General features: G+C 35.6%; 2 protein-coding genes across 6 annotated transcripts; both read right to left on the reverse strand.

The window, feature by feature from the left end:
* Positions 1–9,205: 9,205 nt before the first annotated feature.
* On the reverse strand, positions 9,206–51,444 carry LOC149784184 (exosome complex component MTR3-like). The gene is made up of 9 exons (XM_089932256.1): positions 51,309–51,444; positions 48,531–48,585; positions 43,990–44,068; positions 30,265–30,439; positions 23,718–23,778; positions 21,008–21,093; positions 17,831–17,890; positions 12,737–12,850; positions 9,206–11,679 (listed from the first exon to the last, which is right to left on the reverse strand). Exons 1-9 carry the CDS (start codon positions 51,393–51,395, stop codon positions 11,581–11,583), a joined length of 816 nt encoding a protein of 271 aa, XP_089788382.1. The 5' UTR covers positions 51,396–51,444; the 3' UTR covers positions 9,206–11,580.
* A 38,401-nt stretch (positions 51,445–89,845) lies between these two features.
* Positions 89,846–126,366, reverse strand: LOC149784185 (uncharacterized). 5 transcript variants are annotated; one of them, XM_089932258.1, is made up of 6 exons: positions 126,279–126,366; positions 102,630–102,660; positions 101,061–101,204; positions 97,504–97,677; positions 93,533–93,613; positions 89,846–91,642 (listed from the first exon to the last, which is right to left on the reverse strand). In XM_089932258.1, the coding sequence occupies exons 1-6, from the start codon at positions 126,306–126,308 to the stop codon at positions 91,611–91,613; spliced, it is 492 nt and encodes a 163-aa protein (XP_089788384.1). In that variant the 5' UTR covers positions 126,309–126,366; the 3' UTR covers positions 89,846–91,610. The 5 variants fall into 5 exon arrangements, with proteins under 5 accessions (XP_089788384.1, XP_089788385.1, XP_089788387.1 ...); XM_089932259.1 differs by lacking the exon at positions 126,279–126,366 and adding an exon at positions 122,652–122,869; XM_089932261.1 differs by lacking the exon at positions 126,279–126,366 and adding an exon at positions 116,405–116,686.
* Positions 126,367–144,179: the final 17,813 nt, after the last annotated feature.

Here is a 144,179-nt window from a genome sequence, read left to right on the forward strand (position 1 = left end):
ATGACATTCTCTCTGCGTTGGATAGCGGAAAGATTACAGTCCTCACCCTCCTTAATTTGTCTGCAGCATTTGACACAATAGACCATGATATATTACTTCACTGTCTCCAGCATGTATTTGGCATTCATGATACAGCCTTACTGTGGTTCAAGTCCTACTTGGTCAACAGGACACAAATTGTATCTGCAAATGGAATACACTCCAGCCCAGTTGATCTATGCTGTGGTGTTCCACAGGGGTCTGTTCTTTTCATTATGTACACTCAGTCGCTCTCAAGTGTCATAGATCATCATCCAGTGTCTCACCAATCGTACGCTGATGACACCCAAATATACAAATCTAGCCACCCAACTGAAGTTGATACTACCATGCAAGGTGTAGAGAGGTGCATTTCTGATGTGAAATAATGGATGACTTGTAACAAGCTGCAGATGAATGATGATAAAACTGAGGCCATTCTGATCACAACAAAAAGACTTTCTCATTCACATCATTTACCTCAAACAATAAATATCAGCAACGCCAACATTAAATTCACACAATCAGAACGAAACCTAGGTGTTACTCTGGACAGTACTCTCACATTGCACCAACATGTCATGAACATATGCAAGGCTGTATATTTTGAGCTGAGACGCATCAGCTCAATTTGCAAATATCTTTCAGTTGATGCAACTGAAACACTTGTGTGTTCATTAGTACTTTCAAGACTGGACTATTGTAACTCAGTTATGTCTGGTTCATCTCAATATCTACTCCAGAAACTTCAAAAAGTTCAAAACACAGCTGCTTGGATCATATTTAGAGTACCACGATCTGAGCACACCTCCCTGCTACTCTGTACCCTACACTGGCTATCCATTGGATCCAGAATCAAACACAAAATTTGTTCTCTGTGCTACGTTTCACTGTCAGACTCTAGTCCAACATACCTATCTGACCTCACCCATGTGTACACACCAGCAAGATACTTACGCTCCTCTTCTGACAATCGTATACTCATTATTCCCACTATGAAAACAAAGTCATATGGACAGCGTTCTTTTGCATACCAGGGCCCAGCAAGGTGGAATGAATTGCCCACTGAACATAGACATAAAGACACAGTGACCACATTCAAGAGGGCTCTCACAACTCACTTATTTCAACTGCAAGAACAAACTTAAAGACCTAATAATGTTTCCTACTTGAAATATTCTCAGCATGTTTTTTATTTTTTAATGTTTTTCTAATTTCATGTTGTTTGTTTTTGTAATAACATTATTATATGTTTTTTATCTTATAGGTGTTGTCTAATGTTGTAAAGCGCTTAGAGCTTCTAAAGATTAGGCGCTATACAAAGTCCTCATTATTATTATTATATAGGCAACAGCAATTTTACATTTAACAGCACAGGCAAAATTTGGGGGTGGGTGGGCAAATGCCACTGTCCCCCAAATGGCGTCCTTGGTTATAATGAAGGGTCTTTCAACAGGAACGATTACAATGAATGGTCTTTTAACAGAAATGGTTTTATAATTAAGCATCTTTCAAAGGAACGATAATAATTAATGGCATTATAATAGAAACAATTATAATGAAGGGCCTTTTAACCGGAATGTTATTATAATAAAGGGACTTTTTGCAGGAACAGTGTTATAATGATAGTTTTTTTTTTAAATGGATGGATTATAATGAAGGCTGTTATAATAGAAACAATTATAATAAAGGGCATTTTAACAGGAATTGTGTTATAATGCAAGGTATTTTAACAGGAACAATTTTAATGAAGGTTATATTAACAGGAATTGTTTTATAATTAAGTGTCTTTTAACAGGAGTGACTATAATGCAGGGTTTTATAACAAGAATGATTATAACGAGCCCCTTTCAACAGGAATGGTATTACAATGAAGGGTCTTTTAACAGGAGCAGTATTATAATGAAGGGTATTTTGACAAGAATGGTGTTATAACAGGATTTGTGTCTTAATGACAATCCTTATGATATAAATGGCATCGTAATGAACCTGGACACTCTTTAGCTTTAATATGATGGATGGGTAGGTTGTTTTTCTCATGTTGTACATTAAACATTGTTAATGTCAATGATTATATACTTTGAAAGAATGAATCTGAACATGACAATGTGATTGAAATTGTAGATACCAAGCCTTACCCTGAAATCTGGATGCAGTTGTTAATAGTATGTGTCAAGCGTGATCTCTGGTCAATGTGGTAGCAACTGCACTGTCATTAAGTTCTATCTTGCACATCATTAAATTCTCATAAACTCTTCTAGAATCATACTTCATACGAATTTACTACACCCAGAAGCATGTTCATCACACATAAATTCCGATCCGAATAAGTATTTGAAGAGCAGTATACGATGACAATACAAAATATGTCGGTAACCAAGATGACCATGCTAGATCACATGACTGGTTCCACACACAAAATTTGTCAAATTTTTCATTTTTATGAAATTTCATTTGTACATTTAAGTACTGGCCTTCTATAAAAAGTACCAGTATGTTCTGAACTTTAGTGCTGACAAAAGAACTTGTAACTTATATACAAGGAAACTTTGTTGTCATTCAAGAGTGATCTTAAAACCCGCATATTTCGACTACAAGAACAGACTTTAAGACTTAATAATGTTTACTTCCTTAATTATTGTCAGCAGGTTCTTGTTTTCGTAATTTCATGATGCTTTTTTGTGTAATCTTGTTGTTGTAAGTCATATTATCTGTTATCAAATATTATAAGGCACTTTGAGCTTCTAAGATTAAATGTTTCACTATGTCCAACACGCCTGTCGTTACATGATGCCAATGGCAACAAATTAAGAGTGCACTGGTATTTCAGTATGCCAATGGCTATTGGTTCCTCCTTTTACAAAATGACTGTCATAGGCTCTGACATAGATATATATGTCATTTTAGGGAAAGACATCTTGATACAGTATATCATTATCAATGTTTACCCCCTGCAAAGATTATGGTGAAGGAGATTATAACAGTACCCCCTCAGTCTTGTATGTGGATACATTTTAATACCAGGATCAGACCACCTAGCTGATAAAGAAATTGTTGAGACCTCTCCAAAATTGTGGCTAAAGATAATTGCTTTCACAATGGGGATTGTAGAATCAAAGGGTACATGTATCAAACTTTGGCCTAGAACCAGTTATCTTATAACGAAATAAAATAATCTGGAACATCCGAGTCCTGTTGTCAAGCTCCAGACTCACTGTTAACCCAGTCTTTGGAAAAATGGGAAGCGCCAACTGATCAACTGCCAGAACATCTGCAAGAAAAATGGGAAGCTCCTGAAGTATTTTCATAACATGCCAAAACCTGCCCACCAAGAAGTGGAGTCAGATTCTACTGGCCAGGCATGAAAGTATATATACAAGAATATTCTTGAAAATGTGACAAATGTTCTGCCCATAAACTTAAAGGTAGCAATAATAGGGCCCCATTAGGAAAATATGTTGTTGGAGCCTTTTAAAGGAGCAATTATATATCGGAGAAGTTGGGACTCTCCTAAAGCAAGACTTGAAAACAAGTACATACTTGTCATCTGTGATTGTTTTACTAAATGGACATATGTCATTGCTATACCCGATCAGGGGGCTGTAACCGGTGCAGAAGCATTTGTGGACAACTTCATCTGTAGATTTGGAAAACCACTGCAATTACACTCGGATCAGGGGAAGAATTTCGAGTCTCAAGTCTTTCAACACATGTGCTGGTATCTGCGTATTGAATAAACTAAAACTACAAGCAAGTGGCATAAGTCAAATGGAAATGTAGAGAGATTCAATCGCATGTATGAAGCGATGTTGACAATAAACTGAATACAAATGTAACAGTTGCGATGAAATACTATCATAGGTTATGCTTGCATACCAATGTCCTATTCACTTAAGCACACTGCAGACACCAAATGTGATGACTTTGGGACAGGACGTTGTCATACTATGACAAGTAGCAATTGGACACAGCATGGATACACCTGTACAATGTGGAGAGTATGTTTGCAACCCAAGGAAGAAGTTTAAACAGGTTCATGAAATGGCCAGGAAATATCTGAAACAAAACACAGTACATCAGAAAAGATACTATGATTTACAAGCCAAAGAGAGATTTTTTTCTACAAATTTTTCTGGCTTTGAAAGTACATAAGCCGGCCAGGAAACTCCTAAGAAAACCGATGATGTGACTTATCACGTGAAAAGGCTGCCATTAAAACAGCCATCAAACTTAAACCAGATTAAAAAATTGGTACCTGACCATGGAAGGAACACCCAATCATGGGCAAGGTAATACCATACACTGAAATCTGTTCAACTATGAGGATATTGCAGCACTCTACCGACTGTTGAATGCTCACGAGTTACCATTATGTAGTTCAGATTTAGTTCTGATAGACTATGATGACGCAGAGGAATACAATGGGCTGGAATATTCTCTGTTCAGGACAGGCATGGATTTTCTTTCTTTCAGTGGTGTTTGCTAGCACACCATTTTACCTGGAAGGTGGAGCTTTACCATGAGGTTTATGAATGGTTAGGGAAAGGACTGATCACCCAGTTGCCAATCCAATGATGGTATACTTACTCTTGCTGAATGGACAGAGATACTAAGATGGTTCCATTAACAGACGTGATGATGGAGGCAGTGCAATCATGATGAATCTGATATTTTCCATTAGTAATGAAATAACTGTTTGAACTATCAGCTTGCTCAAATCACATGTTAAGGTTAAAGGATGGCTACACCAACTTGCATGGAAGATAGCTATTAGTTGATTAACTTATTGTCATGGCACAAGTGATAATTATAATTGCCAGATGTTAATGAAACTCTTTCTTTCAATACTTATCCTTTGCTTACAGAATGGCTGCCTCCACAGTCATAGAGACTTGTTTGCTGGACCTGCCAAGAAAACATTTAGGTCAAGCTGGGATCTAAGACACCACCTAGTCCAGCTTCATGAGGGTAATGTGACCCTGGTGTACTCGAGAAAATACGACTAATCAAGGGATGACAGAACTAAAACAAAACATATTGAGATATGACATAGTACATCCCTCAAAACCCTGATGCCAGACTTTTTCAACGAATGCAATTTGGTTCTGGTTATCAATACAGCCGGAATACAATAGGAAACCTATCAGCTTTAATGCATGGGATTCAGCTGCAGTGATCAGATAGAGAGTGGCAGTGCTAGGCTGGTAAGGAGCATCTAAAACGACATCGAAGTGACAGCAGGAGCAGAAGTCTAGGTGGAATGCCATGCTTGTACAAACATCAACACAAAGCCATAAGTCCAGTCCTAAAATCTGACCAGGGGCCCTGAGTGACCGAGTGGTCTAAAGCGCTCTCCGTCACGGATCACTGCCATCTCACCTCCGTCTGTGTGGGTTTGAGTCCAGGATTCGGCCAATGTGGGTATGTGAGAAAGCTTGCTGGTAGCTTCTCGTGGGTCGGTGGTTCTTCTCTGGGTTTTCCCGGGTTCTTCCTCCACCATTAATACTGGCCGCCATGCATAGCCTATCGTGTGCTGAAAAATGGCGTTAAACACCACAACAATAAAATCTGACCAGATACACAAATGAGTTCAGGTTAATTGCAAATTATGAAAAGAAGTTGGAGCAAAACAACCCAAAAAGAACACTGAAGTAGGTGATACTAACCCACACAGCAATAGTTTCAGACGGAGTTGGAAGTACATTCCTTTCACATGACAAGAGATGGGATAACAATATATACTGTATCGACACATGGGACAGTGTGGTTCAGAAGTCAAAGTGAAAAGGGCTGAAACCAGTGCAAGACTGCTGGGCACTCTCTACCAGAGGGTAAATTAAATAATACAATGACAGGGAACTAAAACTTAATGTGCAGTGTCGAATTTTGAATTGCAGTAAACTTTACAGGTGAATGCATTGAGCATTAAAATTTTATCACATTTCAGGTAGAAAATTTCATGTAATATTCTATTATTTGATTGTTTGTTTTACACAAATGTGTTTGCTATGACTAGGCTTCCATATTATGTATTGTTTATTCAGTTTCATGGAAAGGTGTTGATGCTAGAGTTGTTGTGCAATTTATTTTCATTTAATTTCATGGAAAGTGTTAATGCTAGAATTGTTATGCAATTTACATTTTAATTTTACATTTATTAGTTCATTGGTATAATTGATTGCATGCAATCCAAATGTTCACGTGTAGGATTTCATAGGGTTATATGAAATAATTTCCTTTGTTTGTTAGGATGATACAGATCATTGCGAGTTAAATATAATTGCCTAATTATATCTGATTTTGTAATGTTTGAATAATCTTGTAGGTTAAGGATTGCTGTGAGTTACAATTTGTGAATTTCAAGCAATAGTAATTGAACATGTAGTAGATGCTCACGTGGTAATTTAAGACCAGCCACTGGAAGCGAGGTCAATGTCCAACCGTACTTAGAATTTATGCAGTGTGTGGATAGCCAACATGCTCTGAGTAACGTGAGGAAATTTTATGTACGTGTTATAGAGTGGAATATACAGAAATAAATGGATAATTTTGTCCTTTAAGCAATAGCTTTCTGGGAGAGAGATGAGACAATCTGAAGACAGAAGTCTGAGGAAAAGAAGGACGAGGTCAGAATAAAATGACCAGGAAGTCCATGAAGGGGCAAAGCATAGAGCTTAGGAAGGATGGACTAGGAGGACGTTGATATACGGTCAAGAGTGGAAGGTGATGAAAATCAATCGTGGACATTGCGCTCTTTTCACCTCTCATTATGATGATGAAATAAGTCCAAATTGGACACTCCTGTTAAATTCTGTTGATATAATCTAACTTGAATTGGAATTGCTGTAATTAATTTGTTCTGATTAAGTTTGTTATTTTCTTGTTAAAGGGGGCTCGTATTGCTTTACCTCTTCCTAGTATTCTCGCTCAGTTCTCTGTTGAAATTCCAGTCTTCTTTCACTCCCGACAGGCTATAATATCGAGGGAGGTCATCCTCTAGATAACGCCAGCCAAATCCAATTAACCACCCCTCTTATTAAGAGGGTGATGTTACACTTATGCTTGCCAATGATATCAGGGTGAATAAAGACACCATCAAATGTATCAACAAAGTGTCTGCTTTGCTGAATCCAGCTCATGCTGTTGAGAAACCTCCTAGCAGTGTGCCCTCAAGCCAGAAATACTGGAACTAAATACACAAGTAACAGTAATATACACAACCAGAAACACAGGAAGTTCCAAGTGTCCTAGACTTATCAATGAAAAGTTCTTTCTTAACATTGATTCCCAGTGCAGCCTGTAATACCCAAAGAATTGTCAAGACACCGAAAAGTATTGGTCCCAGCTTGTGAGGACAGGAAGGAGACGAGTTTCACCTTCATGGAAGGGTCTATTGACCACTTGAGGGATGGACAGCTATGACACCTGACCAAAAGCTTCTGTCTTGGTAATACATAGCCATGACACTTAAGCCAGGGGCAGAAGCAAGGATGAACCTTAAATATTGTATTCCTCATTGTTATGCTAGTCAATGCATTTTTAATGTTGTCAGCATTTTCACTGGTACTTATTTGCTCTTCACTGGTGCTTATTTGCTAGCAGACTTGGTTATGACTGAAAAGGCTATGATGTTTTAAGTACAAGACATAATATAAAATATTTATAATTCTGACAGTGATTTCGTGTAATGAACAAGTGATGCTAGTTAAATAATGACAACTCTCAGCCTGTATCACTAGTTGTAGAGGACCTGTTCCTCAGAATCTGACCAGTTCGGCATCCCAGACAAGAATGATCAGTCTGAAATATGTCACATGACTATTTCCTGAAGAGTATAAATAGGATCAAAATTTAAAGATTGGCAGATATCTGTCAACAGTCACAGGGGACATGCTTACAAATTTCCACCAAATATAAATATTACTAAATCACACAGATAGTTCTGTAAATAAGACAGGTCAATGAATTTTAATTTATTTATTATCAAAATTGACTGAAATTACAACTGCAGTAAAATAGTAGGAATCAATTCATTTCAAAATTTATTTACTGCTAATAATTTAGTCATAATGCAAAAGTAATATTGTGTCATACTTAACATAAGAATTTAAGGCTAACATACAAAATATTTACATGGTAGGCTATCCACATCTTGCTGAATGATTAGATTATGGTTATGAAAGCCAGCATATAGTCTCTATATATGACATACACTACATGTAATCAAATATATTCATGTTTTAGTCATAATTTCCTTTTATTATGCATTTTATAATAATTTCATACAATCAGCAATAAAAAAGTTTGTGACCTGAATCCTTTCTTAAATTTATTATATACATTAATAGAAATTAGCAAATATCCACTTCCACCCGTTACAGTATTACAATGCAGGTTTTTTAAAAACAGGAATGACTATAATGAAGAGTTGTTTACCAGGGAAAAAAATGGTGTTTTAATGAAGGGTTTTGTAAAAGGAATGGTGTTATAATGGTGGGTCTTGTAACAGGAATGGTATTATACAGAAGGGACTTATAAAAAGGAGTGATGTTATAACAAAGGGCATAATAGTGAGGGAGTTGTGGATTAAAAATTTTGGTTGAAACAAATCATGACTTAAATTTGTGATGCCAATTTAAAACAAGCTATTCGATGGATACAGAGAGAAGAGTCAAATACAATGCCACTGTGATAGCCCATAATTGAAAAGATCACCAACTAAAAGTATATGCTCCTGTTCATGTGTATTGTCTCATCCACTTCTATAAAAACAGTGTGAACCCACAACAATACAGTAGTTGGGAGCCATAGAACCTGACCGTTTATAAGCAACCAGGTCAGTTATATGAAGAAAATGATGCATGTACCCCAAAAAGTTGCGGGTGGTGGTGGTGGTGGGGGGTTAGGTAATAAATCCATGCGGTAAAATACACGCTTCATCGGCATAGTTACAATCTTAAATTGATGTTTATTAAATGATAAATACACCTGTATTGAAAACAGAGAAAGCAAATATAATAGTTTACTTTATTTAGAGAACCACGAATTGGTACATATACGTGAATACTGTTTATATATACTGTACATGTCTAATGTATAGCATGAAAGGAGTATCAACACTGTGTACTCACCCGTGAATCTCATCACATACAATGAATCCACAATACAAGTGATTTCATAGAAATTCAGTGGAAAAATATAGCACAATCATGTAACGAATGATGAAGTACATTTACTTTAAAGTACATCCCAAGTTGGTAAAAGTTAGTTTTCATTTTAAGCTGCCATTGGTAACATTCGCATACATAAACTTTTTCCCTGTAAAAAGGAAACTTTCATGGCACAGTTAACGTGTTCCAGTCATGTTGGAAAATGCAAAAATCCATCAGATTCCATTACTTTTATTAAAGTTTGGTACTGACTTCCTTTGAAGAAAAGTTCTTCGTTTTTATTGAAGATTTTAGTCTGCTCTCTTCGATGAAGGGTGCATGCGTTATTGAAGTCAATGCTAAAGGCCAGCTTTAGAGAAACAAACAAATGCCCATTCCTTATTGTGATGGCAACATCAAATAACTGTACTGCATGACTGAGACTGATTTTTTTTCCATTTGCTGGGCACGTTTTCATAACAATCAGAGCTTTAAAGGTATTATGTTTCTTTTGAAATTTCAGCAAACTACTTTACCTACGTACAGTTCTAAAAAGGAATTGGCCATCATTTGGACTAGTGTAGTTACTGTTCCTCCCTGCCTAATGAATAAACCAATAGGTAAGATGTTTTTTTTGTGGATTTTTTTTTACATTTGTGGTAGCAGCATGATGCTGCCTTCCACAAATTTGTTTCAGAAATTTAGCAAAGGGTCAACGTATGATAGAGACGCATGTGTTCTGGTCTGATTATTACAGAAAATGTTCTGAAGGATCAAATTCTGAGTGAAAAAATGTTTAAACAGCCAACAAGGTCAACAATAAAAAAAAAATTGCCAGAAGGTATATTTTGCCACCAATAAGGAAAAAAAATATCAAAGTTTGAGACATAGGCGAAGCCCTATGCAATCCCAGAATAAACATGTTATACGTTATTTTTCATACTTTAAAGAAGAAAAAACTACTTTATCATGTACAAGAAAAATACATATAAAATTTCAGGAGCGACGTGACAATCGTCTTGTAATATTCATATCCTATCTCTTCCCCAAAATGATAATAAACTTTTACATTTTATTTCGTACTGTTAAGAAAGAATTTTTTTCATGTACGAGAAAAATACATGTATATGAAATTTCAGGAGCCACACCTTGACCGTGTTATATCCAAAGTCGTGTTATAATGGAGCATGCTATAGCAGGGTCACATTGTATTAGTATAATTAAATAACATAATATCCTTGTCTTAACATAGAATATTGAATAATGAAAAATGTCCATATCTTATAAATGTAATCAGAGGATTTCTCATCAACAATAAATTCTGATACATCCTTCTTATGCCTTTAAAGCCTTGTAATGCTTACAGAAAAAATAGCCCTGTGTATTCTTTCTAAACATTATTATGGCCCAAAGTGAGTTTATCTTGTCAAAGCATTATAAATGCCCTACACGTCTTTTTTGTCTATACATTATGAAGGCCTATTTGAGTTTGTTTTGTCCAAACATTATAAACGCCTTATGCAAATGTATTTTTTCTTAATACAATAAAGGACTGCTGTCAAAACATTTTTTTTCATGAGCTAAATTACAAAGTAATTAATGATAGACTGAATAAAAAAAACCTGTAAAGAAAAGTATACTGTACCACCCAGAGGGTCATCCTGTAATCTAGTCTGATAAATCAACCTCCCAAATCTGTGTTGATATTGATGGATGACATGTGGGTCTAATGTCACCTATTTATTAAAATGTGCAATTTCGCTGCATGCAAATCTTTCCAGAACAAACCTGTGTACACTATAGACACATACCGGTAATTGGTAACAGCCATATCTAGCGCAAAATTCAAAATGGCCACAGGATAGAGGGTTGTGCTATTCCAAGTGGGTTTACAAGTCACCAAACATAGGATGTGCTCTGGAAATATAATTTACATGCCACCAAAAGAACCCATCAGCCAGTGGTGGTCCCACAGCCACAAGAAATACCAGTAAGTGTATAAAATGTAGACTGACATGCACAGCCAAATCTGGCTGCAGATTCTTGTATGTTTTAATGAATAGGTGATATCACCCCCTAATCTGCCAATCAATATCATCAAAGGTAAGGGGCTGATTTATTGGCCCACCTGTTAGCCGACAAAGATGTTCTTAGCAAAGATTGGTAATTAATTTCATAAAATCTTATGAAAGTCAATGGGTTTAGCATCAAGCATGGGCTTATTATTCAATAAATACAAGATGAAAGTGTTCTTCTCTTTCAGTTCCCTGCCTTGGATTTAATGAAGAGCATTGGAGTCAAAATCCAAGAGTCATGGGATCAAAACCTACTCAGGCTAACCTGGGCCATAAATGGTCATCACTTTTTAAGAGGTTGTACAGGCAAACAAACGAAGGACACAAACAAAGCACAATCATCTATCCTCATTTTCTTTTTCTGATACTGATCTCACTAGTGCTTGTTGTAGTACAGGATACAGCTGGGTACAGACTTCCACACACTTAGCAACAGCCTGCAATGACATGAATTACTTCATTAAATAGCTGGGTAAACACTTTTACACAGTTAGCTACAGCTTGCAATACTATAAATTAATTTACATTAAGTAGTTACATCACTGAGATCCATGCACAGTGTTTTTATATGACTTGAGATCATGTTCTCAAGACATAAAAAAGGTTAGTACTTTCAGGTCTACGCTTGAAAATATTGCAAGTCTTTATACGGTTTGACATAAAGATGGCAGGACCATGTCAGATACTACCTTGTATGACTTTTATAATTTTTTCCCCTTTAATTGTTTGATAAAGTAAACTTAATTATTTAAACAGAAACAAATGTAAAATGCTATAAATTCACTTTATTTTGATGTGGTAACAAAGGGGTGGGTCACTGTTGCTACAAACCATGAATTAAATGACATGAGAACAATAATCCTTCTGTGAAAATGATAGGACACCTTCTGCAAGCCACAAGTTTCTGAATGGATGAAAGCATCCTATTTGGCAAAATGACAAAAAAGGTGTACAGAGCAATGTAAATGAATTTGCAGTACATCTCAAATCATTAGTATAATTGCTGTGTGTGGGTGTGATTTGGATTTTTAACGTAGCTTTAAAAATGTTTCAGTCATTTCATTACGATGTCTGCAGTGTGGCAGTTAATAGCAATGTCTAGCAATGGGGCATCATGCTGCAGACATGTAGCATGACGTCCCACCCAGTCACATTATCCTGACTCCAGACCAACCAGTCCTAACACTAACATCTTAATGCTGAGTGGCAAGCGATGCAACTGCTAGTACCATTTGTATAAGTCTTTGTTATGACTCAGTCTGGGTTCAAACCCATGACCTCCAACATCCAAGGTGGATGCTCTAACCACTAGGTCAATGGAGTGATCAGTATAATTGCTTAAGTTCTTGTCACTGGTATGGGGTGGATATCATTTATGGTGTAAGAAGGCATGAATGAGATCTTTTAAAAGTGATACTATTACCCGTTTGACAAATTCATTGTGGTAAGAAGGCACAAAGTGAGATTCAGTTCTACTAAAAAGGATAATATTACCTGTTTGACAAGTTCAAATTCTATCTCTCCTTTGGATGTGATGGCGGATACTTGCTGAAGAGAAGGCATCAGTCCAACTGTAACACTACCGCTGTTTGTTAGTCCATTATCATCCTAATAATAATAACAACAATAATAATAACAATAATAATAATAACAATAATAATAATAATAATAATAATAACAATAATAATAATAACAATAATAATAATGTTTATCTGCTCAAACCCAATGATAATACCTCTACTGTCAAAATGAAATACAACTTATAGGTGGAAATGTTAGCTGCTAAATTCTTGACACATGCTGGAACATATTAATTATGGTTAGCATATACTGCAGTGGGCTAACTTAAGAGGTCATGACCTGGAAAATGTCCCAAGGGCATGCTAGGTTAAAATAACACTCATCATATGTTCCAACAAAGATTACGGCTGATATTAAGCAAAATTTGAAGTATCTGCACCACACAAAATGAGGCAGCATCTACTGAAATAAATTACAGCACTAGAAACACTGAAGACAATTTGGAATTAAATTTTAAAAAAACCTGAATATTGTTGATCCCAACAGCAAAAATGATAATCAACTAACTTTTTATGCCATAGTTCTGCATAAGCTCTCAAGCTTTTTGAATAGAAAAAGTTCAAAAAGATGTACGAGTGTGTGATTTGTATTTTTAACATAGCTTTTGCTTTTCACAATTTTTCAGTCACATCACTACAATGTCTGCAGTGTGGCAGTTTACAGTAATGTCTAGCGCTGGGGCATCATATCGCAGACATGTAGACATTATCCTGACACCAGGCTGACCAGTCCTAAAACTAACCTCTTAATGCTGAGCATCAAGGGAGGCAGCTGTTAGTATCATTTTTTTAAGTCTTTGGTATTCTCGTCCAGGGATCGAACCCATGACCTCCCGCATCCGAGGTGGACATTCTAACCACTAGGCCACTGGGGCAATCTTGGTTCATAGAGGAAAATCAAATTAATTAATATTTGTTTTTACAAAATAACATGCCCTGAATTTTTTTTAAGGTCAAAACCAACCCAAAGAAAAGAGTCTTCCTTATTCTGTATCTTAATCTATGAGAATACTCCTATGATGGACAAGTGAGATAACGCATATTTGCCTGGCGCCACACATTCAATGAACATTTTCAAATACGACATGGAACTGATAAGGATATAACATAAGAACATGCAGACTTGTTAAAGTATGGTTGTATAAACATAGTGACATTAGTAACACAATGGTCCCTTTCATGGTCTCACAGTGGGGACATAAAAATATTCACCCCCACCAACTATATGCAATAACACATGTACATTAACCCAATGATTTCCAAAACATTTTAGTCCCTCCATCCTAAAATTTTATTCAGAATACTGCATTTGTTAATTGAGTAATATTTCCACCTTGGAAAAGCAAGTAACATTTCTTACTCAAAATACACATGTACTGAGTGAAGCATTATTAACAGTGGGGCCAGGTAACAATGTATGGCTAGAGACTGGTAGACGGATGGAGTGATGGCCAAATGGACACATGGAAAATGTCAATTTAATTTATTATAATCATACGAATTTGAATGGCATTATAAATTCTGTTTACATAGGAGAGAAATTAACTCTGTTTACACAGGTAAGACATGAACTTGGAAGACATGTACTCTGTTTACACAGGGAAGACAAGAACTTTGTTTACTCAGGGAAGACAGGAACACATAGCCTATTAGGGTAAAAACTTTCAATATATCCTCATTTTTTTAACTAAAGTTTCATCTGAATACTGTCAATGATGCAAAAGAATTTTAATAGAGAGTCTTAATGCTGTCGATGATGATGATGATGACCCTGTCATCGCTGCTGCCAGAAAAGTAATGTATCTCACCAATCAGAGGCAATACAGCAATATTGATCTGTGATCCTGGCTGTAAGAGGACATAAGAAAAGTTAAGGACATATCAGCCTACCTATCCATTTATTTCTAAATGCTTTAGAACTTTAGAACTCACCCAAGTTTTAGAACACTTCTAAGCTTTAGAACACTCATGAACTTCATAACACTCACAAACTTTTGAACTAGAACACTCTTGACCTTTAGAACACTCATTATCATTAGAACACTCATGAACTTTAGAACAATTAGGAATGTTGGAATACTCCAGAGCTTAAGAACACTCAAAAGCTTTAGAACGTTCAAGAGCTTTAAAGCACTTATGAACTTTAGAACTGTAAGGTGTATAAATAGGGTCTAATGGTATGTCAGCACAATACTGGCTATATAGTGACACTTAAAGTTAAGTTTTACAAATGTAAAGGTGAAGAATAAGATACTTTAGGAAGGCAAGCTCTTTCAAAATAAACATAAAAATGTCATACTACAAGAGAGAAGATAATTGGAAAAGATGTTAAAATTCTTTAACATACAAAAATGGTAGCAATATATAAAATTGTTAATTAAAAAAAGAGAATGTAGATGAATAATAAAAAATACACTACATAAATTAGATACACAAGTGTGCCAAGCATTATTCATTAAATTTAAAAGTCTTAGATTATTGAAAGTCAGAAACTGCATATTAAATGTATTGGCTGGAAGGAGGGGAAAGATCTATGGAAGAAGAGGACAAAGTGGGTCAAGATCCCTCACTTGGATGACACTTGCCTAACAGCAAGCTGTTGGCCAAGTAATACGGGTCTATCTGGTGGTGTCTGACAAATCTGGTCAAATCAAATTCTGTCAATTGACAAAAGGTTGCATATTTTTAATACCTGCATAAATTTTCAGAAGAAAATATTTATTTGATGATTTTATGTTTTAAGGAATGAGGTCAATTTGAGGTAGGTCCATATTATTTGACAATTAGTTTAAATTTGAAAGACATCGCTTTCAGAATGTTTTTTTGTTAAATTTTATACAATATATAAAATAATGTGTGAGAAGATGACATTTGATGTGTCCGTATTTTGAGTTATGAATAATCATGACCACATTTAATAATGAATCCTTACTGTTTGAGTCAGTTTTAAAGGCCATGATGTGAGGATTCCTTTCTGTAAAGTTTGGTAAAATTTCTGATAGTCAATTTTTAAGACATATTGAAAGCCTTTTCTACTTTTAGAAATGGCAACCATATTTATTGGTATGTCTGCAAATAAACAAAGGCATTCATACCAGAATTCTGTCAAAGTGTGTTAAACATTATTTTTCTGGGGGAAAGTGATGAATTTTAGCATTCTTAGTAAACAGAGTTAATATTTTAAGGCAAATCAGCATGTACAAAATTTTAAAGACTTTGTTGTAAAAGTACCTTTTTTTATCAACTCTGGAAAAACTACATTAATCAGTTTTGAGAATGAATCATTCTAAGGTTTTTCAAGGTGGTGGCCATACATATGTATGGCAGTGGATCAATATTTGTAAGTGTCATATGCAAACAATTTTGGCGATATTAGTCAAGTGATTTTATAGTTCAAAATCTTTGACATCTCAATGCTCACATCATCAATCTCAAGACAACATAGGACATCTGAGCCAATTTCCCCATTGTAATGTGCAGATTTTGATTCCCCACTTTCACAATGTTTGGTGTCTTTTACAGCGCTGCTTATTCCTTCGATTCACCATAGCCCTAACTAAATGTTTCATAAATATACATAGGTCCATTGTATTGATTTTATGGGCAGAGTCTTTTTTTCTAAAACAACTTGCATGATTCAGTTCTATTCATTAATTAGACTATTCAGCTCTATCATTTAAGCACTTGAAAATGCTGTACTGCACTCAGTTCAAACAACTGAATGATTATGAGTAAGGCCATTATAAATGCTTTATGTATCCATGAACTGATAACAAATAAAATGAAATAATGGAATTTCTAACGAAACGGAACAACAGACTTAATAGAGATGAAGGTATGCTTTAAAAACTGTGACCCTGCATCAGCCAATTCATGATGGTAATTTTGATAGAAAAGTGTGTGGAATCAGTTGATCGGTATTTCAAGAAATAGCCACATGTATACCTTTTAAACTTCTTCAAACCTGTTGATGTTAGACCAACTGTATGGTAAAATATAAAGTTGATAACATTGCTAATTTGACTTTTACTAAATATATGTCAGGGTAAACAAGTTTTTGTCTTATTATTTATCTAAAGCACCTGGAAATAATACATTTAATACAAGTTGATATTTTGATTATTATCAATGACATCACATTGATATTTTCCATCATGCTGTCTCTACTCAGTCCCTTTCTGGTGCACTGCTGTCTCCAATGTTAAGTCTGAAATTGAATACAGCAGTGGTCTGTGTTAGACATGGATGACAGAAGGTGTCAGAAATATACCCCAAACAAAGACTTAATTAATGACGTAAAAAGGAAGAATGCTGATGAAACTTTGTTGATTGGTTATCAACTTGACCAAATTTAACACTGACCTCAATCCCAGGTTTCAATATATAAGCAGACAAAAGCCACCCCAAGTAAAAGGAAACAAAACTGTCACATTATAATAGTTCTTGTTGTGGGATTTAACGCCATTTTTCAGCACATGATAGGCTATGCATGGCGGCCAGTATCAATGGTGGAGGAAGAATCCAGGAAAACCCCAGGAAGTAACCACCGACTCACGAGAAGCTACTGGCAAGCTTTCTCACATACCCACACTGGCTGAATCCTAGACTTGAACCCATGCAGAAAGAGGTGAGATGGCAGTGATCCATAACGGAGAGTGCTTTAGACCACTCGGGGCTCCCCATTATAATAGAAAACTGGCACTCCTTTCATGAGACCACATATCAAAATCAAGTGATGTTAGAGACTTTTTCAAGTGGATGTTTAAAAAATAAATGTTGTCAAAGTTAAAACAGAGAATACATGATGCAAAAACCAAACACATAAAGACAGAGTACAACATAAAGACAGAGTACAATTTTCATTAGAGTCAAGTGAACTAACAAAAATAAAGGCGCAGATAAAGATGAATAGGCAGAAAGAATGATAGATGCTGCAAATATGTACAAAATATATCCCTGTTCCATGCTTCTAAAGTTAAAATAAAAACTAGTAGGAAAATTAAATTACCTCTGGCTTGTATTCCTCTTGATTACATGGATCCATCAGTAAATATTTCCCAGCAACTCGCTGAAACAATAAAAAATGTCTGTAACATAAAAAGGAATAGAACCCTTTTGCAATATTCCAAAGTTTGGATCATTTCTATTGTTTCCATTAGCCGTTGACAAAATGGCTAATGGCTAATAATTTTCCAAGAAGCCAGTAAATTTTATGAAACAGTCAATTATGGTGCCATCTCAGCTCTCTCTATTGTGAGAGTCCCAACATTTAGGACTTTTTGGACCTACTCCTAGACTGCCAGCTTTCCAAATGTGCTCAACCTCTCAATTATATGCTCTTAAGGAACGGGATTGTTCGTAACAAGAATTATGTAGCATATAAAATTCAAATGTTAACTGACTGCTCCGGTGGCCTAGTGGTTAGAGCGTCCGCCTCTGATGTTGGAGGTCACTGGTTTGAACACCAGCCAAGTCATACCAAAGACTTATATAAATTGGTACTAACAGATGCCTTGCTAGGCGCTCAGCATTAAGAGGTTAGTGAAAGGACTGGTCAGCCTGGTGTCAGGATAATGTGTTTGGGTGGGACATCATGCTACATGTCTGTGGCATGAAGACCCAGTGCTAGACATAACTGTAAATTGCCACAATGCAGACATCGTAGCGATAGGACTGAAAAATTGTTAAAGCAATGTTAAAGTTCTAAATCCCACAAGCACACACATTATTTAAGTGCGTGCTTGACCATCACTTTTTATTCACTTGCATTTCCATGAACATATCAACTTCTTTATTTTATGCCCAGTTATTATATTTTGCATGTACAATCTAAGAATCTATTCTTTCCTATTATGATGGGATTCAAGGATCACTGGATACTGTTACTATTTTACAAAAGTTGAAATTTGGATATCACTATTCAAAACACTAATTACTTTTTGGTAATAAGAAAAGAATGTTTCCGTGAGGCAACTAGTGAAGTCTCTTTAACTGATAATTTGTGGATAAGTTTTTTTTATTACTCCTTGCTCCTGGCAAGGAGAGCATCCACTATCTTAATGATTCCAGATGTGGAAGTTAAAAACTCAAACTGCACTGTCAAGTTAGACGCTTTTTTTATGATATTAGAGAATAACAGTGTAATATGCCAGACACTGTACGAGTGTGGTGTAAGCAGAAACCAGCAACAGTTTGTGAACATTGCATATTGTGTCATAATTTAGATTTCATCAGACCTAGCTGTATAAGATGAGATAACTCATGATGGCAAAGCAAATAGATATCATAAGACATGTCACAGTTAAAACCCCAGTCCTCAAGCTTGCATAAGTTTTCTCTGTGATATACAGCAGAAATAAAGAAACAGACCGAGACTCATAACAGAAATTGGGGGCTCCACTGGGGGTATGAATTTCTTTAAAAACTGTTAGGTGATATTAAAAACTTATCTTCAAATTTAAATTGACTTTGTTTTGGAATTTATACCTTTGAAGTCCTCTTATGATAAGAATTCTGCATGATTGTGGTTGATGGAGGCATGGATACTCTCTATGTGTCTCAAGAAGGGAAAGGAGTGTGTGGGAAATATCTGAAGCCTCCAAATGAGTATAATGGCTTCAATAGTTCCAGACAATAAATATCTAATATCGCTTTGGGTCAGGTATTAGGTTTCCCAACCAATGTTTTTCTATGAGTCATTGTATTTTATAAAATTTAAGCTAATACATCTCTCTATCTCTCTCAATAACTCATGCACAATTGGGTCCACAAACATAGACCATAATATAAGCGCGGACGCAAGTTACCGAGGGACCTCAAAAAAATCTGCTAGGCATTGAGAAAACCCATGTGTGTGTAGGGAATTGTGCTGTTTAAAGACTGAATCCATGTCTTACAATCACGTTGATAACAATTACTAATAATGCACATTTTCTAATGAAGTTGTTTGTGTTTACATTTATTTTCAAAATGTCCAGCATGTGAAAGATCAATAACCCTCACAATAATGCAAAAACACCTGTGTATTACATCACTGCTTTTTGTTTTGCTGGTTCCCGGATGGGTATTTAATAGTATAGTGCCAAGTAGGGTGTCAATATAGCAGGGAACTAGACCAGCTGTTGATACATCACAAAACAAGATTCCCTTTTTAAAAAAAGCTAATGACATTTACTTCACAAGACAAATGTCTACGTCAAAATTCAATTTTGTATTGTTCAATCAGTACAGTATTGATGTCATGATTTCATTGGAAGTAAAAGCAAAACTTCTTATCATCCTTGATGATATCACTAAATGCCAGTTCAGGAATTCCCTAAAACTCGCTTGCCCACAATGGTCCATATCTGTGAAACCAGAAACCTTTATATCTTTATGAATGAATTGGTTATTTTTAGGTAGTGTTTAATTATGCTACATATACAATAACATTTATTACACTGTTTGACTGATCAACCCGACATATGACCGAGATTGCTAGATTTTAATTATGTAGGATTTACATGCCTTTTAACTTTTCTGTTATTCAACCTCCTTTATTTGATTCAAACGTTGTAATTAATATGATAATACAAAGGAGACCAGCTTTTAATTCAGTACAACAATACAACAAATACTTCCGCAAGTCAGTTATCAAAAAATGGTCAGTACTTAATTAGGCTCTCAGAAACGCTCACAGACATAGCTGTTATGCTAGATGGACACATTTTACGTTTAAATACACATTGCATATGATGATTACACTCAAGTGGAACCAAAAGATAGAACTAAAACACAAATTTCACTTAATAAATATTATTGAATTAGCATTCAAATATTAATGTACTGCCTACACTAGGCACAAGTCATATTTTCACTGATCAAAATTTCCTTGAATATCTTGAATTACAGCGTATTAAGAATGTTGTTTGGAAGAAAATGTAAAAAATTAAATGACTTATTAAAAGTTGATAATGTCATAATGTTGATTCAAATTTCCAGGTACTATCTACCATTTTTGACCATAAAACGAGCAAATACATCAGTGTTATAGTTACCAGTTTTATCACGATTTTATTCAAGTTCAACAAACAGCGATCCATTTTTGGGTTTAAAAAAATGGGATCCATACCTGACCCTGTGTCATAAGCAGTTTCGTGAGTTATCAAGGGCATGGTGTAACTGAAAAGGTTAGAAATAAACTTACCACTGCACAGCCAGCTACCAGATCGTACATCTCAATACCAGAATCAGCCAAGGCAACCGAGGCACAAGTAATGGCAGCAGCAAGGGCTGAATGAAAAATTCAATTTTAAGCCAGACAACAAAAATTACTCAGTCTGACAAATACATTAAGTCTGACTGTGACCAACAATTTTGGTTTATCCGAAGCATTCATTTAAAAAACAGTATTAATCACAAAGCATTACCATATGCTCTGCAATGTTTCCATCCCAAACTTTGCATACATAATCAATCCATAAAAATCAAAACAATTTAAGGTAATTTTCTGTAAAGAGAACTTAGCATCATTCCTACTGAAACCTATCTATAAAAAGGGGCATTAATAATAGGTAATACAAATCGGCCTTCTGACAGCCTGTGTCCTTTACTGAGGTGCAAAATGTGTACATAAAGATAACGTTTCCAAAATTTTTTTTCCTTTGGAATCCTGTATTTTTTATATGGAGATGTCTGCTTTGAAATTGGCAGTTTTCGCTATGTAATGAACATTTTTCCTAAAAATATTAAGTGTATACTCACAAAAATAATAAATGAAGCTGTACAAAGATCAACCAACACTTATACTCCGTGCATGCATGTTTCATTTAGGATCCAAAGAGAACATTATCATGTTTATGAATGTTGATGATCTAACAAACTCTGTGATAAAGACCTGTGATTTTGAGTCCAGACTGCCTGGTCTAACAAAAGTCAAATGCTGTATATGGTCTAATAAATGTTAAATGCTGTATATGGTCTAATAAATGTTAAATGCTGTATATGGTCTAATAAATGTTAAATGCTGTTTATGGTCTGATTAATGTCAAATGCTGGACATGGCCTAATAAATGTTAAATGCTGTATATGGCCTAATAAATGTTAAATGCTGGACATGGTCTAATAAATGTTAAATGCTGTATATGGTCTAATAAATGTTAAATGATGTTTATGGTCTAATTAAAGTCAAATGCAGGACATAGTCTAATAAATGTCAAATGCTGTATATGGTCTAATAAATGTCAAATGCTGTATATGGTCTAATAAATGTTAAATACTGAATATGGTCTAATAAATGTTAAATGCTGTATATGGTCTAATAAATGTTAAATGCTGTATATGGTCTAATAAATGTTAAATGCTGGACATGGGTTAACAAATGATAAATTCAGGACATGGTCTAATAAATGTTAAATGCTGGACATGGTCTAATAAATGTTAAATGCTGTATATGGTCTAATAAATGTTAAATGCTGAATATGGGTTGACAAATGATAAATTCAGGTACAAATGTTAAATTCAGGTAGGTATAAATGTTAAATTCAGGTAGGTACAAATGTTAAATTTAGGTAGCCTATGGGCTACTAAATCTTATCATTGTAACTTCTTCATTTTTCAGAATTTAAGTCGATGAACAGTAAAAAAAAATGAATAATAACTAACAATTTATGTTATCAATTTATACGGGAAAAAGACTTAAATCCTAATGTAATTTACTGATCAAAATGCTTCAACTCTAAGCTAGTATGCAGGGTACCTTTCCTGGCAGTGCAGTTAACTACAGTCTGATTATTAAATCTGTAAGCATCCTTGAAATTGTTTGAAGGATTTTTTTAGAAGTAGTTTAAAATAGGAATTGATGCGTGCAAGACACATGAAGCACACTAAAAGAGATGCACTGGGCTGTAACATAAGTCAACTTGGCCTTTTGGTCAGGTAAGTTAAAACTTAATCTGAGATAAATATAAACAATTCTTAAAAAATTCAATAAGGCATCAAATTGAACTGAAAGACAAAGTTAAGTAAAGCACTATGTTTTGCAAAGAAATTTTGTGACCTGCTTTGCATTGTTTCAAAAAATTAGCCTTAAATAATATATCTTCATTATATTGCCCCAAAAAAGAAATGCATGAATAAATGTATCTATAAGCAATTTGAAACATATAACCTATTAATCCTATATTACCTGTTGTTATCGTGCATTAAAATACATCTTGTATCACCATGTATTTTATGGATATATAGGATATTGAAATAAGAGAATAATGGATATATTTCATTGATTGGGTGAAAATACTTAAGCTTTTCATCCACAAAATGAAATATATCTGTTATTCACTCACAGCAAGCACATTTCTGTTTTATTTTATGCTCAACTGTATAGACCAGCAAGATGTACTGTAAAACAGACTGATGTTCATGGTTTACCTTCTGCTGTGTTTTGTTATTATTCACACAGAATTATAAACAGTTATATAATTCACCTTCCCAATTCAAAGTGAAATAATACATAAGAAAAAAGCAAATTTGTTCCTTGCTGGATTTGAATTTTGAGTCATCTTTAGCAGGAGGCAGCCATATTTACCACTCTGTCAAGTAATCATGCAATATTTACCACTGTCAAGTAAGCATGCCATATTTACCACTCTGTCAAGTAATCATGCAATATTTACCACTCTGTCAAGTAAGCATAAAAAAGTGAACTGCACAGTTAACTTGTTATTGATGCAGCAGTGAAATTATTCATCATAATTCACTCCAATGAATTATCATAACTACTTTACTTGGAAAATCCAGTAATTCATGGCCTAGCATAATATTTTACAATTTTAAACAGGATGCATAAATACCACCATGCATTTTATGAATTATTTTAAAATTTCACACAATATTCTGGAGAAATAAGAATTACTTACCACTGCCATCGTTTTGGAGAACAGTCACATAAATATTCACTTGAGCCTTTGGAAATTTATCCTGTAAAATAAAATGCAAGTTGGCCATTACCAATCATAAAAATAGCTGATGATAATTAATTTATCCTGTAAAATAAAATGCAAGTTGTGCATTACCAATCATACAAATAATTGATGATAATTAAATACAAACATATTATATAAAACAATATCAATCTGCATGTGACAATTTTTGCTACCCATCTAACAAGCAAAAAGAGATTAGAAGGAAGCAATTTTGTCACATCTGCCATGTCATGGGAGACAATCAGTCCTCAAACTGTCAAGGGAGACAATCAACCCTCAACCTGCACACAGAATATTAGCTTACCATTATGACTGCCTTGTTATATTAAGCAAGGGAAACAAAACAAAATACTTGCTCCATAGTTTGGGCTTTTTCCTTTGGCAAGTCATGTGATATCAGTACAAAACAAAGGATATTTCACCAAAGGACAATACTGAATAAGGGCCATTTTCTGCCCCTTCTCAAAATGTCCTTATATGATGTATACTGTACACGATGTGGTTAACATATATTTCTGACATCAGTTTTGTGTTCACGTGTCCATTGCCATGGTTACAGGGTGTCAAAACACTATCAAAACAGACATGAAAAGTAGTCATCTTTTCCATTTACTTCTCATGGATACTGCTTTACCATCAGCTATTCACTCAGTTTCAAATTTGTAATATGCATTGTTATTATTTTAGGGGTTATAAAGCTGTATATATATCAAGTTTAGTTTCTAAAACTATTCCAAAATGGTCCTACGTAGACAAAAATAGAATATCGCACTTATATGTCAACTGACAACTGTTTCTAAAATACGTTGACAAAAAGGTACTTAATCATAAAATACAAAAACTGTTCCTCAATAAAATCTTATTTAATATTATTGAATGATGTTTAATATTACTGAATCTGACTGTAAAAGAGGCACTAACAGGGGACTGTACATTCACTTCTTGACTGAATACATGGGTCTGTTACCTTCACTGGAAATGACAAATGTTTTTTTATATATTCATGTACTTTTATCCTTATATTTTCATGGCTATATAATACACACACTACAGTACTGTGTTTCTATCTTTAGAAGAAAAAAAAATTGTCTTCCACACCACCTGAGGTAGCATATAGTCAAACTATAATCTATTTATAAACTATATAATCATCCGTAAAGATATAATATGGACATTAATAAGAAAGAAAAGACTACTGGTTTAGCACTTTAAATGAACTTCTGAAAAATGTGAAATATGTTTTAGAAGTACTGGCATTGGATAATACAGGAAAGAAAGAGACTATAGGCATTGTACTCTCTTGACCTTTTGCTTCTATTTTTAAACCAATGCGAGAATACTGCATACAGCTGTCCGTGAAATGAGAGGATGTACACGTTTATAAAAATAAATACTTATAATAAACAAATGGAAACAGAACCATTTTATTATTCCTTTTGCAAATGCTATTTACCAGCACTCAGAGTCTGCGACAATCAAGATTACAGCGTGCAAGATTCTGGGATTTATAGGATGAATGCAACTTTCAAGGAATATTTTTAGAACAAGTTTGCAGATAAAGTTGGACGAAAAATGGGTCAAGTAAGCATTTTTCTACCATTTCATTGTTTAAAGTAACTATATATGACTATACTCTCTCTCTCTCTCATGCACATGTAGACCTATATTCAATTCTTTGTAGTGATTCAAAACTGGGGCTCTCAATGGGGGCAATGAAGAATTTCAAAAATGTGTAGAAAAATTAAAACAAATAAATTAACATTATTTGAATATGAGTTCATATATACCATTAAAGTAAAGCTAGTCAAATTATTACATTGACTATTATAATTTGACAGGTTTCGAAGGCAAATTTTGTGCAAAAATATTTTAAGTACTGTATACTATACATGTATGGCGACATGCTTGTCCGTATTCCTACGCAAAAATGTGCGAATATCTCTCAATAAAACTTTCTATATCACTGGAGGTTCAGAGAAGTGTTAAAATGAAAACCTATGCAAACAAGAGACTTCAAAGCATCTGATAAAAGAAATGCACTCACTAAACATATTACCCAGTGGTAGCAGTTAACCAAAACTAATAGCCAATCATGATGATTGTAACGTTCCCACTCATCCAGCCACAATATGACACAGGGTGATACACGCCTGCCATCTGTACAGTTGAGATGAGCAATATGTGTATTTAACCTTGGACCCCTCTTAGATTCGCTGGGAGGTGACCAGACAGAACTTGCAATGACTGCAGAGTCATCAGAGAGAATAAAAAAGCATTAAAAATAAACTATTCAGGCCATCTTGGACATAAAAAGTAAAATTTTCAATGAGTATGTCTTAAAAATATACCTTTCTGTATTCATTTGAATGTGGTATGTACATTGCCAGAGTACCCATTAAGCATGCTAAGCACATGTTTAGTGCTCCAGCCCAACAGGAGAAAAAGAAAAATTCTAATTGTTTGCTGATGATAAAATTGTATGAATTATATAACCATTTCAATCTGCAAGTACGAGTATTTTCATTTGGAATGGTGGCAGCACTGGTATATTCCAGCCTTTTTTAGCTTCTGATATTTGTTGTTTTTATTTAATTTCACATTTAGTAATGGGGTGGGGTACTATACTATTTTCAGCGATGAGGGCCCTGGAAGGCATTAATCTGGCAATTGTTATGTATTATCATTCTCTCTTCCTCAATATCACACAAATAAGATGTCATAATAATGGAAACATTAATATATAGATGACAATTCAAATTATACAAAATTATCATTTATCATATAAACATTAAAGGAGCCAGATGACAATTGATGAAAGATGTGATCACAGTGGAGAAAAACAACTTATTTGATTCCACGTTGTCATATTCACAATAGATGATGCTTCCTTAAGATGACTAGTTAGTGATGCTTTCTGTGCCAACTTATCATTTACCCATCTTTTGCAGCCAAGAAACCATAGGAAACATGGGCACAACAACCAAAAACCTGAGCACCAACCTTGCAGGTAAAATACCATCCTTTGATGGAATCCATGGAATATCTCGGCTTGTATTGGATCCACAGCAAATGGATTTTATTTCTGGAGTGGCAAGACTGGATTTTTACGTGTAATAGACTTGGAAAATCCATGCATCCCATAACCTCATAGTGTCCCTCCTGAAATGCTTATTTATACAATTTGGAGCCTGTTTGACTTGACAAATGCCCATAGTGATGTCACGCAGGTAATCAACTGACATCCTGGGGAATTCATTCAGCTTCCAAGTTGATGCATCCATCTTGAAGTACAATTTGTGCAGATTCAGCAAGTTGTTCTCTTGAACCAGGATTTAAACCTTATTTGGTTACAGGAATTGATTCATTTTCAAGCCAAAGAAGTTGGAAATAGTCATTAACGGATAAGGAAGAAGGAACATCAAAGTTAAGATATGACTTTGTTTTAATTAGCTCACGCACATTTTGTAAAAATGATCTAATATCTGTTCTTGAAAAGTTTTCAAACCCTTTTGTTTCAGTGATAGATCGCAGGGATTCATTAGTGAAGTACTATTTGACTTAAAGTTTCATTTGTTGGGTGCTTTTCATACATTTGCAAGTATTAACTTTGGTAGTCATATTAGTCTATAATGATACAAAGAACATGCAAATTCCATATAATCAGTTCTTGTAGGGATGGAGACAGAAACTGATTTTATGAACAGTATCAAAAAAGAAAAAACTCAGCTTATTATGCATTAATTATCATAATTCTTGTTTTATATCATAAATTCTTGTCATCCATTATGCCATGTTACGTCCCAAATATTTTTTAATTTCAGAATTGTTTTGGTCTGAATATATTATATACCCCCTCCCCCATGTTTGTTTCCACTTGAAAAAAAAATAGGTAGATGGACATTGTTTTAGTATTACTACTATTAATGCTGTTATTATTATTATTAGTAATAGCTGTAGTAGTATTTTTAGTAGTAGTAGTAGTACTGGTACTGGTACTTATATTCAAGCAGGAAGTCATTTGAATAAAAGATTTTCATCTGTAAATGTTATTATATTTATGATTTCTGTTGTTATTATCAGTAAGTGTATGATGTTATGAGGTTATCTTTTAATGAAATAAAGAAAATATGCCACTGCAGTAAATATGCAGTATTTAGATAAACAGATTCTTCAAACTTGTTTTGTTTGTTTTGATTTTTGCTGGTTAGTGGGTGGGAATAATACCATTGTCCTTTTCAATTAACAAACCATAAATCAATTCAGTTACATTAGCTTCCATCCTGACCGTGGAACATGTTTCCCACTGTTTGGAAACCAAAGGTGTAATTTCTAATTTCAGTAATTGCTGGAAAAATCATTGATTTAGTAGGCAAGTAAAACTTTATGTCAGTCCAAAACTAGTTTTTCTTGATTTGGAGGAGTGATTAGGAAAATGTGATAAAACAATAAGTCTTAAACATTTTAGCATAAACAAGCATGCATAAAAAGATTATACTATATAACTATGGAATAATAATTGCTTCACAACAATGGTTCCACCACAATCATTTTCTGATATTTGCCCACTCTCCTCTAGTTTCCTTGCTATTTATGTATAAAATAAATAATATATATATGTACTTATTCTACTATTTACTGCATACTTTTGTAAAAAAAATTGGCATTGTAAAATTACAATTCCATTTAATGTTTACTCCATGTAGTCTTTGTTTACATACAGTTCCAAATGCCCCTTCAGCACCTCTTTGAAAAGTAGTGTTCTCAAGGCAATTTAGAAAGAATGAAGAAAGAGGGAAATGAATGGATAACATTGTTTGTAAAATATCTGAATAGTTATTATTCCTGGAAATTTTTAAATATAATAATGAAAGAAATAATATAACGCACTCTAGAAATGTGGGTCTAAATGCTGACGCGTAGCGATACGTAGGCAGCTACAGTGCAACAGGGAAAACAACGACAATGATACATAGACAGCAAAATTCAAGAATTTTTTTAGTTTTTAGCAATTAGCGCAAACATGCTCACATAAGTAAATATGAGAACCCAAAAAGTTTCATAAAATTAATCAATCAGTGTAAATACCTTGTTTGAGTTTAGATTCTAATTCTAGTTTCAAGTTGCTCAAATGTAACATTTTCTCTTAAATTTCCCATACCAGACCATGTTGAAAGGTCGTGTTTAGGTATAAAAAGGAAATTTATATGCATATTTAATGCAGAATAGAGTGATTTGTTCATTGAATAATACAATGAGACACAGAGTTGTGATATTCACAAGATTTCCCACCCCCCATAAAAACGGGGGCAGAAATTGGCCCTTATTTAATTTATTCCTTTGAAAGTACCATATGCAACCTATCATTCAGGTTTGTAAGTTGGCATTCACTATCTCACGGACAATTATAAAGAAATGTTTGTTCAAAGTTGAAGAAATATTTTAGCAGATGAGGTGTATTAATCATGCTACTAGTTTATTTAAATGTTATCAAATTAAGTTAATCTTACCAAATTGATTTTGCAAAAAATGTGGATTCAAAGTTAATGCCAATAACATGAATGAAAATCACAATGATATTCTTATGGTGAAGTTCCAAACACATGACTGAATCATCTTTTATTTTCCTAAATTCATAAGAGCATTCTGTTTTAATTTATTGTTACCACTGTCTCTTTATTGGAATAGATAGGACTATAGGAGTTCTTTGAGCATGGTGGATTTGACATTATTTTGAAATCTAGAGGCATAAAACATGTCTTGCTGGATTTTGATCCTAGGACATACTATCTTTTTCTTCTTTCTTTAGTACTAAAAATATATTATAAGGAAATTAAATAAAGATCAATTATAAGTTTAATTCAAAGGATCGAGCAGTCAATCAATCAAAGAATGAAGTAAGCAACTAATCAATAAAATCGGTAATTCTGATAGAAAAAAGAAATAAGCTTCAAGTTGGGGACTGTAAAGGTTATTTTGACTAGCCCAGACACACAGCTGGTTCGAAACCACCCAGAAATAAGGTTCAAGTTGGGAACTGTAAATGATATTTTGACTAGCCCAGACACACAGCTGGTTTTAAAGCCTCCAGAAATAAGCCTGAAGTTGGGTATTGGTTGTTGTTGTTGTGGGGTTTAACGCCATTTTTCAGCACACGATAGTCTATGTATGGTGGCCAGTATTAATGGTGGAGGAAGAACCCTGGAAAACCCCGGGAAGAACCGCCGACCCACAAGAAGCTACTGGCAAGCTTTCTCATATAACCACATTGGTTGAATCCTAGATTCAAACCCATGCAGACAGAGGTAAGATGGCAGTGATCCATAACGGAGAGTGCTTTAGACCACTCGGCCACTCAGGGCCCCGAAGTTGGGTATTGGACATGGTAAGCTATTCTGACCACAGCAGACAACAGCTGGCTCCAAATACTCCAGAAATAAGTTAGAAGTTGGAGATTATATAGGCTAAACTATTTTGACCATACCAGACAGACAGCTGGCTCTAAAGCCTCCAGAAGCTGAACTGAGTAGTCCTTCTCCTCTATGTCTTGCTGGTGTTGGCGACGTTCACGGCAGGAAAATGTTGCAAATCTGAACTCACATGTAAGCAATCCTTTCATGCTGAAATCCTCTTTCCTTACTACTTCTCTGGGGCCATATCTGCAAAGAAATACTTTCCTTCTTTGAACAACTTACACAAGTTTTCATCAGATATGAAATGTATGATCTAGAAATTTCAATATCAAATGATCTGAATATCAGATACTATGTCTTGCTTGCAGGAAACAGGACATTGTGCTATTAAAAACATTTATAAAAGTTTCATGTATCAAGGCACAGTTATTAGATTGTTATTTATCAAAACATGAGGCAGTATTGAGTCTGATATTGTTCATGTAATAAATGTGTAAATATCACATGATCAAACTCATTCAAGATTTATATAATTTAAACTTTAATTATAATTAATTGATAATTTACAAAAAAATACATATACAGGAGAGATAATTTCTGCAAATCAGATGCAAGCTCAGCTCAGTAATAATTTAATGTTGTTGTCATGGGGCTTAACGCCATTTTCAGCACATGATAGGCTATGCATGGCGGCCAGTATTAATGGTGGAGGAAGAACCCGGGAAAACCTCAGAAAGAACCACCGACCCACGAGAAGCTACTGGCAAGCTTTCTCACATACATTGGCTGAATCCTTGACTTGAACCCACACAGACAGAGGTGAGATGGCAGTGATCCGTAACGGAGAGCGCTTTAGACCACTTGGCCACTCGGGGCCCCAGTAATTTAATATGCAGGAAATTCATCCAAAATCTTTATGACTTAACTCTATACATCAAGTCTAATTAAAATCTGTCAAAAACAAGCAAATTCCAGAAAGTTATATCTACCAGCTTTTTGATGGCTATAAGAGGCTGTAGTTTTGTAGATGACTGGGCGACAATAGCAAAATGAGTTAAGGTATTTATAAAAGACACTAAATGAAGTTGAATAACACTAAGAGTCAAATACAGTGTAGTTTCAATATAAAATTCCATGTAAAATTTGCTTGAAATAAAATCATGATTTAAGAGAGAAACCAAAATATATGATCCAAAACTCAGCATAAAATATTCTACTAAGAAGGCTAATAATTAAATTCTGCTCAGGTCATACCAACAAAGACATACATACAAACTTTATCTTTAAATTCAATAATAATGAAAGGAATTAATGCATGGAAACAAAAGTGTATGAGTCCAATTATTAGGAACTATTAATGACAAAACTGAAATCAAACCAAGTAAGTTATTTTGAGAAGAAGAATAAGGGTGATGATTAGGGCGATCATTAGGGCAATGATAATGATACCAAAAGATGATCTTCTTGCACAGACATAACAGTCGATGGGCCTCATAATCAGGGGATGTAATTCTGTTACACAATGATATAGCATTCTTGCAATCATACCCATCCAATGTCTCATCAATATTAACCTGCATGGCAGATTGGTACAATCTGTATCAAATTGAAAGCTGTGTCAAGATTGCAAATTGTTTGTAAATTATGTTTCTCCAAGAATAATTACCCATTCACATTTACTTTAGGAATATAAGCCCCACTATCTCCCAAATATAGCCCTCCAAATGACAAAATATTCATCTTTACCGTCCATATTACATGGACAAAGGGAAACAACTCTTGCTCATTTCCTCCCCTTGGGACTACTAGGTAGTACACCTGCCCTAACAAGACCATCTCTGTAATGAAGTTGATTTTCTTTCCCCAAAAGTTTGACCAGTTTTCAATAAGGTGTAACAAAATATGTACCGCTGTTGAAAAGTCGGAAAACATGATGTAAAATATTTGGTATTTGAAACTGATGCAGTGATGATAAACATTATGTTCAACTGAAAAGTTTGTAAAGTATAAGTAAACACTAGTTACCTCTAGTATAGTTGCACATACTTCAGTTCCAAACTCTCTGCAGTTCAATGGCTTGTTGCCATCTCTCATTTTGATGCAATTTTTAAAAACAATTCCAACTGCACATGACGACGGCAACCATTATCTCCCACCATGATATGTACTCAAATCGGCATGTCATGTCCAATAAACATAACCCATTCCCTTCCTACTTACTTGCTTTTCTTTCAAAAAATCTGTGTTTTCCTTGTTATTCTTCTGTACCGATTATTAACACTTTTTAAGCAGGTTATTATACATCATCTTGAACATATCACCTGATGGATGCCATTTTTTTTTAAAACTTCTATAATCAACAGTTTGATCATCAAGATGCTTTGCATGAAAAATGTGTGCAGTTTGAAACATCTGAGTTGCTAGTGTAAAGTTTGTCTGGTTCCCTGATTAATTCCACTAAATCGAATATGAAACCCAGACACAAATCAAACAGACAATCCAATTATCTGGATTTACAATGAAAGTCTTATTTCCATAGTCTTTGTTTTTACTCCATAAGTCTGTATTTTAAGGGTCATTTTCATAAGACTTATGCCAAAATCATAAGGGCTGGCATGTCAGAGGTGGTGCTAGATTTAAGCTGAGTGGAGTGTCCTGTAATGGGATGTTTGCATTACGGAGAGGATGGGAAAATATTAAAGTAACGTCATCTTATTAATATCAACCTGCATGACGCCTCCGGTTTAAATTGTATAATAATTAATGGAGTTATTGTGCAGAAAAGAAAGTCTGACAGTCAGGCCACAAATACACTGAATAATGGCAACAATGCTAATAACTGACATCCAACAGGGTCTGATACCAAACTACAAGTTACATTTATTTTTTTTTTTTTTTTTTTTTTTATTAACCCCGTAATAGGTTGACCACTGGGTCGGGGAACCATCCCAGGATCACCTTACAATCAAACATTTCTGGTTATCAGATAATCTAGGGATAATAAATATAATCTACAGAGAAAGTAAAAAAGAAAAACACATACACACACACTCGCATATACACATGCATATGGCCAAAATCTAGGTGACATGGCTTTTGTGATATTACAGTATTTTGTTCCTGTTTACCCTCAAGTCAGAGACAAGTTAAATGTTCATTGTTGAGGTCCATTTTTGAAGAAATTGGTCCTCTTTTTTATTTACCTTGGCAGTGTAATTTTCAATGTTCTTATGCATTGCAACTATTTGCTTAAAAGCAAAAATAGAAGGATTTTTCATATTGAATCTGCAAGTATAAATATAATATTTTGCCAAAATAAGCAGAAAATTACCCAAACTGTCCAGTTGTTCACTTCCTAAAAATGTTTCTTTTTTGGACAGATGTACAATATTTGGGCAAAAAGGTGCAAAAACTTCATTAAAACGGTACCAAAACTGTGAAGTAATACTGCAGTCATAAAAGAGATGCTCAATACTTTCAGTTTCACTCTTACAGAAAGTACATTTGTTGTCATCAAATATGTTAATTCTTTTAAGAAAATCATTAGTAGCGATTATTCTATGGATTAATTTAAAGTTAAAAGAGATCAACTTGGTATCCTTGGTACAGCATTTTGCCCGGCTATATATATCAGACCACTCCTCACTACTTATATTTTTATTTAATACTTGCATCCAAGTTTCTTGCTTCGCAGTGTGTTGCCTTTTAGCTTCCTGTAAAAGATCTTTGTAAATAAACTTGAGTGAATCTTGTTTTCGCAAGTTCGTTATTTTATCCTCCTGCTTATCAAAATTATTATGTACTAGGTGGTTTTTTATGGCATCTTTCCATGCTTTAGGAATTCTGGATATTAAGGAGAAGTATTTCAAGAAATCATCGCTTCCAGTTTTTTGTTTTATTATCTCAAAAGGTATTAAATTACCGTGAACATCTACTAGATCGTTCAGAATTTCAAAACCAGCTTCTGTCCAGGATTTGTATTGATAGATCATTTTAGGGGGGACAAAATTTAAAATACTCATGGATAGATACTCGTTAGGATTTTGCGGTTCTTCTTTCCATTTAGATACTGCCAAAATTACATCTCTCCAAAAACTGTTTTTAATGAACTTACAAAATTCTTCTAATTTCCTTCTCCCTAAATTCCAAATATCCTTTTTATTTCTGAGTATAGTTGTATTGACTAAGTTCTGCCACGTTCCATTTTCCTTTTCCAGCAATCTTTTAACCCATCTTATCTTAATATACCTAATGAATGAAAATATGTGTATCATATTTAGTCCTCCCTCGTTTTCTGGGGAAACTAGTATATCACGTTTTATTCTCTCTACTTTTCCGCCCCATACAAATTTAAATAACATGCGATTTAGTTCTGCTTCAACTTTTGCTGATGGGTTAGGAAGTGCTGAAAAAAGATGTATGAATATGGGCAGAACAAGAGTCTTTACAACAATTACTTTACCAACTATTGATAGATGTCTTTGACTCCAGCTTGCCAGTATTCGTTTTGCCTTTGTTAGTTTCTTCATATAATTGATTTCCACCATCTGTTGTAAATCTGGAGAAAATTCTATGCCAAGGAGTGTAAAGTTAGAAGAGGACCAAATTAGGCCCATTTCGGGACATATTCTTTCATTAGAAAATTTTCTGTTTCCAATCCAAATAGCTTTTGTTTATGTTATGTTACATTTAAGTCCCGATAATAGAGAAAAACCTTGCAAGATATTCATAGTTGCTTCAAGAGAAAAACTAGATCCATCAAGAAGAATAAAAGCGTCATCGGCATACTGACCCAATTTATATTCACTGGCGTCAAAGATTACTCCCCGTACATCCACGTTTTGCTCTAAAGTTATAGCTAAAATCTCAACTCCAATGATAAACAAATAAGGTGCAAGGGGATCTCCTTGACGACATCCTCTTTCAAGTCTGAAAAAAGATGACATATGTCCATTATTTATAACACAACTATTAGAGTCATTACAAAACAGTTTAAACCACTTACAAACGGAATCACCAAAATTAAAAGATTGTAGAGCTTCTTCTACAAAGATCCAGTTAATTGAGTCAAAGGCTTTTTCGAAATCTATTAACAATAATAAACCATATCTGTTTTCATTCTCAAGTTGGTCCATGATATCATATAATAGTCTGGTGTTTTCTCCAATGAATCTACCCTTCATATATCCTTTCTGAGTATCGCTGATTATTGATGGAAGAACCTTTTTAATCCTAGCTGCAATTGCTCCCGAAGCAATCTTATAATCAGTATTTAAAAGTGATATAGGTCTCCAGTTTTTAAAATATCTTCTGTCTTTTTCCTCCTTTGGTAGACAGGTGATGACTCCTTGAGTCTGAAAATCTGAAAGTTTTCCTACAGTATATCCGTAATTTATTGATCTACATATAAATCCCCCCAGAGACTTCCAAAAGAATTTATAGAACTCTACAGTGAATCCATCCGAGCCAGGACTTTTTCCATTTTCCATCCGTTTTAGAGACATACCAAATTCATTAATTGTAAGCAGACCCTCGCATGATTCTCTTTCCTCTCGACTAAGTTTAATATTGTGATTAAAAAATCTATTTCGAGTTTCATGAATAGCCTCATCATCAAGCTGAGCAGTTCTACTTTTGAACAATTCCATATAAAACTGTTTTTGTGCTTCTAAAATATCTATTTGCTCAGATATATTTGTCCCATCATCTAAAATAATTTCCTTTATTGTCTTATTAACATAGTTTCTTTTTTCAAGATTTAAAAAGTATTTTGTGCTTTTTTCCCCAAATTCATGCCATCTAGCTTTAGATCTTAATATAACACCTTCTATGTATTTTTTCCTAGATTCCTCTAATTCTGCTTTTTTTCTCTCTAAATTTTCCAGAATTTCCCCATTTATGTTATTCGACAGTCCCCCCTGAATTTCTATTATTTCCTGCTCAATTTTCTTTAATTTTTCCCGTTTCTCTTTTGATTTCCTAATAGAATAACCTATAGTTTCAGATCTTATTTTCATTTTCAAAATTTCAAAGAACATTTGGTCGTTACAGGAAAGAGAAACATGGAGAGAGTCATCTTTATTTCCCCCTACATAATATTCATTTACAGTGTCAGTTATACATTTTTTGACCAAATCAGTATACTCAATGTTCCTCAACAGTTGGTTATTAAATTTCCAATATCCTTTTCCCCTTGGAAACGTTGAAAACGCCACACTCAAAACAATAGCTGAATGATCAGTCTTGTACCCTGGTAAGATACATGCATCTGCTGTATTCATATGAATGTCATCTGATACAAGAAAGTAATCTAGTCTACTTTGTTTCAAGGGAGATTTTTGCCTCCAGGTATACATCTTTAAGTCTTGGTTGGAATTTCGCCAGGGATCAATTAATTCCAATTCGTTTTTCAGGTCTTGAATCGCTGCCCTAGACTGTTGGTGTTTGTCATGTAAAATATTATAAGTATCCAAATCTAAGTCTTGAACAGTATTCCAGTCTCCGCACATTATAATTGATGAGTTCTCAAAACATAAAGTCTCCTCCTTTAACTTTCTAAAAAAGCTAGGATTATCATCATTATAACCATACAAATTCACGAGGGTTATTCTGTTGCCATTAATTGTAATATCTAAAATAATAAATCTCCCTTGACTGTCACATCTTTCTCTATGAATTATAAATTCAAAAGTATTTCTAAAAAATATTGCAACCCCAGCACTCTTACTAGAGCAGTGGCTAAATATACATTTGTATCCCCATTCAGCTGCCCAATATATTTCATCGTTCTTTGTACTATGAGTTTCTTGCAAGCATATTATAGATACATTCTTTTGTTTTACCCAGTGAAAAATATCCCTTCGTTTTAAGACTGAACCTTGCAGGCCTCTAACATTAATAGATATAATTTTTATGTTATTATCCATGAAAACAGCAGAAAATTTACACATACATATTCTTGTACAGGAATGTATGAAGTAATTATCACCTTGAGTTTATCATATGCATGACTTTCACACTCACACTCACACAGAATACAAACATCCATAATAAAATCATCCATGGTGTTACAGTAAAGGCTGTAGCTTTGGCTGCATTTGACATTGATACAGTATACTATGGACAACAAGTGAAACAACTCCATTTGTGATAACTCTTATGCACCTCTGACAGACCTTTCTGGAGCTAGAGATAGTTTTGTAAACCAAACGGCACAGATTAAAAAGGATATAAATTACAACTTAATGAATGAAAAAAAGGGGTAAAAGGGAAGAAAAAGAAAGAGTGAAAGAGCGCATACAAGGAAGTGGTGGGTAATTGAATGTATGAGCAAAAAATGTGAGACTGAGAGATTTATCATGGAAGAGTAATGTTGAGAAAAGTGAGTAAACAACTTAGTAAATGTGTATATGAGAGTATAAGAGTGAAAGATGATTTATAAACTAGTGAGAGAATTTATTAGGGAGAGATATAACAGTGGACCAGTGAATCATCAGACATATAAATTATGGATAAAATTGGTGAGGGAAAGAAGTGTCTTATACACAAAATATTAAAACAAACTAGAGTAGAAAAAGGAGTATAAAAACGAAAGTTCACATACCTATTCGGTCAATTTCATAAGTTCACAGAATTGCTTATTACACTTATAATCTAATTTTCTCATCAATTTCATCATAGATGTCAAATTTTATCCTTTTTCCTGATTTGGTTTTACCATACACAGATCCATTAAAGTACCATGCCCTGTCAATTTCTTGATGCCTAGATAATTTATTTATAAGTTCAGTATTCAGCCTGGTTACATCCTCTACCAGTCTAATTCCTTTGTACTGCAGAAAATCCTTCCGCTTCTTGATAATTGGAAGTTTACAATCCAGACTCCAGAATTTGACAATCACTGGCCTTGGTTGTCCCTGTCGACCTGGAATCCTATGCACAGCCACTATGTCCCTGTTATCTAAGTTAATTTTTGTGACTTCCTTCACCAACTTCGGAATTCTTTCTCTGAGATTTTCATTTTCCTCCTCCTCCAGCCCTAAAACTTTTATGTTCAGCTTCCTTGAATATTGTTCGAACTGGTTTGAAGCTGCACTTGCTTGCTCTGATCTCCTCTCATAATCTTTCATATCAATCCTCATTTTATCATTTTCCTTCTTTGCTTCTTGTAATTTTTCTAACAGTTGGTGGTTTTCAAATTCCAGTGAATCCACCCTGTCCATCAACTCTCCTGTCCTCTCCTTTATTACCCTCTCACTTTCTGCTACTATCTCCTTTCTCAGATCTTCCTTCACATTCTCTAACAGTTTCCTCACAATAGTTGTAACAATTTCTGCTAGGTCATCCTTTTTCACCAAGTCAGCAATAGCAGATGTAAAATCTGCTTTTGAAATGCTCCCTCTGAGACTTTGCTTTATTTCATCCAAGTCCAGCTGAATTGTACTCAAGGTTGATTCACTCATACTTGTGTCAGATGTCTCCATTAGGGTGCCACTCTGTAATCTGGTTTTTATTTGTTGCTTGCCTTGATCTTTCTTTCCACTCATACTTGTAGATAATCTTGTTTGGACTAATTTTTTCTCACTACTCAGTTGTGACACTGACATTTATTACTCACCATGTGCCAAACAAGTCTTACAGTTGAAGGCAAACTACACTGAAGTAAGTAAATGAGTCAAACAGATCAGGTAGGGAATGTCTCAAAACTGCGCCACTAAACTTCCATCTCTATTCCATCATATTTGAATTTTGAATGGAAAAACATATTTTTTTTTAAAACTGATTAAGATCTACCAATAATGTTGTATGTCCTGCATTCCTTGAATATTCACACATAATCCCAACAAGTATGAACCATTTCACTGTAAAAATAACCACTTATAACTGCCAAAATCTACAGAGTCCACTTTACTAGCTTCCACCTATAGCCGCCATTACTGAACCCCCTCATCTACAAGTTACATTTAACTGAAATTCAGTAACTAAGGGAGCTACAGAGCATAATGAAAGTAAGTGTGTCTGACAATCAGTCATTTATTTAAGCAATGTCATAAAATGCAAATAATCTAACATAGCTAAGATTTCAACAATAGCAAGATGTGAATCAAAGTTGCATGAAATATAAAAATTAAGGAAGTTATAATGCAGAACTGATAGTGAGACGGACGGACAGAATCGATGGCTGACTGGTCCAGTTTATCTCCTCCACTTTGGATGAAAAGTGGTGAACAATAAACCTATTGCAGTATGACAGTCAAACTCTCATAAGTGTTGATACGCATGGATTAAAAAGCGATGCCATTTGTTCTATTAGATAATTAGATGCATAGAGTAAGATGGTTGAATATTTTCGGTTGAATGTTTGACACCTAGCTATACATCACATTGTACAAATTCAACTGGTCATAGCTCTATATTTGTGCTAGCTCTCAATCATGATTGAAAACTAAGGGCATTCATTGTTGTCTGAATAGTTTTTACTTTGAAATTTATATGTCTGCCAACATAAAATAATTCCGATGTTGTATAAATTGATCTAAATTTAAATTTCTTGACACAAGACGATAAAGAAATACATGACTTAACAGTAAGTCTTTTTAGCCTGAGAAGAGACTTTTTTGAAAATGAAAGGATTTATAACAGAAAATTTGTCAATGTTAAATAACTGAAACTAAATAAAGGCTAGATCCCCAATGTAAAGTTCCCTATGCAACCCTTTCTGATGCACAAGATAATCAAACATAAAATTATTTTCATTGAAAAATTGGTGACTCCTCTGGACATTCTAGTTCAAACTACTAATACTGCAAGCATGTAACTTGAACATTTTTAAACCATTCTTTATTACATTCTCTGTATGTGCCAAAAGTTACTAACATTTTTAAGCCATTCTTTATTACATTTTCAGTATGTGCCAAAAGTTACTAAATATTCATTCTAGGGTAATCTTCAAACAAAAATACTCTGATATCCTCAAAAGCTGAATAGCTATCACTGCCAATCAAACCCATCAGCACTGACAAGCTCAGCCAATCAGATGCAAGATCACCTCATTAATAAACAAAGATCTAACTCAAAACAAACCTGTCTGAGCTCTTGATGATGCAAGATACCTGGTTTAAATAAATCAGGAATGACCTATAGAGTGCTAACATGTTCAAAAAATAAGATGCAAGGTCACAACATTAATATCTATGGATGCTGTTCAAAATCCAACTGATATAAGATCTTCATTACATCTAAACAGACTCTGTAGTTTAACTGTCTGACATTAACAAACTGGATAAAACACAACAGACAACAGATTTAAAACCATACAATAAGTTAACTTGGCCAAAGGCCACTAATACCATTCACATTCGCAATGACTTTCGCATTTATGATTAAAACTAACTGGGCTTTTATAGTTTTTATTGCATTACTTTATCGTGACAATAACATTAATTGCCCAGTGGTCTGTGGTCTTCGCATCTTCATATACTGAGATATTATTTTTACTGGATAAATAAACTCAAATGGTTTAAGAACTCATTTTCAAATGCTCGCGTTTCTTTGTTACACCGACTGACGTAATCAAGAGAGCTCATTAACGACGTTGTCCAGCTGTTAGTGAATAGTGGTATGTATTGTAATGACAACGAGGAAACAAATACATCATTATATTTTCTCGCTGATACAAAAGACAAAGAAGGGCAATATGATGAATGTGAATAGATTCTCAGTTAACAAAACAGTTGCCCTTTCCAAGTATGCTGAGCAAAGAGCATTCCACACACTTATAATTGGTGAATATGTCTTTAGGTTTTTTATTATTAGCGGCCTCAAATACATATTTACATGAATATAACAGATAATTAGAATTTGTGTTTCACTGAGGAAACAAATATTTATATTTATCATATTCGATTATACCAAATATACTCAGCAAAGAATAAATTGGCCGTTTTGCGTATCATAGTGATACATCAGCATTTTTTCTGACACCTTTTGCAACATGATGCAAATAAAAACACATAATCCCAACAAGTATGAACCATTTCACTGTAAAAATAACCACTTATAACTGCCAAAATCTACAGAGTCCACTTTACTAGCTTCCACCTATAGCCGCCATTACTGAACCCCCTCATCTACAAGTTACATTTAACTGAAATTCAGTAACTAAGGGAGCTACAGAGCATAATGAAAGTAAGTGTGTCTGACAATCAGTCATTTATTTAAGCAATGTCATAAAATGCAAATAATCTAACATAGCTAAGATTTCAACAATAGCAAGATGTGAATCAAAGTTGCATGAAATATAAAAATTAAGGAAGTTATAATGCAGAACTGATAGTGAGACGGACGGACAGAATCGATGGCTGACTGGTCCAGTTTATCTCCTCCACTTTGGATGAAAAGTGGTGAACAATAAACCTATTGCAGTATGACAGTCAAACTCTCATAAGTGTTGATACGCATGGATTAAAAAGCGATGCCATTTGTTCTATTAGATAATTAGATGCATAGAGTAAGATGGTTGAATATTTTCGGTTGAATGTTTGACACCTAGCTATACATCACATTGTACAAATTCAACTGGTCATAGCTCTATATTTGAGCTAGCTCTCAATCATGATTGAAAACTAAGGGCATTCATTGTTGTCTGAATAGTTTTTACTTTGAAATTTATATGTCTGCCAACATAAAATAATTCCGATGTTGTATAAATTGATCTAAATTTAAATTTCTTGACACAAGACGATAAAGAAATACATGACTTAACAGTAAGTCTTTTTAGCCTGAGAAGAGACTTTTTTGAAAATGAAAGGATTTATAACAGAAAATTTGTCAATGTTAAATAACTGAAACTAAATAAAGGCTAGATCCCCAATGTAAAGTTCCCTATGCAACCCTTTCTGATGCACAAGATAATCAAACATAAAATTATTTTCATTGAAAAATTGGTGACTCCTCTGGACATTCTAGTTCAAACTACTAATACTGCAAGCATGTAACTTGAACATTTTTAAACCATTCTTTATTACATTCTCTGTATGTGCCAAAAGTTACTAACATTTTTAAGCCATTCTTTATTACATTTTCAGTATGTGCCAAAAGTTACTAAATATTCATTCTAGGGTAATCTTCAAACAAAAATACTCTGATATCCTCAAAAGCTGAATAGCTATCACTGCCAATCAAACCCATCAGCACTGACAAGCTCAGCCAATCAGATGCAAGATCACCTCATTAATAAACAAAGATCTAACTCAAAACAAACCTGTCTGAGCTCTTGATGATGCAAGATACCTGGTTTAAATAAATCAGGAATGACCTATAGAGTGCTAACATGTTCAAAAAATAAGATGCAAGGTCACAACATTAATATCTATGGATGCTGTTCAAAATCCAACTGATATAAGATCTTCATTACATCTAAACAGACTCTGTAGTTTAACTGTCTGACATTAACAAACTGGATAAAACACAACAGACAACAGATTTAAAACCATACAATAAGTTAACTTGGCCAAAGGCCACTAATACCATTCACATTCGCAATGACTTTCGCATTTATGATTAAAACTAACTGGGCTTTTATAGTTTTTATTGCATTACTTTATCGTGACAATAACATTAATTGCCCAGTGGTCTGTGGTCTTCGCATCTTCATATACTGAGATATTATTTTTACTGGATAAATAAACTCAAATGGTTTAAGAACTCATTTTCAAATGCTCGCGTTTCTTTGTTACACCGACTGACGTAATCAAGAGAGCTCATTAACGACGTTGTCCAGCTGTTAGTGAATAGTGGTATGTATTGTAATGACAACGAGGAAACAAATACATCATTATATTTTCTCGCTGATACAAAAGACAAAGAAGGGCAATATGATGAATGTGAATAGATTCTCAGTTAACAAAACAGTTGCCCTTTCCAAGTATGCTGAGCAAAGAGCATTCCACACACTTATAATTGGTGAATATGTCTTTAGGTTTTTTATTATTAGCGGCCTCAAATACATATTTACATGAATATAACAGATAATTAGAATTTGTGTTTCACTGAGGAAACAAATATTTATATTTATCATATTCGATTATACCAAATATACTCGGCAAAGAATAAATTGGCCGTTTTGCGTATCATAGTGATACATCAGCATTTTTTCTGACACCTTTTGCAACATGATGCAAATAAAAACATAAAAATACGTAGTGAAATACAATAATAAGAGAAAGAATTTATCAATGACCTACATGCATGATTATAAATGACAACTGTTATATTGCATGAATCTCCCGTTTCACTATTCGATGCCTCAGTTAAAAACATGCCCAAAGTTAGTCACTAATCATAACTTGCTTAGCAAAACAATAACCTGGTCATTTGATGTACCTAAACTGAACTTTGGTATATTTTTGAATCTGTTTGAAATGGGAATCTGTCTTCAATTTTAACAAAATGAAATAAAATAATAGATAAATAAAAATTGCAACTAAAAAATGATTTGATCTCTTATTCTTAGCTGTAAAATTTAAAGGGCCATATTTTTTTTTTATCACAGTGGCAAAAGGAAATCTTAACAGTAGATCATTTTATGTATGGAAAAAAGGATGACCCAAAAAATATTAAATTTTGTGTACAAAAAAATATGATAGAATTAATTATTATATTTATGGCTTGATGGTGTACAAAAAATTAAAGGGTAAGAAAAATAACATGAAATAAGGTAAATTGCAATATTTGGACTTACCAATAATGTAAATGTTATCAAACATTGATTAAACAAAGTATTTCATGAAACTTACACTGCACAAATAGCTTTGGTTTCATTCTGCTCTATGTATGCTGATCCTCTGGCCTGGCTCACGACACCTGCTTTTAGAACTGCAATTAAATGCATAAAGTCTACAGTGGAAATGGTAATGTAGAAAATGTATTATGTCTACAGCGGAAATTAATAAAGTCTACATTGGTAACATGTTAAATCTACATTGGAAATGGCAATATGGAAAATGTATAATATATACAGTGGAAATGAATAAAGTCTACAGTGGAAATGGCAATGTGTAAAATCTATAAAGTCTACAGTGGAAATGGCAATGTGTAAAATCTATAAAGTATACAGTGGAAATAGCAATGTGTAAATCTATAAAGTATACAGTGGAAATGGCAATGTGTAAAATCTATAAGTCTACAGTGGAAATAGCAATGTGTAAAATCTATAAAGTATACAGTGGAAATGAATAAAGTCTACAGTGGAAATGGCAATGTGTAAAATCTATAAAGTCTACAGTGTAAATGGCAATGTGTAAAATCTATAAAGTCTACAGTGGAAATGGCAATGTGTAAAATCTATAAAGTATACAGTGGAAATGGCAATGTGTAAAATCTATTAAGTATACAGTGGAAATGGCAATGTGTAAAATCTATTAAGTCTACAGTGGAAATGGCAATGTGTAAAATCTATTAAGTCTACAGTGGAAATGGCAATGTGTAAAATCTATTAAGTCTACAGTGGAAATGGCAATGTGTAAAATCTATAAAGTCTACAGTGGAAATGGCAATGTGTAAAATCTATAAAGTCTACAGTGGAAATGGCAATGTGTAAAATCTATAAAGTCTACAGTGGAAATGGCAATGTGTAAAATCTATTAAGTCTACAGTGGAAATGGCAATGTGTAAAATCTATAAAGTCTACAGTGGAAATGGCAATGTGTAAAATCTATAAAGTATACAGTGGAAATGGCAATGTGTAAAATCTATTAAGTCTACAGTGGAAATGGCAATGTGTAAAATCTATAAAGTCTACAGTGGAAATGGCAATGTGTAAAATCTATAAAGTCTACAGTGGAAATGGCAATGTGTAAAATCTATAAAGTCTACAGTGGAAATGGCAATGTGTAAAATCTATAAAGTCTACAGTGGAAATGGCAATGTGTAAAATCTATTAAGTCTACAGTGGAAATATGTAATGTCTATACAGGGGTCAAGCTAGACTTGAATTTTAGAAAGAAGTGACTTTTTCTTTTGGACAGAACTGGTAGAAGTGAGAATTGACAAAAGAAAAGTGGGAGCAAAGCAAGAATATTTTTTTTTAGACACAGGCCTCAGGGTGGTGACTTAAATTCACAAGCACTGACTTAAATTCCACAAGCCCGCACTCTAATTTCCAAATGCCCATAATTTCCCCATTTTTAACATTGTCACACAATGTTGCAATAGCTACAATTAAATATAAATTCAACAGGGTTCAAAGGGGCTTGAAGGTAATGCAAGTGTCATTAGTGTTCATGGCTATGCTGGCGTGCTTCACAAAGTAAAACTCCGTCAACAAAGAGTTCTGAAATTTATTTTGTCAGGCTTTGCTGACAGCTTATTGCTTCTTAAAATAGCTTCAAAATGAATTGCACTTGAACACTATTTCAACAACTGAAATGATCCTGCTGTACATTCTATATATACAGTAAAATCTGACTTCAAAGAAATGTTGCCGCCATTCACAAACTTGTCAAAATTATAATACACAAAGCTCAAATGTTCTCATTTAAGGCAATAATATGCAATATCATTTGTTCTTGTACACAATTCTAACATCTCATTGATTTATTCCACATCCTGATCCTGCCTATGCAAATTAGCACCATGGGCTCGCACGTTACAACCTTCAAACACAACTCACTAGCTATTGTCAGGCAATTAAGTAATATTTAAAATAGTGGTTTATACCTGACCTCTTTTCCTTTAATTGCCACAATTTAAATTGTACAGGGGATAGTTTTACATGTCCTCATGCTACATGTAATGGGCATATAATGAAAGTTTTAAAAAAAAATTAGATTACTGATTTTTTTTATAAAATAAAAAGAACCGTGACAGGGGTTTAGGAGTACAAAATTGTGTTTTCAGCATGACATGCCATGCTTCAATCTGATTTAAATGAGATCTCAATTTCATGTAGAACAGTGGTGATCTGATTTAGACTGCACCGTGCTATGGCAGTTATGTCAACATCTTGAAATACATTTACACATTCATCAGTGCGATCAAAGTTTCCTCAGATGAATTAAACATTTTTGACAAGCCTGACGATCTAAAATTAGAGAAGCCCCAGGCATAAGCTATCAGAATTTTTGAGCAATGAATATGTATATATATATATATATATATATATATATATATATATATATATATATATATATACGTGTGTGTGTGTTGTTTTCGTTCTCTTATTTGAATTATGCCCTCTATTTCCCTGTACACATATATGCATTCAACACTGATTTTTAAGTAGTGATTGGAATCAGTCAGAATTTCATAATCGATAATCAGTTACACATAACCAACTGATAATTGATTATAATCTGTTAAAAAGAACAAATTTAAATTTTTGTTTGTTACACAGTTATATCTTTGCTCAAGAGCTCAAAATGTTAATAAATGTACAGGACTAATATCTTACTGATATGTGTACTTTAACCTGATAATATTATTACATTTTTTCTATTGTATTGTGCTATTTTGGTTCTGCAACTTTGTTAGATGAAAGCAACTTTTTATGGCTTATCATTCCCCCAAAATCATTTCATTCATATGTGTTGTGTCTATAATTTAAAGCACTGATGGACTTGATTTTCTTGTTTTTCATTACTTACAAATACTGCTTACAAAGGAGTTTTACCAACCTTTGAGTTTTGCATGCAACTAAAATGAAGTTGTCTCCCTTTACATACATTCAATTATGGAGTCTCACAATTGATTATCTTATTGGTTTGCTCACACAACTTTAGATCGATTATCAGAACACTAGTTTTAAACAATAATTTATTTTTAAGTACACAATTTTCCGAGATCTATCTATATTATAAAGACATTTGGTGCATGTTTAAAAACTATCATATTCATTTTGGCAATATGACTTAAAAAGAATTTTAGCTGAGTATCTAGAGAAAAATATTGTAATTGCTAGTTATTACATATGCTTAATGAACGTCCCTTAACGAAGAAATTTTCTTTTTACTTTCAAAAAGTTCACTATAAAATGGTAGCTGAAAAGATTTCTAAACTTGTTTGAAAACCACCCCTGTACGAAGTGCACGTCTTTCAGATCATACTGCTTGTTCTAATTTCTTTGCTGCTGATCAGACTATTCAAAGACAAAGAATTAAAGTCAGTATATGAATGGCAACCTCATCTACATGGCCAACATGCAAGTGCATTTATGTTTAGAAAGAGGGTTTTCTTAATGTAACCACTCACTTTATAGCTTCATTAAAACAAACCATTAATAGGATTTCAAATACAAGTTTTTGTTTGTCTATGTACGTGGTGTAATGTTATACATTGGTTAAAACGTATCTGATTTGCTGTTTTTTTTCTTCATCATATTTCCACTGTGTTGTATGTTTCTGACCTACAGAATAGCATTTAAAGTTAAATCTTCAACAACGTAATATTTAAACTCTGCTTTCTATGAGTTGTACATTTTCCTGAATATATCTGCCCAATGGTGTACGAAAATGGACAATCTAATACAGTGGTACTTCGGGACTCAGTGATGCCTGCTATTATTTCCCCAAAACAGGTTCATTTATGGTTCCAAACTTATTTTTATGAAGAAAATAATGTACACATATCAATTAAAATATTCATGGTACCAATTCCATTCTTAAAACACAAACCGCTATTTTGACAAGTTTAAGTTTCAAAACACAACTTTGTATGTTTTTATCATCAAAGGATAACTTGTGGACATCAGGCACTGCTAATTGCTAACTTACTCGAGAAGGGTTAATGGTCAATCAGCCATCAAAACACATGCTTGTGAATGTGCAAGAGTTTGTTAGAGCAACTGATATCAACACCAACTTTTTGATGGCTTGAAGCCTACATTTCGAATCGGGCTATAGCATAATATTGATACTAACCTGGTCAAGGCGAGGGAGCATCTAAAAAAGTATGATCATTCAATGTTCCTCTAAAATATCACAGGGCGAAGTCAGTTTTGCTTTCCTAACAGACATCGGTGAAGTTTACATTTTATAGATGACTTAGTCACCCACTTTGCCTGGTAGCATGATCCCTAACTATTGGATTTGATCAGTGTAAATGAGCAGTTCTTGTACTGTATGGTTTTGGGTTTTTATCTTTATTATGCGAGAGGAGAGAAATAATGAACCTTTCAATGTAGCGAGTTCCCCACAAAGATAACGTCAATCTTCTAATATTCTGGTTTTACAGTCAGATAACCTAAAAGTTAATTAATTAAAAGATTAATTAAATCTGGAGAAGTTTGGAATTTCTTAAACAACTTAAAGCTTTTGGCAGAAATGAGCACAATAATACTTACAGACTGGTCTAATGTTGTTTTCTTTTCTCCCATCATGTCTCTTTCCATTTTTAAGCTGAAAATATTAATAAGATTTCTGAAGAAAAATTAAGTGTGTCTGTCTGTCTTATTCTCAAAATATTTGTGTTGGCATATCTGTATGTACAGTAGTAGACAAACGCCATCGTTTGGATGATTGTAGTAATTACTTTTCCTGCCTTCAAACGTTGGTCAATTGTAGTTTGCCTCAGTAGCATACACAGTCCAACAACTACATCTCGGGTTTTCTAAAATTTATTTTGGTGTCATTTCTTATGGTTGCCTTTCATGCATGCATCAAGTATTTTTTGAAAAAGGACAACAGACAATGGATACATAGGTGTTCTGTTCTGTTATGACAGGGATAACAACAGAAAAGTCTTCCAAAGGATTTAATTCTATGAGTGAATAAAAACAGGAATTTTATTTACCATCCACATTCAGAGGGCAGTCAAAATAAATGTATTAATTACTTGTAAGCAGCTGAGTTTCTGGTGCTATTTTGTGATAAAGATCCATAATGAGATAGGGCCAGGTGTAACTGATCTTCGCTACCAGAAATGTTTTTAAAAATATTGCCTAGATCTCACAGCAATCAGTAATTAGGCCAGATGTCAGAATAAGTGGATTATGATATAACAATGCACTGTTAAGATGGTTTCTCAATCTCAGACATGATTTTGGTCCTCCAAAAGAAAAGCTGAAAAAATTTTAAGGGGTGTTTCAGGGTCCTCTCCCAACAGGGGCTCAAGGGTCAGCACCCCGATCCGGGGGTCCAAAACCACATTTTACACTCATAAAAAAACTGCTCCTGGTGCAACTTATGATCATAAAATAAACCAAACTAATCATCTGAAAATGTGTGTGTGTGTGTGTGTGTGTGTGATTTGGATTTTTAACATACCTTTAACAATTTTTCAGTCATATCACTATGATGTCTACAGTGTGAAGTTTATAGAGCTTTTAAAGATTAGGCGCCATACAAAGTCCACATTATTATTATTATTATAGTGATGTCTAGCACTGGGGCATCATGCCGCAGACATGTAGCATGATGTCCCACCCAGTCATGTTATCCTGACACCAGGCTGACCAGTCCTAATACTAACTTCTTAATGCTGAGCACCAAGCGAGGCAGCTGTTAGTACCGTTTATGTAAGTCTTTGGTATGACTCAGCCAGGGATCTAACCCATGACCTCCCGCATCTAAGGCAGAATCTCTAACTACTAGTCCACCAGAGTGGTAATCATTTGAAAAAATTAATAAACTTACCAAAAGTGGTCAACTTTACTTAAATAATTTCACAATATTTATAGTCACATGAACTTCTTCTCCAATACTATTGATAATGAAGTTATTTCATGTGCATGTCAGTGTTAACATCGTAATTAAGTCACAATAATTTGTCAATTTTTGCAGCAAATATATTATACTTCTCTCTTTTCATAACAAATCTGTAAAATAAACACCCAAGTACATCAACTATATACAAATAATCCCATACATTCACTTATCTTTTCCTCCAATGGACACAACCTTTAGCCTTCCTTATTGTCCCTTCTAGCACAATCAAATATCTATCTGTCGACAATATTTCTTGAAAAGTATTGGCTTTTTTTATAGGTCCATCGATAACTCGCGCCTCACTTATAGTGCGGTCGATGTTTCTGGACCCTGATGTGCGCGAGTTATCGAGGGAGAGGCGTAGGTATAATCAATTAGATTTAAATTTATGGAAAAATGTCAATATGGCCTGCCTGCCTACATGTAAGACCTCGATGCATATATTTATGTCATGGGTGCCTAGGTCTTCCTGCCTAACTAATGGTGATGGTAGAGTGCTTTGATGTTGACTAACATCATAATGAAAGTAAAATTTTCAGGAATATCTCACGCAACTGGCAAACAATAATGCCTTTTCTACAAAGTAAAGTCATACTGTTTTAGTCAGACTTTACATAGTCTGATATATGTTCTCTTAATAAATTAAAATTTCTCACAAAAGAAATGGACCTGTTTTCAAGTTTCGTTGGCCTACATTTCAGTTGGCTGGAAAGTGAGGAAAGCTGGGAATGCCAAAATCAGGTTAAGTTGAAATATTATTCTTTAATAAAATGAATAAAAAATATATTATTGGAACTGTAAGCAATGTTTCGTTTCGTTCAAGAAACATATCTTGCACATGAACCTACTTCAGCATAGCTCGACTACCATTGCATTTCAACAAATTCTAAAGTAAGTCAACAGAACAGGAAAATATGTCCATTTGCGAGTGTCACATTTTGATTCCACCAGGATAAAAACAGCAAAGTAAGGATATTAATTACATATCAATCAACCGAAATTGGAACACGCTATACAAGGCTGTTGTTTGGGCAGTAAGACGTTTTACACTGTAGCACTACTGCCAAGTGAGGTATTCTTGAAAATGTTACCTCTCTTTATCCTGTCAGAGACTTGGGAGCAACCCACACAAGACCAATATTAAGGCAGTAAGACGTAGCACCAAAACAAAACTATCATTTGATACGTTTAATGTTGTAGGACTAGAACTACTTCAGGTCGTAGTCCTACAGGTAAGATCTTGACGCTGATATTTATGTTCTGGGCGTCAGGCTTAAACGAAACCAACATGTACTATGCCTTACATTGTAGGACTACGTCAGGTCGCGGACACATAACGCCGGGCAAAAATGGCAGATGAATCTACATAATTTAGCAAACTACTTTAACAGTAAACTTCAGTCAGTGTATAGTACCAATTCGTGTCTGGGTTTCTCCGTACAGAAAGTATATGGACTTGTACTGCTTTCTGGGCCTGGAATCCGCCTTGAATCTGTGGGCATCTTTTGAGACTAGCGTGTTACAAGGAGGCGGACATGTTTAAAGGCCGTAATAATTTCACACAGCGATGCGGGCACTGAAACGGAGCAGCAGGGAGGGCGAATCTCACAAGTTTTTTTCGCCTGAAATCATCTCTATCAATAGTATTATAAATACTAAGACTTATTTTGGAAAACAAACCCTTTATTTTGGCAACAATGACAATAAAGGTGTCTATTTACCAAAATAACAGGTTTAAACGTGTAATCTGGTCTTGGAAACGTTATTGCCGTACCGATTACATAACAAAACCAACTTGGGTTAGCGCCCTCCCTGCTGCTCTTAACAAAATAACGTAACCGCGGAATTAAAAATTCGGGTTAACAATAATGGCCAACATCGGAGAAGCATATTCTGCTAGACTAGCTCGAGAGCGACTAGAAGCAATCAAAAAACTTATTCCTGTGCGAGATAGTGTCAGAGAAAAATTACAACAACGACAGCAAGCACAGGAAGGTTTCGCAACGACCACAGGGGAATTATTTAAACCTATCACTGCAGTCACTGGAAAGGTTTTAACTGCTATCAAAGGACGAACTGAAGAAGAGGCTGCAATTGAGGGCGGAAAACCAGAGCAGGGTTTGCTTCAAGCAATAAAACAACTTAGTGAACAACAAGTAGCAGCCGCAGCTGATCCAGGTGCAGTAGGTCCACTTGCAACTGTCAAGGAAACATTTATAAACAAATTTACCGAAGATGGCATCAACGAAATAAGAAATATCCCACTGAGTAACGTAGAGGAACTTCGGCAATTTTCTGTTTGGATCGTCGAAAATTATCGTCGCAGACATGAATTTCTAAAACCAGAAGCTGCCAAGGGTATGTCTCAAGCTGAGTGGGGTGATTATGTGTATAAAATAAATCGAGGCCTCCCCCGAATATTAAAAGGTGATGATACCTATAATTTTATAAAAACAGGAATAATTGGGTATAATAAAGAACTGAGAGATCAAGCAAAAAAATAAAGGAAGAAAAAAAAATCGCGAAAATGCAAGCGAAGGAAGTGCAAAAGAAAGTTACCGCAGAGAGAGATCAATCACCGCCATCTGAACCACCTAAACGAAAAGGAAGACCTAAAAAAGAGAAACCAGCGCCGTCTTACTCTGATCTTCCGGAGGGGGATGTTCTTGAAGAATTGGGGATGCTTGAACCTAAAACTGGATCGGGTTTTATTCCCTGCCCTGATAGCGTTATCAACGACGTATCTCGGCTAGAAGTTCTCATCGGAGGAAAACGTGCCGGAAATAACTCTCCGGAAATAATTAATGAAGCTGCTGATATCTGTCAGCGATTATTTCGTGGTGGCATCATGGATGTTCGTACCTATCGGGGGCTCATTGATGAACTCGTAGACGGTTACTACAGCGACTAGTAATTTTAGTTAGAGAAACAGCAATTGAATAACATGATTATACACAATGCCCAACCCGTTCTAGTCAGAGTAGTAAATTCACGATTACCGGTCTACAGAGCAATCTACAGAGATGGTCTCGGTGATGTTGTTACGGGTTTGTTTTCAAGGATAGCCCCTAAGGCGTTACCGATTGTGAAACAATTGGCGATGAAAGCGATTGATGTTGTTAAGGATAAAGCCCTTGGAGCTGTTGGTAATCTTGCCGGAAAAGCATTCTCGTCAGTCAAAGGTAGACTGTCACGGTTAGCACGTAAACCAAAGGCGGTTAAACCACCACCAGTAAAATTACCGAGCACTGAACTTATGCCCGCGGATGTCAGTAAAGTAATAAATGAGGCCGCAAATCAAAAACTCGTATCTCTTGTGACTCAACAACCCGAACAAATAAATACGAGCCTGATATCAGGAAGTGGTCTTTGTTTTAGACGTCGATAATATATATAAAATGTTCAAACGAGTATCAGATCCAGCGTTCGATATGGATGCACCAATACTCAAAGATGAATCTGTGCGTGATTATCAGTATTATTCCTACGAAGCAAGATCACCCAATCAGCGCGGACGAATTGAGTTACAAGTACATGATACAAGCAGATATTTCTTACCCGCTGAAGCATTCCTTGAAGTCACGGGTGAAGTTGTAACAGATGTTGTCGCTAATACAGCATATGGAGATAATGTCCGAGTTGGTCTTGTCAACAACGGCATCATGGCACTATTCAGAAGTGCTTCATATAGCATCGATGGAAAGGAAATTGAAACGATTCAGGATAACGTTGACGTTGCCACAACAATCGTGGGATTAGCACGATACTCAGATGATTACACTAGATCGGCTGGTCCGACTATGATGTTCGCTAAGGATAATGCTGATCATCCTGAACACAGATCTGTTATTCCGGTACAAACAGCACGAGACACTGCTGTGGACCCACAACCAGCTGGATTTGCGGATAGACCAGGTGCTGTATTTTCAATATTAAGACCTAGTCCAAATTACAATCTTGGTTTTGCTACACGTAAATTAATGCTATCAGGTGATCGCAGAAGATTTTCATGTGCAATTCCGCTGTCTCACATCTTTGGGTTCTGCAGAAATGTCAGAAAGGTTATTTTTGGAGCCAAGCATACAGTTGTACTTGTTAGAAAGGGTGACGACAACGACGCTATCTGGCGAGACGATGCTGCTGGTATTGCTGCCGGTAAGGTAATATTATTCAAGCTTGCTTTGTGGATGCCAGTAATGTCCCCATCGTTAGCTGAAGAGCAATGGTTACTCTCCTTCATGGACACAGGTGGTAAATCATTGATATCATGGTTGACAACATCTACAGATTCCATTCAGGGTGCCGGTGCTGGGCAGTTCACGTGGCACATAGCATCACAGCAGGGGGTGTCAGCACCACGACATATTTTCGTAGCACTCCAGGCTAACGCAAGAGTAGATAGTCAAACACATTCGCATATGATATTTGACAAACTTGCTGTCTCTGAAGTTTCGCTGCGAATAAACGGGCATCAAGAACCATCCGAGGATATAGTGATAGATTTTGGAAATAATCAAGTTGCACGTGCGTATCATCGTCTGATGACATTTATGGGACGTGATCAAAATATTGATACCGGCTTGCAGATATCACAGTTGGATTTCACAACGTTGTATCCGATTTATTACTTTTCACTGGAACATCTTGATCTAACCAAACAATCGGTCGTTGATATACACTTCAAGGCTAACGTTGGCGATTTTCCCGCTGCTGGTTTTAGAGCAATTGCTTTCATACTCTCCGATAAAGCAATGTTGCTTGAAGGTGTTGGCGGCCGAATGAGAGTCATTGATGCGCCAGTAGAAAACCTGTAGTTTTCCGAAAACCTGTAGTTTTCCGAAAACCTTCAGGTTTCCACTTGCAGCGCTGTTTTAACAATGCAATTAGATCAATCTCGTATTAAATAAAATGTCATACAGTTATGTTAATGTGACTCTGACCCCCGGTCAGGTAAAAAAATTACAGTCGAAAAACGCGAGCACATGTGGGACATCAATAACGTTAAAACACGATCAGCTAGCGGGCGGCCCAAACAAACTGTCGCTGACTAAAACTCAGCTAAAACATTTCAGCAGCGCGAAGCAGGGTAAGACTGGAGTTCGAATTGATCTCTCTCCGGCCGCGATCAAAGATATGATTAAGTCCGGTGGAATACTTCATTTATTCCAATAATTGCCGCCGCGTTAGCACCAGCAGCAGCCGCCGCGGCAAAGGCGGCCGCGTTAGGAGCTGTTGGAACCGCAGCTGGATTAGCTGTCAAGAAAATGACCGGAAATGGTTACAACAAACAAGGAGGAAATATACCAGCACTTATGGCGAGCATGATGCCTGCTGTTAGATCATTACAATCTGGAAATTGGGGACCAGTTCTAAAAGAAAGAGTAGCATCAGCCATGGCAAAAGCATTAGCATCAAGACGGTTACAAACAGGATCAGGTTATAAAAAAACAGGCCGCGGTCTCAGACTCCCAGGAACTCCGGCGTCATGGTACCCAAAACGATTTTAAAAACGCTCCCGGCTTCTAACTTTGATTTACTCAACGCTGTCAAAAAATTACGTATAAAAAATTTCAGAGGTGTATTTATGCGAGATGAACTACAAGCAACACCAAATAATCCAGAAACAGGAATTATTAATCTTGACAACCGCGATGGCCCTGGAACTCACTGGGTTGCTTACGCGATCGATCCACGTGGAATTGTATATTTCGATTCGTACGGGTTAGCACCGCCAGTTGAGTTTCTCAGGTACGTTCAAAGGCTTCCAATTCCAGTTTGGCAGTCAACGCTGCCAACACAAACACTAATTGATCCTCCGATATGCGGTCGTGAAGTATTAAATGTTCTTTCCGCGATAACAAAACATCCAGCGATTCCTCCTCACAAAGTGGTGCACGAATACACCACATTTGAAAACAGCGGTAACAAATAATGGTTGACATTTACGGAAGATCAAGTAGAACCAAAGAAAAAAAAGAAGATATTGACTTATCGAAGTATGCAACCAAAGATGACGTTGATAATCTTTTAAATCTGTCCCTGGTCGACCCAGATGAGGTTGCTGTTTTCCAGGACAAACACGGCAAACTAAAAACTAGTAACGTTCCGTTGGGTGACATAATTGTCAAAGTTTCTGGAGCTACCGCAGGCAACATCGTTGTATTCGCTGACGGCGGCAAAATCAGAGACTCTTTGATATCAATTGCGATGCTGCGAGATGATGCACGAAAAGTCGCAGCGACGCGTGTAGCGAAGACCGGTGATACAATGACAGGTGAACTCAGCATGAACGGCAACAAAATAACTGTGTTAGCGGATCCGATAGGTCCCGAGGACGCCACAAATAAACAGTATGTCGACGCGCAATACGGACTTGCTGTTGGTTTAATCAATGACAGAGTAATAAAATCCGGCGACACAATGACGGGCGAACTCCGCATGAACGGCAACAAAATAACCGTTCTAAAAAATCCGGAAGGTCCCGAAGATGCCGCAAACAAACAATATGTAGACACCGTTGATGGTAAACTAGCCACGTTGCGGGCAGAGTATGATGTTCACGTCGGCGCGTTAACAAGATTTCGAAGAAACCTTCAAAACAAAACTGAGGCCGTGGATAAGTTCTTTGGGGATCCTCCAGTCGTCGATGTGAAACTCGTTGATGTAAAGACCGACATTGACACAATCAAACAAACACAGCAGGATATCGTATCGGGTATTCCTGATATCGTTAACAAAACCAGTCTGATTAAAGTCCCCACTGGAATTACCCCCGGGCATATCACCAACATCGTATACACGGTATCATCTGGATTCGCAACATGGTCCCGACAAAATAATTCACTCAAATACACAGCAACAGCCACTGGCGTGTACAGGTTGTCTGTGTTTTCAGCCGCTAAATTTGAAATCTTCACAACATATCCTTGGAGACATTCCACCGATAAGTATTCCGGGGTTGTAACCGTAATACTAAACAGCGGAACCGAAGAAATATTTATACTTGAAGCCGAAGACGAGAAATTAACAGCAATATCTTACTGGTGGTGTTTGGAATTCGTCGCAACAACGCCTCAGTTGGTTACCGCGTAATTGAAAATCGCCAGCGATTTTAAATAATGTCAACGACAACCGAAGGGTTTCCAGATGCTCAGCAATACCGGTATGATCAGGTACGCGAGTGGCAATCAACGCTGAAAAACACCATTGACAGATGCGCAATAAAAATAAAAAATATAAACGCCGCGTCACCGCGTTAGATATAACAGTGTACTCGGTATTCGCGGTAGTTGCATCCACGGGTGTGCTATTATCAGAGCTAACTCCGGTAACGACCGCAATCGCTATCACAATCACAATTTCAGCGTCAACGACGATCGCAGGAGTCGCCAATATCATCGCGAAAAAAATATCCTCGTGCGCGACAGCAAAATTGTACGAGTATCAACAACTAGCCAACGCGGCCAACAGCGCCTACTCGAAACTGTCCTTGTTGATATCATCTAGTGTAGACGACAACAACATATCAGATCTTGAGTTCACGCTGATGTCCAACGTGTACAGCGATTATGAGTGCATAGCGAATACTGAACCCGCAAATGGTTTTCATTTAAAAACGATAAAGTTAAATAACGATGGAACGACAAGCGTTGCTCGACATAGCCGCGAATACAACTCCGGTAAGGACCACAATGATATCAATATCGTCGACGCAACCAGAGTTCAGCATTAATTTTCCAACTGCAATTCAGGTCACCGAAATCGCGCTGGCACAATTACGAGTATATCACAGTTGGCCCAATATCAGGGCGACATCATTTCACGGACAATCGCCGAATAACTCATTTGTATTTTCATATCAGAATAACGCTGATGGAACCCCAGATTGGAACGTCATTGCGTTACCCACTGGGAGTTATCAGATCAAAGAAATCAACAAAGAAATACAACGTCAAATAAAACGTGTCACCGGAAAAGAAGCAAAGATCAATATATCAGCACACGAGCCAACGCTGTCAACGGTCATCGAGGTTGCTACACCGGGTTACGCCGTTGATATATATAACAGTTCAATCAGAACAGTATTAGGATGGCCAGCGGACGCCCCTGATGTAAAACCGCGTCAACCAGAACCTGTAAAATCCGATTACGTAACTGATAACAAATCATATCATGAAATTCAATCAACATATATAGAATTTGCAAATGCAATGAGGAATCCAAATTATAGAGAAACTTATACCGATTATGTTGTTGACAAACCTGATGAGAAACTTTATTATGATGGGCCCGGTTGGTCCTTTTATCCAGACCGTTCACTTTCTTTAGAAGTATCTATGCATCTTAAGATTTATGAGATAATTCCACCGTATATTGGAAGGTTTTTTGATGAAATTAACAAATTGTATAAACTACAACTTAAAAACCTACAACAATCCTTTCAGAAACATATTTCTGATTTATACGGTCCACGTGACGAAATTATTAAACAAATTGAGATAATAAATCAACTCGTAGATGATATGGAATATTTGAACATCCGGTTTATTCAGAGTATATTAAATGCTAAAGAGGGTTATTTTAGAACACATTTTGCACAATGGTATAAAATACGTGTAGAACATATCCCAACATTTAAATTCCCGGGATATAACGTACCCGAAATGAAAAAATCCCTTTGTGATCTCATCGATGAATCCTTCGAGGATATTCTTGCCGCGTATAAGCGAACACTACCAGAACCTGTTATCTTAAAACACGATAACAGCACAGTGAGCGATGGCCGGCATATTTCTCCGGGCATAGTAAATATCACCGATGTCGTCGCGGTCAATCTTGTGTGTGATGTCATCGATGGCAGCTACAGCATAAACACGGGCGAATCAAATCAGGCCCAGCAAGGGTTTATATTGTATTCGTTTACTCCTACACAACCGCCTGGATTTTTAATCGTGCAAGAGCCAATCAATCCAGTATTTCTGCGGTGTCATAATCCGACGCTGACAAGGATAAATTTTAAAGTTACTGACCAGCAACAGCGACTGTTGGACCTGCGCGGGGAAACAATTAGTGTAAACTTGCTAGTGAAATCGTCCAATGAGCGATATCCATAACATAATAACATGTCATCGTGTAGTGATTTCACCGACAGTGATTGTGAATCTGAATTCGAATCTGAATTCGAATCTGAATCTGAAACACAAAGTGTTTCCCGTGATTTCAGCGATTCCAGTGATTTCAGCGATTCCGATGATAGTCCCGTGGGAAACGCTAACATTTCAATCAACAACAGCAACGTCGGGATAAATTATGTTAAATAAACACAATAAAAATAATGACTGAGGGATTTTACCAGCATGTTCGCGTGCACATATTTGACCGAAAAGAACTTGCCGACGCGATCAGAGCCGCATTCACACGAACTTATGATGAAAACGCTTTGCCATACCCGCTGAAAGATACACGAATCCGCATAGGAAATGCAGGCACCGATAAGATGTTGCTGAGCAGCGACGATATCGAACGTCTGCGCGACCACGATTACGTTTACGTGTTCTTCAGCGACGATGAGCTTCTGAATTATGCGCACTCGTGTTTGACCAGGGTGCAGTTAGATGACATTCTCGCGGGGGGAAATATTTAAACAAATATATTTTGCCTAAATATAGTAATGAAATTTTCACATATACGCGCCAAAAATATACATTATCCCGAAGATATGAGAATTGTTTCCGTTGGAACCAAATACAACTCAATCTTTGACAAACTATCTCAGTGTGCGCGCGCTTCCGATGATCTCTCCGATGACGATCTGCGTCGGCTTGGTGCCATCATCAGCGAAAAAACTCACGAGTTTTCATCGTCCAGCGACGACGAAATCTATGAGGTTGTTCATGACGAACTATTTATCGACTATAACAGTTTATTGTGCGAGTACAATAACGCCAGTAAATCTTTGTTTGTAAGAATTACTTATGACACTTTCCAACGCGATAAGGGTTTTCAAATGGATTATCAAGAAACTAAATTCCGCCCCCGTCGCGACATTGAAGCACTCAAATTTCTTGAACGAATTATGATAATCGTGGTATCAAGTTAGTCCCTGGTGTTTCCGGGCAATCTTTTTTTTTACCGTGGGTTTCGACGGACGGCAAAAAAAATTTTACTGTGAAAATTATCGAAATAATTATTCGTCGATGAGCAATTTATCGAGTTTATCAGAAAGAACCCTCGAGAGTTTTTCTTGCTCGAAGATCTGTCCGATGTCGTCAAGGATCCTTTTTATAGTCCGAGCCACCGGTACGAAGACTTTAATTTGATCTTTATGCTGAGGAATGATTTTATATCTGAGCTCGTTATTAAGCATTTTTATAGTTCTGTATTCGCGCCTATGAGTTTTGTAGCCTTGCTCGCGAGACTCCGAGATATAATCGTACTGGTCTTGCAGCCACGTGGAGTTAAAAATTTCACTCGAAGCTGCGAATTTCTTTACCACGTTAAGGTCACCGGTCAACGTCGCAACTGATGTCTCGTCCATTATACATATAACAGTTTTGTCTCTCTAATATGATGTCAAACTTAAACAGGCTCATAGAAGTATATAAATTTATTGTATTTTTTCGAGTACACCGTCTTTGTCATAAGATTAATATTTAGATAAATTGATTTCGCATGCATATCAAAATATTTTGCAGCAGAAGTCATTGAGGGGAATTCTATTTCATCGGAGTCCATAACGGCAATGACTGGCCTCGGAGGAAGCTTTTGAAAAACCCTTGTTGTGTTACGAGTGTTTTCGCTGGGAGTAACAGCTCTTAGGTTCTCTATACGGTTATCTAGTTTATTTCTGTTGATATGGTCAATAACTAAACCTTGCTTGATCGGTCCATAAAAACATTCAAAAACAAACCGGTGGAGAAGATAATTTTTCCTTTCGCTGGATTTGCAGACCTTATGCGTTTATAACCATGTTTGCCAATATCTCCAAGTGGAATTTTCAGCCTGTGGTGTCTAACTGTTCCGTCTGAGGAAGCTTCGTAGTGGTCGTAGACTGGGTGTCTTCTGTATTCCATTTGTTTATACTAGATGGCATTTGTTTGTCTAAATAGTATATCGGATGATTGTTGATATACTCATGTTCGGTAAACTCGCGATTGTGTTTGCGCCTATAATATCGGGCGAGTTCTCGAAATCTCTTGCTGCCGCATCTCGAACATAACTTTGTTTTCCCGCGGGTTGCCACGTCACATACTAAACAGTTGACTCCGCCGTTGGATCCTCGCTTGAAATTCTGATTATGAGAAGCACAGTACTCGCCGACACACTTTCGTTGACAGTGTTTTTTAGTTCCGGCAATTTTCCAGTTGCAATAGTTTTCAGGCATATACATATAAGTTTTTTTTAATTAGACAATATTTGTCCTATTGTTATAGCATGGAAGAATTTGACAGATTGTCATCGATAAGACCAACCAGCGGCCGGTTTGATCTTGACAGGTTAACCGGCGACACGAAACGAAAAAAATTGACAACGTTAAATAGCATCATCGGACAAGCGAAACAAGAATTTCGTGCCGATGGTGCGAGTCACGTATTTTCGACTTATAAAGTTATCAGCGAGAGCTCTGATGATATCTTTGAAGAATTATTCGGCGATGATGTCATTGACGGCACAATGACCGATACGCGCGCCAGTAACATCATTGAGTATCTCGATGATACCAATCACAGCGTGTTAATAAAATTTATAACCGGAGTCGTCGATGAGAACGGCGACGAGAAGTGGATTACCCGTGATAAACGTGATCCTGTCCTTGCCAACGGGAAAACAGTTTTTTGAGTCGTGTTAGCAGACCAGGAATGCTAGTTGGAATTGATAGTCCATATTATGTCAGAGCGTATCTGTAACTGCGGTTGTTTACGGAATGTATCCGCTGTAGAAACCAGAAATCGATAAACTCGCTCCGATGCGAATGGCTGCGTGTACGACTACGTCACTGAACTGCGTGGCCGAGCGAGTAATGGAACATTTCAGTAACGCCGTGCGAGGCAACGGTTTAACACCGTCAAGAAAATCCAAGATAACAGCGTGGGCCAGCAGAGTCAACGACAACGGAGCAACAATAGCAGATGTTGCCGCGCTAGAACGCTCACTAGGATTTCCTATAGCTGTGAAGTCGCTGACCGGAGAGGAATTATACAAACCAAAATACAACCGTCGCGGATCACCGATAACAATTATTGATCATAACAGTCACGCCTGGACGGAATCAGTTAGGATATTTCCGCGAGATCGTGTTGTAAGGTTTTACGACGGAAACATATTTGATTGTATTTATGAAGCAAGCAAAACAGATCCTGTGTCGGTGTGGTTATTTAAAAGCGATGAAGATTCCGAGTATGATCAGTTTGTGAGACCAAACGGAGAAGTATACAGAACTGAGTCGTTGCAGTGTGATATGAGAAAACTCGCGAAAAACTACTCAGTTACTGATGACTCGTTAGATCAGCTGTTGACGCGATGTTTTAGCGTTCCTAGTGTTGCCGCGCACATCGCCAGAGAGAGAAACTCATGGAAACCAACCAGCGACAGATTCCTCGAGGATATCAAACTGAGTTGTGTCGAATACGGCCATGGCGGTCTTTGGAATATTTCTTATGATTACCGCGACATGATATCCGTAGATATGACCGCGTGCTACCCAGGAAGTTTTCTTGGTTACGGAGAGTGCAGTGAATACTTTGCTAGATTTGGTCACCCAACCAGTTTGATGACCAGAGTGTCAATTAATGGTCCGCTGCCCGATTTTGACCTCACAGGATTCGCCCGAGTAACATCATTTGGATTCGCTGCGGGGTTGCACCCGATCAGCTACGCGTGGTTTGGCAAACTTTTCGCCGAGAAAGCGTGGGCGCCTATTGTGTTGTTACGATACATGCTTGACAGCGGAATACTGACGTCGCTGAGTGTCGGCGAAGCAATCATATGCTATCATCGACAGACCGACGTTTGGTTACCGACACCGATCATCGATGAGAAGCTCATAGCGGAATGGAATCCTAAGGGGATCAGCGATTACATTAAATGCAGAGAGAGCGCCGCGAAAGATCTCGGACGAAGGTTAATAGGGAAGTTTACTCAGGGCGCAGCATTTGATTACAAAATACATCACAGCAGATTAATCCTTGATGAGGCCGAACTGGACTTTGTGATAGCTGATGCCGCCGCAAGAAATATACTTTGTCACCGCGAAGAAGCGATGATGTCAAACGGGAAAAAACTGGGAACAATTGTTAGTTACCTCGACGGGGAATCACGACAGTTTACCCACTTGAGGTCGTCGATGCTGTCTTATGTTTCCATAAATCTGCTGTCGATTGTAAACAGATTTCCCAGCACCGCAGTGAGAGTTGCGACGGACTCATTTTATATATCAAAAAAATACCTGACCTCGGTGGAAAGTGTCGTTGGGGAGTCGACATCTTGGGGGTGCTGGAGAGTGAAGAATGAGCGATTACACGAATACTGTGAATCAGCTGATGTCGAAATTAAAGACACTTATCGTGATATGACTGAAATACCTTCGACGACGTCAACGTTACCGTCTGTGCACGATCCTGTTGCAAGACATAGAACTGTTTATCTGAATGGGCCAGGCGGTTGTGGTAAGACGACTCGAGTGATTAATCTGTTTCGAAATTCTGACATGATAGTGTTAACACCCACACACAGACTTGCCAGGGAAATGAAACAGCGCGGAGTTAATTCTTGTACTTATCACAGCTTTTTCAAATACAGTGGCGGCACGTGGACTCCTGAGCGTATGGGAACAAAATATATTCCTGGAATAATTATGTGGGATGAAGCAGATACCGTGCCACTAGATACAATAAAAAGGTTCCTTGAATGGTTGTTGACAATGAATACTGCGGTTATTCTGTGCGGTGATCACGGTCAACCATCGCCGTTTACAGGCGAATCTCCGCATGATTGGCTGAAGAACTTTGTTGATTATTACGAAGAAATCGATGACGACATCAGAGCACTTGATGATCGACTAAAGAAGTTTAAAAAGCTGATTAGGTTGCAGAATAATAAAACTCATTGCGTGGTTATGCGCAAGGTGATTCCGAGGACATCAATGAAAGACTTCCTGGAAACGTGGACCCCAAGTGATCTCATAGTGGCAAGTAGGAAAACGGTTAGAGACGCACTTCAACAGCGATTACTTCAGCTGCACAAAGAAAAATTCCCAACGCTGCCGGTACCGTTATGTTATAGACCAACAGGCACACGGTTACAAAATATTGATGTTGATGTCCTCGGGCGCCCGACTGAGTCGGGGACCTTGACAGAGTCAAGGAAGCAACAGTTAGTGTTAAATGATATTGTGTTAGTTGATATCGATGTTGTCGACGCAGCACTTGCCGCTGATAAATCTCCGTGGATGTTAGGATACGCTATGACAATTCACTCCGCACAAGGACTAACCATCGAGGACACGAAAGTTTGGGTCGTTGATGATCGCATCGAGTGGTCAAATTTAGTTTACCTGGCCGTGTCAAGAGTGCGAAGAATATCACAGCTAGGGAGAATTGTGTTAGATACGACAACGGCATCGGCCGCCGATAAGTCAGTGCTGATCGACACGATAAGAAAAAAACTAACTGATTGCAAACACAGCGACAAAAAAAATAACCGGAAGTTTAGTTTGGACGTTGAATTTGTGATCGAGCTGCGACGACAACAACGTAATCACTGCGTAAATTGCAATTGTGTAATGTTATGGAGATATCCGAAAAATGACCCAAGACAGTTTACGTTAGACAGAAAAAATAGCAAACTTGGCCACACACGTGAAAATATCATGTTGACCTGTCTTGAGTGTAATAGACGCAGGGGCGCCGCTGCAGCTAGTGAACCACTATAGTGATCGAATCACCCCAGTGATCTTGGTGGTAATTGTGTATCATCAGGAATCACCTGAAGTTGCTCACGGGTGAATCCGCGTTGAGGAGCAGTTGAATCTAATCTATAGATTGCTGGTCTTCCAGTGGATCTTGTCACGGTGGATATCTTATGTGTGGTAACACTCCAAATGGGATCAGTCGCTCTTCGTTTACCACCTTCAAGTTCGCCTGGTTCGTATAAATATCTTACAGTAACATTACCCAACACTGGCGCTGGCGCTGCCAATGCTGAAGAATCACGTCGTACGGGTATATTTTTTTTCGTGATCGCGATGGCAGGTTTCATGTTAGTGGCTCGGGTGATCTCGTTATTTAGCGCAGTTATCACACTTGGTAATCTTGCAACCCATTCGCACGATCTTGCATCTTGAATAAATTCTTTCGCGTATTGATATCCAAATAATCTTTCGGTGAGTGTTCGATTAAATCTTTCAACGATTGCCTGATCACGATGAATTTCAGTGTGTCCTCGTCGTATGGTAACGTTATGTTGCTTCATCAGCGATGATACTGCACCTTGAAATTCTTTGCCAGGATCAACTTGTAGCAGATGTGGCCATCGTAGAGGTCCTCGCTGATAAATTCGTTTAAACGCAGAAGCAACTTCAGATGCTGTCTTTGTTGTCAACGGCGTTGCTTCCTTGTATCTGCTTGCAACATCAACTACTGTTAACGCGTATTTGTACGTTTTCCGACGAACAACATCGTGAGGCAGGAATAGTATGTCGGCCTGATGAACTTCGTTGGGCACACTAACATCAAAATGTGCAAAGTTGATTTGGCTGGGCGGTGGTAGATAAATTTGCCATATTGCCTGTTTCGATAGCCAATTTTTGGCAGTAACCGCCGTAACCCCTGCTGCGCTAGCGAGTTTACTGATTGCCGCATTACCCCTCCAGTATCCGATCGGGGAATAATAAATCGCCTCCATTGGAGATGCTTGCATTGTTATTAATTACTAGCGCCTAATACTAGTTTAGATTTCATTGCGGATCTTATTAACCAGTTAGCGAGTGACTCTCTGAGGGATTTATTTTTGATGGCGGATAACGCTTGAATTAATTTCACATCTGCGATATGTCGTTGCTGCAAATCAGGATTTTTATAAGCTACATCATGAACATGACAAGCCGCATCGATAGCGTTTATCGGATACTCGCCAGTTTTTAGTTGATTTTCGCTGTCAAGTCTGATGTCAAGTCTGGTTCCGGGGCCGCAGTAGTTGTATCCGGGAAGATGTTTTTCTCCGGGATATTTTGCCCAGGGAGCTCCAGGGAGTTTTCCAAGTTGGGCTGCGATGTCGCCTCCGCTAAACTTTTTTTTTGAAATCTAAATTTTTTTGTGCCACATCGAGCACATCTACCAGAAAGTGCTTGTCGGTTATTCTTTGTCGTAATTGTTGTTAAGTCGTTTGTTGGGGTTCGTGCCTTGCACTTCACTCAATATAAATCCATAATACTAATTATTTTTATACAAATGGAAGTTACTGATTTTTCGGCGACGAAGAAAAAAGAACCGGTGAAACATAATAGTGTGCTACCAAACTCTATACGTATGATCATCATAGGACCATCTGGGTCGGGTAAAACACAGCTGTTGTTGAATCTGATAATGAAGTGGATGAAATGGGATAAATTATATTTGGTAGCACCATCTGTGGACGATCAGCGATGCTATGATGTGATAAAAGATTTCAACGAGAGTGCAAAAGCGGCCATAGGAAGCGATAACGACATAGCTGAGTTTATAACTGACATCAATGACGCGCCTGGCGTAGATAGCATTGATGGATCAATTAACAATCTAGTTGTGTACGACGATGTTATGCTGGATAAGCAAGCAAATCCTGCGAGAATATTTTCTCGTGGTCGTCATAAAAACACTGATGTCATTTATGTAACTCAACGTTATACACAAATTCCAAAAGTGATCAGAGATAATTGTAACCTACTCGCGGTGTTCAACGGAGTCGACGTACACACGTTGAGAAATATTCACCAGACTTGGTGCAGCGGAGACATGGATATAAATAAGTTCAAAAATTTCTTTAGTCGTGCACAGCGAACCCCACACGGGTTTGTGACGATAAATTTACACGATCCTCGGACACGATATCGAGTCGGACTTGATACGTTATTTTGTTAAGAGCAGCAGGGAGGGCGCTAACCCAAGTTGGTTTTGTTATGTAATCGGTACGGCAATAACGTTTCCAAGACCAGATTACACGTTTAAACCTGTTATTTTGGTAAATAGACACCTTTATTGTCATTGTTGCCAAAATAAAGGGTTTGTTTTCCAAAATAAGACTTAGTATTTATAATACTATTGATAGAGATGATTTCTGGCGAAAAAAACTTGTGAGATTCGCCCCCCCCCCCCGCTGCTAAAGGACCTGCAACACGGCAAATACATTTGTCAACGAAATCCTTAGATGTAAAAATGACAACTCTACAAATTTCTAACTCTCTGACCTGTTAGATAATATATAAAAATATGTTTGAGAACCTTATTAAAGTTTTTTTTTATTAAAATAAAAGTTAAAATATGCACTAAAATAGATTACAGTATGTGTGTTCATCACAACTAACAAATTACCTCACAATTTCAACAGGCTTATTGCAAATTTTTATCATTGGTTTTGTGAACATTAGATAAATCTCATGGAATGTGTACACATGCTGCTGCGATGACGACTAAGGTTCTTGTAGGTTACTTGGTTCAAGTTCATTTTCAAGACTTCCATCCAGCCCATATTCTTTATCTCTCTTAGTCCGATAAATCAACCCCACAAATCCGTGTTGTTTAAGGAAGTCGCCTTTTGTTTATTGCAACTTTTTTCCTTTTAAAATCTGTTGGCACCTTAAAACCATTTACAGATAAGCATAATTATCCCAAAATGTAAATGCGCACAAAGAGTTAGAATGCAGACATAGTTTGAACAACAAAGGAGACATGTACATGTATGCAGATAGATAAAAGGAAAGGTAGACAGTATAATAGAATTAGCGCTATATCCTTGAGAGAGAGAGAGAGAGAGAGAGAAGATTAAAGATTATTTTGAATGATTTATTTATACCCAAAATACAAGGATTTCTGAAAGTTTATTTTATCCATTTACTTAAGAACTAACATGTAAATCAATGACATGCCACACAATATTTGAGAAATCGACTAAAGAGAATGATTTGAGAACGCTTCTTTTTGGCATCATGTACCGAGTCTCATGTAATTATCATGGAAACACCATATTTTAAACGCCCTTTGAGGGTAACTACATTTTCCTAAAAAATCAATCACGCTTCGAACGAAATCTTCCTGGTAGTTAATCATTTGAGACGAGCGCCTTTTATTTTCAAACAAGTGGTATGGACGAAAGCCTGCCGACAAAGGTACGACAACCCTCCCACCCCGGCCAATAGCCACTCTGGGAGAGGACATAAGCCCAACACCCCAGTTTACCTTTCTTGAAATAATATGTGTATTATGGTCTACCTTGTTTTTATTATTTGCTATGAATCACAGCAATTTCAGAACGCAATCACTGTGAATAGTTGATTAAAAAGAGAAGATATTTATTTAAAAAGATATAAGTTATATAATTGTTTAGAATATATTCAATTATTACGCGCTTGATATTTATAATCATTTCATTCTACACATTATAATGATTATACTTGTACAGTATACATATTGGATTATTATGTCGTGATGATTTTAGCCTAGTGTGTGATACACAGAGAAGCTCAATACATTTTATTATTTGTTTGTTATTGACGAAACTACGTTCATATTGTGTTAAATTTTTAAAATAAATACTTTCATTAAATTATTTCGTGCTCAGTACAAAAAATAAAATAAAAATACACACTATAAAGATTACCGAAGGTTACAAGGGAGAGCATTGTACATCATAGTAAATATAGAACATATAAACAAATAAATAAAATCTCAAATATATACACAGTTCTATTCAAATAAACAATGAAAATGCAAAGTACTGTAAATCAAAAGGCTTTTGTCCTAACCCTGTGATGGCATTGGGTATTTTTGTATTGCCATGTCAGAGGCTTCTGTCCTAGGGTGACTTTGGCCTGGAATCCCAAACGCACACCTGTCGAAGAACTCTCAGGTATTGTATTCTTAGTAAATATTACCTAATCGCCATGCAACGTGCCTCAAAACAACCTTTGAAATGCCGTTGTTGAGAATCGGCAACTGATAGACCGCACGAGGCTAACTTAAGTATTTAATGTTTACACATTATTACAACACAACTGATAAATTAAAACATAAGTATTATTTTCTTATTTGTCAATACTTGCTTTAAATAGTAAATACTCACAAACTTCATAATTGGCCCTGACATTAACTACGTGATAGGAATGTTACGTACATTAGGAGAAAGAAACTGTAGCCAGGTAGGTAGAAGAAGAATATGCTACATATAAACGCTAAATAAAGGTGCTGATATACGCCCTGCGAAGAGACGACATAGTATAAAGCCCGCAGATCGTAAAGCATCATGAATTGATCATGACCATTTGTCAGTAAATTAGATCACACAAAGCTACTCCCTTTTAACCAGACCATGCATCGACGTTCAATACAATTTCTTGTATCTCTCGCTCACTTTTTGGGAGTTGCCAACTTGGGCTTGCCCGAACAGAATTTGAGCTTTTCGCAGCAGTTAGGATGTCAAATGCGATACTTAATATTATTCAAACCTCTCTAGCTTTTGGATTAGATTGAAATCCCTTATAGTGTGTGTGTGTGTGTGTGTGTGTGTGTGTGTGTGATTTAGATTTTTAACGTAGCTTTAACACTTTTTCAGTCATATCGCTACGATGTCTGCAGTGTGACAGTTCATAGTGATGTCTAGCACTGGGGTATCATGCCGCAGACATGTAACATGATGGCCCACCCAGTCACAATATCCTGACACCAGGCCGACCAGTCCTAACACTAACCTCTTAATGCTGAGCGCCAAGCGAGGTAGCTGTTAGTAACATTTCTGTAAATCTTTGGTATGACTCGGCCGGGGCCCTTATAATGTAAGTTGTACTATGTTTAACAGATGACATGCGGCAGAGAGGTTAAAGTGTTGTTAATTAACTATATAACTAGAATTTAATTGTTTCTTTATGCGCTGCTGAACTTTATATCTTGCAAAATAATACATTATTGTACAAAATCGATATAGACCACCATGAACGTTCATATACTATATAATACAGAAAATGGAAGATCAAATAAATTTATTATCTGATATATTATAATTTAGTTTGTAAAATGAAAATATTAAACAAATACATTTAAGCTTAATAGAGACTGATAGCGTTCTGTGAATTGTTGCATAGCAATGTAACTTTTGTGATATCTCTTATTAGTACTTTTTGGGGGTTTAAATACTTTTCTAAAGGACACTTTTTGCGGAAAACAAAATATAAGGACAAAAGCTGTAAATGAGATCTACAATTACTCTGTTTCGATGCGTATATTCAATTTGCGTTCACTTGAAAAACCTGGTCATAACAAGGATATTACATTATGGGTTAATCCAGGGGTCTCAAACACGCGGCCCGGGGGCCGCATGCGGCCCGCAAGGGCATATTGTGCGGCCCGCGACGCATTTTGGGATTTTCAAAAAATTGACTATTCATTTATTTCTTTTTCTCTCGCCGCCTTTTGAACTTTAACGTTAGCGCCATTTTAACCATAAGAAACTCTGACTTACTTATTTATTCGTAGTTTTTCTATTAATTGTCGCCCTTAATGCGGACTTCCGGTTCGGGTTTTTTAGTAAAGTGATCGAGTTGATGTTGAATTATAAAGTTGATTTTGCTGCATTTTTATAAACATAAAAGCCCGTATAAATGTCTTCTGTTTCGAAAAAAAAGAAAACTCGCGGACGAAAAGAGAGTTTTTCAAGTCAGATGGGAGGATTTATATTTTGTCACTGAGGTCAGCGATAAAATTCAATGTCTCGTTTGTCAACAAACGATAGCTGTTCCGAAGGAGTATAACGTGAGTCGGCACTACGAAACAATGCACCGTGAGAAATATGACGCTTACGCGGGCAAAATTAGAGAGGATAAAGTTATGCAACTTAAATCAGCATTATGCAAACAAAGAAGTTTCTTTAGCAATGTTAGTCAGTGCAACGAAGATTCAGTAAGAGCAAGTTTCGCTATAAGACTGTTGAGTAGGGATCTCAAACAACCAGCCCGCCAAGCCGTATCCTGTGGCCCGCAAAACGATTGGCGTCACAAGGTGTCATGAGAGATAACAAAGTTGGTGCGGCCCTTGGGCCATTGAAAATCCTGTCATGCGGCCCTCAGGGTGGTTTGAGTTTGAGACCCCTGGGTTAATCAAAGCAACACATGTCATATACACAGATTTAGATACAACTTAATTTTTTCAGGTGTGTCACAGTGAGATACAATAATAACCGCGAAAAAGCAAGACTCTTACACCAGAAGCAATTAGAAGGCAAGGATATACGTAACAGACTTTCACGAAACTTTACAAATATTGTGTAAAAGACCACATAAACAGTATTGCAGTGGAAAGGTAAGAGCACATCGGCACAGAAATATCATTCGCGGAAATGCAGACGCTGATGTGAACGGGTGCGAACATGCCTGTAGCGGAAAAAAAAACCGGTAACTATTTCACAAAGTACAATAGTTGCTATATAAAACAGTTTATTCGCATGCTGTAGGCTCTATTGTTGCTCTATCGTACAGTTAATTTGTCTGTTGTTATAGAGTTTAATTGCATGAAGTAGGCTATATAGTAGCTAATTGTAGAGTCTGTTTGCATGCTGCAGGCTTTTTAATTGCCATATTACAAAGGTTATTTGCATGTTGTCGGCTTCATAGCTGCTATATTGTACAGTTCGTTTGCATACCGTATGATTCATAGTTGCAATATTGTACAGTTGAATTGCATGTTGTAAGTTCCATTGTAGCTATATTTTACAGTTTGTTTGCATGCTTAAACTCAATAGTCGCTATATTGTACAGTTTGTTTGCATGATTTTGGGCGCTATTGGTGAACTTTCTTGTTTTGCACTTTGAACAGATGTTTGCAATGAGCATATCTCTTGTTTGCAACCGTCTGCAGGAGCCAACCAAAGGATTTAATCTGTTTGCGTTGCTTTTAGCTATTTCTCCTTTGTTATAAACCTGTTTCCTGTTTAAGCTCTTATTGCTGAAACTCCTGATAAATGGAGCTAAGATATGACGAAAGCAAATCATCTCTTGTTTTCCTCTAACATAATTTGTTGACACTTTATCCAATTTTTTTAAAAAAACGTTTGAATAAACTGATTATTTTTACTAATGAAGATTTCATTTGCTTGTTGGTGGATTGAATGCCTCTTCCGTCCTATTTTATTATTTTCTTTGGAAGACTTTCCTTTATAACATTTTTCAGCTCAGACTTTTTTTGTTTTAAAATTAAATTAATTTTAGTTAGCTTTTGTTGCGTTGGGTACGTACATTTATTTTGTCCCATTCATATGTTTATTTGTAAAATATTGTCACTACTTCCAAGTATCCGGAATGGTAAGCGTGAAAGAACGTCAGAACACCAAGAGAAAAAATACCAAAATATGAAAGAAAAGAGACGAAAGACCAGTAGTTGGTGGCGGGCCGGTACGCATTGCAAGTGCCCAAACTAATTTAAGAAGTATCGAAGAATGTATAACAAACAGTGGGTTATCCATGTCTTTAATGAGAAAGAAAAAATAGGATAAAACATAGCTAGTAAATGATCATCTTTTAGGACACACGGTACTAATGGTATGGAAAAATGGGAACAACATAAAATAGAGTATATATGGGTTTGGCTGACCAGGATTGGTTAATAACGTAAGTTATGTTTTAGGAAAAGAATCTTTTGAGAGCTTATCCCAGTTGTAAGTGAAAAAAATAGAGACATTGTTTTATTGATGGAATTTCAGTCCTTTAACAGTCTTGAGTTTGGGACACTCATAACTAAAATTAGCACCTGACACTTTGGCGCGGAATTGAAAGCACATGTTTCAAACACATGCAGGTCCAGAAAACACCGCGGCTCATATCATTTTCCTCTACACAGAAGCTGGCGTCCAGGTTCCATCTATAATGAAAAATATAGGTTTGATCATGAGCACTCAAAAATTGTAAGTTATTGAATTTTTAATGTCATGGTGTTTGCATAGGTTTACTATGTGAACTGAATTAGTACCATGAGTCCTTTATAGTATCACCTTTACTATACTATTTAAAATATGGCAAATTAGTGAAATGTAAAATATTTACCTGATACCGATTTGAAACCTCTCAGTGTAAAGTGTACCCGAAAGTTTACAAATTATTATGTAACATTGATTAATGAAGAAAAGGTGTTTTTATGCACATACCAATCAATCGTATCTGCTACTTTGGAGAGAATTAAGGAATATCATATGGCAACATCTAGTATATAATTTCTGGTGGAGCATGGTTATTAAGTAACAAAATCTAGTAAATGCTGATGATAGCGACTGTCCGCAGAATACTAGAAGATTGACGTCCCTTTGTGGGGAACTCGCTACCTCGAAATGTTCATTATTTCTCTCCTCCCGCATAATAAAGATAAAAACCCAAAACCATACAGTACAAGAACCGCTCATTGACGCTGATCAAATTCAATACTTAAGCGTTGACGATACACCATGGTCGTATGTTCTTGGTGTATTATGACAGCCATCTTCTATTACTGAGGTACGTACTTAATACTTGCTGACGCACTTATGTCGTGAAAGTTAAGCTCCTATGATTATTTTTAAGCAAGATTGATACGATGCCCTCTTTTCCATAGGTTATTGTAAGTGATAAGCGGTCACGAGAGAGAGAGAGAGAGAGAGAATTCCGCAAGCCTTATAAACAGGGTCTGAATCTGGATATTTTTGGAATTTCATACGATAGTTATGCCCACAATGTTTGATTATAGGGTTATCCAGAGTGGAAGTATTTTTTTCTTCTTAAACATTTATTTTACTTCCAGTATTGTAATTATTATTTTTTTCTAGCACATTTGAGTAGTCTTCTTGGAGGGGGTTTCTGAGCCAAACCGTTATTTTGTACTAGGACGAACAGACAATCTTACCTATACGCCCCGAGCTAGCAAAATAAAACGACTTTGCTGAGGCAACAGCACCGATTTTTTAGTCAATTACTTAAGCCGAGGCCCTATCAAGGAAAATTATCATAGTCTTCAAACAAAATAGGGTTGGCTCAGAAACAATCCTCTTTTACTAGACTAATGCGGTTTATAATTTATATTTCACACAAAGTTTTACACAGCCACTTGTCGAGATATTTTAAAAGTCTCAGATTTTGCTATTATGTAACTGTTATCGTCATGACGAAATAAATAGAAATTATTCTTACTGATGATGAGAGAGCCAGGTTCTAGCAACTTGATAAAATGTCCATGTGAGACTATTGATTTATTGACATAACATTTGTTTAGCTCGTTGTCAACTGTGATTTTAGTATGTTTATTTTGAGATATTGGATTTGTAAAGGTTATCATTAAGACCAGAAAGCCAATATGTAACCCAAGCAAGCTTACTGAAATAACATGAATTTTATGTGTGAACCAGAAACAGCTTTATCTTATTTCTGTTTTTGAAATACGTGCTGTACTTTTCATTGTCAAGCATAATTGTTATTTGCTTTCCTCGGAAAAGAATTATTTTCATCTTTCACGTAGTATTCTCTACTATAATATCTTCCATTATTTTTCAAATTTCGCACAAACGTTTGCTATCCTTATACTCACAAGATTTAATGATTATTGTTTTTCGTATTTTACAGCTCTGTTCGGTATCATATGAACAATCAAATTGTCTTTGACTCGCAGTTTCTGTATCATATCTAACATGATAAACCTTTCTCCCCTGAGATAAGCTCGAAGTAATGCTAGTCTCATATTTTGGCTCGATCAGTAAATTTAACCGCTGATGATACAATACTTGCCCCTGACACTATCAGGGGTAATGGATTTAATGTTCCCACTCTGATGCTGCTCCAATTGTTGTGAATACCATATAAATATAGTTCGGTATGCCTATTATTTTACTGTAATATATTGTGGCTCGTCTGACGCGGTAAAGTTTGTTATGATTATAGTTGTATTATTTGATCAGCTTGTTCCTGTCGTTGTATGAGAGACCTGATGAGATATGATTGAAATCAATAATTTTTTTTTGTCATTATCAAATTGTTTCAGTTATTATTTCAGTTGATGTAGTAAAGGTATTTGCAGCAGCAGCTTTATCAACCAGAGCACTAAATTTAGTTTTAACAGGATCAGCAAGACAATCTGTACTAATTTTATACTACGGATGATCATATACTTCAGATGAGATATCATTATTTATGCTATCTGTTAAAACTTTACAAACTGAGGATGAAAATGAAGGATCATAATTTGTTATTATTTCAGCAATATCATTGACTCTATCACGAAACATAGCGCCTGTTTCATCGACGTAACTAACAAAATAACATAATTGTCCCAGTTAGAAAGATTTTAAGCATTAGATATTGCCTGAGAATTGGATATGCTGTTGAAAACCTCTAAATGCTTCGTCTATAATTATGTCAATGACGGGTAGGTTTAGATATTTAGCAATCTTTGATAATTTTGTATTTTGGATCTGTCCGTAAGTTGCCAGCTTCTTTTTTTAAATAGTTTTTCAACGCAATTGTTGTTAGAACTATTATATATTTCTTTCTATTCATCAATACTATGTTTTACAGTTGTAATATCATCAAGCTACTGATATGTCTCGTTCAACATCATCACATAACTCAATCTAATGCTCAGTATCTGATACTGCATTTAGTGCAGCATTAATGTGATAATCATTATACCTTTTTATCACCGTTGAGAGAGTCTATTAGAACTAGATATACAGGTGTCAGCAGGTTAACATCAACACGATTATATACCATTTCCAACAACTTCTTTTTATCATAATATTCCACGCCGAGTGCGTGAAATACTCGACGTTTAGCAAATATGTCTTTCTCCTGACGATTGTTTAAAAACTTGTGTTCCCTTGTTTCAGCAAACTTATCAAGCTCATCATGCATTATGTTAGTCGCTCTTGGTCTGGCTTTTTACCACCATGATCTTACATTGTTATAAGGTTAGATTTGTCGATCTCAAAAGATTTTCTTTATTTAGCTCAAGCAATGTATTTGACAGCAACTTTTCAAATTGTAACTCACAGGACAGTATTCGCTAATTATATCAAAGTCTCTGACTGCGTGTTTCAGTTTAGGGCCTCTCATTTCTGCAACTCGAAAAATATTGTCACCGTTCTCATTTTAACCTGGTGAATTTAAAGTTAATTGTTTCGTAATTTTTTCATTCGAGCAATTATATTTATCGCTATTGTCTCCTCAACACTTTCTGGGTCTAATTGATCAATTTCAGCTATTTCGATCTCCGTTTTCGTGTTTAGTATAAAATTATAAAACTTTTGTGCAACGTTGATCAGACATTATATATTACAATCACATGAAATCGTCAAATGTATATATCTGAAACATCTTCAAACCTGGTTAAGGACCTTCAGCTCCTAAATCATAAATCCAGACATATGAGTACCTGTTTGTGGTTACTGCAGGATCGAGTGTAAATTGACGAGAAACAGTAATATAAACAACCAATGCCATACACAGCGTAGTACATGTTATATTATCATTTGATCGTTCTAATCTCCAGGCAAACATGGATCCGACATAAACATATAGTAGACCTCGTAGTGGAAATTTCCATATTGCTATGGCCGCTGGACACTATACTTATATCCAAATGTCACTTATTTCTCCGTTCGTTGTCCACTTTGAATAGCCTGATATTAGACTGTTAAACCCAAACGCATAATTTGAATGATTTCCCAGATAAAAACTTGACTCACTTGCAACAAAGCCCTAGCGATTGTTAACAGCATCAGCGAGATGAGGAATAATGCCGAAACCATTTTAGTTCGTTTTGTACTAGCACCAATCGCAAGATTTCGGGCAATACAATCTAGTACTGCTTTGTCATAAGATCGGATTAAGCAGCAAGTACATACGTAGAAGTTATCTTGTTATCAATTACACCTGTGATTGTTCCTCCTGGTTTTTGTTTAAGATAAGCGGCATCTGCAGCAGTAATTGTACTTGCTGATGCTCCACTTATTTTAGCGTCCACGTACACCTCATTTGTAAGATCTGATGCGGCCATCGCGTTATATGACGATGTAATTTTATTAGCGCTCATATCTAACGTGACAGCCATCGTATGACCGGATTTTGTTACAAAATTACCTTTGACAAACTTTACAGTTGTTACAAAATCGTTCAACGTTGTATTATCTAGCTGAGTATTCAATATTAATTTTCCGTCCATATATATATATATATATATATATATATATATATATATATATATATATATATATATATATATAGCCAGCCATTGTCCCACCAGTTAGTGTCAACTTGCTATTAGCGACCGCGCTGACCTGTGAATAACTTACTACTTGTATGTTATCTACGTTACGGTTTCCAGGCGAATTATTTTTTTCCCACTGATATTGACATTTCCAGTTATTTTTCCACCTCTCGGCGATTACTTGTTTTCATTGATCTTCTTAAGTTGAGCAAAAGTTACAGCTTGTGTGTTATCTACGTTGATAGCTGGATATGTTTTTTAAAGATCTAGCACTCGCTGACCTGACATACTTTAATTACCTGTCATTGTATCTCCAAATTGTTTCAGATAATTTGTTAAGTCTGCGCCAGCCGCGGTGTTTGTTGCTGTTGAATTTTAAGTTGAGCTTCCAATGAAGGAAACACATTTTGTGTAATAGCTCATTTTATTTTCACTGCGCAATAACATTTAACTTTGACCGCCTGATAAAATTTAGTTTTATAAATGCAGTTTAAAATAACATGAGTATGAATGACGTTGACACAAAACGATGAACAAAACCACGACCTACCAGATTGCGATTGTCTGATAGTGAGACAAACTGGATCGGGCAAAAGTAACCTGCTGTTGAATCTGTTACTTAACGACATCTTTAACTACACGATCAATCCACAGCAGGACAAAGACAAACTGCTTAGTGAGGATAACGAAAAACTAAAAAAAAAAAATGAACTTGGCGCTAGTGATGATATTTTATCATAAAACAACTTGAAGATCCAAATACAGTTGCCGAGCTAGATTCTGACGAGCATAACATAATCGTGTTTGATGACATCCTGCTCAGCAACTGTGAAATGGATAAGATACAATTTTATTTTTCACTGTCGCCATTAGAAATATAATGTACTTTATATAGCACAGGGTTTGTAAAACGTCAATTGATGTATTAGGAGAAATGCAGGTTGTTTCGTATTATTCGCTGGGCTCAACAACATTGACGTACAAAATATAGTACGAGATCAGTGCAGAAGTTTTATAAAATATAAATTTGCAGAACTTTATCATAACTCCACTGGCCAGGGAAAGCACAATTTCTTTTTCTTCGATAAAACAGCACGAGATCGTAATAGCATATCCAGATGGTGGATTAGATAAGTTTTTGGACTGTGAAAATTAATCTAACAAATACTTATAAAAATGGATTCAAAACGAATATAGGTTCTAAAAAACTGGTTGCAAACAGCTGCATGAAAAAGTATGTGCTAGAAAGCAATCAGGTGTCGATAAAATATCCCCGGAGGATATTGAAAAGTTAAAAGAGAAAAGTTTAAAAGGCTTCTTCGAAGAGGGATAAAAAAATTGCCGAAGATATCATTGTGAACGCTTTCTCTGATATTAAAGTTATAAAGAAAACAGTAAACAAAAAACTTGGCGAAAAATTGATAAAGTTACAGGAGGTAGTATCTAAAGACCCTGACAGGTTTATTTTCCGAGTCAGACATATGAAACAATTCATCAAAACGTATGAATATATATATATATATATATATATATATATATATATATATATATATATATATATATATATATATATATATATATATATATATATCAGATATATAACAAAACCTTTCTGGAAAGTAGTAATATAGAAAACAATTTGTCAAAAGCATGAGAGTGGAGTAATAATGAGTACGATGATGTTAGATCAAATTGATGCTCACATCGGTGAATAACAAAAATATGATGACTTTATTAATGATATAATAAAACTTGTCGAGTTTACTGATGATGAGAATTTTAACAAAAATGCAACTCTTCTTGGGATCATCTATAGAAATGGTTTTCTAGCCAGTGATATCTTAGAAACAATAAACAGGTACGGACACACTAAAGATAGACCATTAAATAAATCTTGTTCTTGCAGTGTTCTGATTGAGACCAGAGAAAGAAGTTTAGAAAAAGAATAACAAACGTTCTAGATGAGTCTGATGATAATCTTAGAATGATCTACCTCGAGGTTAAGTAACAAGATGAATCATCTGATTCAGATGAGTCACTAAGACGTTCGCAGTTTGTTGGTCATGGAATCAAAATCTGTAGCTTTCAAGCTATATAGTTGATTGAATACTACTTCTTTATCATCAAAAGAAGTTGCAAATGTACGCACATAAATCGACAACAAAATTGTTGAATATTTAGATAATCATATGAAACGGTTATCTAACATCTGACGAATATTATATTTTACACAGTGATTTGATTTGCTAACCGCAAAGCACTCCAAGCTTTAAGAATGGTATCAACTACATTACTACTTGATTCACCTCATACTATAGAGGACAGTGAAAACATCCCTGTTAGTTATAATCCACCAATCGAACTTAAGAGCGATAATCAATACGAAATAGGACTAGTATCAGCTACTGTCTGGCACTCAATGACAAATGTTGAAGCTAGCATCAATGATGATTTTACATTCCGAGTAAGATCAGCAGGTGTTATCGCATGGAATACCACAATGCGCTTAAAACTTTACAGATCTAAACAAAACAATAAAATATTTTATAACCTCTGGCAGCAGCGATATCTCATTAGATAATTTTGAACTCATTCCAAACTATAACACATTACGATCAAGAATAACATTAAAAACAACGTGTTAATAGATTTCATTACACTAGATACGAGCGGATCATTACTTGAATTCAATAAACAAATTGCCCGTACAAGGAACATTATAAATAGCTGCGGCGTCAGGTTCAGTATCCGGAACAACAACAAAAGCTTTGTCTTGCTATGTAATCAATGGCGATGGAATCAACCACTTAGTAATCTAGTGATTTTTTCTAACGATTATAACAAAAATGCTTGGGAAAACGTACAACAACAACGAAACGTAAAAGATAAAACAAGAGAACCGCGCCGGTAAAACAGGGTTGATTCATAGTGCCATTGCTAGCCTGAATAGGAGGAAGTTTTCTTCCTAATCTGCTGGGGATAAGACGTGTGACTTATTACCTGGAGATCAAGGAATGCAAAGAATTTCTAATGCTATTTTAGTCGATGATTATATTATAATAAAAAATGCAAAGCGTTTCATGCAAATGTAAAGCTGACTACGATCTCTGTATAGGGGACGATAAAATAGTAACTTACTGTCAGTGTTGTAATCAGCAATATGTAATCGGATCCGGCTTAGACATTCACAAGTTAATTGGCAAATGACCGAAACACCCAAGGGTGGATAGACATTGTCTCGTCGTAAGTATACTTATCCTTGGATCCTGCTCGATACAAATCTTGATGAAAATGACAACCCAATTCCAGGCCAAGAATCGTTTAATCAGGTAGATTCAATTGCAATGCTTCATGACATATATTACCGTGACAACGAAAACGATAAACCTGGCTGTGATCGTGTTATGCTTGGCGAGCTAAAACACACGAAACCGAACGGAATACGAGAATCGATTTATCGTAAGTTAGTACAAGGTATTTACTGGGCCAAAATAAAAACTTCGACTAGGTAAAGCGCATACGTCTCAGCCCCCGCTCAGAGACGGCAGAGTGCAGAGCACTCTCGCACATCAACTTCACAAACCAAAAAGACGTTTTCTCGTTGAAAGGTCGTCGCAAATGCAGATAACATTTGGGCGATATGTCAAACAGTGCACAAGTACAACGACAACAAAATGAATCTGATGAACGTAGATGATATTTTTTAAAAAGTAAATACGTCTTTAGTACACCTGTTGCAGATAAAGCAGGAAAAACTATTACTAACGGGTTAAATGATATTATTATCAACATGCAAAGAAAATCAAATAAAATTTGGACTGATCACAGATCAGAGTATTTTTAACAAGCAATTCGAGTAATTTCTAGATCAAAATAACATGATAAAGTACGTCACTAGAAATAAAGGAAATAGTGTCATTGTCGAAAGATTTAATCACACGTTAAAAAAAGGATCTATAAGCAACTCATGGCTAAAAATACTGACAGATATGTTGATGATCTTCCAAAAATTCCATCGGATTACAATAACACTTAAACGTAAAACACTTAGAATTTCGCCCAACGAAGCCTTAAAATTCCAGTGCTGGTGATTGAGAATATGTACCGAAGACACAAGTTTAAGGTCAGTGATCGTGTTAGAAGTTTGTTAGCATTAGAAAAAGGATTCACTCCAAATTGGTCATATGAAGTATTTGTTGTGGATACAATTTTGAAAGATATAGCAGGAGAACAAATTACTGGAAGTTTCTCTGAACAGTAGCTGCAACGGAGAGAGCAGGATATATTCGTCATAGAGCGAGTGATAGCAATGAAAGGTAAACGAAGTTTGGTGAAATGGAGACGTTATAATGATAGTTTTAATAGTTGGCTACAAACTAGTGAACTCAAATATCTTTGATTAGGTCGCTAGCGATCAGATCGCAGGATGGGGAATACCCCAACGATCAATTCACTATAAATCTTTTCGTATTTCAAAAGGACAGACTTACATTTCACTGGTCTGCATAATGAAATCAAATATTGTTTTCTCCTGGTGTGCAAAGCGCTCTGCATCAGGTTAAAAATCTTAACAAACAGAAAAACAAATTTAATATTTTTTGACGATCATAAACTTCTAGCTGTCAAAGAGTCATGAACGGCTTTAACATCTACCGGAATATCTGATGCTCAGAGATAGTAAAATTAAACTTTCAAATCTCTTTAGCAAGGCGATATGTTACATTGTGCCGAGAATTTTGCTGTGACATAAACGTTTTCATCTTGAGATACTATACCTGGTTCAGCAACAAATGTATCCTCGACGATAGAAAATAAATACTTTAGCGGCGACAACAACTTTATAGCAGTATGAGAAATTGTTTTTTTTTTATATCTTGCTCAGCAATGTTGAGGTCCATACGGCAAGATCCTAGTCGAAAACGATAAGAAAACTTTAAACAGAAATATTAATTTCCGTCTGACAAATCACGGCGTCGCACAGATATTAAGCAGCAGGTGATTCGTAACCAAATATGATTCTGACATTAAATCGTTTTGATAATGCTGGTTTTGTCTTACAATCAGCAACATCTTTGATTGATTGTAAATGAACACTAAAATACTTTGAAGCTACTGATATAGAAGGAAATGAAATTTCCTCTCCAGTTTGAATATTAATTGAAATAACAGGTCTTCTAGGTTGTTTCAGATTAAACTTTCCTTTTCCTCGTCTAATATGTTCTTCTTGTGTAACAAGGTCCATGTTCTCCAGATGGTTATCAGTTTTAATATTATTAAGATGATCAACAACTAAGATACGTGAAATAATGCAATGAAATACTTCAAACACGAACCTATGGCAATAATATTTAAATTGGTCAGTATTACTTATTTAATCACCTACATTCAAATAGCTATTAATTTTGATATAACCAGCAACATGTTTTGTCTTATTATTTCTGATAATTCCTCTCTCGTTGACCTGGAAAGATCATAAACATAATGTGACTGAAACTCGCCCTGCAATGACAAATTTGTCACACTACCATTCACACGATAAAATCGCTTCCCCGTTTGAATATGATCACATAACAACGTATAAATAAATTCGTGTAAAAATATATCGGTGCACTCGGTACAATCAACATCGTTCAGTTTTATTTTATAACCCGTTGGAGTTCTAAACCCAAACGAAGCTTTAGTTTTAAGATTAATCACCACTCCTAGCATATTCCCAGCATAGCAGTTGTACTTCTGGTGAATGTAAATTATCTCCTGCTCACCAACCGTTGGCTTAAGTCCACTAAGCATAATTCTGCTCATCTTGAAATAATAACAATATTGTTTCTTTAATTGACATTTTCGTGTCGTACTTTAGTTAAATGTAAAACTATAAATATACCAATGTTGAAATTGGGTGATATCGCAACGAGAAGTTTATTTCCGACAGAAAGCTATCAGTCTAAAACAAATTGTAACTGCATTTTCTGGGTTCGATAATAGCTGGAGATTTGATAATAAACTTGTTCTAACAAATTTCTCTGCCACAAACCTATATGATCTGCTACTGACAACAATTTAGTCCAAGCTTGCCACGCCTAACGGTCTGAAAATAATAGTGCTATTTCATATTAAGTTTCCTAAGCTAAATGTCTATTCGGGATTCAAGAATCTCAACAACAACAACGCGAGGAATTTTCTGATCCTAATATCACATCAAAATATCGTCGAAATTTAACTGGGGCAGATTTGATGGCGTTGTGATATGAAATATTTCAGGAAATGTGGAAACAATCGACGAGTATACAGCATCAGGATCAAGTTGGAGATTTGATAATATGACATGAATATTATTTCACACTATGAAATATTCTCCAATGCGAGGTCGCTCATATGTCGAGCTGCCAACTATAATAAAAAAATCGAAATGTTGTGTAAATATCAAGAACAGCGATAACAGCTTTTCCTGTAGGCTGCATTATCGGTGTTATTTCCAACACGAGATCATCCTTATCGAGTATCGAATTATGTTAGTCCTATTAACTTCTACACTTTAGCAGGATTTAACTTCTTGTTGTTGAGAATCAAATTCCAAAATTTGAAAAACAAAACAATCTCTTGTTAACAGGAGGCATTAACGTGTTTGGTGACGATGATTATTCACAAACGATATATCCCAGATACATCAGGTATCGATCATCACAAACAACAACAAAAAATTTGTTTTAAAAAAAATCATTACTCGTGGATAGAAAACATGAACGGGCTAGTTGGAGGTTAGTACAACAAGCATAAAGAATGAAATATTTCGTGGTCAGATGCTTGCACGGCTGTAAGTCTCAGCAAGTACTTGATCGACATCTTGATTATTGCTCTGACGTACAGCGGATATCAATGCCTGACAAATATTAAAAGATATTACAACTGACAAACTACAGACACACGATGAAGATGTCTTTTGTTATTTACGCAGATTTTGAGTATATTTTACTTCCATTGCTACGAGCAGAAAATAACCCTGATAAACCTTCGACAGGACAAATTCAAGAACGTATTTCTTGTGGAATAGCGTATAAAGTTGCATGTGCTGTTGATAAAAGTTTATTATTATCAATAAAAATTGATCGTGGAGCGGATCCAGCTGTTTGACTTCTGAGAAATATTATCAGCAAGATCACTGTCATTTTGATGCTAATTGTTAAGAAAAAAAAACGACGAAGCCGCTGACAATAAAACAAGAAGTCGATTTTGTTGCAGCACAAATATGTCATATTTGCGAGCGGGTCTTCATCAAGATCGAGTAAAAGATTATTTGTCACATTAGTGGAAAGTATTGCGGTCCAGAACATGGTACATGTAATTTACAATATACCACACCAGATTTCGTTCTTGTTGTCTTTCACAATTTCAGAGGAATGATTCTCATATTATAGTCGAAGCGCTGAAAATTAACAACAAATAAAATGTATTCCTAATAACACTGAAATATCCGTGACACTAGGTAATATAAGACCTATTGATAGCTTGCATGTTATGTGAGCATCGTTAGATAAGCGGTAAGATTCATAATTTGATTTGGCATTTCGGTGACAAATCAAGATTGTCAAGAAGAAAAGGAACCTTTCCTTTTGAGTATATTGATGATTGAAGCAGAGTTAATAAAACAAGTTTCCCTGACAAAGATATGTTTTAGTCTCAGTTCAATCTTGCAAGTGTTAGTGATGATGATTATGAATATGCTACATATATATGAGACTCGTTCGCCTACAAAAACGTCGGTGATTATCATGACTTGTATTTGATCACAGATGTGCTGTTGCTGGCAGATACATTTGAAAATTTCAGGGAAGTCTGCACTGTTAACTACTTGCATGACCCAGCTTGGTAGTATTCTGCACCGGGACTAAGCTGGAATGTATTACTGAAACACAGCTAAATAAAATTGGAGTTTTTAACAGACCCAGATATGTTCTGTTTCATCGAACATGGAATCAGAGGCGGAATAAGTGTCATAAAAATATGCAAAAGCTGATGATAAATGTTTACACGACAATGATAATACAGCGCCATCAAGTTTTATAATCCATCTCGATGCCAACATTCAGTACGGCTATGCGATGTCCGCGTCGATGCCTTATGGTGGTTTCAAGTGGATCAGTAAAACCCCCAGTTTTTTAAATAACGAAACTGATTAAATCATCATAGTGCAATGCGAGCAACCGGACATAAGCTATATTATTGAAGTTGATTTTGATTATCCTGTTGAGCATAATGATCATCCATTTTGTCCAATTTTTACAGTTTATTATCTGATGAGCAGAGAAATTATTCGCAATGTAAATATGTTGCAAACAACTCTGTTTTTTGAAACCTAGTTACCAATCTGCTTGACTAGTGGAAATACGTTTTACACTATAAAAATCTGAAACCGGCACTAGATCATGAGTTAGTGTTAAGTAAAGTTCATTGTGTGCTACAATTTAATCAATTACGTTGGATGAAAGATTTTCGTTAATAATCGATTGTTAATAATAACCGAAGAACAGTTGCAAGAACGGAATTTGAGAAAAACTTTCCAACTAATGAACATCAGCGTCGTTGGTAAGTCTACGGAAAATATTAGAAAGCGAGTCAATACTGAGATTGTGAATAATGTGGAACATCGTTATAAACTTATTGCATCTGATGATTTTGTTAGCATGTAAATATTTGATGAAAATCTAGTAGCCGTTAATAAAAGAAAGACAAACTTGAAGTTTAACAAGCCAATTTATGCCGGTACGGAAGTGCTTGAGATATCAAAGAATTATAGGTTACTGCATTTGTATTGGAAAATATGAACGAGTTTTTCGAATGGAAATACTGCACGACCTTGGGAGTGCAATATATCCATCCGACAAAACGAGTTCATATTTTCCTATACATATGCAGTAACCCTTTTATTATATGCTCATTTTCTAATTCTATTAAAGGCTTAATCATGTAAACAAAAATACACTACACGAAACAAAATAACTGGATGTATGCCGTATTCCAAACTAAATACACAAGCGCAGAAAAAAATTATCGCTTACTGCATTTGTATGGAAAAATATAAACGAGTTTTTTGGATGGAATACTGTACGAGCTTGGGTGTGCAGTATATCTTTCCGACAAAACGAGTTCATATTTTCCCATACAAATTCAGTAACGTTTTTATTATATGCTCATTTTGTTTATTCTACCTAAGGCTTAATTATATACAAAATACACTACAAGAAACAACGTAAATGAATGTATGCCGTATTCCTAACTAAATATACAAGCGCATATTTATTATTACACAACAACTTTCTTACTGCACACATAACTCCGCCCAGATAAATTTTAACTTAGTCGCGCGCTAGACATAACTTTAGAAAGAAAAAGGCGTATCTAGGTAAAATTTAAATTTGGAGTCATATTGTGAATGAATGTGCATTGCAGCAACTTTTCCATTTGATCTGGAATGAATAGATTTTGGTATTTTTTTCGATTCTAGGAAATTTTGAGATTATGGACTGGATTTGTATGTGACAATTCCACATGGAATACATGGGATTGAAGAAGCTAAGGATCAGCATGTTGACATCTGCAAATGTATTTCTGTTTCTGTCATTGAATGTTTCAAATGATAATGTGGAAAAAATATTAAGTCTTTCAATTGCAATTATCAAAAAGACACTATGGAATAAATTGCTCATTTCATTTTGAGTGCAGTAAGGAGGATAAAATTGCACTTACCATCGAACTTACAGTACAATGTCGAAATGTGTTATCCAGATTGAGAACCTATGACATGGCTCATGTAATCCGGATTTGCAGAACTAAGAAAGTACATTTTGAGGAAATTCAGGATGCAAAACTGTAAGTCTATTTTTTGGCCATTCTTATCACCAGCTAAAGAAGACAGCATATGACTTGTCACTTGTATGCTATTTGTAAGGACCTTATCTTGCATCTGTTATATAATGTAGCTAGCCTAAATCCGAAACATTGGATCAACGCGGAATGTGCCAAAGCAGCTGGTATGTGGCAGTCCACGAAACGTCTGTTTGAGTTCATTCAGAAACAAATTTAAACAACTACAACGTAAAGCACCTCTATGCGAGTGTACATGATTTGTTAATAAATCAAAAGTGCTAGCGTCTGCGTCCATTGTTTGTTTACAGTAGAAAGTAGTTCGTGTATGCACGTGAATGCTATATGTGTATTGGCGCGTAGGTTCAGTATCGGTTAATACTGCACGATTCTGACAATGTAAAGTTAACCGGGAAAAAATGATCATATATTAATCATCATTACACAACAACAACATTATTAATGCGCATTTAACTCAGCCCAGATAAATCTGAACTTAGTCGCGCGCTAGACATACCTTTCGAAAGAAATTGGCGTTTTAGTCTACTTAAAATTTAAATTTGGAGTCATATTGTGAATGAATGTGAAAAGCAACAACTTTTCCATTTGATCTGGAATGAATAGATTTTGGTGTTATTCTCGTTTATACGACATTTTCTGATTATGGACTAGATTTATGTGCAAATTATACATGAAGTACATTGGATGTCAGCGGCGACGGAGCAGCGTGTTGACATCTGCAAGTATGTTTTTGTTCTGTCATTGAATGTTTGAAATTATAATGTGGGAAAAATATGAAGTCTTTCAATTTTAATTATCAAAAAGATGCTATGGAATATAATATTTATTTCATTTTCAGTGCAGTAAGGAGGATGTAATTGCACTTGGATTATAGTCGAAATTACAGTAAATTTCGAAATGCGTATTCATGTTTGAGAACCCATGACATGGCTCATGTAATTCGGATTTTCAGAACTAAGAAAGTACATTCTGAGGAAAATCAGGATGTAAAACTGCAATTATGTTGTTGGACATTCTTAGTACAAGCTAAAAGAGACAGTTTATGCCTTGTAACCTGCATGTTATTTGTAGCTACCCAATAATTTTATGAAATCTTATGAACTATGGCGAGTATAGCCAACATCCGAAGCATTGTATCAAAACGTTAACGTGGAATGTAGCAAAGCAGCTGGTATGTGGCAGTCCATCTGCCTTAGTTCGTTCAGAAATAAATTTAATCAACCAAAACGTAAAGCGTCTGCAACACGAGTGTACATGATTTATTGGGCACACGTGTCCTGCACGTGAGTGCAATATGAAGGTGTGCAATATCGTAAAATGTTGCACGATTCTGACAATGTAGCGTTAACGGAGAAAATTATGAGCATATAATAAGTTAAGGTAAAGTGGCCTGATTCAGAGTTGTTATTCACAAACACTGATTCGCTAATGTACAAAGTGGACTCTGATGATAGTTATCAAGAGCTTTACAGTAGCCGAGAATTATTAGCTTTTTACGATTATTCGCAAATAGCGGATTTCATTGTGAAAATACGAAAAAGTAATAGAAAAGTTTAAGGATGAAAGTTGTTCGGATTAAGGAGTAAAATGTACTGTTTAAAACAAGCTGATAATAAAGTTAAAAACGAGCAAAAGGCATCAAAAGAAATGTAGTTGGAAAGGTGATAGAATTCAATAATTATAAGGTTGTTAGACCAGGAGTTGGCAAACTACGGCCAGCGGGCTGCATGCGGCCCGCCAAGGGTTTTCATGCGGCCTAGGAACAAGTCATCATTCGCACTGACTCTGTGTATGTTACCATGTTTGTCAAATAAATGTGCTTCTTTTGAAGTTAAAGTTTAAGTTTTCAAATATAAACAACATATTAACAACTGAAAATTAATTAGATGTTATTTAGAAAAACCTTTTGTTTTTGCTATTTCAAATATTAATTACTTTACTTAATGAAAAATGCGGCCCGCGACAAGTTGTAAATTTGTGTGTGCGGCACTTGCACTGGAACGTTTGCCCACCTCTGCGTTAGACGGATTTTCCGCTTTTGTTTAGATGATGTTGACTTTAGCAAGGCGGATTTTTTAGATTGGTTATTACAGTAAATTTAGTGTGAATGTCAAAAACAGGAATAGTAAAATTTTGTGTGAAATATAAATTAAAAACCGCAGTAGATTAGAAAATGGGTACTGTTTCTGAGCCAACCCTATTTTGTTTGAAGTCTTTATTGATTTCCTTGATAGGTCCTTGAGCTAGGTAATCGACAGTGAAATCGACGCTGTTGCTTTAACAAAGTCCTTTTTGTCTTTGTTTTGCTAGCTCGAGGTCTATGGGTAATATTGTCTGGTCGTCCGAGTACAAAATAGGGGTTAAACCCCTTTAATAAGACTACTATTTGCAAATGTGACACGTCTTCTGACTGGTTAAACATTAACATTTCTTGAAGTGATATCTTAGAATATATCAAGAGACCCGTGATCGGACTTTTAAAATTTGTTTTGAGTTTTATTACAAACTATACAGTAAATCACGTTTACATCCAAAGCCATAATAATTCCTTCGCTGGAACAAGAATAGACAAATGAAATATTTTAAAATGCAAGTTTACATTTAGGTGCAGGTGAACATTTACAGACGGACAGAGATAATAAACTTCATTAAAATATTTCTTTCCTAAATGGTCATAAGCTGGACAAACACAAACAAAATGGAATTCATCTTCTGCGAAACAAACATTATTTAACTGGTATAATTCATAGTACCTCTTATTTCTCTCGGTTCTACTATGCTACATGTCTCTATTTTTGGCATGTGCGTTGAGCCCCTAAATTTTGAGAGTAACGTCCTAAACAAAAATATAATAATCCGCATGATAGGTATTTTTCCTGTCCTAAGTTTTTTTTTTAAAGCATGTTATAATGCACATTTATGTGAATTATTAAATACAAGGAATTCGCAAGTAAAGTAACAAACAGGAAAATATGTAAGCCATGAGTTTGTTGATTAAGCACGCTTATTATTAACATATCTTTCGCACCAAAATCCCCCTCCCCTCAAACCAACAAATAAAACAAACTGAAATCACAACTCTAATCGAGGTTTACGCTGGAGTCAAACTCTTTGCCTGGCTTATTTAAAACGTCTTCTGGAAATCAGTCTATAACGCTCAATGGGTCAGAATACCAGACCAACTTGAACAGAGTATATTTTTCTCAATGAAAACAAACAGCCATGTTCTTCATTGTTGCTATAATTGAAACCTCGGTTGTAGTTCCAAGGCTTAGTTTTGGCATTTTGTTATTCGGGAGTTGTGATTCGCCATCCTGTATGTGCTAGGAATACATGAACAGCAAGTACGTCTCAACCAAGATAACGCATAAACAAACTTCCCCCTCTAAGATTAAGTTTTTACATTTTTTTAAAAAGTTATTGTTGGTAGGTTTCAGTTAAAAATATAACCAAAGTAACCATCTCAATAGGGAATTGTGGGTATTTAGAAACGTCGCTTGAAAGCGAAGCTGAAACTCATACTGCCAGATAATTGTAGCAAAAAACGCGGGATGTGAATACTCGTCAATTTCGTTGTGATTGCTGAATATTTTGTGCATAGTCCAAATCAGCCTTGGTGGCAATAACAACAAAAATGCTTTGAAATCGGTTATGCTATATATAATGTGGTGTATATTTTTTGGTTCTTTATTAATAAATGCATTGAATCCATATCAACATAGTGACACAATCAACGGAGACAAATATAATCGGAAGTTAATGTTTGGATGAGAATCGAAACCTTCAGTATTTGTAATGACGTTTGAGATATACTACTTCCGAATTTACCTCTGGAAATTAGAAAAGTTACTTTTTTTTAAAAAAAAAAAAATCATGTCATCAATTCCAAGTGTACATATGCAATATTTTCACATACATTGAAACATTAAATTTGATTGCAGAGGTATATGCACACCAGTCCAACGGACTCACATTGGACGATTTTTGTTTTACAAAGGACACACACACACATACAGACACACACACAAATAAATGCACGCAAACACACACACACACACACACACACACATATAGTGTACAATATTTCATGTTAAATGCATGTATAGGTCATATAATTTTATTTTTACAATAGCTTGTTGTCACGTAAGCGGTCTTGATATTGTTTTTACATAAGGATCGTCAGTTGAGATGTATAATTTAATGTCTCACGTACACACACACACACACACACACACACACACACACACACGAATAAGCCGTTACATGTCCCGATTGTGTAAGTTAGTTGCATAAGTATCTGCTGAGTGAAATCTCTTGGCTGAAATGCACGTAGGTCCCGAATATGCTTGGCCTTTGTAAAGCAGACTGTATTTACTTCAGTTATCACCAGCCTTTTGTCATCTGTTGGCAAAATTCTGGAGAAGAAAATACAAAAACAAAAAGAAATAATATGATAAAATCGATAATAATGACCTCATGTATCACGGAATTACAGAATTATGTTTAATCGCGTTTATTATCATGAAATGAATGCATGCGTTGTCCTTCAATGGACGTGTGTGTGTGTGTGTGTGTGTGTGTGTGTGTGTGTGTGTGTTATTAGGATTTTTAACGTAGCTTTAACGATGTGTTTCAGTCATGTCGCTACGATGTCCGCAGTGTTGCAGTTATAGTGATGTCTAGCACTTGGGCATCATGCTGCAGACATGTAGAATGATGTCCAACCTAGTCACATTATCCTGACACCAAGCCGTCCAGTCCTAACACTAGCATTTTAATGCTGAGCGCCAAGCGAGGCAGCTGTTAGCACCATTTTTCTAAGTCTTTGTTATGACTCGGTCAGGGTTTGAATCCGCCACCTCCCACATGTACGTGAGCGCATTTTGCGTTAAGTCATGGTTTAGTTTGGCATTTTAAGGCACAGAAACGCAAGTAGTTTATTTAGTTTTGAGGCAATCGGAGTAAAACAAGGACACAGTGCTGTATCAAACACAGGCTGTTTTTGATGGTAGGGTTCGATCCCGCACCCTTTTAGTCGCTAGAGTAGCACGTTATCCACAAAGCCACCGTCACTCATGTCTCAGTTTGTCTCTTTTAAAACGTTACGAAATCGTTTGTTTTTAAAGATTTACGACAGAACTATTGAAAAAAATTGAAAGATTAGGTACGCTTTTATTTTCATTAAATATAAGCTTTATTATCAGGCATTATACAAATGATATGACGTTAAACATGGCGCATCAACGATCCTGGGTAATCATTGAACATTATAAATTTAAGAACAAAGGCTTACTCCCAAAAATGTATTTCCCATTTCTGTTAGTCTGAATTGCAGAGCAGATTAAGTATCATGTCTTCTCCAATGTAACAGCGACATAAAGGTGCATATTATGTACTTTTCACATGAATGTAAGTCGTACTGTGTTTTGGTTAAAACGATAAATTAACTGTTTCTATATATACACTCCTGCTAAAGTTTTAACTTTAAGTACGTCTTTTTTGAATTTCTCAAAATACAGAAAATAAATGAGGACATTTATTTCGTCTTCTTTTATAACGCATAATTGCCTTCTGAGACAAAACTGCGTATACCTAACTCAAAATTTAACTAAGAATATATACTGGGATAAAAACTGAGTTTTTCGTCTTTATCACTTCAATATGGACAGAACTTTTCTTGGGTTTCGTTTGCCCTCCATTTCAGTTTAATGTGACAACATGTGCCAGTTTTCAGTTTTCAGAAAAAGGTGATGTCACTCGCACAAAAGTTTCAATTTATTTCTTTATTTACTTATTTATTTATTTATTTATTGATTTATTGAAGTAGTTAAGTACATATTTAGTAGCGGTTTTCATAACTGATTACAGATTAATGTTCATTGTTTTGCCACACATGAGTTGCTTATTGTTTGTCAGTCCAATCTAAACACACGGAGAATGTAGCACATACGCATAAACATTCTACCTAGTGTGATTGTAATTACTATCTTCCATCTTTGATTTTGTTTGTTCTTTTAAACTTATGATTGATGACGTGTCCTATAATTCGGATATGAACGGCATTTTATGCAAGATGATGTATGTCTTTCCAAAATAATTCATGCATTCTATATAGCAGGTTTTAAATAACTGACGACATTTCAAATAAACTACTTGAGTCTCATATACTTATCTCCGATGTACAAACAACGGGTAATGATCAGCTAATAGTGCAGATGACGTAATTATAAAATTGGATGACGTAATTATGAAATTGGATGACGTAATTATAAAATTGGATGACGTAATTATGAAATCACTGATACCTGGGTAGTCTATTCTTCCATCGCCATTTGTGTCGGCTTCATGTAGCACTTTATCAACCTCCTCCTCTGTCATCTTGTCGCCTAAAGATAGAAGAAAATGGCGACGCTTTTTAAAACAAAATTATTTGCAAAATAATTTATTATTCTCGATGCAAAATATAAGGGAACCAGGAAATTTCCTGTAACGTGAATCGTGTTCAAATTGAAATAATAAGGCTTTGTATTTACTGGTTCTGCAGCGTTAGTTCAGGGTACCAATACACACACACACACACACACACACACACACACATATATATATATATATATATATATATATATATATATATATATATATATATATATATATACACACACACACACACGTACATACATGCTCGTTTGTATATGTATGTGTTTGGGTGTGTCACTTGGTAGAATATGGAAGGTAAATACCTTAACTGAGAAATAATTGAATGAATAAGTTACAAAGAAATGTACATTTAAAACATGATTCATATGTATGCATTACATTTGTAAAAATATAGTTTCATTACAGGCGTTTGAGTTCTCAATAAATATTTCCTATGAATACAAGAAAAGGAAGAGGTCTGATTTCTGTAATGTTAAATTCCAGTTTTCGGCATATATTTTGTGCATAACACGAAATACATTGTTTAATTTTATACATGTTTTAAAGAGTTTAACTATATTACAATTTATTAGATAATAACACACATATAGCCATTACACACACACACACACACACACACACACACACACACACACACAACAACAACAACAACCAATAGCAAAACCACTCGACGTTTGTCGATATTCGGATGCTGGGATCTCACTAAGAGGCTCGGGTATTCTTATTTCGCTTGCAATCAGTAAGTAAAATACGTGTTCCATGTGCTTCAGAAAAGTTGTGTTGCAAGTCATTATAATTATCTCTGCTTACTTACTTCGATGTAGAAATTGAACTTCTGTTGAAATGAACAGTGAACAGAATTATCATTATATTTCTTAATGCCACATGATTCATTTTCCTAAATTACCTGACGTTATGACATTGTTCCGTTCGCAAATCCGGCTCAGTCTCACTGTTTCGGAGTTAACAATTTCCGTGAAAGTATGTCGTGGATGAAATTTACTTTCTGTAACAATTTATGCCTGTCAACTACTTGTAGCATATGCTAGCATCGAGATTATCTCGCCATTTAAAGTTATTTCCCCTGTTTACTGTACGAAGTCTATACATTCTTTACTAATTTTACTTTTAATTTTAATTGATAATGATGGTTATTCATAAAGGTTATTTAACTCTTTTAGTCCCTCATCTGAATGTGTCGAAATGAGGGAAATATCATCCTAAAAACCTAACACTGAAATATGGTGGGGCATTAGCAAATATTTCTTTCTCCGATTCAGCTAAATGCTACGCTTTTTTAAAGATGAATTCTTTCAACAAAAATAAAATATTTCTTTTAAAGACCATTTTTGGTAATTTTAAAATGACTACATCCGGTCGATTTGGATCAGGGTCACCTTTTAACAAGTAGCCAGCCATGATAACAAGTTGTTTGTTCCTGTAACAATAGTTACAGCTTTGGAGAAGTATAAGTGTACTAAATTTTCAAAGAAAATATTTTTTTTTTTTTTTTTTTTTTTTTTTTTTTTATTTATCCTTTCACATATGAAAACTGTTTCTGAGCCAAATGTTTAAATAAAATTATATTAATTCGGCAATACGCACAGTCTCAGTTGAACTATTTAAAACAATGTGTCTAAATAGTGAAATTTCCTTTGATATTTAGACCAGTCTTTACCAGATTTTAAATTTAATGGAACAAGATAAAAACAATATTATGGTCTTGCCGTACTCAAAATACAGTAGTCCCATTCTATTTTGTCCAAATATCAACTAAGTTCGCGTCTGACTTCAATGTGTGTGATCAATTTGGATTTTTAACGTAGCTTTAACAATTTTTCAGTCATATCGCTACGATGTATGCAGTGTGGCAGTTTATTGTGATGTCTAGCACTGGGGCATCATGCCGCAGACATGTAGCATGATGTCCCACCCAGCCACGTTATCCTGACACCAGGCTAACCAGTCCTAACACTACCCTCTTAATGCTGAACGGCAAGCGAGGTAGCTGTTAGTACCATTTTTGTAAGTCTTTGGTATGACTCGGCCGAGTATCGAACCAACGACCTTCCGCATCCGAGGCGGACGTTCTAACCACTAGGCCATCGGATCGGTCTGACTTCAATGCTTTATCATGATAATAAATTAGTTTTGAAAAGGGCTGATATTATTTAAAATTGTTTAATTGTCGTCTGCTTTATGTATATTCTGATCTGGTTCCTTTTGTTTCTAATGCCAGAAATACAATTATGTACATTGACTGGTACATAAGTAGGCGGTCATCTTGATTTATTTTTAAATTTAGATTCATGAGAATTCTTATTCCTTATTTTAGTTCCCAAATAGGTTATTTAACTAATTATTAAGTTTGTTGTTTACTTTCAAACGGTTTTCAAAATCTTATATGTCCTTACACAAAGTATCTTCTTTTTCTTCTTCCAGTGTCGGTATAAAATTAGGACCTCTTGCAGGTTTGCCATACTCCGTGGAAGTCAGAACATGACATTTGGAAAGGTTTACGTAGCTGTCGTTAGAAGAGGTTGGGGAAAATACATTAGTTAGGAGGACTGGTGAGGGAGAGGTGTAACTAGATTTATTACTGAAGATCCGGGTCCGGATTGCACATTTATATTTTTTGAAAAATTGCACCAGAGCTGAATGTTTAGAGCCGCAGTATTGTTCGTCTAGTATATGCGATCAGACCATGTGTTGAATCGACTAGTGTAGGGATAAAAGTTGTGATAATTGATGGATTTCGAAGTACTAGATATCGATGCTGTAAGTGACAGCACGTTTGGGCAAGTAACGAAGACAGATTGCACAGCTTTCGGAGACGAGATCGTTCTACATGTCCGTCCGGCGAATTGCTATAAAACGATTTTTTAGCAACAGGCTGTGATATAGAAAATGCCGGGGTTTCATTAGAAGAAATCGTTGAACGCAGATTAACAGTGTGATTATAGAGATAGGGGTGTGGCTAGTGTATTTGTTTAAATCTATTTGTCTTGTAGGCCATTTGAGGAGGTGAAAATGTCCAGGACGTAGGTCTTTGAAGAGATAGAGAGTCTTTGTTAACAATGCACTTCGCTTACAAAAATGTATTTGCCGAATGTGTTTCTACTGTTTTCCAGATCACCGAACGCTTCTGGCACTCCATAACCTAAGACTGATCTAGTTATACTAATTTCAGCCAAAGTCTCAAAGATCAAAATTTTGTAGTGCTTCCTCGTACATTTTGAACCACGTTCGACCAAAGGTTTGCTACTATTCTCATTTCTGAAAGTATGGAGGCATTGTGCTTACAGGGTCCAATGGCATCATGGAAGTGACGATCCTTGTCTGTCACTTTTGTCGACATTCTGTTCTCAAAGATTCTAAAATGGTGGATGGACTGAATGAGAGCTACGAAAGCCCAGAACATGGTGGCATAGAGAATGTCAGTTGCAAAAATTCTAAATTCAGCTTACACTTTCGAAGGTCAAAAACTGAGTAAAACACTATGATAAGGCCAACAATAAACAATTTGTAAGTCACTGAGTAAATAACATTGAATAGTGGCGCTCAATCTAGTTTTGCACTGTATGGTGCTTCATCATCATTAATTCTACTCAGTCTGATAGATGGACAGAGAGAAAAAAAGACACACACACACACACACACATATATATATATATATATATATATATATATATATATATATATATATATATATATATATATATATATATATTGGAAAGGACAAATAATACATATATAGGTAGAGGGATACATATATATGCAGGGGTAGATCGATAGTTTGATTGACATAAAGAAGGATGGATAAATAGATCCTTCTTACCAAACATGGTGAGAACAGCCTTCAGTTCCTCCTTTTCAATGTAACCATTCCCATTCTTATCGAAGTACTTAAAGGCATCAAGCAACTCATAGTCAATTTCATCGGGAAATTTTTTCAAGAGTCCATTAGCTATTGCGTACGCTTCGAATTCCTTATATTCAACAAATCCGTTACCTGAAACAAAGGCAACTTCTGTAATTTAAGCATCGTCTTTTTCTACTCTAGAGCAGAAATTATAATTATTGATTTGTTAATGTTATGGGGTTATATTTCTTTTTCAATTTGATAAAATGAGTCGATGGCATAACGGTACGACTTTTACAAACAAGAACGTCTAATGTTTAAAATAAATGACAGTCAAAAAGTATAGAAATTAGAATGTACAGAATAAAACTCATTCGTATGAAGGCGATACTAAAGCTGTCGCTCCAATTTTATTAAGCAATTAAAAGAGTTACAATGGGGCAAATAATAGCACGAGAATAAAGTCTTTATGACGAAACACCGTCGTTCCAGATTAGCTGACAACTACGAGCCCGCGGACACCCATCAATCTTCACATTTAAAAAAGTTCAAAAACTGAGATTTTTAAAACATATTCTGTGCCAAGGTCAAGCTACAGATTAATTCTGAGTTGATGGGGAAGTTTCCAAACTAACCGATATGAAAAACATGTCATTGTTGTGCGATTGACGTTATCGACTAGATAGTAGGAAAACGGCCAACGATACTGGTTTGCCTACTTAGGCTTGTACCGATCAACCGTTTTAGACAGAAATAATAATAACGGAGTGTTTACGCATGCTCTTTTTGAAACTAATAATTTATTTTCATGCTCATTTAATTGATAGATTTAATGTCATCTGTTTACGATCTTTTTTTTTGGGTGACTTTCCATTTCAGTTCTATATAAGGGTATAGGTTATCAAGCCGTGGGTCGGGGCCCACTTGTTGGTGCGGGATTGTTGCACGTGATAGTTTAGCCAGATATATAATACCTTGAAGTGCGCCGCGGGTATACAGTTTTGAAAACCATTGCGCTGGAGTAAAGCGGCATGAACATGAAAAATGACATCACTCTAATGGATAAAAGTGACCCGAATAATAATCACATTTTCCTGACACCAGGCTGACCAATCCTCACAGTAAACTATTACTGATAAGCGCCAAGCGAGGCAGCTGCAAGTATCATTTGTATTAGTCTTTGGAATGATTCTGCCGGGGTTCGAACTTGCGACCTGCCGCATCCGAGACGGACGATCTAACTACTTAGTCCACCAACAGAACAATACATGCAAGTTTTGAATAGAGACCGTTCATTTGATTTACTAGGAATTTTCAATACTTAGAGTTTTATCATATTCTTACAAAATACGTATTTCAATAATATGAGTAGTAACATATTATCACAACGTGTTTCAATACTGTGCATATTACCATAGTATTACAATATAAGTATTTCAATACTGTGCATATTACCATAGTATTACAATATAAGTGTTTCAATACTGTGCATATTACCATAGTATTACAATATAAGTGTTTCAATATTGTGCATATTACCATAGTATTACAATATAAGTGTTTCAATACTGTGCATATTACCATAGTATTACAATATAAGTGTTTCAATACTGTGCATATTACCATAGTATTACAATATAAGTATTTCAATACTGTGCGTATTACCATAGTATTACAATATAAGTATTTCAATACTGTGAGTATTACCATAGTATTACAATATAAGTATTTCAATACTGTGCATATTACCATAGTATTACAATATAAGTATTTCAATACTGTGCATATTACCATAGTATTACAATATAAGTGTTTCAATACTGTGCATATTACCATAGTATTACAATATAAGTGTTTCAATACTGTGCATATTACCATAGTATTACAATATAAGTGTTTCAATATTGTGCATATTACCATAGTAGTACAATATAAGTGTTTCAATACTGTGCATATTACCATAGTATTACAATATAAGTGTTTCAATACTGTGCATATTACCATAGTATTACAATATAAGTATTTCAATACTGTGCATATTACCATAGTATTACAATATAAGTATTTCAATACTGTGCGTATTACCATAGTATTACAATATAAGTATTTCAATACTGTGCATATTACCATAGTATTACAATATAAGTATTTCAATACTGTGCATATTACCATAGTATTACAATATAAGTATTTCAATACTGTGAGTATTACCATAGTATTACAATATAAGTATTTCAATACTGTGCATATTGCCATAGTATTACAATATAAGTATTTCAATATTGTGAGTAGAATCACATTAGTACAATACGTATTAAAAACAGTCGTGTATCTCTTAACAAACCGAGATGTCACTCGTACTTATATTGTGATCAGATTAATGCAATGACCAGTCGTGTATCTCTTAACAAACCGAGATGTCACTCGTACTTATATTGTGATCAGATTAATGCAATGACCAGTCGTGTATCTCTTAACAAACCGAGATGTCACTCGTACTTATATTGTGATCAGATTAATGCAATGACCAGTCGTGTATCTCTTAACAAACCGAGATGTCACTCGTACTTATATTATGATCAGATTAATACAATGACCAGTCGTGCGTCTTATTTTACAGAAACCAGCAACAAACGCAATTTCCTTGAAATGGGTTTGTTCTGTTGAGGGTCAAAACTAGATAAATTCAAGGATAAAAAAATTCAGAATATTTAAAATAAGAGAGACTTTTACAGATCCCTAACGTAGAGCACTTCGAATAATCAAGCATTAACAGACATGTTTAAAAACAAATTGAGCAAATGTTCAATCAGAAGATTGTAAGATTAACAAGTTATGAACTTTGAGGAGATGGGTTTTTCTATCTAATCTCGATATAAACAGGCCATGTTTGTATTATAACGAAGTACAGTTCTGTTATTATAAGCAGGATTTTGATTTGCTCATCACTTCCCGTATCTTTGCACATTTTACTAGGAAGTATTTAAGTACTGTACCACGCAGAATTGCTCACAGATACGCAAGGGTTAACTGACAAACAACATTATTAATTGCAAGTGCTACGCACATCTTTGAATGGCATATCTTCATTACAAATGTATGTTTTGCTTTCAAAGATGTAAAAACAAGAATGTTCTCATTAAATAATGATGTATTCAATGCAGTCAAAGGGTTAAGGAATGTAAAAGAAATAAGGTGATGCAATATTTTACATCACCATCTACGTCATCATGTCAATAGTCTGATACGACATCAATGTTGGATGGATTATGACGTCATAACAAATGCTACAATTGACGTTACAAAAAATAAAATAACGAAATGGAAACAATCATAAATTTCAGCAGCTTCGTTCTCATTCATTGAGCCTCTTGAAACATCGTGCTAAATATGAACTTTCTTTCAATGAAAACAGAGTTCAAGGTGAATTGAGGGACTGACGGAAAGGTTCAAGGACACACAGATGAACAAATATGACTAATCTAAATATATCCGAAAAGTGCGGATTTAGAGATTAAAAGGTATGGACCTACCATTGGTATCCATTTCGTGTATCATAGTATCAAGATCCTTCTCAGAGCACAGAAGTCCTAGCAGGCGAATTACAGATCTCAGCTCTCCATGGGACACTTTACCATCTTTATCCATGTCCAAAATATCAAAGGCACCCTTAATGTCTGCAAATAATAATAAATTTGATAATAATAATAATAATAATAACAATAATAATAATAATAATATTACTGATTGCAATAATAATAATAAGTAACAATCATCATCATCATCATCATCGTCGTCGTCGCCGTAATGTAAATAATCAAAGTCACAATCGTTGTCGTCGTTGTCATCATCACTATCACCACACCACCAATACAGACGCCAATTTCTATTCAAAGTTCATTACAATGATATTGCATTATTTAAACGTGTTGATAAGTACCATCGTGCACATTTTATCAACAAGACCCTTGTCAGTTCAATTTATTATTATTTTTATTCAAAACGCTAGCTGATAAGACTTATCTGAAGCACCCTTGTATCAGTCTTCCAGTTTAAATGTAACACGTTGGGATAAATATAAATAACATAGTAGATGATTTTGCGTAAGTGCTCATGTTTCTCAAATTAGTCGAACACTTTCTATTTTTTGAGAACCTTAGCGAGCTAAAGATTTAAATTATTAGACGATGATCATAAATTTCATTTGAAATGAACACAAAAGTAAGAATACTTTATCGCATGACGGTAAAAAATGATTGTATTTAACCCAACCGCGGAATGAGAGAGAGAAATGATTTTGATCTAAATTCGGATGACTCAGTCGTTTCTAATTTTTTTTTTTTGCATGGCGTAAAGGCACCATTTATAACGTCATGTGGTGTTTTTACACAGTAACACATATAGAGGCTCAAATCGGTAATAATTGTTATTGAATTTATGCAACGATTTAAATTAATTTAGTATTAAATCATTACTTATGTGAAATTCTTTTCATCACAGATTTTATTTTAATGCAAGTACTTTAGAGAGAAAGAAAAAGAAACAATTTATTTCATACTGGCTCATACGATGACCATTTTATTTGTTGCGCGTAAGAAAATAGTCCCAGACGTTAGTTGAATAATATAGTGGGCAGCTAGCTCTATGACCAGTAACATTTAAATTTAAAAATACATGTTATAATTTATATACTGTCCTTTTAAATCAGTAAAACACTCGAGACAGCCATGATTGATTGATTAAGTCCTGTGTCTGCAAAGAATCGGGCTTAAGAAAGATTTTTTTTTAAATCATACTTCCCCAAATCTTCAGTTATGGACATTACAATTTGGATTGCAAATGAGGTGGAGACCACTGTTGTAATTTTGTTTTTAAAGATTGACTCCTTTCTCATAAATATTTAATTTCTTAATGGTGTAGTTTTAACAGGCGTCCTTCTTCCTTATTTAGTGATATCTATTATGAATAAGCTTCCTCTTTGACTTTCACTTCAATCTCACCTTCTTCGTGGTTTTAGTTTTCGCTGCCGAACACATAAAGAAGCATATATACAAACGAATACACATAATGAGGTACCTCTTACGAGATGTAACAGAACAAACCTTTGATGTTCTCTTCAGTAACTTCACCCATCTGAAAAACAAAACAAAACTAGTTATTTTTCTCGCCTTGTAATATTTATGTCGATGTTGTGTGTAAACTAGGAAATGCGCGTTTAGCAATATGTCCCAAAGTCTCAAAGTTCTTCATGTTGTCTTCCTTAGTGGCGCTTGCATGTGATAAATGGCCTTTATTCTAACTACGAAAAACATACAGCTATCTAGACGGGAATATTTTTTTTATTCCGTTAGGGCGTTGGCTAAGTCCACGAGGTGGTAGGCCCGGCCATCCATCTTTACACTCCTCACCACCCATGCCGCTCCCCCCCCCCCCGCCCCATCGTATCCCATTGCACCTTTTCGTGCTTAAAGCGTGAGATTCAATTGCTGTGCTTTACTCAGACAATCTATAATGTTTTCTTTTATGTGGCCCTTTGTATTTTTAAAGTCACGTCTGCTGAATCGATTCTGCCTGGAAAAGATTTTTTTCCTTGGCTCCAAGAATGTGCTTGCTCCATGTGCTGTTAAGCGCACCCGAACGCACACACACAGAGCAAATAAGACACCATTTCAAGTAATGCTATGATTTGATATATTTTCTCCCACTATATATATATATATATATATATATATATATATATATATATATATATATATATATAGAGAGAGAGAGAGAGAGAGAGAGAGAGAGAGAGAGAGAGAATTATAAATATACACCAGACAGAGCGGAAAGTGCTATCCCTGGATTTTATAGAAGTGTGCTTGATAATACTAGGCAGAACATTCAATACATTTAATACTACGATACAATTAGAGAACTTTTAATTTGTACTCTCCGTACGTTCCTCGCTTTAGGCGCATTGCACAGTGATTAGATTGGTCTCTAACATTGGCAATACAACCCCCGCTCCCCCGCCATCAATTTCTTCGTAATGCATATCGCACGCGATCTCTAACTGAAACCCGCTATTATCTAATTTTCTTTTCAAAAGGTAGAGGCCAAGGGGGTATATGCTTTCAGCAAAACTTGTATAAATGTAATAAGAGTCATGATTGCGGAGACATACCAATGGCATGCAAATTGCGCATATATGCGATATTTCATAGGTATAATGGAAGGGCATACAAAGATCAAGTGATTATGAAAGGTGAGAATTAACCCTCTAACTGTCATGAGAGATCTGCCACTTCATTTATATGAAAAAAGAATTGTAGCATGTCTGTCTGTCTTTCTGTTTGTTTGTCTGTATGTATGTGTGTATATAGGTAGGGAGAAATGGAAAGAACATGGACCTATTGAGAGCCGTCTACAAAGTAAATGAATGTCCCTGTCTACATATACCTATATGCTAGCAGACAACATTTTCGTACTTACCTGCCTTATTACCAACCTTCCAACATACACGTTGGCACAACAGACAGACACACAGTGTTAAAGAATGATAAATTATAATTGCTTCTTGAAGGATAATTCCATTGTTTGTGTGCTTAAGAAAGAAAGAAGAAGGGGTGGGGTTAAGTCAATATATATTGACATCAGGTAAATTACAATGGCTCAACACAATTACTACAATGTTCAGAAGCTACTTTCTTTTTGTTCAAAAATTTGGACAAAATTATTACATATATAACAACATTACTCTCTGGCCACGACTTAATGGAAAAGTGAAGGTTCATATAAAACAGTTGATATTTTGGGTAAATTTATTCATTTATATGTATGGTGGATACTAACGTTATTGTCCATATTTACACACATATACAAGTTTAATTTAACATAGCAAATGTACGGCAGTTAGGATTAACAAACATGGTGTTCACTTCATCATTCGACCGACTCATTCACCGAATCTCATCACATTGGTATTAATTAATTAAGTTTAGTTTCTTTAACTATAAATGTATAATGGGTATATGGTCTGGCGATAATTATTATCTAATGATAAATGAAAATGACGATGCTTTGAGTTCCAGGATGTGTCAAACTATCGTTGAAAATTTATATATTTAAGTTTGTTTAGTGTTTTTCTTAAAGGTTTCCATTTTCTGGCATTTACTGATTACCGTTGAATATAGTAACACGAAAGTAAAAATATAAATAAATACGCCAATCGAATCCAGTATTGTCTTGCTCTGACGTGCGCTTCATGTGTCATAATTTGTATCGATAAATACGTTCGCAATGGCTCGTTACAAAGAAAATAGGAGTTTTCGTCAATGAATAGAGGGCTGGGGGATATAGTTACGCAGAGGCGGCGTTAGAAGTACGCGGGTCCTACCATGACCGCGCGGGACCAAAGTATCGGTATCTCGATTGGTATGCTACTGCAAACACTGATTATGTCTAGACTAGATCAACTTTCGCGATTTGGCGCACGAATTTAGTTTTTTTTTTTTTTCATTATTCATAAAAAAATTTATGTTTGTTGACAACGGTTTTTTAAAATCGAAATAATAACACGACGACAATGCCTTTGGCCTAATAAACTGATTATTAATGTCATTTTTCAAATAACACGAAGACACGAATTAAGAACAATAATTTGCTTTCCAATTTACCGGAGAAAATAGCTTGATAAACTCATAAGGACGACCTTAGGCCTGAAGCGCGGGGCCACCTCAAGAGCGGGGCCTGGGGCGGTCGCCCCACTTGCCGCCCCCAAACGCCGTTCACGTAGTTACGGGTTGAGGTCACTAAGCCCTCTATTCACTGACGGATACTCCTAATTTCTTTGTAACGAGACATGTGGGTGCGTTTGGATAAAAATTACTCAGTGTAATCCGACTGTATTCGGCCCAACCTTAACCGTGCCACTCAATTTGCGTTTAGACAGAAGGCCTTGATTTCGACATAATGCAGTGCAATGAAGGGAAACATAAGAATTTAAAATTTAAATACATAAAAAACATAACCAAAAGTAAAATTTAGAGCCATTAAAGACAAAACTACCCCTCCCCTAAACGTTGCAGGCCAAAAAAAAAATATATATATATATATATATATATATATATATATATATATATATATATATATATATATATATATATATATATATATAAGGCAGTCAAAATAAAATGCTTGACGAAGTCGTAAGGGATTCATTATTACCAAATTCTGCATGGGGCCAAATTAGTAGCAATAAAACAGAACAAAATAAAATCAAATCCAAGCTAAGATCACATATAATTAAAAAAAGACAACATAACAGAAAATACAATAGAGGTATTCAAAACATTTGGCATTTTCAAGTAAAGATATAGAACGTGAAAATTATGCTTTGATGTAAACCCCAAACGCGACGGGGAAGACAGAAACACTAGATATCAGCTTCGTCATTCACCAACCTATATATCACTTACCTTCCCAAACGATACTTCCCTTAAACTTATGCGGAAAGGAACAAAAAACTTCTTTAGACCGAAATATTGTTCCTACCGATTCTATATTGTCCGAAGTAAATGAAGTATCAGTAACAAGCAAATGCCAATGTCAGCACAAAAAGATAAATGCTTGTCGTTTGTCGCTCAGCTCAGTTAAATATACCTTGCCAAGGTGGATTAAATCAGTTCTGGTAAACGTCCCATTGTTGGCAAACATGTACAGCTTATGTCTGAACTTAAAGAACATGTACCATAATGTTTCATTTTTCCTTTACCTGTGTATGGACTCCTTAGCTTTGCCAAATTTATCTATCAAAATACCCAGTCAATCAATTGCCAAAGATCATATATGCAAAGTGTATTATTACAGAGAAACTTGTTGAAAGAATCTTTACATGTTGCTCACACCTACGTATGTCTATGCAATTACGCGTATCGTGGCGACTTTTAGGGAGAATAATTAATTAATAGTATTGATACAAAACACCTGAGTACATTATTTAAATCTAGGTTCAAAAATGAATCGAGAGATATATACAGAATACGTCAAAATTCACGTTACAATGATTACCTGCAATGAGTCAGATTCCTATTATAAATTTGAAAATAAAAAAAATACTGTAAATAGATATAACGGTATAAATATTTTTATCAATAAGTTATCAATATTTATCTTGCGTTTAGTACAATGTGGAGGAAACAAATGTACAATAATTGTGATATTAAGTAGAGGTAAACGATGGCTTCAAAGGGGTTAATTCACAGCATGCCGAACACTGTTATTGCTGTGTAGGAAACGGGAACGTACGATAAAAAGAGTATACACAGAATATATCTAAAGGCCATGATTAGTGAATAGATTCATGTCGATACAGACATACCAATTTGCAGAATGACTTGTCTTTTGACAAATGTTGTGTGCTTTTTAAAATGCAAAAACCTCTTCCACTAGATAAAAAAAAAATAGCACCGGAAGCATAGAGCTGATGTCTCTTCTTAACTAGGCATAAACTGGGTGTTATGTTTCCGTTTGCTATAGAAAGAAATGAAATATACATCGAGTGCCTCACGTATTGCTAGCGAGGTTTTTAATAACCCGACAAAAAGCACAAAACCAGTACTGATAATGGAGTTGAACTCGATGACTGTTACACCAGTTATGCAACATGGTCGCCTTCATATGGAACAATGGCACTAGCCCCCTCCCGAAATGCACCTCTAAATATTTTTGACCTACATCTGTAAAACGTAATACCTGCTCACTTCATGTTTGGCACATCATCCAACCCAGGGATTAATTAGGTATGAGCCCATGTTGAGCAACCAGTCAGATTCGACTTTAGCTCATTCACTCATTGGAAAGTTTCGGATTATTTGGCAATGTGACTCGCCTCAAGCATCCGTGGATTTGTCATATGACATAGGAAACAAACATACAAGCATAACAAGAATATTTAAAAACACAAGTTAAACTGGACTTTTCTCGTTCAGGCCGTTTAATGCAGTCTTAGATGAATAAAAAAGCAAATACATAAAATATGCAAATGACAGATAACAATTGTCTAATCGAGTCACGTGACCAAAGCAACTGATACTTCCAACTGTCCTAAGTAATGAAAATCTCATCAGATTGGTCGCTTAGTCAGAGAGAACAGCCGGGTGTATCCATGAAATTGGAAACGATAACAAGAGGTAGGATTATGTTATTCCATGTGGATCTACAGATTGTTAAACATAGGATTTGATCCGGGAATATTCTTTACATATAATGGAAAGAGCCCTTCAACACACCGTGACGCAAGAACCGCCAGAAATACTGGTAAGTGTGTAAAATGTACATTGATATTAGACGGACAGATCGTCCTATACCATTCACATTGTTTAAGGAATAGGAGAGACCAGGCCCAATTCGTCCATCAGTATCGGTATGGCTTGGGATCTGATTTATGGGATTATTGTACTTTCTGTCTATTGGACATTTATGAGGTTATCCTAATCTATATCTATACCATCGCTTGTATTTCTTTTAAGTGTAACATCTATCAATTTAAATGTTACACTTGTCTTGTTCTGGCAGAGTTATTCACAGGGGCTCGTTACAAAGAAAATCAAGGGATGGGGGTTCTAACCTGTAATAATATAACACAAGGGAAGACACCGGTCCGCACCCCTCGGCAGTTCCAACACTGCTAGTTTATCCCAATTGCGTCTGCTAATTTCCAACTTAGGCCAGTCGTAATCAAGAATAGTTCAATTTTCAAAACAGCTCGACACACTTCGTTCAGTCTGTGATATAATGGAGAAAATGCAATAATTGTTCGCCGATCTTGACGTATGGACATTATCCCAAATCACAGCGCGATTTTTGCATTCGGACAGTCTTGGATTTCACCATTGACCGAAAGGTAAGATCCGAACAAACTCGAGTGCGCAATTCCGCGGTCAATGGTGAAATCCAAGACTGTCCGAATGCAAAAATCGCGCTGTGAGTTTGGATAATGTCCATACGTCAAGATCGGCGAACAATTATTGCATTTTCTCCATTATATCACAAACTGAACGAAGTGTGTCGAGCTGTTTTGAAAATTGAACTATTCTTGATTACGACTGGCCTAAGTTGGAAATTAGCAGACGCAATTAGGATAAACTAGCAGTGTTGGAACTGCCGAGGGGTGCGGACCGGTGTCTTCCCTTGTGTTATATTATTACAGGTTAGAACCCCCATCCCTTGATTTTCTTTGTAACGAGCCCCTGTGGAGTTATTTCCCTAACGTGCTGTAGAGTATACGGTTTTGTCCTACTCAATTGGTAGTCTAAGTTTACTCTCTCCGACGAGACTGCTTCGGTGGCGTCGGTTGCAGCAGATCGCGGGTTCGAACCCCGGTCGAGTCTTACCAAACACCTATAATAATGTTACTAACATCTACCTCGCTAGGCCCTGAGCACCAAGAGGTTAGTATTAGGACTGGTCGGCATGGTGTCAGGATAATGTGACTGGGTGGGATATGATGCTACCTGTCTGCAGCATGATATACATCACTATAAACTGTCACACTGCAGACATCTTAGTGATATGACCGAAACGTTGATAATGATACATTCAAAATCCAAATCACACACACACACACACACACTACGACGATTTGAGATAGTGAGATATGTATGCAGAAGTAGGGTAGAACATATATGTAGCTCACGATAAGTTAGCATTGACATCCATTGAGTATGTACCGTCATAACAGCAGACGCTCACCTGTACAGTTCAGTAGTGGTTCCGTTTCACTCTTGTCGGAACAAAATTACATCAAAGGAGCTGTTTTGTAAACCGTATGTCAAACACTTCAAACAAGATAACAGAGTGTGTTGTCATTTTTTGTTGGTTGTAATTATGCAGTCACGACAAGTGTGATAAGATGGATCTCGTTGGAAAGGAAACGACTGTTGTATGCCGTATGATTAGTAAAACCAACTATTTCAAAGAAACTCGTACAAGAATGTGCCAATTAAGTTAACCCTCTTCAGTGCATGTATTTTCACCTGCTACACAAATATATCAAATGACGAGGGCATACAAGGCTGGAAGCATGCTTGGTACAGCCGTCCTAACTCTTCGTTCCCTTCCCCCACCCCCAGACACATACAAAATACATTGTAAAGCTTCTGAATCATTTTGTGAAGATTGCACAGTTTTGTGTTTGATAATCAAATTATCTTCACGTCAAAGGTACAACAACGGGCATCTATGAGGACAAAGTTATGGAATGTCCAGAACAATCGCAGCTGAATCAAGCACCACACAAACCCATATGTTGACCTCGACTATATTGGATAGCGGATGCGTAGGAATATAGAACTCCTCCAGTACAAGTCTTTGAAGTTGATAACAGTTTCCATTCCACCATAATATACCCGTTGCAACCATCAGACAATTCACGTATAGTCATGTATACCCGATCCATATTATAAGATGGAAACATTGAAACTGAATGATACTGCTAACCGACCGGCTCTCTCAACATCGCGCACCTTGCAGCTGTCGTTATGGACATATTATCTCAAAACCATTTGTTCAGCATATATGTTCACGTACAATGGATCTAATTAACAACATAGTTTAGAAACTTAAAAGAGGCGGATAAAATAACTAAGCTATAGATCCAGCTACAGACAAAGCTAATCTGAACTGGTCTCCGCGGATACAAAGCTTAGACTGACAATAACTATATCCCTCTCGTAACCAACGTACAAATATAATACCCCAAATATAGGACGAATTGATAAGAGGGACGGGAACGTTACTGACTCCTCTGCATGGACATATAATATCTTGAAAGAACCATATATGGTCGCTTATCGACAAATCCCCCTCCCCCAAATACCCCCCCTCCCCCGACAACAAAAAACTCCATATTGCCGATTTGAACTTAAATCAAAGTATGGAAACAATGTATACATACAGATACGAAGCTAGTTGTTATTTAAAGTATCAAACAAAAACTAGCAAGAGATAATATAAGCGACATTTATGTCAACATGAAAAGCAAAATAAGTGCCATCCAATATGCTGGCAACGCAATACATTTCAGATAATGAATTAATGAATGAAAAAAACATAAACTTCACATGAGAAATAATGTCAACACAAAACTATGAACTCTGCCGGACACTCAGTCCAGTCCCACTAAAGGAGGCAACTGAGTCAAATCATCGATGATCTGAAAATGAACGTGGATACTGTAGATGAGAATACATTGCAAATTTGTTGGTTTAACCCACATTACATTCATGTATGTTCTCCTCCAGTGACATCAATTTATTATTATTTGTTATTTCTATTATGATCATGACTGCGTTTATCATAGTTTATTTATTATCAAATCCTTCGATATTTTATTTAGTAAAATTCTTGTCCAGCTTTATGTAGAGGAACTTGTCTGCGTAAAGCATTTTTAATTATTTATATTTACATCGTTATCTTCTTCTTTTATCAATCTGAATACGATCGGCTCTCCATTGTCATACGTGAAGATCTGACAGCGGCTAGTCATGACCCATGTTATTACCATAATCGCTAATTTTATCAGCCAATTAGATAAAGTCTTATATCTTCGGGTTTGGGAGACAGACCTGTGTGATTGAACAGAATCAATGTTTTGCATAACGACCTCATTCACGTTTAAATGTTTGAAAGCTGCATTTCTGCTGGCTAATTCAATGGTAATCTTTAATAGTGATTGCGTCTGGTTGGGAGGGTTTTGTTCTTTGGCAATTATTTGCTTTAATATTTATTTAGCTATACCTTTAATAGGCGCCATATAGTCACCATTTTGCTGAGGTGCCGTTGGAGGGTTTTATCGTCCTAGGTTATGTTAATTGTAAGGTCCTATTTTACTAATTTGTTTTGCACGCGCACGTATGTATGCAATTTTGTATTTAGAACTTTACCAGTAATCGCGTCCGATTGGGCATGTACCATATTCACACAGTAATTCCATTCAACGCCTTTGTGAACTCAGCGCTCTCTTTTGTGTTGATTGTTTTAACTTTTTGTTTTTCTTTTGATGCTTTGCTTTTGACAATGATAGTAAAAACAAAACGCTTAAGCAAGTTAAAAAACTTGATTTGCCTTGCGCGTTGCACATTTTGTGCATTAATCTTTCCCAATCTATGACACGAAGTCCCTTGCTGGATTCACTTGAAAGAACTGTTATTCGCCATAATGTTTTCTTTCTGTGTGGAACATTATTTTTGTTATACAACCTTGTGGTGATGAGGACAACACACAATATAGGTAGGTTTATAAATTGTTTCTTCTTTCTTTCTTCTACTCTACTTTGTCTATTGTTTGTGGATATCCCTCTGTCATTCATAAAGTTTCTCTCGGATTCTGTGTTTACTGTTTTTTTTGTTTGTTCGATGTAAGTTGTTTTTCTTCTCCAATATGGACCAGTTAGTTTAGCTCGAAACATTTGGAAATTGTTTTGTATTTGCACCATGATGGTGGGCGCATTTCCAAAAGTTTAAATCGTCTAACATGAACTTCCTCGACTATTCACATTTTTGTTCACATTTTCTCACAGTCACTGTATATATTCCTTGCTCTAGCTTGTCTGTAAGTAATCGAATCTCCGTTAAATACTTAAACTAAACCTGCTAATAACTAATTTTTGCAATGATATATAATATTGTGAAAACAGCTTTTCACTACATCTGCTGAATTCTATAGACGCTCTTAATAGAGTCGAATTAGCGTGAACGTGCCATATGAGACCTTCAAATTAGTGTGCCCGTTGTCTGTGTATACCATTTTAGATTTCTAAAACCGCTGGTCATTATTATTTAAGGTGTAAATAACCCATTTAGGTGTCATTAAGTTTCGTATTTGTACAAAAGAATGTACAAAGTATCTATAGTAAAAATATGTTTCGCAAAGACGTGTACAGGCAGGATATATTAACTGAACGTGGAATGGAGGGATGAAGTAAACTGTTAGCTTTCTTGATGCAGCGCCCTATGTACGAGCCAGCTGAACCACTTGTCAGCAACAAACCAACCTACATACTATTTAACAAGAAGCCAAACCACCTACATATTTTGTACCCTCCCACCTATTCATACCAGCAGATGTTGCTGTTGTTGTTGTTATGGGCTTTAACACGATAGGCTACGCATTGCGGCCAGTATTAATGATGGAGGAAGAACCCGAAAAAAACATGGGAAGAACCACCGACCCACGAGAAGCTACTGGCAAGCTTTATCACATACCCACATTAGCCGAATCCTAGACTCGAACCCACGCAGACAGAGGTGAGATGGCGGTGATCCGTAACGGAGAGCGCTTTAGACCACTCGGCCACTCGGAGCCCCCACCAGCAGACGAATTCCTCTCCTACTTTTATCATATACCGACAGATAGGCAAATGAATCTCACACATATTTACAGATTTTGTTGGCAGATAAGAACATAATTTGGCAAACAACTGCCAGTTTAAGCCAGAAAATTGTACATAACCTCAGTTTTATTAATAGAAAGGCTGCAACCTTATGTAGATTTGCAGAGAAAACACGTGGACATGGTATATTTATACACACAGGTGTACAAAAATGTTGATACTACACTTCATTATCATTCGACCTGATGGAAACAGCCAGCGTTGTAATTTAAATGATGGTATTTGTCATAAAACAATTAATTGTTTTGTTCGCACGTTTCGTTGCCACTTTCGTTTCATACTGTCGACATAAAATGTTTGTAACATGGATCCATAAGGTGTAGTATTATTCGTCACCAAGATTAGACCAATCACTCATCAGAATTGTAATTTTAATATAGATCTGAAGCCCCCATCCCCTAATGGCCCTTATCCCAAAAATGATAAATTTCTGTATTTCAAGCTAAACCATATACCTGGTGAAAAACTAGTTTGCGCAGTAAATAAACAAACAAAAGTACTAGTAAGCGATGTGACAGGAAGTGTCAATAGTCACATGGAAAGGGTCAATAGTCGCAGGGAAAGGGTCAATAGTCGCAGGGAAAGAGTCAATAGTCGCATGGAAAATGATTAATAGGCACTGGCAAGGGTCTAAACACATGGAAAGGGCCAATAGTCACTGGGACAGGGTATATAGGCACAGGGAAAGGCGTCAAAGAACACGATTTTGAGATCTATAATTCTCGCATAACAGTGTGCATATAATGTAAACGGCATTTAATATATAAACAACAATCTATTCAACTATTTGTTATTGTTCAGTTAGGTTTATCCTATTTCCCAGCGCAAGATATGTTATTCACGACGGCCGATAAAACTGCTGGAGGTAGAAACTGGGGAAAACCCCATTTATAACAACAGGCAGCTTATTTCAAATAGCCACACTGGCCTAGCCCGATATTCGAACCCACGAGGACACAGGTGAGACGGCAGTGATAAGTAAAGGCGAGTCCTTTAGACCACTTGGCTATCCTGTGCCCCCAAATATTTATTATTATATCGATATTGTAGTGCGTCGATTCGTGTGTGCATGCGTGCATAACTACCCACAGAGAGAGAGAGAGAGAGAGAGAGAGAGAGAGAAACAGACACATACATACATACATACAGATTCAGTTAAAGATGCATATAACTATTGAGAAATGGAGAAACTACATGTACATTGGCTTTCAGGCAGTGATGAGTACAAACAATTAGTACTTACACTGCGCGAAAGATATTATGATTATTATTATTAACTTATGATGATGATGATGATGATGATGATGACTATTATTTTTTCGAGCTGTAAATGATTATTGTGGCTATAGTTTCATGTATTGATGCTTTTACAAAATGTCTGCGATGTGCAGATATTGCGAAGTACTATACAAGGAAGTGCTTTAATCAACGTTGCTCGTGACATATGATATCTTTATAACGTAACTGAAGTAAGAGCAAATAGATTAGAAGATTTTCTTTGCGTGCATATGACAATGGTTTGCACTTGGATAAAACGTTATCCCTTAAGTACCACCACTTTTAAATTATACATCAGTGTAGAAAATTGCACAACACTTCACTCACCTAAAAATACCAAGTATAGTCGCTTGTAAGTCGAGTCCAACTGGAAACTACACATACCCAGATATGACATTTCACAATGTGGTAGTTGATCTTGGTTTATGCAGTTGATTTGACATAATCAGTAGAACAAAGGACATACACCCTGATCTGCCTGTGCGTTCTGCGAACACAGATCAGGGTTTAAGTTGTTGGCATTTGATTCCAACTTTTAAGTGTGTACATACGGTAAACATTAAAGGACAGTCAGAACTTATCCTATGTTCTATCATATTTCAGCATAACTTAAAGTCATTTAAACAAAATTACTTACGTAAGTCAAAGAAAGACAAGAAAAGTAAGAAAATAAAGGAAAGAAAGTTGTGTGTCTAATAATGATATCGATGAAAATGACTTTATTTTCCCGTATGTATACATATTTAAAATGAGTACATTAAATTTTTGTTAGACGTTTACTCTCATGACACGGGGCCCCGAGTGGCCGAGTGGTCTAAAGCGCTCTTCGTTACGGATCACTGCCATCTCACCTCTGTCTGCGGCGGTTCGAGTCTAAGATTCAGCCAATTGGGCATGTGAGAAAGCTTGCCAGTAGCTTCTCGTGGGTCGGTGGTTCTTTCCGGGGTTTTCCAGGGTTCTTCCTCCACCATTAATACTGGCCGCCATGTATAGCCTATCGTGCTGAAAAATGGCGTTAAACCCCACAACAACAACAACTCTCATGACATTATTAGGTATTGGAAACTGAAAAAAATACTAACTGAAATTTGAGTAGCTTTTGGCTTTTAAAATAAAAGTGTAACAGAACTAGCGTAATTAAAAAAATTGTTTTTTTTTCTTCTTCTCCACAACAGTAGCGAGAGCAGTAGATGTAGTAGGAACAACAATAACAACAACAAGAACAACAAAAACCAATAATAATAATAATAATAATAATAATAGGCCTTCCAGGGCCATAAGAGCTGAACATATTATGTCACCCCACAAAATGTGAAAAGAAAACCCATTAAAAGCTAGAAAGGTGAGAAAAATACCAGTGTTGCCAATATTCCAGATCAAAATACTCGTACATACAGACTGAAATGGTCATATATAATTCATTCAATTTGATCATCAACAATTAATCTGATGTTTTTTATGGTGCCCCTGTTGGGCTGCTGCCATAAGCACGTGCTTAGTGTGCTTAAATGGTAATCCGGCAATTAATAATAATAATAATAATACCAGAAATCGACAGAAGCTGCTGTAGATTTAGTATCTCTTACAAGACGTAAATTAGTAACAAGGTATAGGATTCAACATTAAAGTAATTTAGTGTCACTGATTAGTTACTTAGCATATATTTGCTTCATATCAAAGGAGATAGAAAACGTAGCTACCTATCTGTCACCCTTGCTTACTACCTCTCCTGGCCAAATAGGTAGCTCCCTATCTGTCACGCTGGCTAACTACTTCTAGTGGCCATATAGGTAGCTACCTATCTGTCACGATAGCTAACTACATCTACCGACCAAATACGTAGCTACCTATCTGTTACGCTGGCTAACCACCTTTACTGGCCAAATACCTAGCTACCAATCTGTCACGCTAGCTAAACTCCCTTTTCTGACCAACGTTGCTACCTATCTGTCACTCTAGCTAACAACCTCTACTGGCCAAATACCTAGCTACCTATCTGTCACTCTAGCTAACAACCTCTACTGGCCAAATACGCTGAAGCAGATATTCTGTAGCATTCATTACTCAATCGACATTCATCTTCCTCTTTGAATTTAGAGAAAAATATATTTCAGTGATGAATGAATGAATGAATGAATGAATGATAGGCGTATATAACTAGATTACCGTGGTTATCTTGTAGAAACGTGTCCAATCCGTTTCAAAGTGTGACTGAGAATATTTCGTATCTTGCTAGTATCTTGTGTTTTTTAGAACACGTTGGACTGTTTAAGCCTTGCACCCGGAGGTCATATCATAGTGGCTAGCATTGTAACAGCAAATTAATCATGCAGAGATAATGTTATCGCATCTTTTGATCAAACACTTTAGCCGACAGAGTCCCATGCAGGTGAAACTATGAACGATATAGCTATATCACCTGGAAATTTCCCTCCCACGACGGTCTCTACGTCAGCGTGGTTGATTCAAACAGAAAGAGGAAGTGAAGGGATTGAGGGACGCAATGCAAGTTATAACTTGCTTTTTGCTTGACTGTGCATTAATATTCATATTTCTTCATAGGTCTTCATAAATAAAAAACACATACGTACATATATGAAACATCCCAGCACCCACCAATAGGTTAAAAATGCCATACCGATTCTTAAGAAAAAGTAGTTTTAATATTTACACTTGAAGAAAACGCGAAAAATTTACTTGTATATCCATCTTTATTAAAATAAATTAAGAACAAAATGCAGGAATATATATATATATATATATATATATATAACCTGCGTTGTGGGTGGGGGGAAGGTCGCCCCGCTCCTGAGGGGGCCCCGAGCTTCAGGCCTAAGGTCGTCCTTGTGAGCTTTTCAAGCTATATTCTCCTGTAAATTAGAAACGCTGTTACAGGCCGCACGTAATACACGCAAATCGCGAAAGTTGATCTAGTCTAGACATAATCAGTGTTTGCAGTAGAGCATACCAGTCGAGATACCGATACTCTGGCCCCGCGCGGTCATGGTCGGCCCTAGGGCCCGCACACTCCTAACGCCGCCTCTGTATATATATATATATATATATATATATATATATATATATATATATATATATATATATATATGTGTGTGTGTGTGTGTGTGTGTGTGTGTGTGTCCTGTCAAATGGTTCTTTTTTTTTTACTACAAATGAAATATATTGTTTTTGATCATTAGAACATACGGACAGACAAACTTTACTTTAATGGTCGTTTAATTTATATTTTCATTTTTGAGTCATGATCTAATTTACATGTTTGACTAACTTTTGAATGAGAGGGGCACACGTTTTTAATTTCGTCTTGAATGTATATCATTATTTTCCCAATAACTTTTGAAAGAACTTTTTATAATAATGAAAATACATATGAAAGAGGGAATTTTGTTGGTGAGTTGTCCTGTGAGAAAACTTTGCGTGCAAATACAGTGAAATATGCTTAATCCGGCTATGGAGGTGTGCCCAAAGTGGTTTCGGTCTTGGTGTTTTACGACACTGCAACACTACCAAAGTGGTTTCGGTCTTGGTGTTTTACGACACTGCAACACTACCAAAGTGGTTTCGGTCTTGGTGTTTTACGACACTGCAACACTACCAAAGTGGTTTCGGTCTTGGTGTTTTACGACACTGCAGCACTACCAAAGGTTTTCGGTGTTTTACGACACTGCAACACTACCAAAGGTTTTCGGTGTTTTACGACACTGCAACACTACCAAAGGTTTTCGGTGTTTTACGACACTGCAACACTACCAAAGGTTTTCGGTGTTTTACGACACTGCAACACTACCAAAGGTTTTCGGTGTTTTACGACACTGCAACACTACCAAAGGTCATATCTAACGAGGCCGTAGATTACAATGCCCAACATAAAGAACTCATTATGATGTGCATTTCGAATTAAACCGATGCCATAAATTGAACTCTATCCATTGTTTGCACGAGTCTAAAACCTTAACGTCCTAGCAACGGTGGTCAAAATATTCCGTGCACAAAACATCTTCTGAAGACTGGGATAGACTCAAGTTTGTGGAACACGCTGACCATCAATTGTCGTTCAAAAGTAAACCTGAATATGGTACCTCAAACCCAATTTCAAGTGAGCCATATCTATTGAATATAAATAAATAAATAAATAAATAAATAAATAACGGTAGAGGGAGGAAGCATTGGGGAAGTAATTTCAACATGCTCTGTTTGTCGCATTATAGCACTCAGTCTATCCTTTATTTCGTAATCGATATATGCCAAATACATACCCCCACCCACCAATACATACCCCCGTACCGTGACAAGTGCGGGCATTTATACAATAGAGACATGAAATATTATCAACGTGTAGCTTTTACTAGTTAAAAAAACCAAGCTAAATTTAGAAAACTGTGGAATTCCGCTGTAAAACGAACTTTGGGCGTGCAATCCAAGAAATCAAAAAAGTAGTAAACACTCATACAAAGCAATGGAGTAGAATCGAAACCAGGAAGAAAGCTAGAAAACTGTTTCTTTTTTTAAAAATCGACTAAAAGGTATTCAAAAGCAATAAGAAATCAATCAACAAAATATTTTTTAAAAGCTGGCTGTAGTCTTACAGCCTCTGCTGCTACGAAAAGTATCATTTCTGATACCACCAACAATGCTATTTATGGAGTGACAATACTATTTGTCAACTATTCCCCAGAGAGAGAGAGAGAGAGAGAGAGAGAGAGAGAGGGAGATGTGAGACAGAGAAAATAATAATACAAATATATATTATAACAAAGATAAGGTGGTTTTATTCTCAGCGCTGTTTATGTGGTTTGTAATTAAATTTAACCGTTTAGATTCCTCAGTAAACGTTTCACCTTATATGAACAAATGCCTGACCGCTCCAGTGGCCTAAGTAGGTAGAGCGTCCGCCTCGAATGTGGGAGGTCGCGGGTTCAAACCCAGACCTAGTCGGACCAAATACTTATAAAAACGGCACTAACAACTAAGCAATAAGGAGTCAGAGTTAGGATTGGTAGGCTTGGTGTCAGGAACTGGGTGGAACGTGATGCGACATGTCTGCAGCATGATGGCCCAGTGCTATACATCATTATAAACTGCCAGACTGCACACATTGTAGCGATATGACTGAAAAACTGTAAAATCCAAATCACACACACATGCTGAACAAATGGCAATTTTATTTCAAAGTTATGTTTCAGTTTTCAGTCTTAAGGGAATTGAAATCTGTAGGAAGTTTGCGTTGCTACAAGAGAAGCAAAATAAATTCTGTTGTTGAGTATTAGAAGCCTGACATTTCAAGCAGCTGAAGTTATAGTCCGAATTATAACACATTCCTTTTCCAACATTGACTGTCGATATATATATATATATATATATATATATATATATATATATATATATATATATATATACACCAGACAGAACGGTTAGTGCTATCCCTGGATTATATAGGAGAATGCTTGCTATTAGTAGGCAGAATTAATTACTAGGTCGTCAGGTGAGAGTGCCTGCTACATACGAGTGCATATAACACCGATTCATTTGCGTCAGTTTTGGTGACGCGTGCTTGGTCGTAATGGAATATTGTCTCGTGTGTGTAGGCAAGATGACTGGTGCCGTTTACCCGCAGACCTGGGTTCGAATCTCCCTGGAGTACGAATTAAAATTTATCTAACCTTTATGATAGTATTATCGCACTATTATATGTGTGTGTCATGGCTAATAACGATCTTTTCAGGGCACCTGATAAAAAGAACATCGCGTTGATCAGGGAATAAATATATACGAAACAAAAACTGCCAAACAAATGAAACCAGATGAATGCACTAGCAATAGTTTTTTTTTCTTCTCCATATGAATTGTTTTATATTGCATACTAGGATTTTTCTCATCAATTTGTATTTGCTTTATTTAGTTTTGCTGTTGTGTTAAGTCATTAGTGTGCCGTTTCAACATTGTATTGGTAAGTCAAGTTAATCCTTTCACTCGTTAAATTTAGCAATGCGTCAATGAATACTTTAGTTTCCCGCACCAAATTTGTTTCATATGTTTTTTGTTTATTGTTGATCAAATCAAGTATGAATACCATCGCCCAGTATGACGCTAATGAAGTTTCAAATGTGTTGACGATAGCTGTAGAATTAGTTGAATATCTTCCTTTTCGCTACATGCCATCATCTATCTAGTGAGGGCAATAGTTTAAATTTGACTGGTAGTTTGCAAAAAATCGTAAAAAATCGACATATGGCTTGAAATCCCTTCCTTCTATATATTTGTTTGCGTGTAATTCCATCTGACAAGAAAATACATAGACAGCTTGATCATTGTAATCTGTATTCCCAAATCTTGTTTCTATTTGATACCTACTTTCATGAAAACCATTGTTTTGTAAATTTCTCATATAACTTTAGACGTTTCTGCAACTTTGCCTTTTGAGTCCTCGCCTTTACTGTCCTCCCTGGATGTACTGTTTGATTAATTATCATTTCAGTTTGTTTTTGGTCGGCGACGGAATTAGTATTTCCTTAATCGCCTTTCGTGTTTAACTCTACTAAGAGATGTGTTCTCCGATTTTTGTATCCTGTCCAGGTGTATTTACTGTGAAATACTGTTTCAACGTTGCTCATCTTAAGGTATCATCACTAATTAAGAGTGACAGATTTGTACTTCTAATTTGTGAATTGACGTGTACAATAGGATGTAATAATTTGTTTCACTGACACTCTGAGTCGTCCACATTTTATTTATATGTACAAAGAATCAACTGGTGTGGTAATATGTAGCAGAATTTGTACACTTTAACACTTTCATTTCTAGGCAGGAAATCATTGAATGTGAAAAACGTCACAATATTATTCACACTTGATTAATTTATCACGAAATAATAAATATTCTGAATGTTGGAACTCAATGAACTAAAAATTTCAGACGTTTTTATCATATTGTTTTTATGTCAAGCGCATCTTTTCTTAATATAATTTTAATATGTTTCCACGTGTACATTTTTGTATTGCATTGTTTTCTCTTTGGTATTATAACCGTTTCTGTTCCCTGATCTTTCAAGATATTTACACACGTTTACATTCAAGATACCCGTTTCTCGAATTAATCTGTAACCATCATCATATGACACTTCTGTCAAATTAAATTCAGAATTTTACACAACGGTTCGTCATAGTCGATAATTATCTACACCCATGTGTGTGTTATTTATATTATCTGAAATACGGACTTTTCCGGATTAACGGCGTTTCTTGTGGAAAGAAGGCAGCTTAGTGCGTATTAAAGACTTTATCTTGCTTACAGTTTGTACCAAATAGTGATTTCTAGTAGGTGATAATTAATTAAGTTTTGACTACCTTAATGGGTCCGATGCCTAAACATAACCTTTAATGTTTTTCAGTCATCAAAGTGTATGATGATTTTTTTTTCCATAACATGCCAAAAGCATTCACGATAAAAATGAATTCAAGGAGCAAGAATCTGCCAAATCTGCAATTAGAGAAGAAGATGAAGGACATATGGATAAGAAACAGAGCTGGTAAATATTGTTGACAAAAGACTCGCTAAAGCAAAAATAAATTACAACAGAAGTGACATTCATTATACTTTCAAAAGAACTAAAACTTCAAAAAAAGATAATAAAGCAGCTTATTCTAAAAAAAAGAAGAATTTGAATAGATTAATTGTGTTACTCGATCAGGAATTGTTAGAAATAGAGCATGATATTAAGACAAATGAAAAACGAGTTGGTTGATTTCTTGGAAGATTTGTTGTTGTTGTTGTAGGGTTTAACGCCATTTTTCAGCACACGATAGGCTATACATGGCGGCCAGTATCAATGGTGGAGGAAGAACCCGGGAAAATCCCGGGAAGAACCATCGACCCACGAGAAGCTACTGGCAAGCTTTCTCACATACCCACACTGGCCGAATCCGGACTTCTTGGAAGAAAAAAGGATTTGTTTGCAACACTCGATGTTATACGATATGCTGCTTGCTAACATCTATTACATCATTTATAAACTATTTTCTATACTTTATTAGGGGACGTACTTTTTATTTTAGTCAAAATAAAAGCTTAATTTATAAATGAGTTCTATTGTACGGACCCAGATGTTGTTGAAACAACAGCTTTTTGACAAAACTTATTTACATTTTATTTGATGCATATAATTCCTTACTGAAAAACACGAAGAAAAGAAAAGAAAATTAGTAGAAAAGAGATATAACAGAAAACACAATTTATATCTCATAACGAGATTGTGGCATTTCAGTTAGGGCTCATACTTTGGTTCCTTCCCTCCTTATTTTACCATTCTCTTTCTGTCTGTGTGTCCTCCAGCATCTGCGTCTGTTTGTCTATTGTTTTATTTATTCATTTTTGTTATTGATAAAAACTAAATACTCACAAAAAGGTGCGACATTGTGAAAGGCAATCCGTCTGTACTTCTGCTACATGGGTCCTTGAATCGTGAACTAAACTCCTCCTCAAGCAGATATTCTCCACTAGCAAAGTGTTGTCAAAATATAAATTGTTCGCTTGTGCTATTTAGCTTTTTAAACGATTATAAACAACGTAACCTGAGAACCAGTATCTAAAAGTATATTACTCTTTCAGAGGTAGGTCCGTCATAGACGAAACATAGGTAAGGCTTGACGTTTATTCAGTTCTACTCCATACTACTTAGACATAAATAACAAAATTGCCGTATTTATCCAGTTAAGGAAACCGTATATAGCAAAATCTAAAGTGCCTATTGTGGTGTACACTAAAGAAGTTTCCGAATGAAAGGTCAAGCTCACTTGACTTATTTGCACATTTCAACACCATACGTAAGTAAATAGAGCAAATCGAGATAATGTTTCGGATTTTTTGAATGATGGGCCGTGTCGACCAAATGCAAAGCTTTTTTTTTCCTTTTCTGAATACTTCGAATGTCTCAACATTAGATAAAACGCAACGCCCGCAGTTTCGTTCTTTACTTGTCGCACATCAATGTTTTGAAACAAAAATTCAAAACGACTATCTATCATTGGTTCCCTTGATAAATTGGATTCAATCGGAACGTCACTTCAACGGAAATGTGTTCCGATTGACTTTGACTTTAACCTCTAACTTTTAAACACAATCGAAAAAATGGATGTATTCTCTGTCCCTATAATCAAGGTATACTGACTTTGCATTAGCGCAAGCAATGGACCTATTTATTTCAGAACAAAATACGAATATGAATCTAAATGTTATGTTTTGGCTGACTAATATGGCGCGTGACACGATGGTGATGTGAAGCAATGTGACACGTGGGGATTCATTACCTGCGGAGTCTATTTCGTTTTTGTGCCTAGACCATTTTTGTGAACTATTAATTTATTATTTGGTTATTATTGTCTGTCTTGGCATCCATCCACGATTCACGTTTAGAGAGCTATCGTTTAAAACCATTGTGACTATTTATTTCGTTTTATACATTTTATACGTATACTACAAATTCAATATTATGCTTAACACTCAATATACGGCATCACACTCCATGCTAAGCTTTATTTACAATGAAACTGACAGCAAATAACGCACTTTATGAATTGTTATGGCTCTAAAGAACTAAGGCGCGATATCGGAAGTAAACTACCATTAGTATTAGGCGCGAGATGCAAATGTCTGTAGAAATTTGGAAGACCACTTTTATATCTGTTTAAAATGGCTGTTCGGAGACATATTATTACGTGTTAAAACAATAGCTATCCAGAAGTGAAGACAAATTCAAAAAACAAGCATGTGACAGTTTACTTCCTGAATGGGAGATAATCAGTTGAAAACTACTCCATAATCGTTCGCAAGTTTCGTATTTCTTTGCTGAATGACTTTTATGCACCACGTAATGTTTGGAAATCTTCAGCAATAGCACAAATAAAAACATCGATTTTCACGACTGAGGAAACTAACCTGTACTTAGCTGCCCAACATGACTTTGTGAGAGAATTGAGATCGAGACCAATCTAAACGAACCAGTATTTTAGTGTTTTGTTTCTATCGCTAAATGCCAGTCATATTGTATTAAAAACCATTCCGGTCGACGAAATTTTATCAATGTATGCATTATGGAAGATCTGTGCGTAAGCATTGCGTGACGACTGACAACACAATATCAGTGCATCCTGTATTGTCAACTTTTGACGCATTCGTTAAAAAGAAATCTCCAGCGTGTCATGAAATTTGTATAAGACATTTTGCTAAAGATGTCTAATGTGTCTTGCTCTCGAAATTCGATCCTTTTACTTTGTGTATCTACGGCAGTTGAATTTTCCTTAGCTTGCTAGATTAGTCCAGAGAGCAAGATTTTGTATTATCTCCTTTTGAGTACAACAGAAAACAAAGTTGCCGATACTCTCTGATAACATAAATCACAATCAATCTTACAATGGGCTTCTCTAATGAGGTAGGTTAAGCTTTCATGCATTTTGCCAAAATAGTAAAAGAAAACCATGAGGAGACTGACAAAGTAGCTACTATATCACAAACGAATTAAGAACTTTATCTTCTTAATTGTGTTCAAATAATTCCAATTTTTGTGACTTTGGCCGTTGATCATTTACCTCTCCAGTCATAATATATCTGTATGTAGTCATAAGGACACCATGTGGGCTATTTTGTATTGTCCACTTTTGTCGTACGTAGCATGATCGTTTCGATGTAAGTGTCCAGATCCATAAAAGAACCAAAGGGATCCTAAACATAGTACTAATCCCATCTTTAATCAAACCGGTAGATGCCATAAAGGCCGATAAATGCAGTCATCATAAGTGATGAAGTAAAACGTCAGTCGTAACGTAGCAGATTATAACGATTACGATAATCGCACCTATCAAATACAGTTTTTAAAGTCCCTTACAGGTAAACTGACAGTAGATCAGGGTCTATGGTGTTATTACTTTATCCCACCTAATTCTTATTTTGTCGTTACGTCACGACAGACACGTTGGCATTTATTACCTTAAGACTTGTATTTAGCAAATCGTTTCAAGAGGTTAATCATTTCTCGTATAAAGTTTCCATTGGGACCTTGATAACGGAGGCACACCCCATCAAGGCCATTTTCTAGTTTTATGGCAACTGTTAGTATTTGTTTAGAAATCAAATGATTTTAACATCAGTGAACTTCACGCAAGATGCTAAAATTCCAGTAAACAGCTTATAGTTTCATTAACAAAGTAAAACTCTTCTCAACATATAAAAACTTGGTTAGGCTAAGCGGAGGTAAACGGTTTGAATGTTGCTCTTACACAAGAGAATACTCGTAACTGTATAGTCTTATTTTACCTTAATGAATCACCACCGATCGGAAATATACACACCCATTATTGACTGAATTCACGAGGGAAAGTGGAGGCTAACATGAACGAAATTAGTAACTATATTTTTATATTTTACCTAAATGAAACAGCAATGATCAGAAATCTACACACCAGTTGACGCATTCGTTATTCAGAGAGAGAGAGAGAGAGAGAGAGAGAGAGAGAGAGAGAGAATCTCGGGGAGTTTTGGCAAATTTTTTAGTACAAATTCCTCTATAGAAAGTTTTTACCAGCAACGTTTCTGTAGTTATATTTTGGTTTACAGTGTCCGTTTCGTCGAGTACAAATGGAAACTGCACATACCCAGATCTGCCGTCGCATCGAGTGCCGGCATATCTGGAACTGTGCAGTTTGTTATGAGCAATCAGTTAAAATATAAAAACAATTTAGACCCCTATCTGCCTGCGCATGGTGCAACGGCAGATCAGGGTATATGCTGCTTGCAATTGAAATCAATTTATAAGTGAGTATGTACGGTAGAGATAAATTCATTATAGCACAACACACGATTTCAGAGTTATACTGTTTCTACTTAGACTGCATACTTCATTAATTGTACCTATATCAGACAGATTCATCTACGAGCGGCATGATCTTGTAGTAATGTTATATAATGGGTATATATATGTAGTAATTATTAAGTAATTTTCATGTCATAAGTTATAACACGCTCTGTTCCTTACCTGAGGGAAGATGCCTTTATTTGCAGACATTGGAGCCTAACAATGATAAGCAATTTTCAATCGAGAACGTCACGCGCAAATCATCTCCATCGTTTCATCGAGTCAATCAATCTGTAACAACAAAAACATTACTACTACTACTACTTCTACTACTACTACTACTACTACTAACAAAAATGTTTAATGACTATCATGAGAATTCGAAGTAACTGTACCTTATTGGGAAAACACAAGAATAGATAAGGTTACTCGCTCATGTATATATATGTAAATATTTGTGCTATATGTGAAGAATCGTATGTTAATTTTTGTCAGTACTTTAACAGCAGTATTGTTATGAAGTAGTGCACCATAGTCACTGTTTTATTTAAAAAAAATTGTCTTAGCTACTGACTACAATTTATATTTGTTTGACAAAATAGCAAGAGGAATGTCTTCAACAGAACTGCAAATAAATAAAATGATAATACTGAATTCGATTGCAATTTGAAGTATAGAATCATTGCAAAAAGTGAGACAGTACTTTTGTCTATTATTGTAAAAAAATAACCTGATAAATATTCGTGTCAACTATTTAACTTTGTTAGTGAATAATTTATTTATATATAAATATTTTAATCCAAAATGAAAGCGTTGCATGTTGTTTACATGCTGCTATGCAATATTGTAAAATAAAGTCTTTGTTGTTAGCGTAGAATGAAAGCAAGCATAACACGTGGGTATCGACCGTTTCACTTTGCTTCTAAATGGAAAACAAAATCATTTATCAAAGGCAAGGCCAACAACCTTTCAAAAGAATGCCGAGGTGAGTATTACGAGGACAACAGGTAATCATGCTTGTTTACAATGTAAACGAACTCACCATCGAACACGATATACTCCTAACGGTAAAAGACGTTGAAAAAAAATCTTTGGTAAATAGTCAAGAAAAGAGATAATAGACTAGCCATTACAAACGAAAAACAAACCTGAAACGGTTTCACCCCATATTGGTGTGACTGTCAATGCACATGTTCCGCTTAGGAATCAAATGACATACTCTTTGAAAGGGGCATGAAGTGCACGTCTTGGTTTTGATCACATGAAACAAAGACGTCTATAGCATATACTATAACACATTCTTTGTTTGATAACTACTGACGTTAAAGATAACCGCATGATCTGTTATTGTTAACATACTTAAGAATATTTGTAATTAATGACCTCGATGGACTATTTGTCCGTACTGAATAGAACAAAGTTTGAATAACTGAGTAAACAATCATATGTTATTTTTAAAGTACCCTAGAATTCATCCGCACACTGAACCTCTTAGATCCAAAACATAAGCCTTTTTATGTATATGCAAATATATCTTGGTCCAAAAACTTCTTATAGTTTTTGTTGAGTTTGGAATTATCGAATTGCAGATTATTTTGATATGTTTATAAATGAGAGTGTATCACGGCGTTCTGCATATAGTTGTTGGGTATGCCATTTGGTGTGCTGGCAACTTGTCTCTTTTGTAATAATAGACTCAACTCTTATATGTTTATGTGAACGATCCTGTATTCCTGCTGACACAAACTTGTCAGTGAAATAATATCGTCTTCTGCTTATACATGTCCAAATGTTACAACGTGGCTAAGACTACGGACACCACATACGAATCTCGAGCTGCGTCTTGTAAATTTGGTACAAGCGAGTTTTAAAAATAATCGTTCAATACAAACGTTATGTTCCATGCAGAAGATAACAAAGCCTGACTTTGTGAAACTATCTCAGATCGCCACTTGTTACTGCAGGCGTGTGATATATCTATCAGCTTTTAGATCTTGTAAGGATAAGTAGCCTGAAGTGAAATATCATCGTATAGGATTGCGTTTCCCACAGCTAATCTTTGTTCCAAATCCACTATTCACTAAGTGGAGCAGCAAGTCTTTTATAAATATTGTATACCTTGTATTGTAATAGCTCAAATTTGACTTTGGGTACGCGATGCATGTAGCAGAGTATTTTGAAAGGTGGTACAATACCCCTCTTAATCCGTATTATCTCATTACGTCATGACAACTAGATCAGGATCTATGCTTTATATACTTTACCCCGCCTAATTTGTATTTGCTCATTACGTCATATCCGGTAGATCAGGATCTATACTTTTAATACTTTACCCCTCCTATTTCTTTTTTTTTTTTGTTACGTATTGGCATACATTTTGATGCATATTTTTGTTTTAGCAGAGCGTTTTAAAAAGTGATTTAGTTCTCGTTCATCGTTTTCATTTGGAACGTGATCATGATAATATCCATCATCATGATCATTTTAGAGGTTTATGAAAAATGATATTATTCGCTTAAAAGTTCAATGATTTTAACATTAGTGAACGTCATGCAAGGTGATCAGAAAGCTTATGGTTTCATTAACGAAGTAAAACCTCTAATGAATAGATAAATGCATGGTTAGGCCAAGTGGATAGAAACGGCATGAAAGTCGCCTCAATCACAAGCAAAATTGGTAACTATATTTTCTTATTTTACCTAAAAGGAATAATAATGATCGGAAATCTACACACCCATTATTGACAGAATTATAGAGAGAATGTCGACTCCAGTACAAGCGAAACTGGTGACTATATATTCACTTGTTTTAACTAAATGAATTACCAATGATCAGATTACAATTACACTCCTGTTGTTCACACCATTTAATCGAGTAATAAAGTGTCTGAAAAGGAGTTTCTGGAAATGTTTTGACAAATTCCTCTTAACAGAGATTTCAGATTCTATGCACATGGTTTGGTTGCAATGTCTTTTTGCCGAGTACAACTGCAAATTTCGCAGACCCAGATATTCCTTCGCATAGTTTGCTGGCATATCTGGGTCTTTGCAGTTTGTTATGGACAGTAGAAGAAACACTATTCAACAAAAGATTAGGGTCTGTTTCTTGCATCTGAATTCGACATATAAGCCAGTATATGCGTTATAGATAAATTCATCAGGGTTAGTGTTAGGACTAGTCGGCCTGGTGTCAGGATAATGTGACTGGGTGGGACATCATGCTACATGTCTAAGGCATGATGCCCCAGTGCTAGACATCACTATAAACTGCCACATTGTAGACATCGTAGCGACAAGACTGAAAAATTGTTAAAGCTACGTTAAAAATCCAAATCACACCAAATCACATAAATTCATCAAAGCATAATTTATACATTAAAGGGCCAAACTGTTTCTATTTAGTCTGCATGGTTCATTAATTTTACCTAAATCGGACATATTCGTAAGCCAGCTTCATAACCATATCATTATTTCTCATTGTAATTTTCTGCTATGGGTATATACCTATAATAAAATCTATGTAATTTTCCTGTCGCAAGTTATAACAAGGACTACCTACTACTTTGTCGAACATTAAGTAATTGAGTTCATGTTAAAGCTTTAGGGACTAGCAATGATGAGAAGAAATGGTTAACCCAGAAAGTCACGCACAAATCAATTCCATTGTTTTCATTTAGCCAGTCAATTTACAAATCAGCAGCATCAAGAACAACACTGTTACTACTACTACTATTACTGCTACTGTTTACTACTGCTGCTACTACTACTGCTACTACCAGTGATTAATATCAGATTTATAATTAACAGTAAAGGTACCTCACTAGAGAAGCGTCTAATCAAAGTCATAAACACAAAAAATAGTCCGTGTTATGCGATAATGAATACGCAGTCAGTGAGTGTGTGTTTCTCTCTGAGCGCGTGTGTGTGTATGCGTTTAAAAGACTCGTTAGCACATGGATATTTCATTTTTGCCTATGACGCCACTGCTCTCTCACACGCACAGACACACCGCATTTATATTTTGAAATGTCCGTGGAGTCAACAAAGTACCGTTAATGCATATGATCTATTTACCTATCTACCAATGAGCTAATGTCCCCATCTATCTATCTATCTATCTATCTATCTATCTATATATATATATATATATATATATATATATATATATATATATATATATATATATATATATATATATATATATATAAAGAATACAAATAATATGGCGAATAACAGTCCTTTCTTGTGCATTGGATCCAGCAAGGGATCACGTTTGTCAGGGACTGATTAAGATAAATGTAATAAACTGACTACGAACAGTGCAAAACTAGTATCTAGCTAGCCTAAGCGCTTTCGACTCTTAATGAGTCTTTTTCAAAGGCAATTACAAAACATAGACAAGACAAAGAAATAAAACCGACAAACAGAATATAAAATATTATATTTATAACATATTATACATATATTAAAGTAACAAATAAAACAGAATATAAAATATCTTTCAGCATCCGCAACAAGTCATAGTCATGTAAAGTTTTACAAAGACAACGGTTTGTCTGTTTTATTTGTTTGTCTTGTCTATGTTTTGTATTTGCCTTTGAAAAAGACTCATTATGTAATATATATATATATATATATATATATATATATATATATATATATATATATATATATATATATATATATATATATATACAATACAAATCAAGTGCAGTGGATCCAGAAAGGGAGCATGTGTCAGGGATTGATCAAGATAAACTGACAAAGAACAGTGCAAACCTATTATATATCTGGCTTGAGGGCTTTGGACTCATAATGAGTCTTTTTCAAAGGCAATTCAAGCCATAGACAAGACAAACAAATAAAACAGAAAACACATTGTGCTTGCAAACTTTTACATGGCTATTTCTATAGGAATGAAACCTTTAAATTTATTATGTTTCAACTAGTTTATTTGAACTTGTTGCGGATGCTGGAAATTATTCTATATTGACCGCGAAATCAATGAGCCATAACGATATCTGTTATTTATGTAAAGTTATGTAAGCGCAAATTATATCCCGGATATTTCATTGTTATAAAATTAATTATAGGCTATTGGGAAACTAATAAGCAATTTTGTAAACTATTGAAAAGAAAATTTGTCGGCTGCAGAAAAATAATTATATTTGTGCATACTTTTTCTAGTCTTCTTCGTTTAAATTGCTTGGTTTCAATGTTTTAAGGCGGCGTATCCAGTAAGATTCCTTTTCATTCCTGGTTTCGGAACCCCAGATCGGATTGTGAGTCATTGCAATAGTGTTATATCACTGAAATTGTGACACGGGAGGAGAAGTGTTCTGCGATTGAGCTTCTATACAGCTTCTTTGTCATCCACTCAGATCTATGAAGGTTGATCCTTTTGTGTATCTTTTAAGTTTATCCGACATACTGAATGCTACAGATCTTACATGTGATGAGATAAATTACATTCTCTGTTTTGCATATTTTGTTTGGACCATGCATGTACAGTTTTGCGCTAGTTGCTGTGCTAGAAAATGTCCTGGTCTCTATCATATGTTGACAGGTTTTGCACCTTTTATCGCCACAGGGGGCATATTTACTAGGGTGGTTTTAGTTCGTGATTGGCGTTAGCTTCGCCATGACTAGGATGTCCTTGAGGTTCTTTGGTCTCCGGTAGGCTACAACAGGTTTGTTCGGGAAGGTTAACTTTAGTGCGTCACACGGTTACACGATTGGCCAGTGTTTCCTGATGATTTTACCTTCTTTGGGGTTGTCTGGATGGTAGGTCAGGATAAATAGAGTCCCATCAGCCTTTTCCATCTTTCCATATTTTAGCAGGTCATTACAGTTTATTTGTTTTGCCCTTTGGGTTGCCTCTGCTGTCAGGTCTTTGTCGTAGCCTCAGTAAATCAAATGTTAAGATAACTCTTCAGACCTTTTCTTGAAATGTTTTACCGTCGGAGCAAATTCAGCGTATCATCATTGCCTGGCCATATGAGATGTTACGAATGCTTTGTTTTGGAGGACAACTGGTTGAGAAGAGATAATGGTGGTTTTGCCTTTTGAGTTGTCTCCGCTATCATGTCTTTGTCGAAGCATCCGTAAATCAAATGTTTAGATAACTCATCAAACCTTGTTTGAAATGCATCTCATCCCAACCAGCTGTTTGATTCAATGAGGCTACGAAAAATAGCACACTGGATAATCTATAGCACACTGGTTAATATACAGCACACTGGATAATCTACAGCACGTTTGTCTTCCTGAGCCAATAATCCAGCAATGGCAACATCAATTGCCTCAACATACATTTAAACGAATGACTGAAATTTGGAGCCGAATGAACCTGTGCACTCGTAAGTATAGCCTCTACCTTATTAAAAGTCTCCTGAAATTTTTTCAGGTCAAGTTAACTTGATTTGCTTACTAAACAAATTGGTCAAATGTTCAGCAATTATGGGAAAAGCAAAACTTCTGCTAATATCCAGACATACCCAAAAATTGCATTAGCTTATTTTTGCTGATAGGCGCAGGGAATTCAGAGATAGCAGTAGGTTTAACTTGTCTATGTCTCACAATAGTTCCTAGCGATGCAACACAAACTCGACAACTCTCAGTTTTTGGATAAATTAATGTTCAAATTTGCATTGCAGAGTCTATCAAAGAATTTCTGAATCGTCTCCAAGTGATCTTTCAAGCTGTCGTTGCAGATGATATCATCATCGATGTAAGCGCACAATTATCTTAACCAGTTGTAATTATGCTCATTAAACGTTCAAAAGTACATAGATAATCTTTCATCTAAAACGGCATTACATTATATTGACAACGTACATCTAGAGTTACGAATGCAATTTTTTTTATCCGTTGAATTTGCCAGAATCAGTATAAAATGTCAAATTTGCTGGCATATTTTGCATTTCCAATGCTGTCAATTTAGGCATCGATTATTGGCAATGTAAATTAATCTGTTTCGATCACAATATCCACTTTTCATTGCAGACGCATAAAGTACTATATGTTTAGACACAATAATAATGGTGAACTCCAGTCACGTTTACTTGTTTCTATGAAATCATTTCCTAAAAAATGCTGAGTTTTGATTTTTAAACATTCATGTTTAAGAGGGTTTATCTTGCACGGATACTCTTTCACAGCTGTGAAATCTAAAATCTTGACGTCATGGTAGATTTAATTTAGTCGTGTTGTAAAATCTGGAAACAAGTGCTCGTATTCAAATAATAGCTATTTTAGTTCAATCTTTCCTTGCGGCTGTATAGATGATTGTTTCTTGTCCAGATTATTCAATATTTCTGAAGAATGGTTACAACAAATTCACTAGAGTCTGATTGCATCACTTCGCTGAAATCCTCACTGTGTCGGACAGGTACAACTAAATTGACTGCATGATTAATATGGCTATCTGTATAAACTGACTCCAATTACATTAGCATTCTAGGAATGAAATACTGCAAGTCACAAACTTTCTTTCTAACTTTATATGGATCATAATACTCAGCCTGAAGGAGATTTAGAGATATGGACAAGAGAGCCAGGACTCTATTATCAGACGGAAAACTTATTCTCTATATTTCTGCCATACCTTTATTTGATCTTTGACTTGGTCTTAGGTAAGAGGCGGATGTAGTCTACCATTATTCAGCTAAATGGTGGTATAGGCTGAAGAGAAGACATATGTATATATATATATATATATATATATATATATATATATATATATATATATATATATATATATATATATATATATATATATATATATATATATTATATTTATATATATATTTATATATATATATATATATATATATATATATATATATATATATATATATATATATATATATATATATATATATATATATATATATTCTGGTAAGGTGTTCCTACAGTTTGGCAATTGTGACAAGATCTACGTACTTAAAAACATCACATTTAATTTTCGCCTCCCCCAAAATGATTCAAGATCCTGTGATATGTCTTACTGACAGCTTAATGACCAGTCAAATGAATTTCATGGGCAAGACTAAGAAGTTCTTATTTATACGACTTAGGAATAACAATTTGATAGCTCACTGACCAGTGGCCCCCAGAGGGTACCTCACGTGGTCTCCATTTTCTCATAAGTTTTAATAAAATCACAAACAAGTACAGGTTGGCTTCAGTTTCGCTAATAGCCCCTTAAAACAGAACAGAGATCTCAGGATCTTGTCAATATTTGACAATGAGTGATTTTCGTTTGTCAACCTGATTAAAAAAGAGAACAAGTAGCTAAAAGAAGATCAAAACCAGTTGATTATTTCATACCAGGAGCCAAATTGACTTCATTATAAGCCTAACCAATAAATGTTTTAGCTAAAGGAGTAATTTCCTGATCAGCACTATTTTCAAGAGCTCTCTTTGCCATAGTTCTAGTAACTCCAGTAGTGTTCTTATGGGGCTTTTGGTATTTTCTTGTACCTCATTGGGCTCTGACCCAAAGCTGCTGCCTGTATCCCCCATGACCTGGCAAGCAAACAAAATACAGAAATGCGCATCCCGTGGATGATTAGTCCATGAAAGCAGTCAAAACTGTATGGATTTTGTTTTAGATTGTATACAGCTATGAGGCAGCCAGCAGTGCTGAATCGATCAATACTTACTATACTATTTACTCAATAACTAAATCATCTTCAACTGTGGTAGATTGTATAACAAAACCCGCTGACCTTTCTCGAATTTGTTGTTTTTCACGGTCGTTAAGCGTTTCACGTTGGAAATGGTCTATATGTGAAACGTTATACGTTTTATGACTGGTAATTTTATTTATTAATGTCGTCCACAGACACAGATTAAGTTTTGTCTGTCACTGTCCGAAACGTTTATTGTTTCACAAACACTTTGAATTGGCACTCAGTGTCGTTTAACGTTTCACGATTTTCACGTTTTGCGTTTCAATGACATATATTTAATTTTGTTTGTCACTTACCGCACACCAACGCAGTTGAATATTGTTCATTAATGTCGCTGATTAACACAGGATACATTTTGTTTTTGTCGTTTACGTCAAAATGTTTCACATTTCATTAACACAATATAAATCTGTCTGACACTGTCGCCGAAACGTTTCACATTTTATAAACACGATTTAATTTTGTTTGTCAATGTCATCGAAATGTTTAAAGTTTCATCAACACGATTAAATTATGTCTGACACTGTCGCAAAACGTTTCACGTGTGTCGTTTCACTAACACAGATTAATTTTATTTGACCGTATCAGTTAATTTTGTTTTTGTGTATATAGACCAACTTTATAGTTAAATTTGCCCGACAATATCACCGATCATCGTATTAATATTTTTTGACAACGTCGCCGAAAAGTTTCACTTTTAAAACGTTGCATACTTTATTAACATATACTTTTTTGTTTGCAAATTTCGTCCACCAACACAGTTTAATTTTGTTTGACAATGTCGCAGAAACATTTCACGTTTGAAATGCTGCAAGCATTATTAGCACATTAATGTTTGTTTATTAATAGTATTGCTCGTCATAATTAATTTTGTCTGACACTGTTCGGATACATTTGCATGTTTCACGAACACAGGTTAATTTTTTGTTTTGTCATTGTCGCGAAACATTAGTACGTTTCAACAAAATATATACATTTTGTTTGAAATTGTCGCGAAATGTTTCACATTTGAAACTTTGCACGTTTCACCAGCACATTTTAATTATTGTTTATTAAATATCCCCGACCATCATAATTATTTTGTCTGACGCGGTCGCGAAACGTTTCACGTTTCATTAATACGATTTAGTTTTGTTTATTAATGTCACCGATTAGCACAGATTTATTTTGTTTTTACCGTTTCAGTTAATTTTGTTTGTCAATGTCCAAAACGTTTTATGTTTCAACAACCCATTTTAGTCTTTGTTTCATACGTTGCACATTTTATCGTCACAGTTATTTTTATCCGAAAATGTTTGAGATGTTTCACATTTTAACTATCATAGTTAACTTTGACAATGTCGTCGACTAACTTTATAACTAATTCTGTTTGACCATGTCGAAATGTTTCACGTTTCACCAACACAGATTAACTTTTGTATGTCATTGTCGCCGATAACAGTCTAACCAATGTTAGCAATGACCGAAACGTTTTAAGTTTCATTAACACGGTTTTATTTCCTTTACAAATATCGCTGCTTAACACAGATAAAATGTGACTAACACGGTCTGCGAAGAATGCAATTTAAGTTTGTCTAAGACTGTTGCCGAATAACACAGCTTAATGTAATAACCAGCGAGCCTGGGATGTATACATTGCTATACGGACCAATCAAAATATATACTCGCATGAAAAGGCTTCTTTGTAACAGCAATACAATCTATTTACTTTTTGTATATGGAAATTATAGAATAAGAGCGAATTTAGTCTTTCATGCTTACACTTTATGAAGTCACCCGATTAAAGTTAACACCATGTTTCTGTTTTTTCTTTTGTATTCGCCTTTCTATAAACTCCGGAGTTTAGCAATGACCGTGACTTTTTTCCAATTGGTTATATGTAGACAACGTCAAAAATTATTATTTATAACTAAAGTGTACTGGATGTTTCAATTTATAAACTTTCTTGTAACAAGGTTTTGATGATATGTTGACATTGTATTCAAAATAAACGATAGTACAAGGGTAAAACAAATTACCCAATAATTATAGTTTGCAGTACGGATAAGTCTATACCTATATATAATTATCTATTTCAATACTGACTCTTTATCTATATAAATATTTGCCGTTCCAAATGCCCTTCTTAGCGTCGGATTCGATATTAATCTGTATGTCTCTCTGTTTATCCTTTCGTCGGTCCATCCATTAATCTATCCTTTTTTTGTGGGAACAATATGGCTTTATTATCGGAACGCAATATTATTTCGTAGCAGCTTGACAGTTTTCTTCGCATGACCTACCGCTCCGGTGGCCTAGTGGCTAGAGCGTCCGTCTGGGATGCGGGAGGTCGTGAGCTCGATCCCCGGCCGAGTCATATCAAAGACTTACAAACATGGTACAAACAGCTTCCTCGCTTGGTGCTCAGCATTACGAGGTTAGTGTTAGGACTGGTCGGCCTGGTGTCAGGATAATATGACTGGGTGGGACATCACGTTACATGTTTGCGACAGATGCTCCAGTGCTTGAGATCACTATAAACTGTCACACTGCAGACATCATAGCGACAGGACTGAAATTTTTTTAAAGCTACGTTAAAAATCCAAATCACACACACACATTCATGGCACGACCATAATGTTAGTCACCATTGAAATTATTTTAGCAATTGGATAACCGTTTTGAGCGAACACGATATTTTCAGATGGAAAACTAGTGAAGTAAAAATTTGCCATTGGTACGACGTCGGTGACGTGATAAAACCTAGTTTCCTACTGCAGTATGTGTACATTAGTATGCAGCCATGACGACCATTTACATAATTAGGCTGCTAAACTAGGTCATCATGTCATTAATACAGGATAGATGTACAAATCTGACGTCATCGCTACACAATCATGTCGCCAAACAGCAATCGGTAACTAATTTTGTACGCAGAGTAATACGGTCATAACTACTACGTAAGAGTTTCATGTGATTTCTATCTGCTATAAAGTATAATGCTGTCATAATGAGATATTAAATGGAAGACGGGACCATAGTTACTTCTTCTCATGTCCATAAGCCGGCTTAATGACTCCAATGAATTGTTATGATTATGTTGACATGGTAACACACACACACACACACACACACACACACACACATATTATAATGCAGTTCACTATTGTTCCAATATAGCTACAAATATGTGAATTAGTCAACTTTACACGACAATGCCAAATTAATGCAATCGGAAACTAGATTTGTTGAAGCTAAGAATGTCGTATTTATCACGTGTTGTATATAAATATACCATCCTTACGATGATACATTAATCTATTCTTTATTCCCTAGTGCAGTCTAAGTCATAACCGTAATATTATATCAGAGAGATTATAATTTGCTGTTTAGGAAGATTTTCCGGAATCTGCTTATCGAAATAGATTTGGTTTCTCGGGGCCTACCTTGGCAACTAATTCAGTTTTAATGAGCAAGTTTATGTTTTCTCGTCAAATATACATTTTAGTTAAGCCAGATTAAAATTAATTTTTTTAAACAAATTTTTTTTAAACACGCTTATCATTGGCTATACATATGGATTTCTAACACGAAATCTTGGTTAATAGTTTGTTTGTTGCGACATGAATAAACCACACTATTTGTTTACAGTAAGATTGCTGAAATATAAACCATCTATATATACATAAACCAATTTCGTAAAGGCAAAACAATTAAATCTGAATTAAATGGGCAGAAATATGCTTTATAAATTTCATTGAAAAGGTAGAAAGTGAGAGTAGGGCAAATTTGAAATGGTTGCTTTATTGCACATTATATTCAAAGTAATTATGTTCGGTTTATCAACATATTAATAATACGTTTCATTTAATTAATATTGAATTCAGACGACGAAATGGACAATATAGAAGAAAGAATAGGCTGTAATGATAATATTTATGATACTACTACTACTACTACTAATATCATTATTGAAAATATTACCAGCATAAGCTCTACATAAGGCTAGAGATTTACCCTGTATATTTCAAGCTTTTCAAGGCGTTTACGATCTGAAATAAAATGGTACAGGTTGGAGCCATCAAAGTTGTAGGAGATAACATATTTGTAACCTTCATGCGAGGTGTCCAGGAAATACATTCTGCAATTAAATGCAACTAATACTCATATAAAGGTAGAAACAACAATGTACATTATCTCAAAGCTGTATTGTGAATGCGATATTTAGGTGGATGAATTTAGGAATGAAGAAAAAGTGAAAGACAATGAAATAATGGAAGTTTCCAATATTGATTTAATATTAGTTTGGTGTAATTGGACCATAAGATTTCTCACAACTACTGGTGATAAAAGCTAGATTCATACAAATCAACATAGAACCGACACAGAGGTGCAAAACATTAAATTGTAAGTACTGTATAATATGATCTATAGTAGTTATATATCCTTACCACCATGACTGATTTGCGATGATATTTCGAAGATGCATATTTACGCGTGTAAAGGGAGATAGTGAGAAAAGATTTGCAAATACGATATATATATATATATATATATATATATATATATATATATATATATATATATATATATATATATATATATATAATAATAATAATAATAATGAGGACTTTGTATAGAGCTTAATCTTTAGAAGCTCAAAGCGCTTTACAACATTAGACAACACCTATAAGATAAAGAACATATAATAATATTATTACAAAAACAAACACCATGAAATTAGAAAAATATTAAAAAATAAATAACATGCTGAGAATATTTCAGGTAGGAAACATTATTAGGTCTTTAAGTTTGTTCTCTCAGTTGAAATAAGTGAGTTTTGAGAGCACTCTTGAATGAGATCACTGTGTCGTTGTGTCTAAGTTCAGTGGGCAATTCATTCCACGTTGCTGGGCTTTGGTATGCAAAAGAACGCTGTCCATATGACTTTGTTTTCATAGTGGGAATGATGAGTTTACGATTGTCAGAAGAGGATCGTAAGTATCTTGCTGGTGTGTACACATGGGTGAGATCGAATAGGTATGTTGGACTAGAGTCCGACAGTGAAACGTAGCACAGAGAACAAATTTTGTGTTTGATTCTGGGTCGAATGGATAGCCAGTGTAGGGTACAGAGCAGCGGGGAGGTGTGCTCTGATCGTGGTACCATAAGTATGCTCCGAGCAGCTGTGTTTTGAACTTTTTGAAGTTTCTGGAGTAGATATTGAGATGAACCAGACATAACTGAGTTACAATAGTCCAGTCTTGAAAGTACTAATGAACACACAAGTGTTTTAGAGGCATCAACTGAAAGATATTTGCGTCTCAGCTCACGATATGCAGCCTTGCATATGTTCATGACATGTTGGTGCAATGTGAGAGTACTGTCCAGAGTAACACTTAGGTTTCGTACTGATTGTTTGAATTTAATGTTGGCGTTGCTGATATTTATTGTTTGAGGCAAAGGATGTGAATGAGAAAGTCTTTGTGTTGTGATCAGTATGGCCTCAGTTTTATCATCATTCATCTGCAGCTTGTTACATGTCATCCATGATTTCACATCAGAAATGCACCTCTCAACACCTTGGATCAACTTCAGTTGGGTGGCTAGATTTGTATATTAGGGTGTCATCAGCGTACAATTGGTGAGACACTGGATAATGATCTATGACACTTGAGAGCGGCTGAGTGTACATAATGAAGAGAACAGGTCCAAGAACTGACCCCTGTGGAACACCACAACATAGATCAACTGGTCTGGAGTGTATTCCATTTGCAGATACAATTTGTGTCCTGTTGACCAAGTAGGACTTGAACCACAGTAAGGCTGTATCATGAATGCCAAATACATGCTGGAGACGGTGAAGTAATATATCATGGTCTATTGTGTAAAATGCTGCAGACAAATCAAGGAGGGTGAGGACTGTAATCTTTCCGCTATCCAATGCAGAGAGAATGTCATTAACTACTTTTAAAAGAGTAGTTTCAGAACTGTAACAAGGGCGATATGCAGATTGTACATTGCTAAAAAGACGGTTTGAATTTAGATGAGATACAAGCTGAAATAGAACAACCTTTTCTAAGATTTTTAATATGAATGGGCGATTAGAAATTGGTCGGTAGTTCTTTAAATCGTTATGGTCTAGTGTTGGTTTCTTCAGCAGAGGCTTTACTATGGCAGTTTTGAAAAATGATGGGAATTCCCCGGATGAGAGAGAGGTATTAATAACATCAATTAGTGAAGGCAATACTGGATCTAAGCACTCAAGCAGCAGTGATGTTGGAATTGGATCAAGTTCACATGACTTTGGTGCACTCTTCATCACGATTGTACGTACAAAATCCATAGAGACAGGTTCAAATGCTGCTAATGGTTGCTGCTCAAATTCTGTATCCCAACTGTATGGTGACGACGAGTCAATTGAAATTGTAGTGTCAGGCTTATCTCTAATGGTTTGTACTTTGTCACGGAAGAAATTTGCAAACGTGTCCGGAAAGACGACTGGAGAGAAGGTAGTTGGAAGTGGTGTTGATTTGTTCCTTGACATTAGCTTGTTAGTACTCTCGAAGAGCTCTTTGCAGCTGAAACTTTCCATGATCTTAGTAGTGTAGTGGGCTGATTTCGCGGCATGGACTACATTTGTAACATTCTTCTTAGCCACTTCATAGATTTGCTTATAAATAGTGAGTCTGGTGGAAAGCCAGAGCCTCCCAGCTTTACGGCTGTCTCTTTTAGCAGTGCGAAGCTGGTCCCTAACACTGCAATACCGTGGAGAACACTTTTGAATTTGATACTCTGCACTTGGTAGCTTGGGCATGTTTGTCAAGCAATGAACGCAGATAGTTATCGAGTTGTTCTGCGGTAGGAGGTAAGCAGGTTGTTAGGTTAGCTTGGATGTCGTGCATTAGTTTGGTTCTATTTATCAAATGGAGGTTTCGCTTAGTAGCAGATAAAGGAGGAGGGTTAGGGACTGCTACGTCAAGATGGCATATAATGCAGAGGTGATCTGATGCAAGGTCATGGGATACCAGGGAGGATCGTAGAATGTTATCATCAGGTCTTTGAAGAATCCAGTCTAAAATGTGACTATGTTTATGGGTAGGTTGGTTAACTGACTGTCTGAGGTTGAAAACATTAATGGAATTAATGGAGTTTTGATGTATTGAGTATCCGGGACAGTCAAAGTGAAAGTTGAAATCTCCAAGAATAATCAGGTTGCCACCTATCGAATTTCCATAGTCCAGGAGATGCGGAAACTGCTCCAAAAAGAGAGAGTCAGCCAGCTTGTTTTTTCTACTAGGAGGAGGGCGGTATAGCCAGAAAAAATGGACTGACCTTTGCTCCAGTGTGAGTGTGGTTTGGACTAGTTCAAACGATATGTGGTCGAAATTGAATGCTGTGTTGTAGTTAAGACGTTTTATGATGAGTTCTTTGAGATGACAGCAGTTCCACCTCCGCGAGAATTACGGGGGAACAATTTGATGGAGTAACAAGTGGGTGTTAGATCCGCACACTTGGGTTCATCGCCTGATGTTTGTAGCCATGTTTCTGTCAGGAAAAATATGTCAACAATTTGGTCGTTGATAACATTAATTATTTCTGTGCGCTTTTCCGGTGGTCCTACTGACTGGGCATTGAATAATGCAATGCGTAGAGGTATTTCTTGGATAGTTGACACAAAAGTCGACGAATTAATAGGGATTTGAATTAGGTTATCTAAATTAACGGTCGAATGTTTTTAAATTGTTGAGCCGAAATAAGGGAGGTAACTGGGATTCTTCTTCTTCCTGTTCTGCGCCAGCCAGCTTTGAAACAACGTTTGTTTTTTCGCTTCTGTTTACATTTAGGTAATGATGAATGTAGTCCCAGTTCGTTTAGTCTAGAGCACATTGTAGAGTGGAGAGCCAAGGAGTGATCATTTAAAGCAATTAATGAGGGTCCATTGTAGCATAAACGAGTTACTGGCGAGTATCATGTGATGGCGGTTTGTTCAAACACACACACACACACATACACACAGACAGATATATATATATATATATATATATATATATATATATATATATATATATATATATATATATATCACATAAGAATAGAAATTATTTGATATTGATACTACTTAGCTAGTGTTATCGAAATATTATTTAGAGATTGAATATCTCTCTTCTAGCATACGATCTTGTTCCATAGTATCAATTAGTATTTTGTCCTCTGGTTAGATTTGTGATGCACTTAAAGAATGAACATCAAGGTTTCATTTTGTCTACTAACGTCAAATGGAATTAGGATATGAACACGACAACGTATCTCTATTTAAATTGACATATCTACATGTCTTCATATATATATATATATATATATATATATATATATATATATATATATATATATATATATATATATATATATATATATATATGTGTGTGTGTATTTATATATATATATATATATATATATATATATATATATATATATATATATATATATATATATATATATCTTCTGATATCTTTTTAAGTCACTGTAACCTATTTAGCATTTATTATGTTAGCTTTCCTTTGGCACAAATTGTTGTCCTTGCAGCATCATATTAGATCATCAACTATACATTACAAAAAGATAAACACCCCAACATCAATAAATAAATAAATAAATAAATAAATAAATAAATACATAAAATAAATTAATAATAGTTCATTGTCATTTTCGCAGACAATAATGAAGTTCCAGCACGTAACTGATGAAATTTCAAATTTAAATTTTGAAAACAATTCCATTGACTATTCTTAACTTTTCAGGTTACGATATCAAATACTATCAGACAGATAAAAAGGTACACTTCATACCGAAAAACAATGGATAATATATTTTATTTGAAACTGAATTCATGGTTATAAGATTTATATGAAGAGAAAATTATACATCAGGTTTACTGATTGCTTGAAATTCACGGGCCACAAAGTCCACGTGACCCATGACACTGGTAGCTCTTGCTAGTGTTATATTTGTCACACATAATACTGTTTGAACTAGACTGTCTATTCAGATAAAAATGTAATATGTTACCTAGCATTTCATTCTAACACATGTGTAAAGTTAGAATTATTTTTAACAAGTAATGTTTCATCTCTTTCAAGAGCTTAGCAGCAACTCAATTTCTCTTTTAGACTCATAGATCAATCCACCTAACGCAATAAACGCACAAGACCAAATACAAGGGTGGCTATTAATGCATTCGCCACTCCATATCTCGCTATATTCATTGCTCCCAGGACTGTTAGTACTGGATTATCTGTCCAGCTTAAACCTTTACATGCTACCTTACATTCTTTCGAATGCTTCTTTATTATTCTATTTTGTATCATCAAATCATTTTAATATTTTCTTATTTTATACCCTGAATT

Source organism: Sinohyriopsis cumingii, chromosome 14 (genome assembly GCF_028554795.1).
Source record: "Sinohyriopsis cumingii isolate HCF-2022 chromosome 14, ASM2855479v2, whole genome shotgun sequence".
In the NCBI taxonomy this organism is placed as follows: Eukaryota; Metazoa; Mollusca; class Bivalvia; order Unionida; family Unionidae; genus Sinohyriopsis; species Sinohyriopsis cumingii.

Bases quoted from the DNA above. Each gene is read 5' to 3' on its own strand.
- LOC149784184 (XM_089932256.1), bottom strand. From the start codon at position 51,395: ATGCCCACAGATTCAAGGCGGATTCCAGGCCCAGAAAGCAGTACAAGT. The intron at 44,069-48,530 runs GTAAGTATTATT...ATTTAATTGCAG, and splicing joins AAACAACATTAGACCAGTCT to TTCTAAAAGCAGGTGTCGTG. The intron at 23,779-30,264 runs GTATGGTCAAAA...TTTATTTTACAG, and splicing joins TAGAGCCAGCTGTCTGTCTG to GATAAATTTCCAAAGGCTCA.
- LOC149784185 (XM_089932257.1), bottom strand. From the start codon at position 106,254: ATGTTCTTTAAGTTCAGACATAAGCTGTACATGTTTGCCAACAATGGG. The intron at 93,614-97,503 runs GTAAGAAGGATC...TTCTATCTTTAG, and splicing joins GGCTGTTCTCACCATGTTTG to GCGACAAGATGACAGAGGAG. The intron at 91,643-93,532 runs GTATCAGTGATT...TTTCTTCTCCAG, and splicing joins TGGAAGAATAGACTACCCAG to AATTTTGCCAACAGATGACA.